This window comes from Anas acuta, chromosome 33 (genome assembly GCF_963932015.1).
Source record: "Anas acuta chromosome 33, bAnaAcu1.1, whole genome shotgun sequence".
NCBI lineage: Eukaryota > Metazoa > Chordata > Aves > Anseriformes > Anatidae > Anas > Anas acuta.
This window is the reverse complement of record NC_089011.1, coordinates 78-139561: the sequence shown is the minus strand read 5'-3', so window position 1 is coordinate 139561 and position 139484 is coordinate 78. Positions and strand designations below refer to the sequence as shown.

Genomic DNA, 139484 nt, shown 5'->3' with positions numbered 1-139484 from the left:
CCCACCAAGCTGTGCTAGCAATACCCACCCAAATTTTCTGGCCATACTCACCTAGACGTGCTATGGAAGCCCACCAAGCTGTTCTAGGGAAGCCCACCCAAATTTTCTGGCCATGCTCACCTAGATCTGCTAGGGAAGCCCACCTAGAGGTGCAAGGGAAGCCCACCCGGATTTTCTGGCCATGCTCACCTAGATCTTCTAGGGAAGCCCACCTAGGTGTTCTAGCAAAGCCCACCCAGCTTTTCTGGCCATCCTCACCTAGATGAGCTACGGAAGCCCACCTAGAGGTGCAAGGGAAGCCCACCCGGATTTTTTGGCCATGCTCACCTAGATAAGCTCCAGAAGCCCACCTAGACGTGCTATGGAAACCCACCTAGATGTTCTGGCCATGCCCACCTAGCTTTTCTAGCCATACTCCCCTAGACGTGCTACGGAAGCCCACCTAGATGAGCTATGGAAGCCCACCTAGACGTGCTATGGAAGCCCACCTAGCTTTTCTGGCCCTCCTCACCTAGATCTGCTAGGGAAGCCCACCTAGACGTGCTGGCCGTGCCCACCTAGCTTTTCTGGCCATGCTTCACTAGACGTGCTATGGAAGCCCACCTAGCTGTGCTAGGGAAGCCCACCCAGAATTTTTGGCCATGCTCCCCTAGATGAGCTAGGGAAGCCCACCTAGACGAGCTAGGGAAGCCCACCTAGACGTGCTATGGAAGCCCACCTAGATGCGTTATGGAAGCCCACCTAGACATGATAGCAAAACCCACCCAAATTTTCTGGCCATGCTGACCTAGACATGCTATGGAAGCCCACCTAGATCTGCTAGGGAAGCCCACCTAGATGTCCCAGCAAAGCCCACCCAAGAAGCCCCCCAAAAACCCAGCCAGCATTGCTCAACCTGGAGATTTTTCTAGAAAAAAGCCAGCCCGGAGCTGTGCCGGAGGTCCTCAACCTCAATTTTCTTCCCAAAAAATCAGTTTTTGAGGTTTTTGTGGGATGGTCAGCCCTGGTGTTCCATGGAAAAGTTGAGTTTGAGCCGTGCACCGCCTCGATATTATCTCAAAATTATCTCAGATTTGATAATTTTGGAAGAAATCTCAATTTTGAGCTGCGCAGAGATGCTCAGATTTGATATTTTTAGAGAAAATCCCATCTTTGAGCTGCTCTGTGGTGCTCAGATTTGATATTTTTGGAGAAAATCTCATTTTTGAGCCATTCAGTGGTGCTCAAAATTGATATTTTTGGAGGAAATCCCATCTTTGAGCTCTTCAGTGATGCTCAGAATTGATATTTTTGGAGAAAATCCCATCTTTGAGCTGCTCAGATTTGATATTTTTGGAGAAAATCTCATTTTTGAACTGCGCAGTGGTGCTCAGAATTGATATTTTTAGAGAAAATCCCATCTTTGAGCTGTTCCGTGACGCTCAGATTTGATATTTTTAGAGAAAATCTCATTTTTGGGTTGCGCAGAGATGCCCAGATTGGTATTTTTAGAGGAAATCTCATTTTTGAGCTGTTCAGTGACTCTCAGAATTGATATTTTTAGAGAAAATCTCATCTTTGAGCTCTTCAGTGATGCCCAGAATTGATATTTTTAGAGGAAATCTCATCTTTGAGCTCTTCAGTGATGCTCAGATTTGATATTTTTAGAAGAAATCTCATTTTTGGGTTGCGCAGAGATGCCCAGATTGGTATTTTTAGAGGAAATCTCAATTTTGAGCTGCGCGGTGACGCTCAGCTCTGATATTTTTAGAGGAAATCTCGCCTTTTCAGCTGTGCAGCGACGCTGAGATTTGATATTTTTAGAAGAAATCTCATTTCTGGGTTGCGCAGAGATGCTCAGAATTGATATTTTTGGAGGAAATCTTATCTTTGAGCTCTTCAGTGATTCTCAGATTTGATATTTTTAGACAAAATCTCATTTTTGAGCTGTTCAGTGACTCTCAGAATTGATATTTTTAGAGGAAATCTCATCTTTGAGCTGTGCAGTGATGCTCAAATTTTATATTTTTGTAGAAAATCTCATTTTTGAGTTGCGCAGAGATGCCCAGATTGGTATTTTTAGAGGAAATCTCAATTTTGAGCTGTTCGGTGACTCTCAGAATTGATATTTTTAGAGGAAATCTCATTTTCGAGCTGCTCAGATTTGATATTTTTGGAGAAAATCTCATTTTTGGGTTGCGCAGAGATGCCCAGATTGGTATTTTTAGAGGAAATCTCAATTTTGAGCTGCGCGGTGACGCTCAGCTCTGATATTTTTAGAGGAAATCTCGCCTTTTCAGCTGTGCAGTGATGCTCGACCTCGATCTTCTCTAGGAAACTCCGATTTTGGGCTGCGCTTGCCCTGTTCGACCCCAGTTTTTTCGAGGAAAAACCGATTTTGAGCCCTGCCAAAAATATTCACCCTCCATTTTCTCTAGAAAAGCCAATTTTGAGGTCTCTGACTGACGCTCAGCTGCAAAATTATTTAAAAAATCGCAGTTTTGAGCCATTTCGGTTGTGCTCGACCTCCTCTAGGAAACCCCAAATTTTTGCCATTTTTGTCGCGCTCAGCCTCAATTTTGGGTAGAAAACCTCACTTTTTAGCCAATCCAGCCCCTTTTTTCCTCCAGCTCCTCTCAGCAAAAGCAGCCCCGTGTCCCCTCCAACCCCCCCCCCCCCGTCCTTACCATCAGAATGTCCCAAAAAGCGCAGAAAACCCCCCAAATTAGAGGGGGACAGCCGGAGCGGCGCAGCCGACGCCGCGCACCGAAATATTTCGGGGTCGGGGCGGGCGGGTGGGAGACCTCGATGCGATGGGGGGGGTGGGCGCGACGCCGTGACGTGGGGGTGGGTTTTTTGGGGCGAGAAATGCCGCGTTGAGGTTTTTTTTTAATTATTTTCGGGGTGAGAAACGGCGGCGGGAGGAAATTCGTGAACTTCCCCCCTGTCTGGCCACGAGGTCCCCCGGGGGCGCCCGGCGTCTCGAGGGCGCTTTCACATCACTTTTTTTGGGGGGGAATATCCTCCAAACTTCGGGGTGACCAGAATTTGGGTGACCAGAATTTGGGGGTCTTCTCCTCCAGCCTCCGCCACCCGCCCCACCGCCTACCCCTTGGTCCCCGTCACCGCCTGCGAGGACGGGAGCAACGTCACCCTCGGCTGCCTCGTCACCGACTTCTTCCCCGAGCCCGTCACCGTCACTTGGGTCTCCAGTGTCACCGGTGACCAGTTGACCTTCCCGGCCGTCCAAAATGGCGGCAGCTTCTACACCGTCAGCAGCCAGCTCACCGTGCCGGCCAGCAGCTACGACGGCCAAAATTTCCAGTGCAAGGTCACCCACGCGCCCACCTCCACCTCCCTCAGCGAGGACATCACCGGTGAGACCAAAAAAAACGCCGGGCCTGGTGGCGCGGGGGGGGTTTCGGTGGGGTCCTGGATGGGTTTTGGGTGGTTTTGGTCTTCAATTATGACTTGGTCAAGTCCTAGATGGGTTTTGGGTAGTTTCAGCCTTGATTTTGGTCTTCCATGATGGCTTGGTCAACTCCTAGACAGGTTTTGGGTGGTTTGGGCTTTTATCTTGGTGTTCCATGATGGGTTGGTCAACTTCTAGTTGGGTTGGCGTTGCTCTTGGTCAAGTCCTAGTTGGGTTTTGGGTGGTTTTGGCCTTGATTTTGGTCTTCCATGATGACTTGGTCAAGTCCTAGATGGGTTTTGGGTGTTTTTGGTCTTCCATGATGACTTGGTCAACTTCTAGATGGGTTTTGGGTGATTTTGGCCTTGATCTTGGATTTCCATGATGTCTTGGTCAACTCCTAGTTGGGTTTTGGGTGTTTTTGGTCTTCCATGATGACTTGGTCAAGTCCTAGTTGGGTTTTGGGTGGTTTTGGCCTTGATTTTGGTCTTCCATGATGACTTGGTCAACTCCTAGATGGGTTTTGGATGGTTTTGGTCAACTCCTAGTTGGGTTGGCGTTGGTCTTGGTCTTCCATGATGACTTGGTCAACTCCTAGATGGGTTTTGGGTGGTGTTGGCCTTGATCTTGGACTTCCATGATGATTTGGTCAAGTCCTAGTTGGGTTGGCCTTGATCTTGGTCTTCCATGATTACTTGGTCAACTCCCAGATGGGTTTTGGGTGATTTTGGCCTTGATTTTGGTCTTCCATGATTACTTGGTCAACTCCCAGATGGGTTTTGGGTGATTTTGGCCTTGATCTTGGTCTTCCACGACAGCTTGGTCAACTCCTAGTTGGGTTGGCGTTGGTCTTGGTCAACTCCTAGTTGGGTTTTGGGTGGTTTTGGCCTTGATCTTGGTCTTGCACGATGACTTGGTCAACTCCTAGACGGGTTTTGGGTGGTTTTGGCCTTGATCTTGGTCTTCCAAGATGGGTTGGTCAACTCCTAGTTGGGTTGGCGTTGGTCTTGGTCAACTCCTAGATGGGTTTTGGGTGGTTTTGGTCTTGATCTTGGTCTTCCATGATGACTTGGCCAACGCCTAGACGGGTTTTGGGTGGTTTTGGCCTTGATTTTGGTCTTCCAAGACATCTTGGTCACCTCCTAGATGGGTTCTGATCCTTTTCTTCTGCAGGCAAGTGTTGTAGGGACCCCCCAACGGTGAAGCTCCTCAGCTACCCAACCCAAGAAGACCCTGAGAACCGCGTCCTACTGGTGTGCCTGATCGAGGGGCTGCAGGGCAGCAACGCCCAGGTGGAGTGGCTGATCAACAAGCAGGTCCAGGAGCTGGAGGAGGACAACTACAGCTGCAGCGAGTGCTCCAACAAGAAGGCCACCCAGTGGAGCCAGGTCAACGTCAGCCGGCAGAGCTGGGACCAGGGGGCCGAATTTTCCTGCCGGGTGTCCCACACCTCGCTCAAGGAGCCCATCGTGGAGTCCATCAGCACCTACTGCAAAAGTGAGGGGCGGTTTCGGGGGCGGTTTTGGGGGCGGGGGGGTTTGGGGTGCGGGGGTGGTCGAAATGGGTCGGGGGGTGGAGGTCTTGGGGTGCGTGGAGGTCTTGGGGTGGGGGGGTGGGTGGGAGGTCAAGAAGGACGGGTGGGTGGAGGTCTTGGGGGTGGGGGGCACCCAGGAGGTGACACTCGGCCAGGTGAGTGACGTCGCGGCACCCAAAAACGCGGCGACGGCGGCTTTCGGAGCTAAAAGGCAGGAATTAAGGAAATTGGTGGACGAAGACCCCAAAAATTAGAAAAAAGTGATTTTTTTTGCGATTTTCTCGGAAAACGCCCCGATTCCTGTCTTCCGGGGGAGGTTTTTAGGGTCTGGTGCTCGGCCAAGAGCTCCCGAGGGGGGGCCACACCCCAAAGCTCTACTTTTGGTAGGAGCGAGGTCCCAAAACTTGCCCCGAAATGCTCAATCTGGGAAAACACCCCCAAAAATCTCAATTTTTGGTGGGATCGAGAAGACGGGGCGAGCGTTTGGCTGCAAAACGCCCCCAAAATCTCCATTTTTGGTGGGATCAAGAACACGGGGCGAGCGTTTGGCTGCAAAACGCCCCCAAAATCTCCATTTTTGGTGGGATCGAGAACACGGGGCGAGCGTTTGGCTGCAAAACGCCCCCAAAACCTCAATTTTTGGTGGGATCAAGAACACGGGGCGAGCGTTTGGCTGCAAAACGCCCCCAAAACCTCAATTTTTGGTGGGATCAAGAACACGGGGCGAGCGTTTGGCTGCAAAACGCCCCCAAAATCTCCATTTTTGGTGGGACCGAGAAGACGGGGCGAGCGTTTGGCTGCGGATTTTGGCGTCCCCACCCTCCGTACCCCGCTCAACGCCGCTCCCCGACCCCACCCCACCCAGGTCCCGGACCCCAACTGGAGGTCACCCTCCTCCCCCCGTCCTTGGAGGACCTCTACATCAGCCAGAACGCCAGCGTCACCTGCGTGGCCACCAACGCCCCCCAGGACTTGAAGTTCTCGTGGTCCCGAAGCGAGGGGAGCGCCTTGGACGTGGTCACCGGGGAACCCCAAAAACAGGAGAACGGCCTCTACCGCCTCACCAGCGTCCTTAAAATCTGCGCCGAGGAGTGGAACAGCGGCGAGACCTTCACCTGCAGCGTGGCCGGCCCCGAAATCCAAGGATCCGTGGCCAAGACGGTGAAGAAAGACCTAGGTAGGAAACCCCGCCTGAAGATGGGGGAGGAGAAGTTTTTTGGGGGAAGAGCGGAGGAGTTTGGGGAACGAGCGGAGAAAAGTTCGGGGAACGAGCGGAGAAAATTTGGGGGAAGAACGGAGGAGTTTGGGGAACGAGCGGAGAAAATTTGGGGAAAGAAAGAGCGGAGACATTTTTGGGGAATGAACAGAGGTGTTTTTGGGGGAAAGAAAGAGCGGAGAATTTTGGGGAACGAGCGGAGAAGTTTTTGGGGAAGGAAAGAGCGGAGAATTTTGGGGAAGAAAAGAGCGGAGGCGTTTTTGGGGAAGGAACGAGCGGAGAAGTTGTTTGGGGAAAGAAAGAGCGGAGAATTTGGGGGAATGAGCGGAAAAAAGTTTGGGGAAGGAAAGAGCGGAGAATTTTGGGGAACGAGTGGAGAAGTTTTTGGGGAACGAGCGGAGAAAAGTTTGGGGAACGAGCGGAGGTGTTTTTGGGGAACAAGCAGAGGCGTTTTTGGGGAACGAACGGAGACGAGTTTTTGGGGAACGAGCGGAACCAGTTGGTTGGAGGAGTTGAGTGGAATGGGTTGGCCAGCTGGTAGAGGTCTACTGGAAGGGTCTTACTGGGAGGACCTAGCCAATTGGAAGGGTCCTACTGGGAGGACCTAGCCTACTGGGAAGGTCTAGCCAACTGGAAAGGTCTTACTGGGAGGACCTATCCAACTGGAAGGGTCTATCCAACTGGAAGGGTCCAACTGGGAGGACCTAGCCAACTAGGGTCTAGCCAACTGGAAGGATCTAGCCAACTGGGAAGGTCTTACTGGGAGGACCTAGCCAACTGGGAAGGTCTTACTGGGAGGACCTAGCCAACTGGGAAGGATCTAGCCTACTGGAAGGACGTAGTCAACTGGAAGGGTCTTACTGGGAGGACCTAGCCAACTGGAAGGGTCTATCCAACTGGAAGGGTCTACCTTACTGGGAAGATCTAGCCTACTGGGAAGGTCTATCAAGCTGGAAGGCCCCAGCCAACTGGAAAGGTCTTACTGGGAGGACCCAGCCAACTGGAAGGGTCCTACTGGGAGGACATAGCCAACTGGGAAGGTCTATCCAACTGGAAGGACCTAGCCAACTGGAAGGGTCTTATTGGGAGGACCTAGCCAACTGGAAGGGTCTATCCAACTGGAAGGACCTAGCCTACTGGAAAGGTCTACCTTACTGGGAGGACCTAGGCTACTGGGAAGGTCTAGCCAACTGGAAAGGTCTTACTGGGAGGACCTAGCCTACTGGAAGGACGTAGTCAACTGGAAGGGTCTTACTGGAAGAAGTTAGCCAACTGGAAGGGTCTATCAAGCTGGAAGGCCCCAACCAACTGGAAAGGTCTTACTGGGAGGCCCCAGCCAACGGGAAGGCTCTTACTGGGAGCCCCCCCGCTGACCTTCTCTTGCGCCCACCCCGCAGCCGTCTCGGTGCAGGCGCCCTCCGTCTACGTCTTCCCCCCGCCCGCGGAGGAACTGGCCCGCCAAGAGACCGCCACCTTGACCTGCTTGGCCTCGGGCTTCCGTCCCCGCGACATTTTGGTGACTTGGACCCAGCAGGACCGGCCGGTGGCTTCCGGAAGCTTCTCGACCTTCGGACCCCAAGAAGGGGAGGGCGGGCTCTTCAGCGTCTACAGCAAGTTGAGCGTGGCGGCGGCCGAGTGGCAGCGCGGGGACGTTTTCGCCTGCGTGGTGGGGCACGACGGGATCCCGCTGAATTTTGTCCAAAAAAGCCTGGATAAGAGCACGGGTAAACCCACCCAAGTCAACGTCTCGGTGGTCCTGAGCGACGCCGACAGCGCGTGTTATTGAGCGCGGGGCCGTCCAAAATCCGTCCTTGTAAATCCGTCCAAAAAAAACCCAAAAATTGTTAATAAGGATGGAAAAAATATAAAAAATATGAGTTTGGTGGGAAAAATTTAAGTGTGGTGGGGGGGGAAATTTTGAGTGTGGGAATAAAAGAGATGGAAATCACGCACAAAAAGTTTTAGCGCTGGTGTCTTCGTCCGGTGCGTCCACCTCCTCCCAGTCCCCTTCCGAAAAAAAGGATAAAAATTAAAAAAAATCAAAAAAATGATAATAATGATGAAAAATAATAAGAGATAAAAATATTATTATTTTTAATAATAAGAAGAAACATGAAAATCACACAGAAATGTGCTGGCGCTGGAGTCTTCATCCGATGCGTCCACCTCCTCCCAATCCCCTTCAAAAAAAAGGATAAAAATTGAAAAAAATTAAAAAAAAAAACATAATGATGATGAAAAATAATAAGAGATAAAAATATTATTATTAAAAATAATAAGAAGAAATCACGCACAAAAAGTTTTAGCGCTGGTGTCTTCGTCCGGTGCGTCCACCTCCGCCCAATCCCCTTCCAAAAAAAAAAAGATAATAATTTAAAAAAAATTCAAAAAAAAAAGATAATAATGATGATGATAAAAAAATAATAATGAAAGAAAATTATTAGTATTAGAAATAATAATAAGAAGAAACATGGAAATCACGCAGAAGTGTGCTGGCACTGGTGTCTTCATCCGGTGCATCCACCTCCTCCCAATCCCCTTCCGAAAAAAAGGATAAAAATTGAAAAAAAATCAAAAAAAATGAAAATAATGATGATGATAAAAAAATAATAATGAGAGAAAATTATTAGTATTAAAAATAATAAGAAGAAACATGGAAATCACACACAAAAGTTCCAGCACTGGTGTCTTCATCCGGTGCATCCACCTCCTCCCAATCCCCTTCCGAAAAAAAAGATGATAATACAAAAAAAACAAAATAATCCCCAAAAAAGATAATAATGATGATGAAAAAACAATAATAAGAAGAGATAAAAATAATATTATTAAAAATAATAATAAGAAGAAACAAGGAAATCACACAGAAATGTGCTGGTGTCTTCATCCGGCATGTCCACCTCCTCCCAATCCCCTTCCAAAAAAAATAAAAATAAAAAAATCAAAAGAATTTTTCAAAAAAATAATAATGATGATGAAAAAAGTAATGGGAAAATAAAAGATAATAATTAAAAAAAAAACACAGAAAAACAAAAAAACACAGAAATCATACAAAGATATGAGGGTGCTGGTGTCTTCACCCAGTGTGTCCACCTCCTCCCAATCCCCTTCCAAAAAAAAGGATAAAAAAAGATAATAATTAAAAAAAAAAAAGATAATAATGATGAAAATAAGAAAAAAATAAGGATAAATAGTTAAAAACCAAAAAAACAGAGAAATCATACAGAAATGTGCCAGCACTGGTGTCTTCATCCAACACATCCACCTCCTTCCAATCCCCTCCCAAATGGCAATTAATGAGAATAATTAAAAAAAAAATAATGACAATAAATTTGAAAATCAGAATAATGAAAAAAAAAATAATAATAGTATTAAAAAAACAGAGAAATCACCCAGAAATGTACCTTCATCCAGCACAGCCACCTCCTCCCAAACCCTCCCAATTAGCAACGGGGCTAATTAAATAGGGATGGGGCTAATCAATGAGGGATGGGGCTAATTAATTAAGGACAGAGCAAATTAATTAGGAATGTGGCTAATTAATTAGGGAATGGGGCTAATCAATTAGGAATTGGGCAAATCAATTAGGAATGGGGCTAATCAATTAGGAATTCGGCTAATCAATTAGGAATTGGGCTAATCAATTAGAAATGGGGCTAATTAATTAAGGACATAGCAAATTAATTAGGAATTGGGCTAATCAATTAGGGAGAGGGCTAATCAATTAGGAAGGGACTAATCAATTTTCCATTTTCCCCTCTTTTTTGCCTATTTTTTTTAATCAAGAGAGGTGAAAAAGAGCAGGATTTACACAAATTAGGGATTCCCACTTCGCTCGCAGCAGGTTTTTGGCCAAGAATTGGGTAGAAAACAGGGAAAATTGGGTCTTTGCTGCACGCACCAAAATTTTAAAAAAATCATCTTTTTTTGCAGCAAGGTTTTAGAGAGAAACAAGAGAAAAAATGGGTGGAAATGCGGTGTTTTGCTGCACTCACCCAAAAAAATAATAATAAAATCTCACTTCCCCTTTTCTCGCGGCAGGGTTTTAGACACGAATTGAGGAGAAAACAGGCGGAAATGGGGTTTTTGCTGCACGCACCAAAAATCCCTCCTTGTTGGGAGCGTTCTGGAGAGGGATTTGGGTAGAAAATAGGTGAAAATGTGACATTTAGCTAAAAAAAAATATCCTACTTCCACTTTGTTTGCAGCAGGGTTTTGGACACGAATTGGGTAGAAAACGGGCAAAAATTATTATTATTATTTTTCATGTACCAAAAAACAGCCCAATGCTCTTTTGCTCGTGGTAGGGTTTTGCCCAATAATATGGGTGAAAATATGGCTTTTTTGGTGCATGCGCCAAAATCTTCGTGGCCCCGTTGCTTGTTGAGGAGTTTTGGAGAGGGATTGGGTGGAAAAATGGGTGAAAAAGTGGCTTTTTGATAAGTACACCAAAAACCCTCATGGCCCTGTTGCTTATGGAAGAGTTTTGGAGAGGAATTGGGTGGAAAATGGGTGAAAATGTGGATTTTTGATGCATGTATCAAAAATCCTCATGTTCCTGTTGCTTATAGAAGAGGTTTTGGGAGGAATTGTGTGGAAAATGGGTGAAAATGTGGCTTTTTGGTGCATGTACCCAAAATCCTCATGCTCATGATGATTGTTGAAGGGTTTTGGTCAAGGATTGGGTGGAAAAATGGGTGAAAATGTGGATTTTTGGTACACGCACCAAAAATCCTTGTGATCCTGTTGCTTGCAGAAGGGTTTTGTGGAGAAATTGGGTGAAAATGTGTTTTTTTGGTACATGTACCCAAAATCCTCATGATCATGATGCTTGTTGAAGGGTTCTGGAGAGGAACTGGGTAGAAAATGGGTGAAAATAAGGGGTTTTGATGCATGTACCAAAAATCCCCATGATCCCATTGCTCGTTGTAGGGTTTTGTGGAGGAATTGGGTGGAAATCGGGTAAAAACACATCTTTTTGGTGCTGACCCCTGTCCCCTTTTTTTGGGTCAGTTTCCCCAGAATGCATCATGGTGGCCCTGGGCGAGGAGACGGAGCTGGAGGTGGACGAAGACGTCTCCGACCTCTGGACCGCCGTGGCCTTCGTCATCCTCTTCCTCCTCAGCCTCTGCTACAGCACCGGCGTCACCCTCTTCAAGGTACCCCCCCAGACCCCAAAACGCTGATAATTAACGTTAATTTAAGCTAAAAATTTTAATTTTGGTGTCTCCCCAGGTCCTCTGATCGCTGGAGGTCTTCACCCCTCCGTTGTCCCAGGGGTTGGACCGGGAGTTTTTGTGCTTTTCCCGAAAATGCACAGAATAAAACGATTTTCAGACTGTTTCCACGGGCTTCAAGAACCCCTTTTTCCACCCCAAAATGGAGCCGCGTTGCCTCAGTGATCTCCAGGAGGCTTCGAGAGACTCTTTTTTTTCCCCAAAATGAAGCCATGTTGTGTTGGTGCGTCACACCCTAACTTCCATAAATCTCCAAAAAACCCTTTTTCCCCAAAAAACAGCCCTGTTGTGTTGGTGCTTCCTATTCAATTTCCATCGGGTTAACAAAAAAGACTATTTTTCCCCCAAAATGAAGCCTCATCGTGTTGCTCCATCTCAGCCTAATCTTCATTGAGCTTCAAGAAACCCATTTTTTCCCCCCAAAAAAGCCCTGTTGTGTTGGTTTATCGCACCCCAATGTCCATCACATTGCCAAAAAACCCTTTTTCCCCCCAAAAAATGAAGCCATTTTGTGTTGATCTTATCCTAATCACAAAGCTTCAAAAAAAAACCATTTTTCCCCCTTTTTTTTCCCCATTTTCCTCCTTTTTCCCCCCATTTTCCTCCCCAGCCCTACACCCCTCCATGGCTCGATTGCGTGCCGGGGAGCCAAAATTTCATTTTTTTGACCAAAAACCCCAAAATCCTGTTTACGACAAAAGCCATTTTCATTTCTCCTCTTTCCTCCCCGCCGTGGTTTCTTGGGCTGCTGCCTGAGTCATTCGGGGAGCCGAAACTGGTTGTTTTCCCCCCCAAAAAAGCAGCGCCAAACATCTGGATTTCGGCGTCACCCCGGCCAGATGTGTCCTGTTTACCCAAACCGCGCCTCTCCGTCTGAGTCACCGCACCCAAAATAGCCGTTTCCTGCCCCAAAACCACCCCCGGCGCCTTTCCCACGGAAGGGCGCGGTGCGTGATGGGAAAAACATGGCGGGAGCGAGGAGAAACGCGGATTTTTTGTTGAAAATATGGAAATGGAGAAGTAAATAGTGGAAATTTGTTAATAAAGTGGGATTTTAATGTATTTTGGGCATTTTCTGGTGTTTTTCACCCCGTTTTTTGGCTTGTCCTCCCTCCAAGGCCATTGGCCAATGGGAAGGAGGGGACGGAGGGGGCGAGGTTTGGGGTCTGACGTAGAGGATGAGGAGGAAGAGCGTGATGAAGGCTCCTCCTCCGCCCCATTTCGCGACGCTCGGACCCACCGCGATCCCAGAGATCCGTGGGGCAGGGGACGCCGTCATTAACCCAGCTAATTAACCCCTAACGACCCTCCCCCGATGCTAATTGGCTGCCTGGTTGTGGACTTGGAAGACCCAAAAGGGGCTTGGAAGACCCAAAAAAGTCTTGGAAGAACCAATTCGGTCTTGGAATACCCAAATCTGTCTTGGAAGACCCAAAAAAGTCTTGGAAGACCCAAATCAGTCTTGGAAGACCCAAAATTGTCTTGGAAGACCCAATTCGGTGTGGGAAGACCCAAAAAAGTCTTGGAAGACCCAAATCGGTCTTGGAAGACCCAAAAAAGTCATGGAAGACCCAAAAAAGTCTTGGAAGACCCAAAAATGTCTTGGAAGACCCAAAAAAGTCTTGGAAGACCCAAATCGGTCTTGGAAGACCCAACAGGGGCTTGGAAGACCCAAAAAAGTCTTGGAAGACCCAAATCAGTCTTGGAAGACCCAAATCGGTCTTGGAAGACCCAAAAAAGTCTTGGAAGACCCAATTCGGTCTTGAAAAGACCCAAAATTGTCTTGGAAGACCCAATTCGGTGTGGGAAGACCCAAAAAAGTCTTGGAAGACCCAACAGGGGCTTGGAAGACCCAAAAAGTCTTGGAAGACCCAAGTTGGTCTTGGAAGACCCAAAAAAGTCTTGGAAGACCCAAATCGGTCTTGGAAGACCCAAAAAAGTCTTGGAAGACCAAACGTTGTCTTGGAAGACCCAAAAAAGTCTTGGAAGACCCAAAAAAGTCTTGGAAGACCCAAATCGGTCTTGGAAGACCCAACGTGGTCTTGGAAGACCCAACACGATCTTATCTTAAAATAAAATAAAATAAAAACAAAACAAAACAAAATAAAAATAAAAATAAAAATAAAAATAAAATAAAATAAAATAAAATAAAATAAAATAAAATAAAATAAAATAAAATGCAAAAGCATGCAATCCACTGCAAAAACTCCAAATAGAATGCAAGACCAAGTAATCCATGCAAAATAATAATAATAATAATAATAATAATAATAATAATAATAATAATAATAATAATAATAATAATAATAATAACAATAACAATAACAATAATAATATTATTACAAAAACATGCAATCCACTGCAAAAAAAAAATAAAAAAATTACAAGAACATGCAATGCATTGCAAATAATAATAATAATAATTAAAAGAATTGCAAAAGCATGCAATCTATTGCAAAAAAAATAAAAATAATAAAATAAACAACAAAATAACAACAACAAAAAAAAACACAAATAAATTGCAAGAGTATGTAATCCACTGCAAAAAATAAAATAAAATAAAATAAAATAAAATAAAATAAAATAAAATAAAATAAAATAAAATAAAATAAAATAAAATAAAATTGCAAGATCATGCAAAACCATTTTTTTTCCAAAAAAAAAAAAAAAATCAAACCCAAATCCTGGCACGATGCACGGCGCATGCACAAAACCACGCAGAATCCGGAGAAAAAAAAATGTTTATTTTCACGATGACTATTTACAAGGAAAAGGGAAAAGGAGGGGGTTGCACCATGTGGAGAAGGCGTCCGGTGACGGTGGGCAGCAAAATCCGACAGGAGCCGGGTTATTTCACCTGGTGATGGGGAAAATGAGGGTTTTGGTTAATTAAAATTTCATATTTTTGCAAAATTTGGGGGAAAATCTGAATTTATGAGTGCGAGGAAGAGACAGGAGGTTGTTGCAATTTAATGTTTTTTTTTGCATGTGCTGGATCCAATTCTTCATCTTTTAACCCAATTCTGAGTAAATAAAAGCCTTTAGGAGATGGGATTGATGTTAAAAAGTCTCGAAATGGGGTAAAAAATTGAGATTTTTGCAAAGTTTTTTGGGAAAAAAGTGAAATGATGAGTGTGAGAGGTGGTAGGAGGTTGCACCTTGGCAACTCAATGTCTCCTTGCACGTGGTGGATCCAATTCTTCATCTTTTAACCCAATTCTGAGTAAATAAAAGTCGTTAGGAGATGGGATTGATGCTAAGAAGTCTTGAAATGGGGTAAAAAATGGTGATTTTGGCAAAATTTAAGGGGAAAAGTGTGTTTATGAATGTGGGAGGTGGTGGGAGGTTGCACCTTGACAACTCAATGTCTCCTTGCACGTGGTGGATCCAATTCCTCATCTTTCAACCCAATTCTGCATAAATAAAAGTCATTAGGAGATGGGATTGATGTTTAAAAGTCTTGAAATGGGGTAAAAAATAGTGATTTGGGCAAAATTTTTTGGGAAAAAAGTGAAATTATGAGTGTGAGAGGTGATGGGAGGTTGCACCTTGGTAACTGAACATCTTGTTGCATGTGGTGGATCCAATTCTTCATCTTTTAACCCAATTCTGAGTAAATAAAAGCCTTTAGGAGATGGGATTGATGTTAAAAAGTCTAGAAATGGGGTAAAAAAATTGAGATTTTTGCAAAGTTTTTGGGGAAAAAAGTGAAATTATGAGTGTGAGAGGTGATGGGAGGTTGCACCTTGGCAACTCAATGTCTCGTTGCATGTGGTGGATCCAATTCCTCATCTTTTAACCCAATTCTGTATAAATAAAAGTCATTAGGAGATGGGATTGATGTGAAAAAGTCTTGAAATGGGGTAAAAAATGGTGATTTTGGCAAAATTTAAGGGGAAAAGTGTGTTTATGAATGTGGGAGGTGGTGGGAGGTTGCACCTTGACAACTCAATGTCTCGTTGCATGTGGTGGATCCAATTCTTCATCTTTTAACCCAATTCTGCTTAAATAAAAGTCATTAGGAGATGGGATTGATGTTTAAAAGTCTTGAAATGGGGTAAAAAATTGAGATTTTAGCAAAATTTTTTGGGAAAATGAATATAAGAGTGTGAGAGGTGTCGGCTTTGCTCTATTGCAACTCAACGGCTCTTGGACATGGTGGATCCCATCCCCACGTCTCCCAGTGGCCACCCAACCAGCCCCGTTTTGGGGCGTTTTCCCCCCAAAATCCATACCTTGATCAAGGTGACGGTGGCGCTGTAGAAGAGGCTGAGGATGAAGAGGACGATGAAGGTCGAGGCCGTGGTCCACAGGTTGTCGAGGTCGTCGTCCTCCTCCACCTCCGTGTAGGCGTCCAGGAAGGCTTGGGAGAAGAGGCGAGAGCGAGTTAGCGCCGTCGCCACGGGGCACAAAAATATTAAACAAAATATAAAAAGGGGGCTGGTTTTGGGTCAATTTTGCGGGATTTTAGGTCCGGCTGTCAGCAGGGATGGAAAATCCCCGGGGTTTTGGGGGGCTGCGAGCGGTGAACGCGGCGGCGCGGCATCCGCAGGCTGGGGAACGCGGGGTGCTGAGCAAGCCTGGCCGAAAATAACCCCCCCAAAATCCTCCAAAATGGGAATTTGGGCTCAAAATAACGAGACGCGGGGGCCCCAAAAATGGAAGATTTCACCCCAAATGTGGGTGGGGCCACGCCAATCCCTTGCGCACCCCGATTTTTCCGGGTTGTGCGTCACAGGGTGGCCCTGTTCCTTGGTGATTATTTATGTTTTTACCTAAATTGGCTTTTTTAGACCCAAAATGCTGGGTTTTGGGAATCCCCCCCCCACTGAATTTGTTTCCCTTACGCAGGCCACCCCCCTTTTTTTTTGCAGTCAGTCGCTGCAGCATGTGTCTGACCTCCATAAAAAAAGCCAATTTCACGTTTTTCTCCCCCAAAATAAGCGAAAGGTCTGCTGGGGAGGCCGATTAACTGATTTTGTGGGATTTTAGGGGGGAAAATGGGCCGGAATCTCGGGCAAGTTGCAAAAGGGGAAGCGAGGCTGAGGGTGGTGCAAGGTGAGGACATGAGGAGGACGTGAGGATGAGGAAGATGAGGAGGACACGAGGATGAGGAGGACATGAGGATGAGGAGGACACAAAGGGTCAAAGTTCGTGATGCAAAAAGAGCACAAAAAATTAAAAAAAAAAGGATTTGCAAAAAGCAAAAAGCAAAGGGTTTGCAAAGAAATGTGCAAGAAATGCAGAGAATTTGGAACGAGCACAATGCCAAGACCAAGATGCAAAGACCAAGATACAAAAAGGATGAAGGAAAAATTTGCAAAGACCATGACACAAAAATTTACCAAAAACCATGATCCAAAGAGGATGAAGCAAAGGATTTGCAAAGTCCAAGATGCAAAGACCAAGAGTCAAGGATTTGAAATGACCAAAATGCAAAGATTTACAAAGAAACATGATCCAAAGAGGACGAAACGAAGGATTTACAAAGACCAAGATGCAAAGACCAAGATACAAAGAGGACGAACGAAAAATTTGCAAAGACCATGACACAAAGATTTACAAAAACCATGATCCAAAGAGGATGAAACAAAGGATTTGCAAAGACCAAGATGCAAAGACCAAGAGTCAAGGATTTGAAATGACCAAAATGCAAAGATTTACAAAAAAACATGATCCAAAGAGGACGAAACAAAGGATTTACAAAGACCAAGACACAAAGACCAAGAAGCAAAGAGGATGAAGGAAAAATTTGCAAAGACCATGACACAAAAATTTACAAAAACCATGATCCAAAGAGGATGAAGCAAAGGATTTGCAAAGTCCAAGATGCAAAGACCAAGAGTCAAGGATTTGAAATGACCAAAATGCAAAGATTTACAAAAAAACATGATCCAAAGAGGACGAAACGAAGGATTTACAAAGACCAAGATGCAAAGACCAAGATACAAAGAGGACGAACGAAAAATTTGCAAAGACCATGACACAAAGATTTACAAAAACCATGATCCAAAGAGGATGAAACGAAGGATTTACAAAGACCAAGATGCAAAGACCAAGAGTCAAGGATTTGAAATGACCAAAATGCAAAGATTTCCAAAAAAGATGATCCAAAGAGGACGAAACAAAGGATTTACAAAGACCAAGACACAAAGACCAAGAAGCAAAGAGGACGAAGGAAAAATTTGCAAAGACCAAGATACAAAGACCACAACACAAAGATTTCCAAAAACCATGATCCAAAGAGGACGAAACGAAGGATTTGCAAAGACCAAGATGCAAAGACCAAGAGTCAAGGATTTGAAATGACCAAAATGCAAAGATTTCCAAAAAAACATGATCCAAAAAGGACGAAGCAAAGGATTTACAAAGACCAAGATGCAAAGACCAAGAGTCAAGGGTTTGAAATGACCAAAATGCAAAGATTTCCAAAAAAACATGATCCAAAGAGCACAAAGCAAAGGATTTACAAAGACCAAGAAGCAAAGACCAAGAAGCCAAGAGGACAAAGGAAAAATTTGCAAAGACCAAGATGCAAAAAACACGACACAAAGATTTCCAAAAAACATGATCCAAAGAGGATGAAGCAAAGGATTTACAAAGACCAAGATGCAAAGACCAAGATTCAAGGATTTGAAATGACCAAAATGCAAAGATTTCCAAAAAAACATGATCCAAAAAGGACAAAGCAAAGGATTTACAAAGACCAAGATGCACGCAGCCGCCGCCTGCACCGCCGCGCGCCCCCCACCCTGCCCAGCCCGGACAAAAAATGAGCTTTTGGTCAGTTTTCCAACAAAAATCCATCGTTTTGCTTTATTTCCGTCGGTTCTCCCTCGGGGAGAGGGGAGGGGGGGGTCACAGGTTTTGCATCGCGGATACAAATCCCGAAGGGGGGAGGTTGACAAGTTTTGGGTTGCAGAAACAGAGTTTTTGGGGGGATTTGGGGTACATTTTGCATCAAAGAAACAATTCATATTTTTTTTTTTGCACTGCAGAAACATTTTTTGGGGGACTTTTAAACATTTTGCATTGCAGAAACAGTTTTTTTTTTTGACATTGCAAAATTTTTTTTTTTTTGAGAGGATTTTTTGCACATTTTGCCTGCAGAATCACATTTTGGTGGAATTTGGACACTTTTCCCACTGCAAAAAACAACTTTGAGGGGATTTAAAAGTGTTTAACATCACAAAAAGACGTTTTGGTGGGTATTTTACCACTTTTCCCATCACAAAAGCACATTTTCCGGGGGCTTTATGAAATTTTGCATGGCAAAAAACAGCTTTTTGGGGAATTTAACACATTTTGCATTGCAGAAACACGTTTTCGGGATGTTTTAACGCATTTGGCACCACAAAATGAAATTCTGGGGAGACTTGAACGTGTTCCTGATTGCAAAAAAATACATTTAATGGGTGTTTGAACACATTTTGCGTTGTAAAAGCAAAGTTTTGGAGAATTTAACGCATTTCACACCGCAGAATGAAATCTGGGGAGGATCTCAACACATCCCACATGAAAAAAAATGAATTTTGGGGGCGGTTGAAGGAGTTTTGCGTTGCGGAAAGGAGTTTTGATGGATGTTTTGATACGTTTCGCATAGCAAAACGTATCGAAAACAAAATTGGTGTTGAAAAAACTGATTTTAATGGAGGTTTTGAGGAGATCCACATTGAAAAATGAATTTTTTGGGGAGAAATTATAACATCCCATGTTGCAAAAATTAAAAAATGGATTATAGGGGGCAGGATTATAATTAATGGATTATAGGGAGACGTTCTGCATTGCAAAAATATTATTTTTTGGGGGGGAGAGGAGGAGTTGAACACATTTTGCACCGAAACAGCTATTTTTTGGGGGGGGTTTTGAACACGTTGAGATAAAACCGACGGAAGGAGGAGGAGGAAGGTGGGGGGAAAAATGATTTTTTTTTTTTTAATAGCAGGAGCTGGCGGTGTCGGAGAGCACCAGGGAGACGTTGACCGAGGTGGGTTTACCCGAGGACTTGTCCACCGATTTTTGGGCCACTTGCAAGGGCAACCTCTCGTGGCCCACCAAGCAGGTGAAGACGTTGCCGGCCCCCCAGTCCTCGGTGGCCACGCTCAAGGCGCTGTAGGTGAAGTAAGAGCGCGCCAGTTGCGATTCGGCCACGGGGGGCATGGTGACGTAGCTGGAGGCCGGCAAGGGCTCGCCGTTGCGGAGCCAACGGATGAAGAGGTCCGGGGGGTTGAAACCCTTGGCCAAGCAGGTGACGGTGGCGGTCTCGTGGGCGTTGAGTTGCTCCGGAGGAGGGGGGAAGACGTAGAGGGCGGGGGGCTTGGCGTCGCGCTCTGCAAGGGAGAGGGCAGTAGGTTGAGGTCAAAGCGCTCTTTATTCAATTTTTTATTTTTTTTTCCCAATCTGAGATGGGATCGCAAAACCTTTTCTTTGTTTTTTCTAAATTTGTGGTACAATTTCTATGCCTTTTTCTTCGTTTTTGCAAATTTGAGATGCGATTGAAACGCCTTTTCCTCATTTTTCCAAATTTGCGATGTAATTACCTTGATTTTTCTTTGATTTTTACTAATTTGTGATGGAATTGCAACACCTTTTCTTCGTTTTTGCAAATTTGAGATGCGATTGCAACGCCCTTTATTTCTTTTTCCAAATTTGCGATGCGATTGCAACGCCTTTTCCTCATTTTTCCAAAATTGTGATGTAATTACATTGATTTTTCTTTTATTTTTACTAATTTGTGATTTTCTTTGCTTTTTACTAATTTGTGATGGAATTGCAACACCTTTTATTTCTTTTTCCAAATTTGAGATGCGATTGCAACGCCTTTTCCTCATTTTTCCAAATTTGCAATGCAATTTCAATGCTTTTTCTCTGTTTTTTACTAATTTGTGATGGAATTTCAACACCTTATCGTCATTTTTGCAAATTTGCGATGTAATTACATTGATTTTTCTTTGCTTTTTACTAATTTGTGATGGAATTGCAACACCTTTTCCTCATTTTTCCAAATTTGTGATGCAATTTCAATGCTTTTTCTTTGTTTTTTACTAATTTGGGATGGAATTGCAACACCTTATTGTCATTTTTGCAAATTTGCGATGTAATTACATTGACTTTTCTTTGTTTTTTACTAATTTGTGATGGAATTGCAACACCTTTTCCTCATTTTTGCAAATTTGCGATGTAATTACACTGATTTTTCTTTGATTTTTACTATTTTGTGATGGAATTGCAACACCTTTTCTTCATTTTTCCAAATTTTTGATGTGATTACATTGATTTTTCTTTGCTTTTTACTAATTTGCGATGTTTTTTTTAACTTAATTAACTTTTTACCTTTTTTTTTTTTATTAATTAACTTTTTAACTTTTTTTTTTTTAACTTAATTAACTTCTTAACTTTTTTTTAACTTAATTAACTTTTTTTTTAACTTAATTAACTTTTTACCTTTTTTTTTTAACTTAATTAACTTTTTAACTTTTTTTTTTTTAACTTAATTAAATTTAACTTTTTTTTTTTTAACTTAGTTAACTTTTTACCTTTTTTTTTTAACTTAATTAACTTTTTAACTTTTTTTTTTAACTTAATTAACTTTTTAACTTTTTTTTTAACTTAATTAACTTTTTACCTTTTTTTTTTTAACTTAACTTTTTACCTTTTTTTTTTAACTTAATTAACTTTTTACCTTTTTTTTTTTAACTTAATTAACTTTTTAACTTTTTTTTAACCTAATTAACTTTTTAACTTTTTTTTTAACTTAATTAACTTTTTAACTTTTTTTTAAACTTAATTAACTTTTTAACTTTTTTTTAACTTAATTAACTTTTTAACTTTTTTTTTTTTTTAACTTTTTAACTTTTTTTTTTTTTTTAAACTTAATTTTTAATCCCCCCCCCGATTCGTCGAGAGGACTCACCGGTGGCCTTCTGCAGCTTCTCCTCGACGGGGAAGAGCAGCTCGGGGTGGCTGACCTTGCAGGTGTAGACCTCCTCCTTGTTCCACTCGTCGGCGCAGACGCTGGCCACCCCTTCCACCCCGTAGAGGCTGTTGGCTTGGAGGACTCGGGGCATGGTCTTGGTCTCCAATTTTTGCCCGTCCTCCTTGAGCCAGGAGATGACCAAGCCCTCCACCGTGGGCAGGTTGCTCACCTTGCAGGTCAGCTTGGCCACCTTCTCGTTGAAGATGTCCACGAAGGACGGGGGCAGGACGCGCACCGCGATGTCGCTGCTGTCGGGTTTGTCCACTGGAAGAGGCGGGCGAGGGGGGGAAGTTGGGATTTTGTTACTTTTTTTTTCCCCAAAAAAAATAAGCAGGTGGGCCCAAAGGACAAGGAAAATGGGTTGGAGGCACTAAAGTTGGGATTTTGGCTGTTTTTTCCCCAAAAATAAGGGTGACGGCACTATTTCTACCTTATTTAAGGTTCAGGGATGGGTTTGGTGGCACCAAAGTTGAGATTTTGCCTGTTTTTTTCCCAAAAAATAAGGGTGAGGGAACCATTTCTACCTTATTTAAGGTTCAGGGATGGGTTTGGTGGCACCAAAGTTGGGATTTTCCCTGTTTTTTCCCCCAAAAATAAGGGTGAGGGAACTATTTCTACCTTATTTAAGGTTCAGGGATGGGTTTGGTGGCACCAAAGTTGAGATTTTGCCCATTTTTTCCCAAAAAATAAGGGAGAAGATACTGCTTCTAGCTGATCTAAGGTTCAAGGATGGGTTTGGTGGCACCAAAGTTGGGATTTTGCCCATTTTTTCCCAAAAAATAAGGGTGAGAGCATAATTTCTACCTTATTTAAGGGTCGAGGATGGGTTTGGTGGCACCAAAGTTGGGATTTTGGCTGGTTCCTCCCCAAAAATAAGGCTAAAGATATTATTTCTACCTTATCTAACGTTCAGGGATGGGTTTGGTGGCAGTAAAATTGGGATTTTGGCTGGTTCCTCCCCAAAAATAAGGCTGAAGATATTGTTTCTACCTGATCTAATGTTCAGGGATGGGTTTGGTGGAACCAAAACTTGGGTTTTGTCTAGTTTTACCCAAAAATAAAGGCGAGGGTATAACTTCTGACTTATCTAAGTTTCAGGGCTGGCTTTGGTGCCCCCAAAATTTGGATTTTGCCTGGTTCCTCCCAAAAATAAAGATGAAGGCCTCACTTCTGACTTATCTAAGGTTCAGGGATGGGTTTGGTGGAACCAAAACTTGGGATTTTGCCTAGTTTTACCCCAAAAGAAGGGTGAGGGTATAACTTCTGACTTATCTAAGATTCAGGGCTGGCTTTGGTGCCCCCAAAATTTGGATTTATGTCATTTTTTCCCCCAAAATAAAGGCGAGGGTATAACTTCTGACTTGTCTAAGGTTCAGAGCTGGGTTTGGTGCCCCCAAAATTTGGATTCTGGCTGGTTTTTCCCCAAAAATAAGGGGGAGGGTATAACTTCCACCTGACCTAAGTCTCAGGGTTGGGTTTGGTGCCCCCAAAATTTGGATTTATGTCATTTTTTCCCCCCAAATAAAGGCGAGGGTATAACTTCTGTCTTATCTAATATTCAGGGCTGGCTTTGGTGCCCCCAAAATTTGGATTTTGCCTGGTTCCTCCCCAAAATAAAGATGAAGGCCTCACTTCTGACTTATCTAATGTTCAGGGATGGGTTTGGTGGAATCAAAACTTGGGATTTTGCCTAGTTTTACCCCAAAATAAAGGTGAGGGTATAACTTCTGACTTATCTAAGATTCAGGGCCGGGTTTGGTGCCCCCAAAATTTGGATTTTGCTTGTTTCTTCCCCAAAAATAAGGGTGAAGATATCGCTTCTACCTTATTTAAGGTTCAGGGCTGGGTTTGGTGGAACCAAAACTTGGGTTTTGTCTAGTTTTACCCCAAAATAAAGGCGAGGGTATAACTTCTGACTTATCTAAGATTCAGGGCTGGCTTTGGTGCCCCCAAAATTTGGATTTATGTAATTTTTTCCCCCAAAATAAAGGCGAGGGTATAACTTCTGACTTATCTAAGGTTCAGAGCTGGGTTTGGTGGCCCCAAAATTTGGATTTTGCTTGTTTCTTCCCCAAAAATAAGGGTGAAGATATCGCTTCTACCTTATTTAAGGTTCAGGGCTGGGTTTGGTGGAACCAAAACTTGGGTTTTGTCTAGTTTTACCCCAAAATGAAGGTGAGGGTATAACTTCTGACTTATCTAACATTCAGGGCCGGCTTTGGTGCCCCCAAAATTTGAATTTCGCTCACTTTTCCCCCCAAAATAATGATGAGGCCACCACTTACGCCCGCACTCCAGCGACTTGCTGCTGTTCCTCATCTCGCCGTCGGCCTGGCAGGTGTAGACGGTGCCGGCGTCCCACTCGGCCTCGGTGACGCTCAGCCAGCTGTCGGTGACGTAGGCGCCGGTGCCGTCGGTCCTTGAGCCGGCGGTGACGGCGCCGGCGGTGACGGGGGCCCCGTTCTTCAGCCAGGTGACGGGGGTGAGGCCGCGGGGGCCGCGGACGCGGCAGAGGAGGCTGGAGTTCCTGTAGGGCCCCTCGAAGTCCTCGCGGGACGGGGGGTGGATGGAGAGGACCGGGGCGGTGGGTTGGGACGAGCCTATGGGTGGGGGGTGGGAGGGGAGAGGGTTAGGGGGTGGTGGTGGGGTGGGGGGTGAGGAGGAGGAAGGAGGAAAAAGGAGAAAAAAAAGAAAAAAAGGACAAAAAAAAGGACAAAAAAAAGAAAAAAAAAGGACAAAAATGGACAAAAATGGACAAAATAAGGACAAAAAGGGACAAAAAGGGACAAAAAAAAGGACAAAAAAAGGACAAAAAAAGGACAAAAAAAGGACAAATAGGACCAAGAAGGACCAAGAAGGACAAAAAAGGACCAAGAAGGACCAAGAAGGACCAAGAAGGACCAAAAAGGACCAAAAAGGACCAAAAAGGACAAAAAGGGACAAAAAAGGACCAAGAGGAGGTTCAGGAGGAGATGGAGGACCAAGAAGGACAAAAAAGGACCAAAAGGGACCCAAAAAGGACCAAAAAGGAGGTGGAGAAGGACCAAGAGGAGGTTCAGGAGAAGATGGAGGAGGACACCAACAAGGAGGACACTACAAGGGAGATACAACAAGGAGGACCCAATGAGGAAGACCCAACGAGGAAGATACAACAAGAAGGATACAACAAGGAGGATACTACGAGGAGGACACTACAAGGAAGACCCAATGAGGAGGACTCAACAAATAGGATACAACAAGGAGGACCCTATGAGGAGGACACTACAAGGAAGACCCAGTGAGGAAGACACCAACGAGGAGGACCCAACAAATAGGATACAACAAGGAGGACCCAACGAGGAAGACCCAATGAGAAGAACCCAACGAGGAGGATACAACAAGGAGAACCCAACGAATAGGCCACAACAAGTAGGACCCCACAAGAAGGACACCATGAGGAGGACACCAACAAGTAGGATACAACAAGGAGAACCCAACAACTAGGATACAACAAGGAGAACCCAACAAGCAGCACACAACAAGTAGTACACCCCAAGCAGCACACCCCAAGGAGAACATCAACGAGTAGTAAACCCCGAGCAACACCCCCCCCCCGCCCCACACACCCCGCCCCCCCATGCCACCACCACCTACTCACCGGGGTTACTCAAAGCCAGCACCTGGTTGCCCCGCGGGTGGGCGGCGCGGCAGTAGAAGGGCTGGCGCCCCTTCCCCTCCTGCAGGGGCAACTCCAAGCGGCTGGCGGCCCAGTTGCCCCCGGGGCTGCGGGCTTCCGGGAAGTTGACAATGGTGGTGGCCACGGTCTTGTTGGTGACATCGGTCCAGGAGAAGGTGACCCCGGCGGGGACGTGGCCGACGGCCACGCAGCCCACGGCGTAGAGGGAGGAGGAGGAGGAGGAGGAGGAGCAGGAGAGCAGCGGGAAGAGGGTGGGGCCGCGGGGGGTGGCTGGAAAGGGGAGAGGAAGAGGGTGGGGGGTTAGAGTGGGGGGTACTGGGGGGGACTGGGGGGTATTGGGGTGTATAAGTAGGTATTGGGGTGGACTGGGAGGTGTTGGGGTGGACTGGGAGGTCATACTGGGTGGTATTGGGCTGTACTGGGGGGTATTGGGCCATACTGGGTGGTATTGGGGGGTATTGGGGGGTATTGGGGTGGATTGGGGGGTGTTGGGGTGGACTGGGAGGTCATACTGGGTGGTATTGGGCCGTACTGGGTGGTATTGGGGGGTATTGGGGTGGACTGGGAGGTGTTGGGGTGTACTGGGAGGTTGTACTGGGTGGTATTGGGCCATACTGGGTGGTATTGGGGGGTATTGGGGTGGACTGGGAGGTGTTGGGGTGTACTGGGAGGTTGTACTGGGTGGTATTGGGCTGTACTGGGAGGTATTGGGTTATCCTGGGAGGTATTGGGTCAGACTGGGAGGTCATACTGGGAGGTATTGGGTCAGACTGGGAGGTATTGGGGCGTACTGGGAGGTATTGGGCCATACTGGGAGGTATTGGGCCTTACTGGTTCAGTATGAGCACCCCATAGCCTCAGTAGACCCAGTCCAGTACCACCAGTTTCAGAAATCCCCTTACTGGTTCATACTGGTCCCTACTGGCCTTTACTGGCCCTTACTGGTTCAGTATGCGCACCCCATAGCCTCAGTAGACCCAGTTTGGCACCACAGCCCGCATACTGGTCCTTACTGGTTTCTACTGGTCCCTATTGGCCCTTACTGGTTCATACTGGTCAAGTACTAGCACACCATAGCCCCAGTACACCCAGTTCAGCACTGCCAGTACCAGAGAACCCCATACTGGTCCTTACTGGTTCATACTGGTCCTTACTGGCCCTTATCATTCCATACTGGTCCATACTGGTCCTACTGGTCCAGTACCAGCACCCAATAGCCCCGGTACACCCGGTTCAGCTGCACCAGTACCAGAGCGCCCCGTACTGGTCCTTACTGGTATTAGTGGCTCTCAGTATGGGCAGTACTGGTGCCAGAAAGACCATACTGGTCCCAGTACAACCAGTACAGGTGCCGGAGCTCCTGTACTGGTCCCAGTATGGCCAATACTGGTGCCGGAGCTCCTGTACTGGTCACAGTACCACCAGTACAGGTGCCTGAACTCCCCTACTGGTCCCAGTACAGCCTGTACTGGTGCTGGAGCCCCCTGCTGGTCCCAGTACCACCAGTACAACTGCCGGAGCCCCTTTACTGGTCCCAGTACGGGCTGTACTGGTGCCAGAGCCCCTGTATTGGTCCCAGTATGGCCAGTACTGGTGCTGGAGCTCCTGTACTGGTCCCAGTAGCACCAGTACCAGTGTGGGAGCTCCCGTACTAATCCCAGTACCACCAGTAGGGGTGCCGGAGCCCCTGTACTGGTCCCAGTATGGGCAGTACTGGTGCCGGAGCCCCCGTACTGGTCCCGGAGCCCCCGTACTGGTCCCAGTACGGGCAGTACTGGTGCTGCAACCCCCGAACTGGTCCCAGTACCACCTGTACTGGTCCCAGTACAGGCAGTACAGGTGTCTCACTTCCCATACTGGTCCCAGTACCACCAGTACTGGTGCCGGAGCCCCTGTACTGGTCCCAGTAGGGCCAGTACTGGTGCCGGGGCAACCGAACTGGTCCCAGTAGGGGGAGCACTGGTGCCAGAGCCCCCATACTGGTCCCAGTAAAGACTGTACTGGTGCTGGAGCCTCCTGCTGGTCCCAGTACCACCAGTACAGCTGCCGGAGCCCCTTTACTGGTCCCAGTACTGGCTGTACTGGTGCCAGGGACCACGTACTGGTCCCAGTACGGGCAGCAGTGGTGCCGGAGCCCCTGTTCTGGTCCCAGTATGGCCAGTACTGGTGCCAGAGCCCCTGACCTGGTCCCAGTACCACCTGTACGGGTGCTGGAGCTCCCATACTGGTCCCAATACCACCTGTACTGGTCCCAGTACGGGCAGTACTGGTGCTGGAGCCCCCGTACTGGTCCCAGTACTGCCAGTACTGGTGCCGGGGCCCCTGTTCTGGTCCCAGTACGGGCAGTACGGGTGCCGGGGGCCCTGTACTGGTTCCAGTATGGGCAGTACTGGTGCCGTAGCTTCCGTACTGGTCCCAGTACTGCTAGTACTGGTGCCGGAGCCCCCGTACTGGTCCCAGTACAGGCAGTACTGGTGCTGCAGCCCACATACTGGTCCCAGTACGAGCAGTACTGGTGCCGGAGCCCCCATACTGGTCCCAGTAGGGCCAGTACTGCTGCTGGAGCTCCCGTACTGGTCCCAGTACTGCTAGTACTGGTGCCGGAGCCCCCGTACTGGTCCCAGTACACGCAGTACTGGTGCTGCAGCCCGCGTACTGGTCCCAGTACGGGCAGTACTGGTGCCGGAGCCGCCGTACTGGTCCCAGTAGGGCCAGTACTGGTGCTGGAGCTCCCGTACTGGTCCCAGTACTGCTGGTACTGGTGCCAGAGCTCCCGTACTGGTCCCAGTATGGGCAGTACTCTTGCTGCGGCCCCCGTACTGGTCCCAATATGGCCAGTACTGGAGCCGGGGGCCCCATACTGGTCCCAGTACTGCTAGTACTGGTGCCAGGGCACCCGTACTGGTCCCAGTACTGCTAGTACTGGTGCCGGGTCCCCCATACTGGTCCCAGTACGGGTGCTGAAGCTCCTGTACTGGTCCCAGTACGGGCAGTACTGGTGCCGGGGCACCCATACTGGTCCTAGTATGGGCAGTACTGGTGCTGCAGCCCCTGTACTGGTCCCAGTACAGGCAGTACTGGTGCCGGGGGCCCCATACTGGTCCCAGTACCACCTGTACTGGTCCCAGTATGGGCAGTACTGGTACCAGGGCTCCCGTACTGGTCCCAGTACCACCAGTACCAGTGCTGGAGCTCCTGGACTGGTCCCAGTACTGCCAGTACTGGTGCCGGGGGCCCCATACTGGTCCCAGTACTGCTAGTACTGGTGCCGGAGGTCCCGTACTGGTCCCAGTATGGGCAGTACTGGTGCTGGGGCACCCGTACTGGTCCTAGTACCGCCAGTACTGGTGCCGGAGGTCCCGTACTAGTCCAGTACTGCTAGTACTGGTGCCGGGGCACCCGTACTGGTCCCAGTACTGCCAGTACTGGTGCTGGAGCGCCCGTACTGGTCCCGGTACTGCTAGTACTGGTGCCGGAGCCCCCGTACTGGTCCCAGTACAGGCAGTACTGGTGCCGGGGGCCCCGTACTGGTCCCAGTACTGCTAGTACTGGTGCCGGAGCCCCCGTACTGGTCTCAGTAGGGCCAGTACTGGTGCCGGGGGCCCCGTACTGGTCCCAGTAGGGCCAGTACAGGTGCCGTGTGCCCCGTACTGGTCCCAGTATGGGCAGTACTGGTGCCAGGGCACCCATACTGGTCCCAGTACCACCAGTACTGGTGCCAGGACCCCTGTACTGGTCCATACTGGTCCAGTACCAGCACCCTATAGCCCTAGCACATCCAGTTCAGTACCACCAGTACCCAGAGCCCTGATACTGGTCCATACTGGGCCAGTCCCTGCAACCAGTGCAATTAAACTCATCCAATTACAACCATCAATTAGTGCAATTAGTCCCCAGCTACCCCTAATTAACCCGGCTCATTAAGTCCTCACACCATCCTCGTTAAGTGCCAAGCACTAATTTCTTTAAAAAAGCCCGAATTCAGGCAAAAGCCAAATTAATCTGGTTTGAGGGCTGGGGGGGAATCAGTGGCTAAAAGTCAAAATCGGAGAATTAATGAAGATAATTAGTGCTAATTAATCCCTCCGGAAAGGTTGAAATTAAAAAAAAAACAAACTTGAACGGCTTTCGATTTTAGCTAAAAGCGGGTGAATTTGGTTAAATTTGGGCGTCTAGGTTATCGATCGAGAAAGTCTAAGTTCTATCTTAATTATCAATTAATATAGAGCTAATTAATTAATTTTCTGTAAGTCTAAAGGGCATAATTAATATTCTAGAGATTAGAATCACGTTAAGACAGAAATAATTACTGCTGATTAATTAATGCTTAGATTTTTAAATATCTCTATAAAAATTTATGGGTTTGCCTTCAGCTAATTAATTTAATTGATTAATTTAATTAATTAATTTAATTTAATTAATTTATGTATCGTGATATATATCATTAAATAGCCTATAGTAGGTCTATAAAATATAATATATATTTGATATATTCGATATATAATATATGATATATATGATATATATATCATATATTATATATTGTATATATATTATATATTTTATATATATATTTGATATATCTGTTATATATCCAATATCTTCTATGTATAACACATTCATTAAATATTAATTAATTAAATATTAATAAATATATTCGTTATAACACATGGTATACATATTAGATATTAGATATATTACACGCAGTAGATATATCTATTGATCATATCTAATATATATTATCTCTAGCTATTATATATTAGATATATCCATTATATATATCGATTATATATTATATATTTATATTATATATTAGATATATCCATTATATATATGTATAATATATATATTATATTACACACACATATATATATATAATATATACATAATATATATATATATAATATATATCTATAAATATAATATATCTATATATATTATATATTATATTACACACACATATATATAATATATACCTAATATATATAATATATATATATAATATATATATAATATATATATAATATATATATAATATATAATATTTTAGATATATCCGTTAAATATATATTATATATTTTATAGTTATTATATATTTGATATATCCATTACATATATCTAATATCGATTATATATTATCTGTAGCTCTTATATATTATATATATGTTATATATATATATATATATATCCTATATGTTAGATATAAAATTATATACGTAAAACGTATATTTTATGTTATATTTCTGTGCAAAAATGTATATTTCTTAAATATACAAAAATATATCTAATATATATGATATATATTAGATATAATATATATAGACACCTATATATCTAACATATATGATAGGTATTAGATATAATACATATAATAAATATACCTACTCTATTCGTTTATTAGATATTAGACATAGATTTATCTAATTTATATTTATAATATATATATTTATATAATATATATGAAATATTACAGATATAGCTAATAGATATATATATTAGAAGTCTGGCATATATATTGGATATATTATATATATTGGATATATTATATATATCGGATATAATTTCTATTATACACTTGCTACACTAAATATTTATGTTAAATCTAATAATTCTACCTATTATCTCCCTATATTTAATATATTACATGTTATATTCTACATAGAATATACGTTAAACGAGGTGGAGTGGTGTATAAATGCATTAAAGCACGTAGCGAGGCTTAGAAATTATCGACATCTTTTGAGCCAAATTCCTCAATTTTCAGGGAAATGAAACCCGGCCAGACCCAAACGAATTTGCCTGAAACCCTCTGGTTTTAGCCCAAAGCTGCTGTTTACCACCTGCAAAGCGGGTTATTTTTCCCCAAAAACCAGGTGCTGTTTTTCAGACAGGATTTGCCTCCTCTTTGTTTTTCTTTTTTTTCGCGTATTTAACATGCAAAAATGGTGAAAAACCCCCGCTTCCCCTTTTTTTGCTGTTTTCGAAACCAGAACTGAGCTATTTCAGGCAATTCTAACCTCAAAATAAAGCCAGCTGAAAAACAAGCACAGCTGCAACTTCCGGCCACCAAACTGGGCTGAAATCAGCCATTTTAGGTGGAAAAGAGGAAAAAAAAAAAGTGACTTTTAATTTAATTTCTTTATATTTTTAAAGCTTTGGGCCATATTGTTGGAAGTTTGTGGTGAAAAAAAACAAACTTTTTAATAATATTTTTTATCACCAACTCCAGGCAAATAATTAAACTCTTGGAGTCGATTTTAGGCTAAAATAAATTAAAATTATTTTAAATGATAATAATTATAATAATATCATTATATATAATTATTATACACTATATATAACACATATATTATATATACTATATATATCATATATACTATATATATTATATAGGTGTTATATATGTTATATATTTTTGTTAATTATTATATAATATCATATATCATTAATATTATTATAATTACTAATTTAAAATAATTTTAAGCAATAAACTGAACCTGCAACCTCAAATTCCCCCCTTTTTTGACCTAAAAACCTTAAACATCACAAATTATTGCCCCGCTTTTTTTTTTTTTCTGCTATAATTGGGTGTTTGCTTTTTTGGGGGGAAAGCAGATTATTGCGTGAATTTAGCTAAAATTGTTGTATCTGCAGCCGGAGAGGTAAAATGTCTAATTATCTTTTTTACGGCTTAATTAAGAAATTAAGAAATTTCTTAATTAAGAAATTGAGAAATAAAATGGGTTCCCCCTCTAAAAATGTTCATCTCTGCTCTTAAAAAACCCAATTCCTGGCTCTTTTCAACCAATTTTTCCTCCCTCGTAAAGAACGACTAAGACTATAATGAGAAATTGCCTAAAAATCACTATTTTGCCATAAATACCAGAAAAATCACTATTTAAGCACAAAATGCCTCATTCCAAGCCTGCCTACTGCGTAAAACCATTAGAAATTGTCGTGCCAAAAACCCTAATTTTTGGATATTAAATTAAAAATGAGACTTGTGGGGAGGTTTTGAGGAGTTATTGGCGAATAAAAGCAAAAACATGCCAAAAATTGACAATAATGGGTCAAAAATCAACGCTTAAGCCTCATTTAAAATTTAACGGTATCAAAATTTATCATTAAATAGCCAAATTTGGAAGGGAAGAAAAAAATAACTAACAGTCTCAAGCCACTCCTGCTTTTTGTCTCAATTAATAAAGTCCCTACTAATTAATTAATTAAAAATAAGGATTATAATGCAATATTTTTTGGGTGGGTCTTTGCCCTAAGGAAGTCAAACTCCACTAAAACTGCCCCAAAAATGTCTTATTAAACCTCTTCTGGGTAAAAAAGGGATTAGAATTTGACTTTGGTGAAATTTTAACAACTCTAAAAACTCCTAAAACTGCCTCAAAAGCGATTATCGATAAAATTAAGGTATTTTTAGCCACCGAGACCCCCTGAAATTCACCCAAGAGCCCCCAAAATGCCTCATTTCAAAGAAAATCCACGAAAAAAGCCAAATTCCAGGAGATTTGCGGGGACCTAGACTTAGGGACATCAGCCTGGCAAATTTCAAATTTAACTCAAACCACCCCAAAACCAGCCCAAATTAAAAGGAATATATTACCTGAAATGTCATCCTTCAGCCTCAATCTTCACCCACTATTTTGGGTCAATTCACAATGATTTTTTCAATTAACTAACCTCCCTGGCCATTTTCGTTAAAAACAGGGACTTTTCTGTCCTTTTGCCCAAAAAACTCTCAAAAAGCCTCAATTAGGGCTTTTTAGCCCTAATTATAGCCGAAGACTCAATAATCAAACTGTCCTATTAAATAGAAATCTCTATTTTTTTTTTCTTAGAAACTCAAACTTTGGGACTAAGTCACCAAGAAAACGAACTCCCTAGAGACGCCCCAACTGCGAAACCTAAAAAAAACCTGAAAAACTGCAAAATTCAAAGTCCTCTGTCTTCCCCTGTTCAGCCTTATCTGCCAAATATATTTTCTGACATAATTTTGCCTGAAAAGTCCTTTTTTTCTCCACATCTTGCCCAAACAAAGCAATTTCTCCCCCAGAAAAAATATATATATTTATAAATCTAAAAATCTATATATTATATATTTTATATATATATTATATATTATATATTATATATAAACATATAGAAATATCTATTAAATATATATTATATATAAAAAATATATAAAATATATAAAATATATAAACTGGGGAGAGAAAAAAATCGACATTTCCACTCTACACAAACCCTCTACTAAACTCAACTCAACAAAAATGCCAAATTAAGCCCCAAAACCTTCCCTCGGGTCCCTTTTGCCCTCACACGTCCTATTTTCCCCTCCCCCCCCCAAAAAAAAATATCTAAAAATAGACATTTTAGGGCTGACAAAGAGTTTTTGACCTAATCCTGCCGGCAAATCACCTCCGCGTGATTTTTTTTCTAAAAGACCCCCAAATTGAGTTTTTGACCCAATCCTGACATCAAACTGCCTTCAGTTAACATTTTTCCCCTAAAAACACCCTAAAATCATATTTTTGACATGGTCCTGCCATCAAGTCACCTCCTCATGATTTTCTGCCCCAAAAAAGACCTGAAAATTGAGTTTTTGACCCAATCCTGACATCAAACTGCCTTCAGTTAACATTTTTCCCCTAAAAACACCCTAAAATCATATTTTTGACATGACCCTGCCGTCAAATCACCGCCATAATAATTTTTCCCCCTGAAAAGACCTGAAAATCGACATTTTCACCCAGTCCTGACACCAAACTCCCTACGACCTAATTTCCCCCCATCAAAATCAACCCCAAAAATCGACATTTTCACCCAATTCTGCCCCAAAAACCCCCTCTAGACGAAAATCCCCCCCCAAAATCGACCCCAAATTGGACATTTCCACCCATCGCCGGCCGTTTTGCCCCCTTTTCGGCCCCCACAATGGGGGCCGGCCGCCCCACGGACCCCCCACCCGGCCCAAAATTGAAGAAAATTGGCCCAAAATCGCCGTGGCGAGATTTTTGGCCGGAGGACTTACCGGAGGAGACGGTGACCTCGGTCCCGTGGCCCCACAGATCAATGCTACCAGCAGTACCACGGCGGGGCAAAGTCATCGACCCGCCACCCAAAAACCCCTCCCACCTCTTTTCTGCAGCCAAAAATATATATTTTCACCAATTCCGGGCGTTTTCACCCCAATTTGGGCCCCTGGAGGCATCCTAGAGGGTAAAAATGTGTTTTTTTTAGTCTTCTTGGGTGTTTTCTACAATGATAAATTTTGGGTTTTCCTTCTTGAGTGTTGACTTACGAAGTAGAAATGGTTGAAAAACATAAAATGGGAACAAAAAGCAAAATAATCATCATATTTGGGGTAAAAATGGACATAAAGAGCAAAAAAAAAGCCCATATTTGGGGAAGAAACTGTGAGAAAAGGCAAGTCAACACCAAATTGGGGGCAAAAATGGACTTTGAGGGTATGACATCAACATATTTCGGGAATAGCTGGCCACAAAATGTTGAGGAATGGCAATATTTGGGGCAAAAATGGGCTTAAAAGATTAAACGCCCTCATATTTGAGTCACGGTGGCACAGAAATGTCCATATTTGGGGCAAAAATTGGGGACGAATGGGGAAATATCTCCATGTTTTGGGGGAAAATGTCCATAAACGGGCAAACTTTGTCATATTTGGGGTAAGAATTGTCGTGTTTTGGTTGAAAACATGACATATGGGGTTAAAAAAAACGGTATTTGGAGGTATAAAAAGTAGAGAAATGGGAATATTGGGAGGAAAATGGCCATAAAGGGTGAAATGTCCCCAAAATGTTGAGTATGGTTTTTTGTCATGGGATGTAACACGGTGATAAGCACAAGCATAACCAGTATAACCACCACAACTAGTATAACCCACAGTGACACAGGGTGGAACAAAATCCCCCCCAAAAAAGAGCCAAAAATGATGTTTTTTGGCCCAAACTTCCTCCCATGGGGAGCTGAAATGGGCAAAAATGGGTAAAACGGTTCATAAAAGCCTCCAATGTTCGTGGGTGTTAGAGGCAGAAATGGGCAAAAATGGCTCTAAAGTGCAAAAATGTTCCCATAATAGGGGGGGAAATGACCTTAAAAGGAAAAACATCCCCATATTTGGTGCAAAACTGGCCATAAAGGGCAAAACCATCGAAATATGTAGAGGAAATATGTCCAGAAAAAAGGAAAATATTTGAGGCAAAAAAAAAAAAGCAAAAAGAGGCAAAACAGCCCCATTTTTACTGGAGAAACGACCACGACGGGGAAAGAAAAGTCCATATCTGGAGGAAAGCTTGCCCAAAATGTGAAGAAATGTCAATATTTGGGGTAAAAATGGCTATAAAGAGCGAAATGCCCCCATATTTAGGGCTAAATTGTCTATAAAAAGGCATGGGCATATCTGGGGTAAAGAAGGTGGAAAAGGCAAAAGTTTCCCTAACGGTGTTGCAAAACTAGCCATAAAAGGCAAAAGTGTCCCCATAATTAGGGCCAAATTGGCCAGAAAATGTAAAATTTCACTGTATTTGGGGGAAAAGAGGGAGAACTTCAGACGATTCGCTGGAAAACTTGCCAAAAAAAGGGAAAGTGATCCCAAAAAATGGACTTAAAGGGAAAAATATAGAGAATGTAGAGAAAAAAATGACCATAAAGGATACGGGAGTCTTCATATTTGGGGTAAAAATGGGCATAATGGGCAAAAAAGCCCCAGATTTGCTCAAGTAGTGAAAATTGCTGTTTTTGTCATGGGACGTAGCACCATGGGACACAGCAGGGACCAAAATCCCCCGTGCCCCAAAATATCCCATTTTTGCGGCAAAAACGACAGCCCCACATGTTGGAAAAAGTAAAGCCACGAAGTGCAAAATTTTTCCCGTATTTGGGAAAAATGTGGTCCTAAAAGGGGATAGCAGCCCCAAATTTTGCTAAAACTGGTGATAAGGAGGAAAAAAATCCCCATAAACAGGCAAAAAGTGACCACAAGGAGAAAAGGATCCCCAGATTTGGGGCAAAATGACAGTAAAAGGGAAAAAATCCTGTGTTGGGTGTTAAAAAGAGAGTGGATGTCCTTATTTAGTTAATTATTTAAGTGTGAAAAGTCCGTTTTAGGGCAACGCTGGCTGCTGAATGTGAAGAAATGCCAATTTGGGGAAAAATGGTCACAAGTGGTGAAAAAAAATCATATATAATATTAAAAGATCCATAAAAGGAAGAGAAAGGCCCAAATTTGGGACAAAGTTGTCCATAAAACATAAAAACTCTCCCATATTTGGGGCAAAACTGGCCATAAAGTATAAAAACTCTCCCATATTTGGGGCAAAACTGGCCACAAATGGTGAAGAAGTGCTAATATTTGAGGACAAAATAGCTATAATGGGCAGGGCAACCTAAATATTTGAAGATTCGATGGCCAAATAAAGGAAACGGTCCCAAATGGAGCAAAAAGAGTGGGAAAATGATAAAATATCCCATATTTAGGGCAAAACTGGCCATGAAGGGCAAACCACCCAACTCTCGGCACGCAAATCGCCAAAAGAGGCGAAATTTTGAGGTGGTCCCGGGGGATTTGGGGCTCTGGGGACACCACGGGGTTGGTGGCAGGTGACCCAAAACCCGTGTTTCCTGCCCCAAAATGATGTTTGTCCCCTGGGAAAGGCTTCCCCAAGAGCTACAGTGGTGGGGAGCGGAATTGGGACCAAATATGGTTTTTGTTATGGGATGAAGCACTGTGATAACCATAAGCAACACAGTTACCAAGTACACGCTGTGTACAAACACCCACGGTGATACAAACGGGACCAAAATCCCCTAAAAATGTGGGGCCGCACGCCCCAGCGGCTGCACCTCCCCCTCGTGCCCAAAATACCCCATATTCGCAGCAAAATCGACTATAAAGGGCAAAATATCCCCACGTTTTGGAAAAAACAAAACAAAACAAAACAATACAAAACAAAAACAAAAGACAAAAAAAAGACAAAAAAACACAAAAAACAAAACAAACAAAAAAAAAGACAAACAAACAAACAAACAAACAAAACAATAGAAACAACAAAAAAAAAACACACAGATTTTTTTCAACATATTTTCTGCAAAATGGGCCCCATTGGATAAAAGCGTCTCCACATTTGGGACAAAACTGGCCATAAAGGGCAAAAGTATCCTAATATTTCGATAAATAATATCATTAGAGGAAAAACATCCGTAGATGCATGGCAAAAAGAACAAAAATTAGCGAAATGATCCTGTTAGGTGGTGGAATGAAACAAAAATGGGCAAATTATCCCATGTTGTAGGCAACGCTTAAGAAATGTCCACTTTTGGTGCAAAAATTGGCCATAGAGGGCAAAACACCTCAACCTTTGGCATAGAAATGAGAGAAGAAAGGAAATTTCCTCACATTGGGGTAAATCTAGCCATAAAACACAAAATATCCCCATCCTTGTTGATCAAAATTGGCTTTAAAAGGCAAAAATTCTCTGTATTTCTTGCAAGAATGACATTAAAAGGCAAAACAGCCCCAAATTTGATAAAAATATTACAATAAAAACAAAAGGGACACCCACGCTTGGGGAATAACTTGAAAGAAAGGCCAAAATATTTATTTATATTTGGGGAAAAATGGCCAAATATTGGGGAAAAAAGGACAAATATTCCCATATTTCCAGAAATTTTCCCATATTTGGGTAAAAATAGTCATAAAACGTGAAATCTCTCCAGACACGTTGACTAAATGACCATCAAGGGCAACGTTTTCCTGTATTTTGGGCCAAAATAACCAAAAATGCTTGTGTTTGGGGCCAAACTGGTCAGAAAAGGTGAAATGTTCCCAGATCTGGAGCCACCATGGCCATCGAGGACATGGAAATATTTGTATTTGGGACAAAATTGGCCATAAATGGGAAAAATCCCAGATTTTGATCCATCACGGACGTGAAGAGCACGGAAACCCTTGTATTTGGGACAAAATTGGCCATAAGGGTCAAAAAATGCCAGATTTGCTCAAGTAGAGCAAAATACCATTTTTGTCATGGGATGTAACACCGTGTAACCACCACAACAAGCACCAGTACTCACAGTGACACAAAGGGCATCAAAATCCCTAAAACGTCCCCAAAACCACGAAGCTCCACGCCCGAGCGGTCGCAGGCTGAGTTATTTCCTCCCAAATGGCCCCAAAAAAGGAGAAAAACCAGCCCTGATTTGGGGAAAGAGTGGCCAGAAAGGGCAAAATATCGCAACGTTTGGGGCAATAGTGATAAAAAAAAAAAAACATAAAATCTCAGTATTTAGGTAAAAAATATACAGGAAAGGTAAAACTTTCATGAATTTGGGGCAAAACAGAAAAAAAAAGTCAAGGATGATTATATGAGGTGCCAAAATGTCCATAAAAGGACAATTTGACCCCAAGGAGCGTAAAATTCACCATAAAAGGCAAATAAATGTCCTTATTTGAAGCAGAAATGGCCATAAAGGGCAAAACATCCAATTATTGCCCCAGATATAAAATATCCCCACATTCAGTGCAAAAAAAAAAATGGCCATGAAGGCCAAATATCCACATATTTGGTGGCAAATTGACAATAAAAGGCAAAATTATCCCCATTTTTTTTTTTTTTGCAAATATGAACATGAAAGACAAAGACGATTCCATATTTGGCTAAAAAGTGCAATAAAGGTCCAAAAGTTCCTGGTGTATGGGGTAAAAATGGCCTTAAGAGGCAACACAGCCCCAAATTTGGGGGAAAATAGGCCACGAAAAAAGCATCCAAAATTTGGGGCAAAACTGGTCATAAAGGGCAAAACGTCCCCAGATTTGGAGCCACCATACCCATCAAAGACACAAAAATTCTTGTATTTTGGGCATAAAAGGTGAAACATCCCCAGATTTCGAGGCACCTACCCCGTAAAGGGTGTGGAAATTGTATTTGGGGCAAAACTGGCCAAAAAAGGGCAAAAGGCCCCCAGATTTGCTCGTTGGCCACCAAAAATCATTTTTGTTATGGGATGAAGCACTGTGTGCATTAAGAGCACCCCAATCACCAGTACCCACGGTGACACAAAAAGGATCAAAATCCCCCGGTGTGACCCCAAAAACCACAGGGCCGCGAGATCATTTCCTTCCTCTGAAATGGTCCCAAACGGCCCCAAAAAGGAAAAAACATACCAAATTTAGAGCTAAAATGCCCACAAACGGCAAAACATCCACGGGTTTTCTGCAGAAGTTGATTTTAGAGAAAAATCCTCATTTTGTTGCAAAAAGGGCTAAAGAGGGCAAAAGTCCCTGGATATTTTGAGATTTGAGAAATATTCAATAAAAAAATGTAGGAAAAGCATTCACAAATTCATGTCAAAAATAAGAAAAATCACAAAATGTTCCTATGAGGTGCTGGGATGAAAAAATTAAAAAAAAATGAAATTATCCCCATATTTTGGGCAAATCTAGCCACAAAAATCCTAAGAAATGACTACATTTGGTGCAAAATCAGCCATGTAGGGCAAAATATCACAACATTTGGCATGAAATTTGGTAGAAGAAGGGAAATTTTCATCTATTTGGGGTAAATCTATTTGGGTACAAAACACTCATAAATGGCAGAAAAATGCTCATGGTTGGGGCCAAACTGGCCATAAAGGGTGAAAATTCCCCAAATTTGGAATCATCGTGCCCATTACAGACATGGAAATTCTTATATTTTGGGCAAAATTGGCCATATCAGGTGAAATGTCCCCAGGTTTGGAGCCACTATGCCCATCAAGGACGCAGAAATTCTTGGATTTTGGGCAAAAATGGCCATAAAGGGTGAAATGTCCCAAGATTTTGAGCCACCATGGCCATAAAGGACATGGAAATTCATATATTTTGGGCAAAACTGGCCATAGAGGTCAAAAAATGCCCAGATTTGCTCAAGTAGAGCAAAATACCATTTTTGTCATGGGATGTAGCACCGTGCAACCCAACCAGCAGCAGCACTCACGGTGACACAGAGGGGACCAAAATCCCCCAAAGCGTCCCCAAATGCCACGAAGCTCCACGCCTGAGCAGCCTCAAGCTGATTTCCTTCCTCCCAACGGGCCCCAAATGGGTAAAAAAAACAGATTTCCTCTAAAAATGTCATCTCGACATTTGTTGCTCGCATGAGAACAAAAGGCGAAGAGTTCTCCAAATTGGGGCAAAAGTTTGCAATAAGATTCCGAAATGTCCTCATTTTGGGGTGAAGATGGTCATAAATGGCAAAGAATCCCCATAAAGGGTCAAGCATCCCTGTGTTTGGGACTAAACTGGCCAGAAAAGGTAAAAATCCCCATATTATGGGCAAAACTGGTCATGAAAGGTGATGGTATGCTAATTTGGGAGAAAACTCGGTCTACATGGCAAAACATCCCAATATTGGGGTAAAATGGGCAATAGGAGACAAAACATCCCAAAATTTGCTGCAAAACTGGCCAAAAGAGGCAATGCATACCCACATTTGGGGAAAAATGGCCATAAAATCATAAAAATCATCCTCCATAAAAATCATAAAAAACATCCTTCTATCTGCTGAGAATAGGGCAATAAAGAGATAAAAATCACTATATTTGGGGTAAAAATTGCAATAAATGGGAAAATACTTCAGTTTTTGGAACCTGAATGCCCATAAAAGGCAGAAAAATGTCTGTATTTGAGGTCTAAATGGCCAAAAGGGCAAAAACATTCCCATTTTGGGGGCAGAAAAGTCTCTAAATCTCAAACCGTCACCATCCTTGGGGCAAAACTACCCAAAAGAGGCAAAATATGTCGATATTTGGGTAGATATCAAAACTGGATATTTGATGTAGAAGATCTGGTCATGGTTCAGGAATTTTGGGCACGGTTCAGCAAATTTGAGCATATTGAGAGAAAGTTAAACTCAGACCAAAACTGTGGGTTTGGTTCAGTAAATTTGGGCACGGTTCAGCAAATTTGAGCATATTGAGAGAAATTTAAACTCAGACCAAAACTGCGGGTTCAGTTCAGGAAGTTTGGGCACGGTTCAGTAAATTTGGGCCTGGTTCAGCAAATTTGAGCATACTGACAGAAATTTAAACTCAGACCAAGACTGCGGGTTGAGTTCAGGAAGTTTGGGCACGGTTCAGTAAATTTGGGCCTGGTTCAGCAAATTTGAGCATACTGAGAGAAATTTAAACCTAGACCAACACTGCGGGTTTCGTTCAGTAAATTTGGGCACGGTTCAGTAAATTTGAGTGCATTGCAAAAAATTTGAACCCAGACCAAGATTGTGGGTTCAGTTCCGGAAATTTGGTCTCGGTTTGTCAAAAGTGGGCAAATTGTGAGAAATTTGGACTCAGACCAAGACTGCAGGCTTAGAGCAGAAAATCTGGGGGCTGTTGAGGAAATTTGGGCACGGTTCAGTAAAATTGGGGTGATATTGAGGAAACTTGTGCATGGTTCAGTAATTTTGGGTGCTGTTGAAGAAATTTGGGCACGGTTCAGTAAATTTGGGGTGATACTGAGGAAACCTGGCCATGGTTCAGTAATTTTGGGTTTCTCTGGGGAAACTTGGGCACGGTTCAGTAATTTTTGGTTCTGTTGAGGAAACTCGGGCACAGTTCAGTAAATTTTGGGTTCTGCTGAGGAAATTCAGGCAGAGTTCAGTAATTTTGGGTGCTGTTGAAGAAACTTGGGCACGGTTCAGTAAATTTGGGGTGATACTGAGGAAACCTGGCCATGGTTCAGTAATTTTGGGTGCTGTTGAAGAAATTTGGGCACGGTTCAGTAAATTTGGGGTGATACTGAGGAAACCTGGCCATGGTTCAGTAATTTTGGGTTTCTCTGAGGAAACTTGGGCATAGTTCAGTAATTTTGGGTGCTGTTGAAGAAATTTGGGCACATTTCAGTAATTTTGGGGGCTGTTGAGGAAACTCGGGCACGGTTCATTAAATTTGGGGTGATACTGAGAAAATCTGGGCATGGTTCAATAAATTTTGGGTTCTGCTGAGGAAACTCTGGCACGGTTCAGTAATTTTGGGTGCTGTTGAAGAAATTTAGGCACAGTTCAGTAATTTTGGGGTGATACTGAGAAAACCTGGCCATGGTTCAGTAATTTTGGGTTCTGCTGAGGAAATTTGGGCACGGTTCAGTAATTTTGGGTGCTGTTGAAGAAATTTGGGGTACATTTGGGGTGATACTGAGGAAACCTGGCCATGGTTCAGTAAATTTTGGGGGCTGTTGAGGAAATTCGGGCACGGTTCAGTAAAATTGGGGTGATATTGAGAAAACTTCGGCAAGGCTCAGTAATTTTTGGTTCTGTTGAGGAAACTCAGGCACAGTTCAGTAATTTTGGGTGCTGTTGAAGAAACTTGGGCACAGTTCAGTAAAATTGGGGTGATACTGAGAAAACCTGGCCATGGTTCAGTAAATTTTGGGGGCTGTTGAGGAAATTCGGGCACGGTTCAGTAAAATTGGGGTGATATTGAGAAAACTTGGGCAAGGCTCAGTAATTTTTGGTTCTGTTGAGGAAACTCAGGCACGGTTCAGTAATTTTGGGTGCTGTTGAAGAAACTTGGGCACAGTTCAGTAAAATTAGGGTGATACTGAGAAAACCTGGCCATGGTTCAGTAAATTTTGGGGGCTGTTGAGGAAATTCGGGCACGGTTCAGTAAAATTGGGGTGATATTGAGAAAACTTGGGCAAGGCTCAGTAATTTTGGGTGCTGTTGAGGAAACTCGGGCATGATTCAGTAATTTTGGGTGCTGTTGAAGAAATTTGGGCACAGTTCAGTAATTTTTGGGGGCTGTTGAGGAAACTCTGGCACGGTTCAGTAATTTTGGGTGCTGTTGAAGAAATTTGGGCACGGTTCAGTAAATTTGGGGTGATATTGAGGAAACTCAGGCATAGTTCAGTAATTTTGGGTGCTGTTGAGGAAACTTGGGCACAGTTCAGTAAAGTTGAGTGCTGTTGAGGTAATTTGGGCACGGTTCAGTAATTTTGGGTGCAGTTGAGGAAACTTGGGCATGGTTCACTAAAGTTGTGTGCTGTTGAGGAAAGTTGGGTACATCTGAACACTCTGCAAAAAATTTGACCTCAAACCAAGACCGTGAAGGAAATTTGGGCACGGTTGAGGAGACTTGGGCACGGTGCAAGGTTCTGGGCACGCTTGGGCGGTTATCACCGCGCTGGGTTTTGTGACAGCCGTGCACGGGCTCTGAGCCACCGTGACCAGCAGCTTTCGCGCAGTAGTAGGTGGCGGTGTCTTCGGCCTTGAGGTTGTTCATCTGCAGGGTGAGCGTGCTCTGCCCGTTGTTCCTGGAGATGGTGAAGCGTCCCTTCACCGCCGGCGCGTAGTAAGTGCTACTACCACCGCTGTTAATACTCGCGACTGCTTCGAGCCCCTTCCCGGGTGCCTGTCGCATCCATCCCATGCCGTAGCTGCTGAAGGTGAAGCCGGAGGCCTTGCAGACCAGGGTCAGGGACCCGCTGGGACTCACGAGGCCCCCTCCGGACTCATCCAAGGTGGCGGCCGCCCGCAGCCCTGGGGAGGAAGGACAGAGAGCGGTGGGCTCAGCCGCACGGCACGGGCCCCCGCACGGCCGTGGGGAGCCGGGGCCGCCGGCAGCCTCCGCGGGACCGGGCCCTACCTGGGACGGCGGCCAGGAGGAGGAGGAGGGCGAAGGCGTGAGGCCGAGGACTCATGGTGGGGAAGGGAAGGGGTGCTGGGTGCTGTGGGGACGCTGTTGACGGCCGTATTTAAAGGCGCCCGGAGGGGGGTATTTGCATGGGGAGCGGGCTCCAAGGCGGGGGGGGGGGGGGGTCGGTTTCATGGGGAGGGGCCTGGAGCGGGTTTCGCGCCACGCTCGTTAGCGGCGCGCATCGGGATGGTTAATTGCCATCCTTGATTGGCGCCCGACAGTTGAGCGCGGCGATTCGTCTCGTTGCGCTCTCTGCCATGCGTTAATTGGGCGCGCTGAGTTGTTTAATTGCCGGCCTTGACATGGACTCATCGTGTTCCTTCGTTATTTCATCACATTCCCTATTATATCCTAATTAATTTGGTTGATTAAATTCTTTAATTGCAATCTTTGACGTGAATTTATCACGTTTCCTCATTGATTTATTTAATTTTAATCTCCATCATGACTCTAATTGAGCCCACTTAATTATTTTGTTGCAATCTTCAACATAAATTCATCGTGTTCCTTCGTTATTTCATCACATTCCCTACTATATCCTAATTAATTTGGTGCATTTAATTACTTAATTGCAATCTTTGACATGAATTTATCGTGTTTCCTCGCTAATTCATTGCATTAACTACAATGGACCCATTAATTGGGATAATTGACTAATTGCGTTGTAATCGTTGACGAACTCTTGTGTTTCTTCGTTGACTTATTTCCTCGTAATTTCAGCAATTTCATTGTGATTTCAGCTATACAATCATTAATTGAGTGCTCAGAATTATTTAATTGCAATCTTTGACTCAAACTCGTGACTTTCCTCGTTATGTCGTTGTAATCTTCACCGTGTGTTTGTTAATTGGGCTCATCAAATTATTTCCTTGCTATTTTTGGCGTGAATTCATCATTTTTGTGCGCGGGGTCATCCCACTCCAATCCCCACCATCCTCTCATTACCTTTGTGCACTGGATTAATTAATTAATTGGAATCGTTTCCGCATGCTCATCGCTTGCCTGCATTACTTCGTTGCACCCTCTGCCTGATGAGTTAATTAATTGCAGCCTCATCAGCGCCCCCATGCTGTGCACACATCAAACTGCAAAGTCTCAGATTTTGGGTTTTTTAATTGCAGTCTGAGCTAATTGCTGGTGTGCAGGGAGAGTTTTAATTGCAATCACGAGCTCATCACCTACGTGGAATTAATTATTTAATTGCAACCTCTTCCATGCAATCATCGCTTACAGACTTTTAATTATTTAATTGCAATCTCTGCAGCCTGCTCATCAATTATGGAGAATCAGTTATTTAATTACAATTTCCCTCATCACTCATGGATAATCAATTATTTAATTGCAAACTCTTATATGTAAACAACACTTATTGGCAATAAATTATTCAATTGCAATCTCTTTTATATAATTATCACTTTTTGGCAATAAATTATTTAATTTAATCTCCTTTATGTAATCAACAATTATTGGGAACAAATTGTTTAATTACGTGGTTTTATTCCATGTAATCACTGCTCAAGGACTTGGAATTATTTAATTGCAGTCTCCGGGGTCTGCTCATCGCTTAATTATTCAACCATTTATTTATTTATTTATTTAATAATTCAATCGTTCGATTACCCATTTATTTATTTATTTAATCGTCCCGTTATTTATTTATTTATTTATTTATTTATTTATTTATTTATCGTTTTTATTTATTGTTTTTTTTATTTATCTATCTATTTATTTATTTATTTATTTATTTATCTATTTATCTATTTATCTGCCTATCTATTTATACAATTATTTATTTAATTGAACGATTATTTAATTATTTAATTATTTCATTGATTGATTATTTTTTTAATAAATTATTTAATTGAAGTTTTCACCACGTCATCATCACTTATTGAGAATGAATTATTTAATTATGATTTCTCCCATATAATGATAATTTATGGGCCTTGAATTACTTAATTGCGATCTCTCCCGTGCAATTATCATTTGTGGATGTGTAATTAATTAATTGCAATCTCTCACATGCAATTATCACTTATGGACATTGAATTAATTGCAATCCCTCCCGTGCAATTATCACTTACGGGCACTGAGTGATTTAATTGCATTTAATTGCAATTATCACTTATGGATGTGTAATTAATTAATTGCAATCTCTCACATGCAATTAGCACTCGTGGACGTGTAATTAATTAATTGCAATCTCCTCCCCTACAACCTTCCCGGCACGGAGCTTTTGTGCCCACGGCGCCTTCCCGCCCCCGGCCCCAGGTGTGGAGGCAAAAAATGGGGCCAGAAAACAGAAAACAGCCACGTTTCGGGGCTGCTCCAGCTGCTGAGGTTTCAGGCGGTACCAAAATAACTCGTTTTCTGCCCAGAAATAGCCCCCGCGCAGACACCTGGCTGGCTGCGCTTGGGTGGGCACCCGAGGCAGGGCTGAAGGGCTCAGCAAAAACTTCTCAAATTGGGGGTTTCCAGCCTAGAATTGGGATGAATTCCCGCATTTTGGACTCAGCTGGCCCAAAAATGTTAAAAATGAATTCGTATTTTGGAAAAAATGGGAAAAAGAGGAAAAAAATCCATCTGATAGGTGTCTAAATGGCAAGGATAATAATCAACATCCCATTTTGATGAATTTTAGTGTTAAAAAGTAGGAATTGTGTATTATTTGCATCAAAAATATCAAGAAAAGGCCAAGAATCCTCATCATGGTGCCACAATGCCCCCCAGAATGAGTCAAATACTCATGTTTTGGGGCAAAGAAGGCATATAGAGCCAAACACGAGCACATTTGGGGCAAAAATAGCCATGAAAGGGCAAAAAATGCCCCTACTGAGGTCAAGAGGTGACGAGACCCTGTATTTGGAGGAAAGATGGTCAGAAATGGGAAAATACTTTTATTTTTGGAGTCTGAATGCTCAAAATAGGCAGAAAAATATTTGGGGTCCAAATGGACAAAGGGGCAAAAGGATTTCCATCTTTGGCAAATTCTTTAAGCCCAAATTCCCTTCTCTGAGCCCAAATTCCATTCTCTGAGCCCAAATTCCATTCTCTGAGCCCAAATTCCTTTCTCCGAGCCCAAATTCCCTTAAACGAACCCAAATTCCCTACTCCGAGCCCAACATCTTGCACCAAGGCCAAAGCCTCGTTGCCTAGATGGCCACTTTTTCACCCAAATATCAGCGAGTTTGGGTCCACATGTTGAGTTTGGGGGCAAATATGGAGATATTTTTGCTTTGAACACATTTTTTGACAAAATACATGCATCTTTTGGAATTTTAGGGTAATTTCCTGCAGCACCCATTGCAGAATGGGTAGAATCTGCCAAAATTTGGCTACACCTGGGCCTTTTTATGTTAACCCTTCGATGGCTGGATGATGACACTGCTCCGCCAGGTCAACCCCGGGGCTGCGGGCGTCCACCTACTACTGCGCGAAAAGTGCTAGTAGTTATACTACAGCTACTGGTAGTGATATTACTGGTGCTACTGGTGCTGGTTACATTGATGGTGGTGGTGACATTAAAAATGGTCTTGGTGATGCTGATGGTGTTGACATTGATTGTGGTGGTGATGGTGGTGGTGGTTGTGGTGGTGCTGGTCACATCGCTCATCTTGATCACCCAAATCCCTGGCATTAGACCCCAAATCATTTCCTGAACCAAACTCATTCCATTGACCCCAAGGTACTGAAAAAAGCCCAAATTTCCTAATCCATGCCCCAAACTTGCACTGGGGGTCCCTGACCCTGGTCTGCAAGGGCTCCGGCTTCACCTTCAGCAGCTACAACATGGAGTGGGTGCGACGGGCACCCGGGAAGGGGCTCGAAAACGTCGCGGGTATTTGGAGTGATGGTAAAATTTGGTACTTGCCGGAGGTGGAGGGACACTTCACCATCTCCAAAAACAACGGGCAGAGCACGGTCACCCTGCAGATGAACAGCCTCAAGGCCGAAGACACCGCCACCTACTACTGCGCGAAACGTGCTTACGGAGGTTGTAAGGATCATGGTCAATTATCCCCCAGGCTGAGCCCACCGCTCTCTGTCCTTCCTCCCCAGGGCTGCGGGCGGCCGCGATGTTGGACGAGACCGGAGGGGGCCTGGTGAGTCCCGGGGGCTCCCTGGCCCTGGTCTGCAAGGGCTCCGACTTCAGCTTTAAAGACTACACCATGGAGTGGCTGCGACAGGCGCCTGGGAAGGGGCTGGAGTACGTTGCGGGTATCAGCTACAGTAGTAGTTACACAGTCTACGCGCCGGCGGTGAAGGGACGCTTCACCATCTCCAGGGACAACGCGCAGAGCACGGTCACCCTGCAGATGAACAGCCTCAAGGCCGAAGACACCGCCACCTACTACTGCGCGAAAGCTGATGGTAGTAGTTATAATTGGGGTTATCGGATTGATAAGCTTTTCATAGCACTACCACTGCTGTAAGTACCCAAAATGAATTTGGCTCTGCTGGACACCCTGCCTGCTGAATGCTGCTGGTACTGGTTGGGGTTGTGGTGGTGCCACTGGTGGGGGTGATGCTGGTGGTGGTGGTGGTGTTGGTGTCGGTGATGTTGATGGGACTGATAATTATCATAGTGTTGATGATGTCAACGGTGTTAATTATGATCAAAGAACCACGGACTCATAAAAAAATTTTGGAAAGGAGCTACAAGGTCACCTACTCCAACCATCCTCCTATCACCACTACTACTCACTCAACTACTAAGTGATGATGATGGTGATGACGATGAAGGCCCTGCTCACGCTGATATTGATCATTATGTTAATGAGGCTGATGGAGCTGCTGCCTTCATCCATGGCACAGGGAAAGGGCCTGGGCCCAAATTGTCCTGGCCACCAGAAGCATCTCCAGGGCGGCCTCGACCTTGGATGAGTCCGGAGGGGGCCGCGTGAGTCCCGGGGGGTCCCTGACCCTGGTCTGCAAGGGCTCCGGGTACACCTTCAGCAGCTACACCATGCAGTGGGTGCGACAGGCACCTGGGAAGGGGCTCGAGTTGGTCGCGCGTATTAGCAACACTGGTAGTAGCACAAACTACGCGCCGGCGGTGAAGGGACGCTTCACCATCTCCAAGAACGACGGGCAGAGCACGCTCACCCTGCAGATGAACAGCCTCAAGGCCGAAGACACCGCCACCTACTACTGCGCGAAACAAGCTGGTAGTGGTGGTTGGGGTTATGGTGAAGGTATTGCTGGTGCTGCTGATGCTGGAGCTGCTCGTGGCACTGGTTGTGGTACTGGTCATGCTGATGGTGTTGGTGATGGGCTTTGTGATGTTTATGACGGCGCTGGTGATGCTAATACTGTCAGCCATCAACACCACCAGCACTACCACCACTCCAACCAGCACCATAACCTTTCGCGCAGTAGTAGGTGGCGGTGTCTTCGGCCTTGAGGCTGTTCATCTGCAGGGTGAGCGTGCTCTGCCCGTTGTTTTTGGAGATGGTGAAGCGTCCCTTCACCGCCGGCGCGTAGACTGTGTAACTACCACTACTGGTAATACCCGCGACGAACTCGAGCGCCTTCCCAGGTGCCTGTCGCACCCAAAACATGTCGTAGTAGCTGAAGGTGAAGCCGGAGCCCTTGCAGACCAGGGTCAGGGACCCCCCGGGACTCACGAGGCCCCCTCCGGACTCATCCAAGGTCTCGGCCGCCCGCAGCCCTGGGGAATAAGGACAGAGAGCGGTGGGCTCAGCCTCAATAGTCCCTGACCCTGGTCTGCAAGGGCTCCGGCTTCACCTTCAGCAGCTACTGGATGTATTGGGTGCGACAGGCACCAGGGAAGGCACTCGAATATGTCGCACAAATTAACCCTGGTGGTAGTAGCACAGCCTACACGCCGGCGGTGAAGGGACGCTTCACCATCTCCAGGAACAACGGGCAGAGCACGCTTTGTGCATTAAATGTGTTCTAAACCTTGTAATTTTTATGTTTTAGCCTTTCATGGCTTCTTTTGCCCCACATAATTAGGTCTTTTGTAGAAAAGTCACCCAAGGGGGCATTAATTGGGTTAACCCTCCTTGGGTTATTTCATTGCAGAGTTAATTCGTAATAAGTCAATGGAGCTCTCCACTCTCTGCCTTCCTCCCCAGGGCTTCACCTTCAGTGACTACGGCATGCAGTGGGTGCGACAGGCACCCGGGAAGGGGCTCGAGTTGGTCGCGGGTATTGACGATGATGGTAGTTACACAGAGTACGCGCCGGCGGTGAAGGGACACTTCACCAACTCCAGGAAAAACGGGCAGAGCACGCTCACCCTGCAGATGAACAGCCTCAAGGCCGAAGACACCGCCACCTACTACTGCGCGAAAAGTGCTAGTAGTCATACTACAGCTGCTGGTAGTGACATTGCTGGTGCTCCTGGTGCTGGTTACATTGATGGTTGGGGTGACATTAAAAATGCTCTTGGTGATGTTGACGGTCTTGGCATTGATTGTGGTGGTGATGGTGGTGGTGGTGGTGGTGGTCACATCGCTCATCTTGATCACCCAATTCCCTGGCATTCCACCCCAAATCATTTGCTGAACCCAACTCATTCCATTGACCCCAAGGTACTAAATTAAGCCCAAATTTCCCGCACCAGCAGCACCAGCAGCACCAGCAGCACCACCAATCCAACCACCAGCAGCACATCCAATCCCGTTATAACTTCTTGTGCAGTAGTAGGTGGCGGTGTCTTCGGCCTTGAGGCTGTTCATCTGCAGGGTGACCGTGCTCTGCCCGTCGTTCCTGGAGATGGTGAAGCGTCCCTGCACCGCCGGCAAGTACCAACCAGTCCTACCATTGTATTTTATAGTTGCAACCCACTCGAGTTCCTTCCCCGGTGCCTGTCGCACCCAGTCCAAGTAGTAGCTGCTGAAGGTGAAGCCGGAGGCCTTGCAGACCAGGGTCAGGGACCCCCCGGGACTCACGAGGCCCCCTCCGGACTCATCCAAGGTGGCGGCCGCCCGCAGCCCTGGGGAGGAAGGACAGAGAGCGGTGGGCTCAGCCGCACGGCACGGGCCCCCGCACGGCCGTGGGGAGCCGGGGCCGCCGGCAGCCTCCGCGGGACCGGGCCCTACCTGGGACGGCGGCCAGGAGGAGGAGGAGGGCAAAGGCGTGAGGCCGAGGACTCATGGTGGGGAAGGGAAGGGGTGCTGGGTGCTGTGGGGACGCTGGGGACGGGCGTATTTGAAGGCGCCCAAGGGGGCATTAATTGGGTTATTGGGCATTCATCTCCTTGGGTCATTTCACTACACTGAGTAAATTCATAGGTCAACGGAGCCCACCGCTCTCTGTCCTTCCTCCCCAGGGCTGCGGGCGGCCGAGACCTTGGATGAGTCCGGAGGGGGCCTCGTGAGTCCCGGGGGGTCCCTGACCCTGGTCTGCAAGGGCTCCGGATACACCTTCAGCAGCTACAACATGAACTGGGTGCGACAGGCACCTGGGAAGGGGCTCGAATACGTCGCACAAATTGGCACCAGTGGTAGAAGCATACACTATGCGCCGGCGGTGGAGGGACGCTTCACCATCTCCAGGAACGACGGGCAGAGCACGGCCACCCTGCAGATGAACAGCCTCAAGGCCGAAGACACCGCCACCTACTACTGCGCGAGAAGTTATTCTTGCGGTGGTTGTACTGCTATTGATTGGATTGATGGTGCTGCTCGTGCTGCTGGTGCTGCTGGTGCAGGAAATTTGGGCTTAATTTAGTACTTTGGGGTCAATGGAATGAGTTGGGTTCAGCAAATGCTTTGGGGTGGAATGCCAGGGATTTGGGTGATCAAGATGAGCAATGTGACCAGCACCACCACCACCACCACAACAATCAATAGCAAGACCGTCAACATCACCAAGACCATTTTTAATGTCACCACCACCATCAATGTAACCAGCACCAAGAGCACAAGCAATGTCACTACCAGCAGCTGTAGTATAACTACTAGCACTTTTCGCGCAGTAGTAGGTGGCGGTGTCTTTGGCCTTGAGGCTGTTCATCTGCAGGGTGAGCGTGCTCTGCCCGTTGTTTTTGGAGATGGTGAAGCGTCCCTGCACCGCCGGCGCGTAGAATGTGGTACCACCACCCTCGCTAATAGTCACAACAAACTCGAGCACCTTTCCAGGTGCATGTTCTAGCCATACCATGCCGACACTGCTGAAGGTGAAGCCGGAGCCCTTGCAATCCAGGGTCTGGGACCCCCCAGGCTGAGCCCACCGCTCTCTGTCCTTCCTCCCCAGGGCTGCGGGCGGCCGAGACCTTGGATGAGTCCGGAGGGGGCCTCGTGAGTCCCGGGGGGTCCCTGACCCTGGTCTGCAAGGCCTCCGGCTTCACCTTCAGCAGCTACGGCATGAGCTGGGTGCGACAGGCACCAGGGAAGGGGCTCGAGTGGGTCGCGGGTATTACCAGCAGTGGTAGTAGCCCATGGTACGCGCCGGCGGTGAAGGGACGCTTCACCATCTCCAGGAACAACGGGCAGAGCACGCTCACCCTGCAGATGAACAGCCTCAAGGCCGAAGACACCGCCACCTACTACTGCGCGAAAGGTGCTTGTAGTGGTTGTGGTGATAATGCTGGTGGTGTTGATGGCTGACAGGATTAACACCACCAGCACCAGCACCAAGATCTCCAGGAGCACCAGCACCACCAATATCGTCAACACCAACACCATAACCATCAGCACTTTTCGTCCAGTAGTAGGTGGCGGTGTCTTCGGCCTTGAGGTCACTCATCAGTAGGAAGAACACGCTCTGCCCATTGTCCCTCGAGATGGTGAAGCGTCCCTTCACTGCCGGCGCGTAGGCTGTGCTACCACCACTGCTGTTAATTTCTGCGACGTATTCGAGCCCCTTCCCAGGTGCCTGTCGCACCCAATACATGTAGTAGTCACTGAATGTGAAGCCAGAGCCCTTCCAGACCAGGGTCAGGGACTACCCAGGCTGAGCCCACCGCTCTCTGTCCTTCCTCCCCAGGGCTGCGGGCGGCCGCCACCTTGGATGAGTCCGGAGGGGGCCTCGTGAGTCCCGGGGGGTCCCTGACCCTGGTCTGCAAGGCCTCCGGCTTCACCTTCAGCAGCTACAACATGGCATGGATGAGACAGGCACCTGGGAAGGGGCTCGAATACGTCGCAGAAATTAGCAGCAGTGGTGGTAGCACAGCCTACGCGCCGGCGGTGAAGGGACGCTTCACCATCTCCAGGAACAACGGGCAGAGCACGCTCACCCTGCAGATGAACAGCCTCAAGGCCGAAGACACCGCCACCTGCTACTGCGCAAAATGTGCTGGTAGTGGTTGTGCTTATGCTGCTAGGATTGATGGTGCTGCTGGTGCTGGAGCTGCTGATGACACTGGTTGTGGTACTGGTCATGCTGATGGTGTTGGTGATGGTCTTTGTGATGATCATAATGCTCCAGGTGATGCTAATATTGTCAGCCATCAACACATGAGCACAATCACCACTCCAACAACCACTAGCACTTTTCGCGCAGTAGTAGGTGGCGGTGTCTTCAGCCTTGAGGCTGTTCATCTGCAGGGTGAGCGTGCTCTGCCCGTTGTTTTTGGAGATGGTGAAGCGTCCCTGCACCTGCGACGGGTAGTATGTCTCACTACCATCAGAGCTAATATCTGCGACCCACTCGAGCCCCTTCCCAGGTGCCTGTGGCACCCAGAACATGCTGTAGCCGCCGAAGGTGTATCCGGAGCCCTTGCAGACCAGGGTCAGGGACCCCCCGGGACTCACGAGGCCCCCTCCGGACTCATCCAAGGTGGCGGCCGCCCGCAGCCCTGGGGAGGAAGGACAGAGAGTGGTGGGCTTGTGAGTCCTGGGGGGTTCCTGACCCTGGTCTGCAAGGGCTCCGGATACACCTTCAGCAGCTACTGGATGTATTGGGTGCGACAGGCACCAGGGAAGGCACTCGAATATGTCGCACAAATTAACCCTGGTGGTAGTAGCACAGCCTATGCGCCGGCGGTGAAGGGACGCTTCACCCTCTCCAGGAACAACGGGCAGAGCACGGCCACCCTGCAGATGAACAGCCTCAAGGCCGAAGACACCGCCACCTACTACTGCTCCAAAGAAATGGATGATAGCGGTTACCCTCTTGCTGGTCAGATTGGTGGTGCTGCTGGTGCTGCTTTCATTGCTCTTGACCCAGGGAAAGGCCCCGAACCAACTCACCCTGGCCACAAGCACCAGCAACACCAGCAGTACCTTCAGCTGTACCACCACCAAGACCAGCACCTTTCGCGCACTGCGGATACACCTTTAGCAGCTACACCATGAGTTGGGTGCGACAGGCACCCGGGAAGGGGCTTGAATATGTCGCGAGTATTTACAACGATGGTAGTGGAACAAGCTACGCGCCGGCGGTGAAGGGACGCTTCACCATCTCCAAGAACGACGGGCAGAGCACGCTCACCCTGCAGATGAACAGCCTCAAGGCCGAAGACACCGCCACCTACTACTGCACGAGAAGTTATGCTTGCACTGGTTGTACTGGTGTTGATTGGATTGATGGTGCTGCTGGTGCTGCTGGTTTCATGCACGGCCCATGGCAAGGTCCCAACACAACTCATCCCAGCACCACCAGGGGGGAAGGCTGTGCTACTACTGCTCGTAACGGGGTCGTGCCATGTGCTCCCATCACTCTGAATACCCGCGATGTACTCAAGTCCCTTCCTGGATGTCCGTCGCATCCATTAAATGTGGTAGCTGCTGAAGGTGTATCCGGAGCCCTTGCAGAGCAGGGTCAGGGACCCCCCCAAGCTGAGCCCACCGCTCTCTGTCCTTCCTCCCCAGGGCAGTGGGCAGCCAAGACCTTGGATGTGTCCAGAGGGGGCCTCGTGAGTCCCGGGGGGCCCCTGACCCTGGTCTGCAAGGGCTCCGGCTTCACCTTCAGCAGCTACAGCATGTATTGGGTGCGACAGGCACCCGGGAAGGGGCTTGAAAGTATCGCAGCTATTAACAACGATGGTAGTGGCACAAGCTACGCATCGGCGGTGAAGGGACGCTTCACCATCTCGAGGAACAACGGGCAGAGCACGGCCACCCTGCAGATGAACAGCCTCAAGGCCGAAGACACCGCCACCTACTACTGCGCGAGAGTTCCTAGTGGTGCTGCTGGTGATGCTTATGGTATTGGTGTTGCACGTGGTGGTGGTGTCGCTACCACGCAGAGCACACGGAAGGGCCTTGGACATGCATTTTGGGGTCTCCTCCACCATCACCCTTCCATTTGGTGGTGTTTTCATGACCACCCTTCATCCCTTGGCCAACCTCCATCACCCTCTGCCCATGCAGCCCCTCCATCAGGGGGTTCTCCAGCAGGATCCTGGCCATGCGGTGGTCGAGACCTTGCAGAAACCCAAGGGGGACATCAGTCAACCATCGCCCTGAGGGTTTCATGCGTGAAAAGGCTCAGAAGTGATGACCCCAGAGGCCAGCGCTGCGTGAGAAGAGCTGCGGGTGGACAACCCGCTGGTGGCCGGGGTGAGTTGTGTCGGGGCCTTTCCCTGGGCCATGAGCAATGTCAGCAGCACCAGCAGCACGATCAATCTCACCAGGATGAGCACAACTACCATAACTACTTCCAGCTTGTTTCGTGCAGTAGTAGGTGGCGGTGTCTTCGGCCTTGAGGCTGTTCATCTGCAGGGTGGCCGTGCTCTGCCCGTCGTTCCTGGAGATGGTGAAGCGTCCCTCCACCGCCGGCGCGTAGGCTGTGCTACTACCACCAGTGTTAATTTGTGCGACATATTCGAGTGCCTTCCCAGGTGCCTGTCGCACCCAATACATGTCGTTGCTGCTGAAGGTGTATCCGGAGCCCTTGCAGACCAGGGTCAGGGACCCCCCGGGACTCACGAGGCCCCCTCCGGACTCATCCAAGGTGGCGGCCGCCCGCAGCCCTGGGGAGGAAGGACAGAGAGCGGTGGGCTCAGCCGCACGGCACGGGCCCCCGCACGGCCGTGGGGAGCCGGGGCCGCCGGCAGCCTCCGCGGGACCGGGCCCTACCTGGGACGGCGGCCAGGAGGAGGAGGAGGGCGAAGGCGTGAGGCCGAGGACTCATGGTGGGGAAGGGAAGGGGTGCTGGGTGCTGTGGGGATGCTGCGTATTTGAAGGTGCCCAAGGGGGCATTAATTGGGTTATTCGGCATTCATCTCCTTGGGTTATTTCACTACACTGAGTAAATTCATAATAAGTCAACGGAGCCCACCGCTCTCTGTCCTTCCTCCCCAGGGCTGCGGGCGGCCGAGACCTTGGATGAGTCCGGAGGGGGCCTCGTGAGAACCGGGGGGTCCCTGACCCTGGTCTGCAAGGGCTCCGGATACACCTTCAGCAGCAACGACATGGGATGGATCCGACAGGCACCCGGGAAGGGGCTTGAAGCAGTCGCGAGTATTGGCAGCAGTGGTAGTGGCACAGACTACGCGCCGGCGGTGCAGGGACGCTTCACCATCTCCAGGAACAACGGGCAGAGCACGGCCACCCTGCAGATGAACAGCCTCAAGGCTGAAGACACCGCCACCTACTACTGCGCAAAAGGTGCTGGTAGTGGTTGTTGTTATGCTTCTGCTTATGGGATTGCTCGTGCTGCTGGCAATGGTGCTGCTGGTGATGCAGGTTGTGGTGTTCGCCATGATGATAGTGTTGGTGCTGCTACTGGTGTTGGTGGTGTTAATGGTGTTGGGGATGTTGAAGGTGTTATGGATCTTCATGGTGTTGGTGCTGTTGATTATGTTGGCGATGGTGACGATGATGTTGATGAAGGTCTCGGGGGTCTTAATAGTGCTCGTGAATGTGATAGTTGCATATTCGAGCACTATCGCCACTCCAACCACTGTCGCGATACTCTCTGTCATCATCATGTCTAGCATCATCATCACCACTAACACCTCTATCAACAGCGCAGTCACCATCACCGCCAGCAGCAGCAGCAGCACTACCTGGAGCACGACAACGTCTCGCGCAGTAGTAGGTGGCGGTGTCTTCGGCCTTGAGGTCATTCATCACTAGGAAGAACAGGCTCTGCCCGTTGTCCCTGGAGATGGTGAAGCGTCCCTTCACCGCCGGCAAGTACCATGTGTTCCCATCACTCCAAATAGTAGCGACGAACTCGAGCCCCTTCCCGGGTGCCTGTCGCACCCAAAACATGGAGTAGCTGCTGAAGGTGTATCCGGAGGCCTTGCAGACCAGGGTCAGGGACCCCCCGGGACTCACGAGGCCCCCTCCGGACTCATCCAAGGTGGCGGCCGCCCGCAGCCCTGGGGAGGAAGGACAGAGAGCGGTGGGCTCAGCCTGGGGGATCCTTGACCCGGGCCTGCAAGGCCTCGGACTTCTGCTTCAGCTACTACGGCATGAGCTGGGTGCGACAGGCACCTGGGAAGGGGCTCGAACACGTTGCGGGTATAACCGATAGTGGTAGTGACACAGAGTATGCGTCGGCGGTGAAGGGACGCTTCACCATCTCCAGGAACAACGGGCAGAGCACGCTCACCCTGCAGATGAACAGCCTCAAGGCCGAAGACACCGCCACCTACTACTGCACGAGAGGTGGTGCTGGTAGTGCTGGTGGTGTTAATGGCTGAAAATATTAGAGTCACCATTACCATCATAAATATCACAAAGACCAGCACCAACGTCATCAGCAGGACCAGTACCACAACCAGTGTCACCAGCAGCTCCAGCATCAACAGCACAATCAATCCAACCACGAGTACCAGCACCATAACTACCAGCAGCTTTCGCGCAGTAGTAGATGGCGGTGTCCTCGGCCTTGATGCTGTTCATCTGCAGGGTGAGCGTGCTCTGCCCGTTGTTCCTGGAGATGGTGAAGCGTCCCTTCACCGCCGGCGCGTAGTATGTGTAACTACCACCAGCGTTAATTTGTGCGACGAACTCGAGCCCCTTCCCAGGTGCCTGTCGTACCCAATACATCCAGTAGCTGCTGAAGGTGAAGCCGGAGGCCTTGCAGACCAGGGTCAGGGACCCCCCGGGACTCATGAGGCCCCCTCTGGACTCATCCAACGTCATGGCCGCCCGCAGCCCTGGGGAGGAAGGACAGAGAGCGGTGGGCTCCGTTGACTTATTATTAAGTAACTCAGGGCAATGAAATAACCCAAGGAGGGTTAACCCAATTAATGCCCCCTTGGGCGCCTTCAAATACGCAGCGTCCCCACAGCACCCAGCACCCCTTCCCTTCCCCACCATGAGTCCTCGGCCTCACGCCTTCGCCCTCCTCCTCCTCCTGGCCGCCGTCCCAGGTAGGGCCCGGTCCCGCGGAGGCTGCCGGCGGCCCCGGCTCCCCACGGCCGTGCGGGGGCCCGTGCCGTGCGGCTGAGCCCACCGCTCTCTGTCCTTCCTCCCCAGGGCTGCGGGCGGCCGAGACCTTGGATGAGTCTGGAGGGACCCTCGTGAGTCCCGGGGGGTCCCTGACCCTGGTCTGCAAGGGCTCCGGATACACCTTCAGTGACTACGGCATGAGATGGGTGCGACAGGCACCTGGGAAGGGGCTCGAAGATATCGCAGCTATTAGCAAGGATGGTAGTTGGACAGGCTACGCGTCGGCGGTGAAGGGACGCTTCACCATCTCCAGGAACAACGGGCAGAGCACGCTCACCCTGCAGATGAACAGCCTCAAGGCCGAAGACACCGCCACCTACTACTGCGCGAAAGAGTATGATGGTGGTTGGAGTGGTGTTGCTGAGATTGCTGATGCTGCTGGTTATGGTGGTTGTGGTGCTGGTCGTGCTGATGGTGTTGGTGATGGTCTTCATGACGTTGTTGATGGTGCCAGGTGCACTGGTAGTGGTTGGTGTGGTGGTAGTGCCAGTGATGTTGATCGCTGACAATATAAATATCACCAGCACCATCGTCATGACCAGCACCAGCACCACCAGCACCAGCACCAGCAATATCCTCACCATAACTCCAACCACTACTACCACCTTGTTTTGGAGATGCTTTTTGTGGGCAGGAGATTTTGTGCCCAGGCCCTTTCCCTGTGCCATGGATGAAGGCAGCAGCACCATCAGCCTCATCAACATAATGATCAATATCAGCGTGAGCAGGGCCTTCATCGTCATCACCATCATCATCACTTAGTAGTTGAGTGAGTAGTAGTGGTGATAGGAGGATGGTTGGAGTAGGTGACCTTGTAGCTCTTTTCCAAACTTGTGCTTTTGGTGCTGGTGCTGGTGATGTTAATACTGTCAGCCATCAACACCGCCAGCACTACCACCACTCCAAGCACTACCAGCACCACCTCTCGCGCAGTAGTAGGTGGCGGTGTCTTCGGCCTTGAGGCTGTTCATCTGCAGGGTGAGCGTGCTCTGCCCGTTGTTCCTGGAGATGGTGAAGCGTCCCTTCACCGCCGGCGCGTAGTATGTGGTACCATCAGTGTTAATAGCTGCAACGTATTCGAGCCCCTTCCCGGGTGCCTGTCGCACCCAATACATGGCGTAGTTGCTGAAGGTGAAGCCGGAGCCCTTGCAGACCAGGGTCAGGGACCCGCCGGGACTCACGAGGGTCCCTCCAGATTCATCCAACATCAAGGCCGCCCGCAGCCCTGGGGAGGAAGGACAGAGAGCGGTGGGCTCAGCTTGGGGGGGTCCCTGACCCTGGTCTGCAAGGGCTCCGGATACACCTTCAGCAGCTACCACATTTAATGGCTGCGACGGGCATGCAGGATGGGACTTGAGTACATCGCGGGTATTCAGAGCGATGGTAGCACATGGCACGAACCCGTTATGAGCAGTGGTAGCACAGCCTTCCCGCCTGGTGGTGCTGGGATGAGTTCTGTTGGGACCTTGCCATGGGCCGTGCATGAAACCAGCAGCACCAGCAGCACCAGCAGCACCAGCAGCACCATCAATCCAATCAATAGCAGTACAACCAGTGCAGGCATAACTTCTCGTGCAGTAGTAGGTGGCGGTGTCTTCGGCCTTGAGGCTGTTCATCTGCAGGGTGAGCGTGCTCTGCCCGTTGTTCCTGGAGATGGTGAAGCGTCCCTTCACCGCCGATGCGTAGCTTGTGCCACTACCATCGTTGTTAATAGCTGTGATACTTTCGAGCCCCTTCCCGGGTGCCTGTCGCATCCATCCCATGCTGTAGCTGCTGAAGGTGAAGCCGGAGCCCTTGCAGACCAGGGTCAGGGACCCCCCGGGACTCACGAGGCCCCCTCCGGACTCATCCAAGGTGGCGGCCGCCCGCAGCCCTGGGGAGGAAGGACAGAGAGCGGTGGGCTCAGCCTGGGGGATCCTTGACCAGGGTCTGCAAGGGCTCCGGCTTCTCCTTCAGCAGCTACCAAATGGTATGGGTGCAACAAGTACCCGGGAATTGGCCCAAATACATCCTAAACTTTCGGAAGGGTGGTAGTGACACAAGGTACGCGTCGGCAGTTCAGGGACACTTGGTCTCCAGGAGCTCCTGGTACAGGACGGCCACCCTGCAGATGAACAGCCTCAAGGCCGAAGACACCGCCACCTACTACTGCGCGAGAGCTACTGATAGTGGTGGTTGGAATACTGATAGTGCTGATGGCCTTGATGGGTCAAAATAGTAACATCACCAGTACGATTATCAGGACCAGAACCAGAACAAATATCACCAGCAGCACCAGGAGCAGCATCAATTTCATTAGGATTAAAAGAACCACCGTAAGCCTCTTTCGCGCAGTAGTAGGTGGCGGTGTCTTCGGCCTTGAGGCTGTTCATCTGCAGGGTGAGCGTGCTCTGCCCGTTGTTCCTGGAGATGGTGAAGCGTCCCTTCACCGCCGGCGCGTAGTATGTGCTGCCACCACCGGTAATACTCGCGACGTATTCCAGCCCTTTTCCGGGTGCCTGTCGCACCCAAAACATGGGGTAGCTGCTGAAGGTGAAGCCGGAGCCCTTGCAGACCAGGGTCAGGGACCCCCCGGGACTCACTCGACCCCCTCCGGACTCATCCAAGGTCTTGGCCACCCGCAGCCCTGGGGAGGAAGGACAGAGAGCACTGGACTTCGTTGACTTATTACAAAATACCTTAGTGCAATGAAATAACCCAAGGAGGGTTAAACTAATTAATGCCCCCTTGGGCGCCTTCAAATACGCCCGTCCCCAGCGTCCCCACAGCACCCAGCACCCCTTCCCTTCCCCACCATGAGTCCTCGGCCTCACGCCTTCGCCCTCCTCCTCCTCCTGGCCGCCGTCCCAGGTAGGGCCCGGTCCCGCGGAGGCTGCCGGCGGCCCCGGCTCCCCACGGCCGTGCGGGGGCCCGTGCCGTGCGGCTGAGCCCACCGCTCTCTGTCCTTCCTCCCCAGGGCTGCGGGCGGCCGCCACCTTGGATGAGTCCGGAGGGGGCCTCGTGAGTCCCAGTGGGTCCCTGACCCTGGTCTGCAAGGGCTCCGGCTTTGACTTCAGCAGCAAGGGCATGGGATGGATTCGACAGGCACCCGGGAAGGGGCTCGAGTACGTCGCAGAAATTAGCAGCAGTGGTGGTACCACAGCCTACGTGCCGGCGGTGAAGGGACGCTTCACCATCTCCAGGAACGACGGGCAGAGCACGGCCACCCTGCAGATGAACAGCCTCAAGGCCGAAGACACCGCCACCTACTACTGCGCAAAATGTGCTGGTAGTAGTTGTGCTTATGCTGCTAGGATTGATGGTGCTGCTGATGCTGGAGCTGCTGATGGCACTGGTTGTGGTACTGGTCATGGTGATGGAGTTGGTGATGGTTTTGTGATGATCATAATGGTCCAGGTGATGCTAATATTGTCAGCCATCAACACACGAGCACAATCACCACTACAATAACCACTAGCACTTTTCGCGCAGTAGTAGGTGGCGGTGTCTTCGGCCTTGAGGCTGTTCATCTGCAGGGTGGCCGTGCTCTGCCCGTTGTTCCTGGAGATGGTGAAGCGTCCCTTCACCGCCGACGCGTACCATGGGCTACTACCATCCTTGCTAATACCCGCGACCCACTCGAGCCCCTTCCCGGGCGCCTGTCGCACCCATGCCATGAGGTAGCTGCTGAAGGGGAAGCCGGAGATGTTTGGGACTACGCATGCACTGCAGCGAGCTCTGTTTTACCCACGGTATCACAACATTTTGTTCCAAAAATTATTTTCCCATTTGTGGCTACCCTTGCCCCAAATAGAAGGATGCATTGCCTCTTATGCTTACTCTTGACCTCAGTATGGACAACGCTTTTGCCCTTTCATGGGTATTTTTGCCCCAAATACAGAGGTGTTTGGCTCTAGATTCTCTCTTTGCCCCAAACATGAGCACCTGGCCCATTTTCAGGGGCAATGTGGCCACACAATGGGGGGTGTTTGCCATTTATGGATATTTTTCAACCCAAATAATACACATTTCTTACTTTTTAACACCAGTTTGAATGAAATTGGGGTGTTGATTATTATCCTGGCCATTGACGCACCAATCACATAGATTTTTTCCTCCTTTTTCCTCTTTTTTTCCAGAATACTAGCATATTTTTAGCACTTTGGGGCCACCTGAGTCCAAAATGTGGGAATGTTGTCCCACTCCAGAGATCAAAACCCCCAATTTGAGAAGTTTTTGCTGAGACCTGCAGCGCTGCCCAGCCAAGCGCAGCCAGCCAGATGTTTGTGCGGGGGCTATTTCTGGGCAGAAAAACGAGTTATTTTGGTACGGCCTGAAAGCTCAGCAGCTGGAGCAGCCCCAAAACACGGCTGCTTTCTGTTTTCTGTGTGAATTTTAGAAGAGATTGCAATTCAATTACTCAGCATTGATAGTAAATATCCCTCCAATTAAATAATTCCATGTCATAAGTGATCACGGATCACAATGAAATAACTCAAAGCACCCCATGAATTAGTGAGGAGTAAAGAATTAAACAGAATAATGAAGAAATGAAACAAATGCTAGTCAAAGATCAAAATGAAATAATTCCAGAGGCCCAATTATTTAGAACATAGTGGAAAATGAAAAACAAACAAACAAACAAACAAACAAACAAATTTGTTGAGTTTCATGTATTATAGAATCATAGAATCATAGAATATCCTGAGTTGGAAGGGACCCTTAAGGATCATCAAGTCCAACTCTTGACACCGCACAGGTCTACCCAAAAATTCAGAGCATATTCACCAAACAAACACAATGAGTTCCTGTCAAGAATCACCATAAAATAATTGACTGCATGAAATTAATGAGTGCGTGGTATGGAATGCAATGAAATACCCCAAGGAGCAAAATCAATGAATGCCCCCTTGGGCGCCTTCAAATACGCCCGTCCCCAGCGTCCCCACAGCACCCAGCACCCCTTCCCTTCCCCACCATGAGTCCTCGGCCTCACGCCTTCGCCCTCCTCCTCCTCCTGGCCGCCGTCCCAGGTAGGGCCCGGTCCCGCGGAGGCTGCCGGCGGCCCCGGCTCCCCACGGCCGTGCGGGGGCCCGTGCCGTGCGGCTGAGCCCACCGCTCTCTGTCCTTCCTCCCCAGGGCTGCGGGCGGCCGAGACCTTGGATGAGTCTGGAGGGACCCTCGTGAGTCCCGGGGGGTCCCTGACCCTGGTCTGCAAGGCCTCCGGCTTCACCTTCAGCAGCTACTACTTGGACTGGGTGCGACAGGCACCGGGGAAGGAGCTCGAGTGGGTTGCAACTATAAAATACAATGGTAGGACTGGTTGGTACTTGCCGGCGGTGAAGGGACGCTTCACCATCTCCAGGAACGACGGGCAGAGCACGGCCACCCTGCAGATGAACAGCCTCAAGGCCGAGGACACCGCCACCTACTACTGCACGAGAAGTTATAACGGGATTGGATGTGCTGCTGGTGGTTGGACTGGTGGTGCTGCTGGTGCTGCTGTCATTGCTTGTGGCTCATGGAAAGGGCCTGACACAACTCACCCCGGTCACCAGCACGTTCTCCACCCGCAGCTCTCATGAGCACCATCAATATTGACAGCACCAGCACCAACAGCACCGTGGTCATCATCATGAAGGGCAACAACACCAAGATCTCCAACACCATCATCATAAAGAGCACCAACATCAACATGGGAACATCAACACTGTCAGCACCACCACCAGCACCATCAAGAGCCTGACCACTACAATAGTCTCTCGCGCAGTAGTAGGTGGCGGTGTCTTCGGGCTTGAGGCTGTTCATCTGCAGGGTGGCCATGCTCTGCCCGTTGTTCCTGGAGATGGTGAAACGTCCCTGCACCGCCGGCGCGTAGTATGTGGGACTACCATCATTTTCAATACCCGCGACAAACTCGAGCGCCTTCCCGGGTGCCTGTCGCACCCACTCCATGCCGTAGCTGCTGAAGGTGAAGCCGGAGCCCTTGCAGACCAGGGTCAGGGACCCCCCAGGCTGAGCCCACCGCTCTCTGTCCTTCCTCCCCAGGGCTGCGGGCAGCCGAGACCTTGGATGAGTCCGGAGGGGGGCTCGTGAGTCCCGGGGGGTCCCTGACCCTGGTCTGCAAGGGCTCCGGCTTCACCTTCAGCAGCTACAACATGAACTGGGTGCGACAGGCACCTGGGAAGGGGCTCGAGTGGGTCGCACAAATTAGCAGCAGTGGTAGTGCCACATACTACGCGTCGGCGGTGAAGGGACGCTTCACCATCTCCAAGAACAACGGGCAGAGCACGCTCACCTTGCAGATGAACAGCCTCAAGGCCGAAGACACCGCCACCTACTACTGCTGCAAAGAAATGGATGATAGCGGTTACCCTCTTGCTGGTCAGATTGGTGGTGCTGCTGGTGCTGCTTTCATTGCTCTTGACCCAGGGAAAGCCCCGAACCAACTCACCCTGGCCACAAGCACCAGCAACACCAGCAGTACCTTCAGCTGTACCACCACCAAGACCAGCACCTTTCGCGCACTGCGGATACACCTTTAGCAGCTACACCATGAGTTGGGTGCGACAGGCACCCGGGAAGGGGCTTGAATATGTCGCGAGTATTTACAGTGATGGTAGTGGCACAAGCTGCGCGCCGGCGGTGAAGGGACGCTTCACCATCTCCAGGAACAACGGGCAGAGCACGCTCACCCTGCAGATGAACAGCCTCAAGGCCGAAGACACCGCTACCTACTACTGCGCGAGAGGTTATGCTGGTAGTGGTTATGGTAGTTGTGCTCATCCTGGTCAGATTGGTCATGCTGCTGGGGCTGCTGGCATTGTTCATGGCCCAGGGAATACACCCGACACAACCAGTCCCAGCTTCCCGCAGCTCTTCTCACCATGAATACGGACAGCACCAGCACCAACGCCACCATGGTCATCATCAGGAAGGGCACCAACACTGTCAGCACCACCACCAGCACCATCAAGAGCCTGACCACCACGATAGTCTTTCGCGCAGTAGTAGGTGGCGGTGTCTTCGGCCTTGAGGCTGTTCATCTGCAGGGTGAGCGTGCTCTGCCCGTTGTTTTTGGAGATGGTGAAGCGTCCCTTCACTGCCGGCGCGTATCTTGTGGTACTACCATCGCTGTTAATACTCGTGACGAACTCAAGAGCCTTCCCGGGTGCCTGTCGGATCCATCCCATGTTGTAGCTGCTGAAGGTGAAGCCGGAGCCCTTGCAGACCAGGGTGAGGGATTATTGAGGCTGAGCCCACCGCTCTCTGTCCTTCCTCCCCAGGGCTGCGGGCGGCCGAGACCTTGGATGAGTCCGGAGGGGGCCTCGTGAGTCCCGGGGGGTCCCTGACCCTGGTCTGCAAGGGCTCCGGCTTCACCTTCAGCAGCTACTGGATGTATTGGGTGCGACAGGCACCCGGGAAGGGGCTCGAATACGTTGCAGCTATTAACACTGATGGTACCACATACTACGCGCCGGCGGTGAAGGGACGCTTCACCATCTCCAGGAACAACGGGCAGAGCACGCTCACCCTGCAGATGAACAGCCTCAAGGCCGAAGACACCGCCACCTACTACTGCGCGAAAAGTTATGGTGCTGGTTGGAGTGGTGGTAGTGCTGGTGGTGTTGATGGCTGCCAATATTATCATCACCAAGGCCATCATAAACATCAAAAACACCATCACCAACACCATCAGCATGACCAGTACCACAACCAGTGTCATCAGCAGCTCCAGCATCAGCAGCACCAGCAATACCTTCACGATAACCCCAACCACCACCACCAGCTTCTTTCGCGCAGTAGTAGGTGGCGGTGTCTTCGGCCTTGAGGCTGTTCATCTGCAGGGTGGCCGTGCTCTGCCCGTTGTCCCTGGAGATGGTGAAGCGTCCCTGCACCGCCGGCGCGTAGCCTGTCCAACCACCACCAGTGCTAATAGCAGCGACGTATTCGAGCCCCTTCCCGGGTGCCTGTCGCACCCACTGCATGCCCCAGCTGCTGAAGGTGAAGCCGGAGGCCTTGCAGACCAGGGTCAGGGACCCGCTGGGACTCACGAGGCCCCCTCCGGACTCATCCAAGGTGGCGGCCGCCCACAGCCCTGGGGAGGAAGGACAGAGAGCGGTGGGCTCAGCCGCACGGCACGGGCCCCCGCACGGCCGTGGGGAGCCGGGGCCGCCGGCAGCCTCCGCGGGACCGGGCCCTACCTGGGACGGCGGCCAGGAGGAGGAGGAGGGCGAAGGCGTGAGGCCGAGGACTCATGGTGGGGAAGGGAAGGGGTGCTGGGTGCTGTTGGGATGCTGGGGACGGGCGTATTTGAAGGCGCCCAAGGGGGCATTAATTGGGTTAACTCTTTTTGGGTTATTTAATTGCACTGAGGTATTTTGTAATAAGTCAACGAAGTCCAGCGCTCTCTGTCCTTCCTCCCCAGGGCTGCGGGCGGCCGAGACCTTGGATGAGTCCGGAGGGGGCCTCGTGAGTCCCGGGGGGTCCCTGACCCTGGTCTGCAAGGGCTCCAGCTTCACCTTCAGCAGCAACGCCATATATTGGGTGCGACAGGCACCAGGGAAGGGGCTCGAAGCAGTCGCGAGTATTGGCAGCAGTGGTAGTGGCACAGATTACGCGCCGGCGGTGCAGGGACGCTTCACCATCTCCAGGAACAACGGGCAGAGCACGGCCACCCTGCAGATGAACAGCCTCAAGGCCGAAGACACCGCCACCTACTACTGCGCGAGAGGTGATGCTGGTAGTGGTTGGTACGGTGGTAGTGTTGGTGGTGTTAATGGCTGAAAATATTAGAGTCACCAGGACCATCATAAATATCACAAAGACCATCACCAACACCATCAGTCTGACCAGTACCACAACCAGTGTTACCAGCAGCTCCAGCACCAACAGCACAATTAATCCAACCAAGGTTACCACCACCATAACTACCAGCAGCTTTCGCGCAGTAGTAGGTGGCGGTGTCTTCGGCCTTGAGGCTGTTCATCTGCAGGGTGAGCGTGCTCTGCCCGTTGTTCCTGGAGATGGTGAAGCGTCCCTTCACCGCCGGCGCGTAGTAAGTGCTACTACCACCGCTGTTAATACTCGCGACTGCTTCGAGCCCCTTCCCGGGTGCCTGTCGCATCCATCCCATTTGGTAGCTGCTGAAGGTGTATCCGGAGCCCTTGCAGACCAGGGTCAGGGACCCCCCGGGACTCACGAGGCCCCCTCCGGACTCATCCAAGGTCTCGGCCGCCCGCAGCCCTGGGGAGGAAGGACAGAGAGCTGAGAGCTCCATTGACTTATTATTAAATACCTCAGTGCAGTGAAATACCCCAAGGAGACTTAACCCAATTAATGCCCCCTTGGGCGCCTTCAAAAACGCAGCGTCCCCACAGCACCCAGCACCCCTTCCCTTCCCCACCATGAGTCCTCGGCCTCACGCCTTCGCCCTCCTCCTCCTCCTGGCCGCCGTCCCAGGTAGGGCCCGGTCCCGCAGAGGCTGCCGGCGGCCCCGGCTCCCCACGGCCGTGCGGGGGCCCGTGCCGTGCGGCTGAGCCCACCGCTCTCTGTCCTTCCTCCCCAGGGCTGCGGGCGGCCGCCACCTTGGATGAGTCCGGAGGGGGCCTCGTGAGTCCCAGCGGGTCCCTGACCCTGGTCTGCAAGGGCTCCGGCTTTGACTTCAGCAGCAAGGGCATGGGATGGATCCGGCAGGCACCCGGGAAGGGGCTCGAATACGTCGCCGGTATTGACGATGATGGTAGTTACACAGAGTACGCGCCGGCGGTGAAGGGACGCTTCACCCTCTCCAGGAACAACGGGCAGAGCACGCTCACCCTGCAGATGAACAGCCTCAAGGCCGAAGACACCGCCACCTACTACTGCGCGAAAGAAGCTGGTAGTGGTTGGTACGGTGGTAGTGCTGGTGGTGTTGCTGGCTGACAATATTGACATCACCAGCACCAGCACCAAGATCTCCAGGAGCACCAGCACCACCAATATCGTCAACACCAACACCATAACCATCAGCACTTTTCACGCAGTAGTAGGTGGCGGTGTCTTCGGCCTTGAGGTCACTCATCAGTAGGAAGAACACGCTCTGCCCGTTGTCCCTGCAGATGGTGAAGCGTCCCTTCACCGCCGGCAAGTACCACGTGTTCCCATCACTCCAAATAGTAGCGACGAACTCGAGCCCCTTCCCAGGTGCCTGTCGCACCCAAAACATGTGGTAGCTGCTGAAGGTGTATCCGGAGCCCTTGCAGACCAGGGTCAGGGACCCCCCGGGACTCACGAGGCCCCCTCTGGACTCATCCAAGGTCTCGGCCGCCCGCAGCCCTGGGGAGGAAGGACAGAGAGCGGTGGGCTCAGCCTGGGTAGTCCTCAATAATCCCTGACCCTGGTCTGCAAGGGCTCCGGCTTCACCTTCAGCAGCAATGAAATGTATTGGGTGCGACAGGCACCCGGGAAGGGGCTCGAGTGGCTCGCGGGTATTGACAGCTATGGTAGCACATACTACGCGCCGGCGGTGAAGGGACGCTTCACCATCTCCAGGAACAACGGGCAGAGCACGCTCACCCTGCAGATGAACAGCCTCAAGGCCGAAGACACCGCCACCTACTACTGCGCGAGAGCTGCTAGTAGTTATGCTGGTGCTGCTTATGGTATTGGTGTTGCACGTGGTGGTGGTGTTGGTACCACGCAGAGCACACGGAAGGGCCTTGGACATGCATTTTGGGGTCTCCTCCACCATCACCCTTCCATTTGGTGGTGTTTTAATGACCACCCTTCATCCCTTGGCCAACCTCCATCACCCTCTGCCCATGCAGCCCCTCCATCAGGGGGTTCTCCAGAAGGACCCTGGCCATGCGGTGGTCCAGACCTTGCAGAAACCCAAGGGGGACATCAGTCAATCATCACCCTGAGGATTTCTTGGGTGAAAAGGCTCAGAAGTGATGACCCCAGAGGCCAGTGCTGCGTGAGAAGAGCTGCGGGTGGACAACCCGCTGGTGGCCGGGGTGAGTTGTGTCGGGGCCTTTCCCTGGGCCATGAGAAATGTCAGCAGAACCAGCAGCACGATCAGTTCCAGCAGCATAACTCCAAGCACCACTACCAGCTTGTTTCGCGCAGTAGTAGGTGGCGGTGTCTTCGGCCTTGAGGCTGTTCATCTGCAGGGTGGCCGTGCTCTGCCCGTTGTTCCTGGAGATGGTGAAGCGTCCCTTCACTGCCGACGCGTAGTAAGTGCTACTACCATCAGGGTTAATAGTCGCGACCCACTCAAGCACCTTCCCAGGTGCCTGTCGTACCCAATACATCCAGTAGCTGCTGAAGGTGAAGCCGGAGCCCTTGCAGACCAGGGTCAGGGACTACGCAGGCTGAGCCCACCGCTCTCTGTCCTTCCTCCCCAGGGCTGCAGGCGGCCGAGACCTTGGATGAGTCCGGAGGGGGCCTCGTGAGTCCCGGGGGGTCCCTGACCCTGGTCTGCAAGGCCTCCGGATACACCTACAGTGAATACCGCATATATTGGGTGCGACAGGCACCTGGGAAGGGGCTCGAATACGTCGCCCAAATTGGCTACAGTGGTAGTAGCATACACTATGCGCCGGCGGTGGAGGGACGCTTCACCATCTCCAGGAACGACGGGCAGAGCACGGCCACCCTGCAGATGAACAGCCTCAAGGCCGAAGACACCGCCACCTACTACTGCACGAGAAGTTATTCTTGCGGTGGTTGTACTGCTATTGATTGGATTGATGGTGCTGCTGGTGCTGCTGGTGCGGGAAATTTGGGCTTAATTTAGTACCTTGGGGTCAATGGAAGGAGTCAGGTTCAGCTAATGATTTGGTGTGGAACGCCAGGGATTTGGGTGATGAAGATGAGCGATGTGACCACCACCACCACCACCACCACCACCACCACCACCACCACAATCAATGCCAAGACCGTCAACAGCACCAAGACCATTTTTAATGTCACCACCAGCATCAATGTAACCAGCACCAGGAGCACCAGCAATGTCACTACCAGGAGCTGTAGTATAACCACTAGCATCTTTCGCGCAGTAGTAGGTGGCGGTGTCTTCGGCCTTGAGGCTGTTCATCTGCAGGGTGGCCGTGCTCTGCCCGTTGTTCCTGGAGATGGTGAAGCGTCCCTTCACCGCCGGCAAGTACCATGTGCTACCACCATCGTTCCTAATAGCTGCGACCTCTTCGAGCCCCTTCCCAGGTGCCTGTCGCACCCAGTTCATGCCGTAGTAGCTGAAGCTGAAGTCCGAGCCCTTGCAGACCCAGGTCAAGGCTCCCCGAGGCTGAGCCCACCGCTCTCTGTCCTTCCTCCCCAGGGCTGTGGGCAGCTGCCACATTGGATGAGTCCGGAGGGGGCCTCGTGAGTCCCGGGGGGTCCCTGACCCTGGTCTGCAAGGGCTCCGGATACACCTTCAGCAGCTACAACATGGCATGGATGAGACAGGCACCTGGGAAGGGGCTCGAATACGTCGCAGAAATTAGCAGCAGTGGTGGTAGCACAGCCTACGCGCCGGAGGTGAAGGGACGCTTCACCATCTCCAGGAACGACGGGCAGAGCACGGCCACCCTGCAGATGAACAGCCTCAAGGCCGAAGACACCGCCACCTACTACTGCGCAAAATGTGCTGGTAGTAGTTGTGCTTATGCTGCTAGGATTGATGGTGCTGCTGGTGCTGGAGCTGCTGATGGCACTGGTTGTGGTACTGGTCATGGTGATGGTGTTGGTGATGGTTTTGTAATGATCATAATGGCCCGCGTGATGCTAATATCGTCAGCCATCAACACACGAGCACAATCACCACTCCAACAACCACTAGCACTTCTCGTGCAGTAGTAGGTGGCGGTGTCTTCGGCCTTGAGGCTGTTCATCTGCAGGGTGAGCGTGCTCTGCCCGTTGTTCCTGGAGATGGTGAAGCGTCCCTTCACCGCCGACGCGTACCATGTGCTACTACCATCGTTCCTAATAGCTGCGACCTCTTCGAGCCCCTTCCCAGGTGCCTGTCGCATCCATCCCATGCCCTTGCTGCTGAAGTCGAAGCCGGAGCCCTTGCAGACCAGGGTCAGGGACCCCCCGGGACTCACGAGGCCCCCTCCGGACTCATCCAAGGTCTCGGCCGCCCGCAGCCCTGGGGAGGAAGGACAGAGAGCGGTGGGCTCAGCGGCACGGCACGGGCCCCCGCACGGCCGTGGGGAGCCGGGGCCGCCGGCAGCCTCCGCGGGACCGGGCCCTACCTGGGACGGCGGCCAGGAGGAGGAGGAGGGCGAAGGCGTGAGGCCGAGGACTCATGGTGGGGAAGGGAAGGGGTGCTGGGTGCTGTGGGGACGCTGCGTATTTGAAGGCACCCAAGGGGGCATTAATTGCGTTAACCCTCCTTGGGGAATTTCACTGCACTGAGTAAATGCGTAATAAGTCAACGGAGCCCAAAGTCCTCTGTCCTTACTCCCTAGGGCTGCGGGCGGCCGAGACCTTGGATGAGTCCGGAGGGGGCCTCGCGAGACCCGGGGGGTCCCTGACCCTGGTCTGCAAGGGCTCCGGCTTTGACTTCAGCAGCAAGGGCATGGGATGGATGCGACAGGCACCCGGGAAGGGGCTCGAAGTGGTCGCAGTTATTAACAGTGATGGTAGTAGCACATGGTACGCGTCGGCGGTGAAGGGACGCTTCACCATCTCCAGGAACAAGGGGCAGAGTGTGTTCTTCCTACTAATGAATGACCTCAAGGACAAAGACACCGCCACCTACTACTGCACAAGAAGTTATGCTTGCGGTGGTTGTACTGCTATTGATTGGATTGATGGTGCTGCTGGTGCTGCTGGTGCTGCTGGTGCTGCTGGTGCTACTGGTCTCATCCATGGCCCATTGCAAGGTCCCAACACAACTCATCCCAGCTCTGCCTGCGTGTACTTCTGCTACTACTGCTCGTAACGGGGTCGTGCCATGTGCTACCATCGCTCTGAATACCCGTGACGTACTCAAGTCCCTTCCTGGGTTCCCGTTGCACCCATCCCATGTGGTAGCTGCTGAAGGTGAAGCCGAAGCCCTTGAAGGCCAGGATCAGGGACTCCCTGGTGCAAGTTTGGGGCATGGAGCAGTAAATTTGGGCTTAATTTAGTACCTTGGGGTCAATGGAATGATTTGGGTTCAGCAAATGATTTGGGGTGGAATGCCAGGGATTTGGGTGATCAAGATGACCAATGTGACCACCACCACCACCAGCACCACCAGCACCACCACAATCAATGCCAAGACCGTCAACATCACCAAGACCATTTTTAATGTCACCACCAGCATCAATGTAACCAGCACCAGGAGCACCAGAAATGTCACTACCAGGAGTTGTAGTATGACTACCAGCACCTTTCGCGCAGTAGTAGGTGGCGGTGTCTTCGGCCTTGAGGCTGTTCATCTGCAGGGTGGCCGTGCTCTGCCCGTCGTTCCTGGAGATGGTGAAGCGTCCCTTCACCGCCGGCGCGTAGTATGTGCTGCCACCACCGGTAATACTCGCGACGTATTCCAGCCCTTTCCCGGGTGCCTGTCGCACCCAAAACATGGGGTAGCTGCTGAAGGTGAAGCCGGAGCCCTTGCAGACCAGGGTCAGGGAGCCCCCAGGCTTCACGAGGCCCCCTCCGGTCTCGTCCAAGGTCTCGGCCGCCCGCAGCCCTGGGGAGGAAGGACAGAGAGCGGTGGGCTCAGCCGCACGGCACGGGCCCCCGCACGGCCGTGGGGAGCCGGGGCCGCCGGCAGCCTCCGCGGGACCGGGCCCTACCTGGGACGGCGGCCAGGAGGAGGAGGAGGGCGAAGGCGTGAGGCCGAGGACTCATGGTGGGAAAGGGAAGGGGTGCTGGGTGCTGTTGGGACGCTGTTGATGGGCGTTTTTGAAGGTTCCAGGAGTGGGCGTTCATTGCGTTTCCTCCTTGGGGTATTTCATTGCATTCCTTACCACGCAGTCATTAATTGCACGCACTCAATTATTCCATGGTTGATTCTTGACTGGAGCTCATTGCGGTTCTTCGGTGAACACAAGGAACTCAACAAAGTTGATTTTTGGGGCATTTTCCTCCATATTCTAATTAATTGTGCCTCTGGAATTATTTCATTTTGATCTTTGACTAGCATTTGTTTCATTTCTTCATTATTCCATTTAATTCTCTACCCTGCACTAATTTATCGGGTGCTTTGAGTTATTTCATCGTGATCCCTGATCACTTATGAAATGGAAATACTTAATTGGATAGATTTTTATTTATTAATGCTGAGTAATTTAATTGTAGTCTCTCTAAAATGCACACAGAAAACAGAAAGCAGCCGTGTTTTGGGGCTGCTCCAGCTGCTGAGGTTTCAGGCCGTACCAAAATAACTCGTTTTTCTGCCCAGAAATAGCCCCCGCACAAACATCTGGCTGGCTGCGCTTGGCTGGGCAGCGCTGCAGGTCTCAGCAAAAACTTCTCAAATTGGGGGTTTTGATTTCTGGAGTGCAACGTCATTCCCACATTTTAGACTCAGATGGCCCGAAAGTGCTAAAAATATGCTACTATTCTGGAAAAAAAGAGGAAAAAGGAGGAAAAAATCCATGTAAAATGTGCGTTAATGGCCAGGATAATAATCAATACCCCAATTTCAATCAAAATAGTGTTAAAAAGTAGGAAATGTGTATTATTTGCATTGAAAAATATCCATAAATGGCAAACACCCCCCATTGTGTGGCCACATTGCCCCTGAAAATGGGCCAGGTGCTCATATTTGGGGCAAAGAGGGTATATAGAGGCTAACATCTCTGTATTTGGGGTAAAAATACCCATGAAAGGGCAAAAGCATGACCATAGTGAGGTCAAGAGTAAGCATAAGAGGCAACGCATTCTTCTATTTGGGAGAAGGATGGCCAAAAATGGGAAAGTAGTTTCTTTTTGGAACAAAATGTTGTGATACTGGGGGTAAAACTGAGCTCGCTGCAGTGCATGGGTAGTCCCAAACATCTCCAGCTTCCCCTTCAGCAGCTACCTCATGGCATGGGTGCGACAGGCGCCCGGGAAGGGGCTCGAGTGGGTCGCGGGTATTAGCAAGGATGGTAGTAGCCCATGGTACGCGTCGGCGGTGAAGGGACGCTTCACCATCTCCAGGAACAACGGGCAGAGCACGCTCACCCTGCAGATGAACAGCCTCAAGGCCGAGGACACCGCCACCTACTACTGCACGAGAAGTTATAACGGGATTGGATGTGCTGCTGGTGGTTGGCCTGCTGGTGCTGCTGGTGCTGCTGTCATTGCTCGTGGCTCATGGAAAGGCCCTGACACAACTCACCCCGGTCACCAGCAGGTTCTCCTCCCGCAGCTCTCATGAGCACCATCAATATTGACAGCAACAGCACCATGGTCATCATCATGAAGGGCAACAACACCAAGATCTCCAACACCATCATCATAAAGAGCACCAACATCAACATGGGAACATCAACACTGTCAGCACCACCACCAGCACCATCAAGAGCCTGACCACTACGATAGTCTCTCGCGCAGTAGTAGGTGGCGGTGTCTTCGGCCTTGAGGCTGTTCATCTGCAGGGTGAGCGTGCTCTGCCCGTTGTTCCTGGAGATGCTGAAGCGTCCCTTCACTGCCGGCGCGTATCTTGTGGTACTACCATCACTGCTAATACTCGCGACGAACTCAAGAGCCTTCCCGGGTGCCTGTCGGATCCATCCCATGCCGTAGCTGCTGAAGGTGAAGCCGGAGCCCTTGCAGACCAGGGTGAGGGATTATTGAGGCTGAGCCCACTGCTCTCTGTCCTTCCTCCCCAGGGCTGCGGGCGGCCGCCACCTTGGATGAGTCCGGAGGGACCCTCGTGAGTCCCGGGGGGTCCCTGACCCTGGTCTGCAAGGGCTCTGGCTTCACCTTCAGCAGCAACGACATGTATTGGGTGCGACAGGCACCCGGGAAGGGGCTCGAATACGTTGCAGCTATTAACACTGATGGTACCACATACTACGCGCCGGCGGTGAAGGGACGCTTCACCATCTCCAGGAACAACGGGCAGAGCACGGCCACCCTGCAGATGAACAGCCTCAAGGCCGAAGACACCGCCACCTACTACTGTGCGAAAAGTTATGGTGCTGGTTGGAGTGGTGGTAGTGCTGGTGGTGTTGATGGCTGCCAATATTATCATCACCAAGGCCATCATAAACATCACAAACACCATCACCAACACCATCAGCATGACCAGTACCACAACCAGTGTCATCAGCAGCTCCAGCATCAGCAGCACCAGCAATACCTTCACCATAACCCCAACCACCACCACCAGCTTCTTTCGCGCAGTAGTAGGTGGCGGTGTCTTCGGCCTTGAGGCTGTTCATCTGCAGGGTGAGCGTGCTCTGCCCGTTGTCCCTGGAGATGGTGAAGCGTCCCTCCACCGCCGGCGCGTAGCCTGTCCAACCACCACCAGTGCTAATAGCACCGACGTATTCGAGCCCCTTCCCGGGTGCCTGTCGCACCCACTGCATGCCCCAGCTGCTGAAGGTGAAGCCGGAGCCCTTGCAGACCAGGGTCAGGGACCCCCCGGGACTCACGAGGCCCCCTCCGGACTCATCCAAGGTCTCGGCCGCCCGCAGCCCTGGGGAGGAAGGACAGAGAGTGGTGGGCTCAACCTGGGGGGGTCCCTGACCCTGGTCTGCAAGGGCTCCGGCTTCACCTTCAGCAGCTACAACATGCAGTGGGTGCGACAGGCACCAGGGAAGGGGCTCGAATACGTCGCAGCTATTAGCACTGATGGTAGTTACACAGCCTACGCGCCGGCGGTGAAGGGACGCTTCACCATCTCCAGGAACAACGGGCAGAGCACGGTCACCCTGCAGATGAACAGCCTCAAGGCCGAAGACACCGCCACCTACTACTGCACGAAAGGTGCTTACGGTGCTTATGGTTATACTCCTGATCCGATTGATGGTGCTGCTGGTGATGGTTCAGGACGTACCGCTACCACCACTGTAAATAACCACAAGGAATTGGACTCTGCTGGACACCCTGTCTGGGAGAAGGACAATTCTTGCCCAAGGTCTTCACAGCACAGCACCCCTAGATCTGGGGAAAAGTAGCCATGAAAGGGTAAAAGTGTAATCATAGAAATGTGAACAGTAAGATAAAAAGAGTCAAGGTGTCCCTCTATTTGAGGAGTCCCAAACATCCCCAGCTTCAGCAGCTACAACACGAACTGGGTGCGACAGGCACCTGGGAAGGGGCTCGAGTACGTCGCGAGTATTGGCAGCAGTGGTGGTACCACAAGATACGCGTCGGCGGTGAAGGGACGCTTCACCATCTCCAGGAACAACGGGCAGAGCACGGCCACCCTGCAGATGAACAGCCTCAAGGCCAAAGACACCGCCACCTACTACTGCGCGAGAGGTTATGCTGGTAGTGCTTGGAGTGGTGGTAGTGCTGGTGGTGTTGATGGCTGACAGTATTAACATCACCAGCACCAGCACCAAAAACACAAGTTTGGAAAGGAGCTACAAGGTCACCTACTCCAACCATCCTCCTATCACCACTACTACTCACTCAACTACTAAGTGATGATGATGGTGATGACGATGAAGGCCCTGCTCACGCTGATATTGATCATTATGTTGATGAGGCTGATGGTGCTGCTGCCTTCATCCATGGCACAGGGAAAGGGCCTGGGCACAAATTCTCCTGCCCACAAAAAGCATCTCCAAAACAAGGTGGTAGTAGTGGTTGGAGTTATGGTGAGGATATTGCTGGTGCTGGTGCTGGTGGTTCTGGTTCTGGTCTTTATGACGGTGCTGGTGATATTTATATTGTCAGCGATCAACATCACTGGCACTACCACCACACCAACCACTACCAGTGCACCTGGCACCATCAACAACGTCATGAAGACCATCACCAACACCATCAGCACGACCAGCACCACAACCAACACAACCAGCAGCATCAGCAATCTCACCAGCACCACTACCAGCACCACTGTAAGCATATTTCGCGCAGTAGTAGGTGGCGGTGTCTTCGGCCTTGAGGCTATTCATCTGCAGGGTGAGCGTGCTCTGCCCGTTGTTTTTGGAGATGGTGAAGCGTCCCTTCACCGCCGGCGCGTAGTATGTGGTACCACCACCCTCGCTAATAGTCACAACAAACTCGAGCACCTTTCCAGGTGCATGTTCTAGCCATACCATGCCGACACTGCTGAAGGTGAAGCCGGAGCCCTTGCAATCCAGGGTCTGGGACCCCCCAGGCTGAGCCCACCACTCTCTGTCCTTCCTCCCCAGGGCTGCGGGCGGCCGCCACCTTGGATGAGTCCGGAGGGGGGCTCGTGAGTCCCGGGGGGTCCCTGACCCTGGTCTGCAAGGGCTCCGGCTTCACCTTCAGCAGCTACCGCATGAGCTGGGTGCGACAGGCACCTGGGAAGGGGCTTGAGTACGTCGCGAGTATTAGCAGCGATGGTAGTACCACAAGATACGCGCCGGCGGTGAAGGGACGCTTCACCATCTCCAGGAACAACGGGCAGAGCACGCTCACCCTGCAGATGAACAGCCTCAAGGCCGAAGACACCGCCACCTACTACTGCGCAAAATGTGCTGGTAGTAGTTGTGCTTATGCTGCTAGGATTGATGGTGCTGCTGGTGCTGGAGCTGCTGATGGCACTGGTTGTGGTACTGGTCATGCTGATGGTGTTGGTGATGGTCTTTGTAATGATCATAATGCTCCAGGTGATGCTAATATTGTCACCATCTATACACGAGCACAATCAGCACTCCAATAACCACTAGCACTTTTCGCGCAGTAGTAGGTGGCGGTGTCTTCGGCCTTGAGGCTGTTCATCTGCAGGGTGGCCGTGCTCTGTCCGTTGTTCCTGGAGATGGTGAAGCGTCCCTTCACCGCCGGCGCGTAGTTTGTGTAACTACCATCATCGTCAATACCCGCGACGTATTCGAGCCCCTTCCCGGGGGCCTGCCGGATCCATCCCATGCTGTAGCTGCTGAAGTCAAAGCCGGAGGCCTTGAAGGCCAGGGTCAGGGACCCCCCGGGACTCACTCAACCCCCTCCGGACTCATCCAAGGTCTCGGCTGCCCGCAGCCCTGGGGAGGAAGGACAGAGAGTGGTGGGCTCCGTTGACCTATTATGAATTTACTCAGTGTAGTGAAATAACCCAAGGAGATGAATGCCCAATAACCCAATTAATGCCCCCTTGGGCACCTTCAAATATGCCCATCCCCACAGCACCCAGCACCCCTTCCCTTCCCCACCATGAGTCCTCGGCCTCACGCCTTCGCCCTCCTCCTCCTCCTGGCCGCCGTCCCAGGTAGGGCCCGGTCCCGCGGAGGCTGCCGGCGGCCCCGGCTCCCCACGGCCGTGCGGGGGCCCGTGCCGTGCGGCTGAGCCCACCGCTCTCTGTCCTTCCTCCCCAGGGCTGCGGGCGGCCGCCACCTTGGATGAGTCCGGAGGGGGCCTCGTGAGTCCCGGGGGGTCCCTGACCCTGGTCTGCAAGGGCTCCGGCTTCACCTTCAGCAGCTACGGCATGTATTGGGTGCGACAGGCACCCGGGAAGGGGCTCGAATACGTCGCGAGTATTGGCAGCAGTGGTAGTGGCACAGACTACGCGTCGGCGGTGAAGGGACGCTTCACCCTCTCCAGGAACAACGGGCAGAGCACGGCCACCCTGCAGATGAACAGCCTCAAGGCTGAAGACACCGCCACCTACTACTGCGCGAAAAGTGCTTACAGTGATTGTGACGATACTAATGAAATTGATGCTGCTCCTGGTGCTGCTGGTGATATTTGTTCTGGTTCTGGTCCTGATAATCGTACTGGTGATGTTACTATTTTGACCCATCAAGGCCATCAGCACTATCAATACCCCAACCACCACTATCAGTAGCTCTTGCGCAGTAGTAGGTGGCGGTGTCTTCGGCCTTGAGGCTGTTCATCTGCAGGGTGGCCGTGCTCTGCCCGTCGTTTCTGGAGATGGTGAAGTGTCCCTCAACCGCTGGTGCGTAGTATGTGCTACTACCACTGTAGCCAATTTGGGCGACGTATTCGAGCCCCTTCCCAGGTGCCTGTCGCACCCAATATATGCGGTATTCACTGTAGGTGTATCCGGAGCCCTTGCAGACCAGGGTCAGGGACCCCCCGGGACTCACGAGGCCCCCTCCAGACTCATCCAAGGTCTCGGCCGCCCGCAGCCCTGGGGAGGAAGGACAGAGAGCGGTGGGCTACGTTGACTTATTACGAATTAACTCAATTCAGTGAAATAACCCAAGGAGGGTTAACCCAATTAATGCCCCCTTGGGCATCTTCAAATTCTCAGCGTCCCCACAGCACCCAGCACCCCTTCCCTTCCCCACCATGAGTCCTCGGCCTCACGCCTTCGCCCTCCTCCTCCTCCTGGCCGCCGTCCCAGGTAGGGCCCGGTCCCGCGGAGGCTGCCGGCGGCCCCGGCTCCCCACGGCCGTGCGGGGGCCCGTGCCGTGCGGCTGAGCCCACCGCTCTCTGTCCTTCCTCCCCAGGGCTGCGGGCGGCCGCCACCTTGGATGAGTCCGGAGGGGGCCTCGTGAGTCCTGGGGGGTCCCTGACCCTGGTCTGCAAGGGCTCCGCATACACCTTCAGCAGCTACTGGATGTATTGGGTGCGACAGGCACCAGGGAAGGCACTCGAATATGTTGCACAAATTAACCCTGATGGTAGTACCACAGGCTACGCGCCGGCGGTGAAGGGACGCTTCACCATCTCCAGGAACAACGGGCAGAGCACGCTCACCCTGCAGATGAACAGCCTCAAGGCCGAAGACACCGCCACCTACTACTGCGCGAGAGTTCCTACTGGTGCTGCTGGTGCTGCTTATGGTATTGGTGTTGCACATGGTGGTGGTGTTGGTACCACGCAGAGCACACGGAAGGGCCTTGGACATGCATTTTGGGGTCTCCTCCACCATCACCCTTCCATTTGGTGGTGTTTTCATGACCACCCTTCATCCCTTGGCCAACCCCCATCACCCTCTGCCCATGCAGCCCCTCCATCAGGGGGTTCTCCAGCAGGACCCTGGCCATGCAGTGGTTGAGACCTTGCAGAAACCCAAGGGGGACATCAGTCAACCATCGCCCTGAGGATTTCTTGGGTGAAAAGGCTCAGAATTGATGACCCCAGAGCCCAGTGCTGTGTGAGAAGAGCTACGGGTGGACAACGTGATGGTGGCCGGGGTGAGTTGTGTCGGGGCCTTTCCCTGGGCCATGAGCAATGCCAGCAGCAGCAGCACGATCAATCTCACCAGGATGAGCACAACTACCATAACTACTACCAGCTTGTTTCGCGCAGTAGTAGGTGGCGGTGTCTTCGGCCTTGAGGCTGTTCATCTGCAGGGTGGCCGTGCTCTGCCGTTGTTCCTGGAGATGGTGAAGCGTCCCTTCACCGCCGGTGTGTAGTATGTGCCACTACCACTGCTGTAAATAACCGCGACGTACTCGAGCCCCTTCCCGGGTGCCTGTCGCACCCATCCCATGTTGTTGCTGCTGAAGGTGAAGCCGGAGCCCTTGCAGACCAGGGTCAGGGTCCCCCCGGGACTCACGAGCCCACCGCTCTCTGTCCTTCCTCCCCAGGGCTGCGGGCGGCCGAGACGTTGGATGAGTCCGGAGGGGGCCTCGTGAGTCCCGGGGGGTCCCTGACCCTGGTCTGCAAGGGCTCCGGCTTCACCTTCAGCAGCAACTACAACACCGAGTGGGTGCGACAGGCACCTGGAAAGGGCCTCGAATGGGTCGCGGGTATTTACAGTGGTGGTAGTTACATATACTACGCGCCGGCGGTGAAGGGACGCTTCACCATCTCCAGGAACAACGGGCAGAGCACGCTCACCCTGCAGATGAACAGCCTCAAGGCCGAAGACACCGCCACCTACTACTGCGCGAGAGGTGGTGCTGGTAGTGCTTGGGGTGGTGGTAGAGCTGGTAGTGTTAATGGCTGAAAATATTAGAGTCACCAGGACCATCATAAACATCACCAACAGCATCACCAACACCATCAGCATGACCAGTACCACAACCAGTGTTACCAGCAGCTCCAGCACCAACAGCACAATCAATCCAACGAGGAGTACCACCACCATAACTACCAGCAGCTTTCGCGCAGTAGTAGGTGGCGGTGTCTTCGGCCTTGAGGCTGTTCATCTGCAGGGTGAGCGTGCTCTGCCCGTTGTTTTTGGAGATGGTGAAGCGTCCCTTCACTGCCGGCACGTACTCTGTGTAACCACCACTGTTGTCAATACCCGCGACAAACTCGAGCCCCTTCCCGGGTGCCTGTCGCACCCACATCATGGCGTAGCTGCTGAAGGAGAAGCCGGAGATGTTTGGGACTATCCAAGGACTGCTGTGAGATCTGAAGAGAGGAGATGTGGTGCCAGACGGCCACACGGCAGCAGAGGCTGGTGAAGGGAAGGGAGATGTGAAGGAGCTGAGTGACAGGAAGCACAGTGCTCGGGTTCTCTGAGTGTGAAGGGGGCCTCGTGAGTCCCGGGGGGTCCCTGACCCTGGTCTGCAAGGGCTCCGGCTTCACCTTCAGCAGTTTCAGCATGGCATGGATCCGGCAGGCGCCTGGGAAAGGGCTGGAGTGGGTTGCGGGTTTTAACAACGATGGTAGTAGCACATGGTACTTGCCGGCGGTGAAGGGACGCTTCACCATCTCCAGGGACAACGGGCAGAGCCTGCTCTTCCTACTGATGAATGACCTCAAGGCCGAAGACACCGCCACCTACTACTGCGCGAAAAGTGCTGATGGTTATGGTGTTGGTGCTGAAGATATTGGTGGTGCTGGTGCTCCTGGTGACCTTGGTGCTGGTGTTGGTTGTGTTAATCCTGTCAGCCATCAACACCACCAGCACTACCACCATAACAACCACTACCAGCTTCTTTCGCGCAGTAGTAGGTGGCGGTGTCTTCGGCCTTGAGGCTGTTCATCTGCAGGGTGAGCGTGCTCTGCCCGTTGTTCCTGGAGATGGTGAAGCGTCCCTTCACCGCCGGCGCGTAGCCTGTGTAACTACCACTACTGGTAATACCCGCGACGAACTCGAGCGCCTTCCCAGGTGCCTGTCGCACCCAAAACATGTCGTAGTAGCTGAAGGTGTATCCGGAGCCCTTGCAGACCAGGGTCAGGGACCCCCCGGGACTCACGAGGGTCCCTCCGGACTCATCCAAGGTCTCGGCCGCCCGCAGCCCTGGGGAGGAAGGACAGAGAGTGGTGGGCTCGTGAGTCCTGGGGGGCCCCTGACCTTGGTCTGCAAGGGCTCCGGCTTCACCTTCAGCAGCTACGGCATGTATTGGGTGCGACAGGCACCCGGGAAGGGGCTTGAAAGTATCGCAGCTATTAACAACGATGGTAGTGGCACAAGCTACGCATCGGCGGTGAAGGGACGCTTCACCATCTCCAGGAACAACGGGCAGAGCACGCTCACCCTGCAGATGAACAGCCTCAAGGCCGAAGACACCGCCACCTACTACTGCACGAGAAGTTATGCCTGCACTGGTTGTACTGGTATTGATTGGATTGATGGTGCTGCTGGTGCTGCTGGTGCTGCTGGTTTCATGCACGGCCCATGGCAAGGTCCCAACAGAACTCATCCCAACACCACCCGGGGGGAAGGCTGTGCTACCACTGCTCATAACGGGTTCGTGCCATGTGCTACCATCGCTCTGAATACCCGCGATGTACTCAAGTCCCTTCCTACATGCCCGTTGCATCCATTAAATGTGGTAGCTGCTGAAGGTGTATCCGGAGGCCTTGCAGAGCAGGGTCAGGGACCCCCCCCCAAGCTGAGCCCACCGCTCTCTGTCCTTCCTCCCCAGGGCTGCGGGCGGCCGAGACCTTGGATGAGTCCGGAGGGGGCCTCGTGAGTCCCGGGGGGTCCCTGACCCTGGTCTGCAAGGGCTCCGGCTTCACCTTCAGCAGCAACGACATGTATTGGGTGCGACAGGCACCCGGGAAGGGGCTCGAAGAGGTCGCAGCTATTAGGAACGATGGTAGTAGCACATGGTACTTGCCGGCGGTGAAGGGACGCTTCACCATCTCCAGGAACGACGGGCAGAGCACGGCCACCCTGCAGATGAACAGCCTCAAGGCCGAAGACACCGCCACCTACTACTGCGCGAAAAGTGCTAGTAGTTATACTACAGCTCCTGGTAGTGATATTACTGGTGCTCCTGGTGCTGGTTACATTGATGCTGGTGGTGACATTAAAAATGGTCTTGGTGATGTTGACGGTCTTGGCATTGATTGTGGTGGTGCTGGTGGTGGTTGTGGTGGTGCTGGTCACATCGCTCATCTTCATCACCCAAATCCCTGGCATTCCACCCCAAATCATTTGCTGAACCCAACTCATTCCACTGACCCCAAGGTACTAAATTAAGCCCAAATTTACTGCTCCATGCCCCAAACTTGCACCAGGGGGTCCCTGATCCTGGCCTTCAAGGGCTCCGGCTTCACCTTCAGCAGCTACCACATGGGATGGGTGCAACGGGAACCCAGGAAGGGACTTGAGTACGTCGCGGGTATTCAGAGCGATGGTAGCACATGGCACGACCCCGTTACGAGCTGTAGTAGCAGACCTACACGCACTCAGAGCTGGGATGAGTTGTGTTGGGACCATGCCATGGGCTGTGGATGAGACCAGCAGCACCAGCAGCACAAGCAGCACCAGCAACAGCATCCATCCAACCAATACCAGTACAACCAGTACGAGCATAACTTCTCGCGCAGTAGTAGGTGGCGGTGTCTTCGGCCTTGAGGCTGTTCATCTGCAGGGTGAGCGTGCTCTGCCCGTTGTTCCTGGAGAGGGTGAAGCGTCCCTTCACCGCCGACGCGTAGTATGTGTAACTACCACTACCGGTAATACCCGCGACGAACTCGAGCCCCTTCCCGGGTGCCTGTCGCACCCATAACATTTGGAAGCTGCTGAAGGTGAAGCCGGAGGCCTTGCAGACCAGGGTCAGGGACCCCCCGGGACTCACGAGGCCCCCTCCGGACTCATCCAAGGTGGCGGCCGCCCGCAGCCCTGGTAGCTTGTGTAACTACCACCACTGTAAATACCCGCGACACATTCGAGGCCCTTCCCGGGTGCGTGTCACACCCACTGCATGGTGTAGCTGCTGAAGGTGAAGCCGGAGGCCTTGCAGACCAGGGTCAGGGACCGCCCGGGACTCACGCGGTCCCCTCCGGACTCATCCAAGGTCTCGGCCGCCCGCAGCCCTGGGGAGGAAGGACAGAGAGCGGTGGGCTCAGCCTCAATAGTCCCTGACCCTGGTCTGCAAGGGCTCCGGCTTCACATTCAGTGACTACTACATGTATTGGGTGCGACAGGCACCTGGGAAGGGGCTCGAGTTCGTTGCATATATTAGCACTGGTGGTGGCACAAGCTACGCGCCGGCGGTGAAGGGACGCTTCACCATCTCCAGGAACAACGGGCAGAGCACGCTCACCCTGCAGATGAACAGCCTCAAGGCCGAAGACACCGCCACCTACTACTGCGCGAAAAGTGCTAGTGGTTATTGGAGTGCTGATTGTGCTCGTGTATAGATGGCTGACAATATTAGCATCACGCGGGCAATTATGATCATCACAAAGACCATCACCAAGACCAGTAATACAACCAGGGTAACCAGCAGCTCTAGCACCAGCAGCCCCATCAATCCTAGCAGCATAACCACAACCACTACTGCGTGAAAAGTGCTGATGGTTATGGTGTTGGTGCTGACGATATTGCTGGTCCTGGTGCTCCTGGTGACCTTGGTGCTGGTGTTGGTGGTGTTAATCCTGTCAGCCATCAACACCACCAGCATTATCACCACAACCACTACAAGCACCTTTCGCGCAGTAGTAGGTGGCGGTGTCTTCGGCCTTGAGGCTGTTCATCTGCAGGGTGGCCGTGCTCTGCCCGTTGTTCCTGGAGATGGTGAAGCGTCCCTTCACCGCCGGCGCGTAGCCTGTGCCACTACCATCGTTCCTAATACCCGCGACTGCTTCGAGCCCCTTCCCTGGTGCCTGTCGCACCCAGAGCATGCCGTAGTTGCCGGAGGTGAGGCTGGAGGCCTTGCAGGAGGCCCCACAGGTCTGGACAGGTCCCAGAGAAGGATTTTGGCTTAGGACAGCTGTAGACAGCAAGAGGGTTTGTACTGTGCGGCTGAACCCACCGCTCTCTGTCCTTCCTCCCCAGGGCTGCGGGCGGCCGCCACCTTGGATGAGTCCGGAGGGGGCCTCGTGAGTCCCGGGGGGTCCCTGACCCTGGTCTGCAAGGGCTCAGGATACACTTACAGTGAATACCACATATATTGGGTGCGACAGGCACCTGGGAAGGGGCTCGAATACGTCGCCCAAATTGGCTACAGTGGTAGTAGCACACACTACGCACCAGCGGTTGAGGGACGCTTCACCATCTCCAGGAACGACGGGCAGAGCACGCTCACCCTGCAGATGAACAGCCTCAAGGCCGAAGACACCGCCAACTACTACTGTGCGAGAGACTATCGTAGTGGTCAGGCTCTTGATGGTGCTGCTGGTGGTGCTGACAGTATTGGTGCCCTTCCTGATGATGACCATGGTGGCGTTGATGCTGGTGCTGTCCGTATTCATGGTGAGAAGAGCTGCGGGAAGCTGGGACTGGTTGTGTCGGGTGTATTCCCTGGGCCATGAACAATGCCAGCAGCAGCAGCACCACCACCAATGTCACCAGGATGAGCACAACTACCATAACCACTACCAGCATAACCTCTCGCGCAGTAGTAGGTGGCGGTGTCTTCGGCCTTGAGGCTGTTCATCTGCAGGGTGAGCGTGCTCTGCCCGTCGTTCCTGGAGATGGTGAAGCGTCCCTTCACCGCCGGCGCGTAGCTTGTGTAACTACCACCACTGTAAATACCCGCGACCCATTCGAGGCCCTTCCCAGGTGCCTGTCGCACCCACTCAGTGTTGTAGTTGCTGCTGAAGGTGAAGCCGGAGGCCTTGCAGACCAGGGTCAGGGACCCCCCGGGACTCACGAGGCCCCCTCCGGACTCATCCAAGGTCTCGGCCGCTCGCAGCCCTGGGGAGGAAGGACAGAGAGCGGTGGGCTCAGCCGCACGGCACGGGCCCCCGCACGGCCGTGGGGAGCCGGGGCCGCCGGCAGCCTCCGCGGGACCGGGCCCTACCTGGGACGGCGGCCAGGAGGAGGAGGAGGGCGAAGGCGTGAGGCCGAGGACTCATGGTGGGGAAGGGAAGGGGTGCTGGGTGCTGTGGGGACGCTGGGGACGGGCGTATTTGAGGGCGCCCAAGGGGGCATTAATTGAGTTAACCCTCCTTGGGTTATTTCAGTGAATTGAGTTATTTCATAATAAGTCAACGGAGCCTACCGCTCTCTGTCCTTCCTCCCCAGGGCTGCGGGCGGCCGCCACCTTGGATGAGTCCGGAGGGGGCCTCGTGAGTCCCGGGGGGTCCCTGACCCTGGTCTGCAAGGGCTCCGGCTTTGACTTCAGCAGCTACCCCATGTTTTGGGTGCGACAGGAACCCGGGAAGGTGCTCGAGTTCGTCGCTACTATTTGGAGTGATGGGAACACATGGTACTTGCCGGCGGTGAAGGGACGCTTCACCATCTCCAGAGACAACGGGCAGAGCCTTGTCTTCCTAGTGATGAACGACCTCAAGGCCGAAGACACCGCCACCTACTACTGCGCGAGACGTTGTCGTGCTCCAGGTAGTGCTGCTGCTGCTGCTGGTGGTGATGGTGACTGCGCTGTTGATAGAGGTGTTAGTGGTGATGATGATGCTAGACATGATGATGACAGAGAGTATCGTGACAGTGGTTGGAGTGGCGATAGTGCTCGAATATGCAACTATCACATTCACGAGCACTATTAAGACCCCCGAGACCTTCATCAACATCATCGTCACCATCGCCAACATAATCAACAGCACCAACACCATGAAGATCCATAACACCTTCAACATCCCCAACACCATTAACACCACCAACACCAGTAGCAGCACCAACACTATCATCATGGCGAACACCACAACCTGCATCACCAGCAGCACCATTGCCAGCAGCACGATCAATGTCATAAACAGAACCATAACCACAACCACTACCAGCACATTTAGCGCAGTAGTAGGTGGCGGTGTCTTCGGCCTTGAGGCTGTTCATCTGCAGGGTGACCGTGCTCTGCCCGTCGTTCCTGGAGATGGTGAAGCGTCCCTTCACCGCCGGCGCGTAGTTTGTGGTACCACCAGTGTTAATAGCTGCAACGTATTCAAGCCCCTTCCCAAGTGCCTGTCGCACCCAGAACATGCTGTAGTTGCCGAAGGTGAAGCCGGAGCCCTTGCAGACCAGGGTCAGGGACCCCCCGGGACTCACGAGGCCCCCTCCGGACTCATCCAATGTCGCTGCCGCCCGCAGCCCTGGGGAGGAAGGACAGAGAGCGGTGGGCTCAGCCTGGGGGGTCCCTGACCCGGGTCTGCAAGAGCTCCGGCTTCACCTTCAGCAGCTACAACATGGAGTGGGTGCGACAGGCACCCGGGAAGGGGCTCGAGTTCGTCGCGCTTATTACCAGTGATGGTAGCACTTACTACGCGTCGGCGGTGAAGGGACGCTTCACCATCTCCAGGAACAACGGGCAGAGCACGCTCACCCTGCAGATGAACAGCCTCAAGGCTGAAGACACCGCCACCTACTACTGCGCGAAAAGTTCTGGTAGTGGTGGTTGGGGTTATGTTGCTGAGGTTCCTGTTGCTGCTGGTGCTGCTCATGATGATGGTGCTGGTGATGTTAATATTGTCAGCCAGCAACTCCACCAGCACTACCACCACACCAAACACTACCAGCACCACCACCACCTCTCGTGCAGTAGTAGGTGGCGGTGTCTTCGGCCTTGAGACTGTTCATCTGCAGGGTGACCGTGCTCTGCCCGTTGTTTTTGGAGATGGTGAAGCGTCCCTTCACCGCCGGCGCGTACCATGTGCTACTACCACCAGTGTTAATTTGTGCGACATATTCGAGTGCCTTCCCTGGTGCCTGTCGCACCCAATACATCCAGTAGCTGCTGAAGGTGAAGCCGGAGCCCTTGCAGACCAGGGTCAGGGACCCCCCGGGACTCACGAGGCCCCCTCCGGACTCATCCAAGGTCTCGGCCGCCCGCAGCCCTGGGGAGGAAGGACAGAGAGCGGTGGGCTCAGCCTGGGGGGTCCCAGACCCTGGTCTGCAAGGGCTCCGGCTTCACCTTCAGCAGTGTCGGCATGGTATGGCTAGAACATGCACCTGGAAAGGTGCTCGAGTTTGTTGTGACTATTAGCGAGGGTGGTGGTACCACATTCTACGCGCCGGCGGTGAAGGGACGCTTCACCATCTCCAGAAACAACGGGCAGAGCACGCTCACCCTGCAGATGAACAGCCTCAAGGCCGAAGACACCGCCACCTACTACTGCGCGAAAAGTGCTAGTAGTTATACTACAGCTGCTGGTAGTGACATTGCTGGTGCTCCTGGTGCTGGTTACATTGATGGTGGTGGTGACATTAAAAATGGTCTTGGTGATGTTGATGGTGTTGGTATTGATTGTGGTGATGGTGGTTTTGGTGATGGTGCTGGTCACATCGCTCATCTTGATCACCCAAATCCCTGGCATTAGACCCCAAATCATTTGCTGAACCCAACTCCTTCCATTGACCACAAGGTACTAAATTAAGCCCAAATTTACTGCTCCATGCCCCAAACTTGAACCAGGGGGTCCCTGACCCTGGTCTGCAAGGGCTCCGGCTTCACCTTCAGCAGCTACGAAATGCAGTGGGTGCGACAGGCACCTGCAAAGGGGCTCGAATACGTCGCAGCTATTAGCAGCAGTGGTAGTACCACATTGTACGCGCCGGCGGTGAAGGGACGCTTCACCATCTCCAGGAACAACGGGCAGAGCACGGCCACCCTGCAGATGAACAGCCTCAAGGCCGAAGACACCGCCACCTACTACTGCGCGAAAAAAGCTGGTAGTGGTTGGTGTGGTGGTAGTGCTGGTGGTGTTGATGGCTGACAGTATTAACATCACCATCACCAGCACCACAATTACCAGGAGCACCAGCACCACCAATATCTTCAGCACCAACACCGTAACCATCAGCACTTTTCGCGCAGTTGTAGGTGCCGGTGTCTTCAGCCTTGAGGTCTTTCATCAGTAGGAAGAGCAGGCTCTGCCCGTTGTCCCTGGAGATGGTGAAGCGTCCCTTCACTGCCGGTGCGTAGTATGTGGTACCACCATCGTTGTTAAAACCTGAGACCCACTCCAGCCCCTTCCCAGGCGCCTGCCGGATCCATGCCATGTTGTAGCTGCTGAAGGTGAAGCCGGAGCCCTTGCAGACCAGGGTCAGGGACCCCCCGGGACTCACGAGGCCCCCTCCGGACTCAGAGAACCCGAGCACTGTGCTTCCTGTCACTCAGCTCCTCCACATCTCCCTTCCCTCCACCAGCCTCTGCTGCCGTGCGGCCGTCTGGCACCACATCTCCTCTCTTCAGATCTCACAGCAGTCCTTGGATAGTCCCAAACATCTCCGGCTTCTCCTTCAGCAGCTACGCCATGATGTGGGTGCGACAGGCACCTGGGAAGGCGCTCGAGTGGGTCGCGGGTATTAGCTATGATGGTAGTTTCACAAGCTACGCGCCGGCGGTGAAGGGACGCTTCACCATCTCCAGGAACAACGGGCAGAGCACGCTCACCCTGCAGATGAACAGCCTCAAGGCCGAAGACACCGCCACCTACTACTGCGCGAAAAGTTATGGTGCTGGTTGGAGTGGTGGTAGTGCTGGTGGTGTTGATGGCTGCCAATATTATCATCACCAAGGCCGAAGACACCGCCACCTACTACTGCGCGAAAAGTGCTAGTGGTTGTTGGAGTGGTGATTGTGCTCGTGTGTTGATGGCTGACGATATTAGCATCACCTGGAGCATTATGATCATTACAAAGACCATCACCAACACCATCACCATGACCAGTACCACAACCAGTGCCATCAGCAGCTCCAGCACCAGCAGCACCATCAATCCTAGCAGCATAACCACAACCACTACCAGCACATTTTGCGCAGTAGTAGGTGGCGGTGTCTTCGGCCTTGAGGCTGTTCATCTGCAGGGTGGCCGTGCTCTGCCCGTCGTTCCTGGAGATGGTGAAGCGTCCCTTCACCGCTGGCGCGTAGGCTGTGCTACCACCACTGCTGCTAATTTCTGCGACGTATTCGAGCCCCTTCCCAGGTGCCTGTCTCATCCATGCCATGTTGTAGCTGCTGAAGGTGAAGCCGGAGGCCTTGCAGACCAGGGTCAGGGACCCCCCAGGACTCACGAGGCCCCCTCCGGACTCATCCAAGGTGGCGGCTGCCCGCAGCCCTGGGGAGGAAGGACAGAGAGCGGTGGGCTCAGCCTGGGGGAGCCTTGACCTGGGTCTGCAAGGGCTCGGACTTCAGCTTCAGCTACTACGGCATGAACTGGGTGCGACAGGCACCTGGGAAGGGGCTCGAAGAGGTCGCAGCTATTAGGAACGATGGTAGTAGCACATGGTACTTGCCGGCGGTGAAGGGACGCTTCACCATCTCCAGGAACAACGGGCAGAGCACGCTCACCCTGCAGATGAACAGCCTCAAGGCCGAAGACACCGCCACCTACTACTGCGCGAGAGACTATCGTAGTGGTCAGGCTCTTGATGGTGCTGGTGGTGGTGCTTTCAGTGTTGATGTTCCCATGTTGATGTTGGTGCTCTTTATGATGATGGTGTTGGAGATCTTGGTGTTGTTGCCCTTCATGATGATGACCACGGTGCTGTTGGTGCTGTTGCTGTCAATATTGATGGTGCTCATGAGAGCTGCGGGAGGAGAACCTGCTGGTGACCGGGGTGAGTTGTGTCAGGGCCTTTCCATGAGCCACGAGCAATGACAGCAGCACCAGCAGCACCACCAGTCCAACCACCAGCAGCACATCCAATCCCGTTATAACTTCTCGTGCAGTAGTAGGTGGCGGTGTCCTCGGCCTTGAGGCTGTTCATCTGCAGGGTGGCCGTGCTCTGCCCGTCGTTCCTGGAGATGGTGAAGCGTCCCTCCACCTCCGGCAAGTACCAACCAGTCCTACCATTGTATTTTATAGTTGCAACCCACTCGAGCTCCTTCCCCGGTGCCTGTCGAACCCAGTCCAAGTAGTAGCTGCTGAAGGTGAAGCCGGAGGCCTTGCAGACCAGGGTCAGGGACCCCCCGGGACTCACGAGGCCCCCTCCGGACTCATCCAAGGTCTCGGCCGCCCGCAGCCCTGGGGAGGAAGGACAGAGAGCGGTGGGCTCAGCCGCACGGCACGGGCCCCCGCACGGCCGTGGGGAGCCGGGGCCGCCGGCAGCCTCCGCGGGACCGGGCCCTACCTGGGACGGCGGCCAGGAGGAGGAGGAGGGCGAAGGCGTGAGGCCGAGGATTCATAGTGGGGATTGAAGGGGTGCTGGGTGCCGTTGGGACGCTGTTGACGGCCGTATTTGAAGGTGCCAAGAGTAAGCGTTCATTGTGTTTCGTCCTTGGGGTATTTCATTGCATTCCATGCCACGCACTCATTAATTGCACGCACTCAATTATTTCATGGTTGATTCTTGACTGGAGCTCATTGCGGTTCTTTGGTGAAGACAAGGAACTCAACAAAGTTGATTTTTTGGGCATTTTCCACCATATTCTAATTAATTGTGCCTCTGGAATTATTTAATTTTGATATTTGACAAGCATTTGTTTAATTTCTCTATTATTTCATTTAATTCCCTACCCCGCACTAATTCATGGGGTGCTTTGAGTTATTTCATCTTGATCCCTGATCACTTATGAAATGGAAATACTTAATTGGATGGATTAATTAATATTAATGCTGAGTAATTGAATTGGAATCTCTTCTAAAATGCACACAGAAAACAGAAAGCAGCCGTGTTTTGGGGCTGCTCCAGCTGCTGAGGTTTCAGGCCGTACCAAAATAACTCGTTTTTCTGCCCAGAAATAGCCCCCGCACAAACATCTGGCTGGCTGCGCTTGGCTGGGCAGCGCTGCAGGTCTCAGCAAAAACTTCTCAAATTGGGGATTTTTATATAAAAAGTGGAAAGACATTTCCACATTTTGGACTCAGCTGCCCCCAAAGTGTTAAAAATGCTAGTATTCTGGGAAAAAAGGGAAAAGGAGGAAAAAAACCATGTGATAGGTGCATCAATAGCCAGAATAATAATCAACACCCCAATTTCATTCAAAATGGTGTTAAAAAGTAGGAAATGTGTATTATTTGAATTGAAAAATATCCATTTAGGGCAAAGAACCCCCATCGTGTGTCCATAATGCCCCTGAAAATGGGCCAGGTGCTCATATTTGGGACAAAGAGGGTATATAGAGGCAAACACCTCTGTATTTGGGGCAAAAATACCCATGAAAGGGCAAAAGCGTTGTCCATACTGAGGTCAAGAGTAAGCATAAGAGGCAACGCGTTCTTCTATTTGGGAGAAGGGTGGCCAAAAATAGGAATGTAATTTATATTTTGGAACAAAATGTTGTGATACTGGGGGTAAAACAGAGCTCGCTGCAGTGCATGGGTAGTCCCAAACATCTCCAGCTTCCCCTTCAGCAGCTACCTCATGGCATGGGTGCGACAGGCGCCCGGGAAGGGGCTCGAGTGGGTCGCGAGCATTTACAGTGATGGTAGTAACCCATGGTACGCGTCGGCGGTGAAGGGACGCTTCACCATCTCCAGGAACAACGGGCAGAGCACGCTCACCCTGCAGATGAACAGCCTCAAGGCCGAAGACACCGCCACCTACTACTGCGCGAAACAAGCTGGTAGTGGTGCTTGGAGTTATGCTGCTGGAACTGATCGTGCTGCTGGTGCTGCTGACATTGCTCATGGCCCAGGGAAAGGCCCCGACACAACTCACCCCGGCCACCATCAGGTTGTCCACCCGCAGCTCTTCTCACGCAGCGCTGGCCTCTGGGGTCATCACTTCTGAGCCTTTTCACGCATGAAACCCTCAGGGCGATGTTTGACTGATGTCCCCCTTGGGTTTCTGCAAGGTCTCGACCACCGCATGGCCAGGGTCCTCCTGGAGAACCCCCTGATGGAGGGGCTGCATGGGCAGAGGGTGATGGAGGTTGGCCAAGGGATGAAGGGTGGTCATTAAAACACCACCAAATGGAAGGGTGATGGTGGAGGAGACCCCAAAATGCATGTCCAAGGCCCTTCCGTGTGCTCTGAATGGTAGCGACACCACCACCACGTGCAACACCAATACGAGAACCATCACCAGCATAACTATTAGCAGCTTTCGCGCAGTAGTAGGTGGCGGTGTCTTCGGCCTTGAGGCTGTTCATCTGCAGGGTGAGCGTGCTCTGCCCGTTGTTCCTGGAGATGGTGAAGCGTCCCTTCACCGCCGGCGCGTATCTTGTGCTACTACCATCGCTGTAAATACCCGCGACTGCTTCGAGCCCCTTCCCAGGTGCCTGTCGCACCCATCCCATGCCGTAGTCACTGAAGGTGTATCCGGAGGCCTTGCAGACCAGGGTCAGGGACCCCCCGGGACTCACGAGGCCCCCTCCGGACTCATCCAAGGTGGCGGCCGCCCGCAGCCCTGGGGAGGAAGGACAGAGAGCTGTGGGCTCAGCCTGGGGGGGTCCCTGACCCTGGTATGCAAGGCCTCCGGCTTCACCTTCAGCAGTTACAACATGTATTGGGTGCGACAGGCACCTGGGAAGGGGCTCGAATACGTTGCGAGTATTTACAGCAGTGGTAGTTACACAGACTACGCGCCGGCGGTGAAGGGACGCTTCACCATCTCCAGGAACGACGGGCAGAGCACGGCCACCCTGCAGATGAACAGCCTCAAGGCCGAAGACACCGCCACCTACTACTGCGCGAGAGGTCCTAGTGGTTATACTACAGCTGCTGGTAGTGACATTGCTGGTGCTCCTGGTGCTGGTTACATTGATGCTGGTGGTGACATTAAAAATGGTCTTGGTGATGTTGACGGTCTTGGCATTGATTGTGGTGGTGGTGGTGGTGGTGGTCACATCGCTCATCTTGATCACCCAAATCCCTGGCATTCCACCCCAAATCATTCGCTGAACCCAACTCATTCCATTGACCCCAAGGTACTAAATTAAGCCCAAATTTACTGCTCCATGCCCCAAACTTGCACCAGGGGGTCCCTGATCCTGGCCTTCAAGGGCTTCGGCTTCACCTTCAGCAGCTACCACATGGGATGGGTGCAACGGGAACCCAGGAAGGGACTTGAGTACGTCGTGGGTATTCAGAGCGATGGTAGCACATGGCATGACCCCGTTACGAGCAGTAGTAGCAGACCTACACGCAGGCAGAGCTGGGATGAGTTGTGTTGGGACCTTGCCATGGGCTGTGGATGAGACCAGCAGCACCAGCAGCACAAGCAGCACCAGCAACAGCATCCATCCAACCAATACCAGTACAACCAGTACGAGCATAACTTCTCGCGCAGTAGTAGGTGGCGGTGTCTTCGGCCTTGAGGCTGTTCATCTGCAGGGTGAGCGTGCTCTGCCCGTTGTTCCTGGAGAGGGTGAAGCGTCCCTCCACCGCCGGCGCGTAGTTTGTGTAACTACCACTGCTAATACCCGCGACGAACTCGAGCCCCTTCCCGGGTGCCTGTCGCACCCAATACATCCAGTAGCTGCTGAAGGTGAAGTCGGAGCCCTTGCAGACCAGGGTCAGGGACCCCCCGGGACTCACGAGGCCCCCTCCGGACTCATCCAAGGTGGCGGCCGCCCGCAGCCCTGGGGAGGAAGGACAGAGAGCGGTGGGCTCAGCCGCACGGCACGGGCCCCCGCACGGCCGTGGGGAGCCGGGGCTGCCGGCAGCCTCCGCGGGACCGGGCCCTACCTGGGACGGCGGCCAGGAGGAGGAGGAGGGTGAAGGCGTGAGGCCGAGGACTCATGGTGGGGAAGGGAAGGGGTGCTGGGTGCTGTGGGGACACTGTTGACGGCCGTATTTGAAGGTGCCAAGAGTGGGCGTTCATTGCGTTTCCTCCTTGGGGTATTTCATTGCATTCCATACCACGCACTCATTAATTGCACGCACTCAATTATTTCATGGTTGATTCTTGAATGGAACTCATCGTGGTTCTTTGGTGAAGACAAGGAACTCAACAAACTTGATTTTTGGGGCATTTTCCACCATATTCTAATTAATTGGACCCCGGGAATTATTTCATTTTGACCTTTGACTAGCATTTGTTTCATTTCTTCATAATTCCATTTAATTCCCTACCCCGCACTAATTCATGGGGATTTTTTATTTATTTTATCATAATACCTGATCATTTATGAAATGAAAATACTTAATTGGATAGATTTTTATTTATTAATGCTGAGTAATTTAATTGCAGTCTCTCTAAAATGGACTCAGAAAACAGAAAGCAGCCGTGTTTTGGGGCTGCTCCAGCTGCTGAGGTTTCAGGCCGTACCAAAATAACTCGTTTTTCTGCCCAGAAATAGCCCCCGCACAAACATCTGGCTGGCTGCACTTGGCTGGGCAGCGCTGCAGGTCTCAGCAAAAACTTCTCAAATTGGGGATTTTTATATAAAAAGTGGAAAGACATTTCCACATTTTGGACTCAGCTGCCCCCAAAGTGTTAAAAATGCTAGTATTCTGGGAAAAAAGGGAAAAGGAGGAAAAAATCCATGTGATATGTGAGTTAATGGCCAGGATAATAATCAACACCCCAATTTCACTCAAACTGGCGTTAAAAAGTAGGAAATGTGTATTATTTGGGTTGAAAAATGTACATTAAGGGCAAAGAACCCCCATTGTGTGGCCACAATGCCCCTGAAAATGAGCCAGGTGCTCATGTTTGGGGCAAAGAGGGTATATAGAGGCTAACATCTCATGGAAAAAAATCCATGTAATGTGTGCGTTAATTAAGAGGATAATAATCAACACCCCAATTTCATTCAAACTGGTGTTAAAAAGTAAGAAATGTGTATTATTTGGGTTGAAAAATATCAATAAATGGAAAAGACCCCCCATTTTGTGGCCACATTGCCCCTGAAAATGGGCCAGGTGCTCATATTTGGGGCAAAGAGGGTATATAGAGGCTAACATCTCTGTATTTGGGGTAAAAATACCCATGAAAGGGCAAAAGCATGACCATAGTGAGGTCAAGAGTAAGCATAAGAGGCAACGCGTTCTTCTATTTGGGACAAGGGTGGCCAAAAATAGGAATGTAATTTATATTTTGGAACAAAATGTTGTGATACTGGGGGTAAAACAGAGCTCGCTGCAGTGCATGGGTAGTCCCAAACATCTCCAGCTTCCCCTTCAGCAGCTACCTCATGGCATGGGTGCGACAGGCGCCCGGGAAGGGGCTCGAGTGGGTCGCGGGTATTAGCAAGGATGGTAGTAGCCCATGGTACGCGTCGGCGGTGAAGGGACGCTTCACCATCTCCAAAAACAACGGGCAGAGCACGCTCACCCTGCAGATGAACAGCCTCAAGGCCGAAGACACCGCCACCTACTACTGCGCGAGAAGTGCTAGTGGTTATTGTAGTGGTGATTGTGCTCGTGTGTTGATGGCTGACAAGATTAGCATCACCTGGACCATTATGATCATCAAAAAACCATCACCAACACCATCACCATGACCAGTACCACAACCAGTGTCACCAGCAGCACCATCAAACCCACCAGCATAACCACAACCACCACTACCAGCACATTTCGCGCAGTAGTAGGTGGCGGTGTCTTCGGCCTTGAGGCTGTTCATCTGCAGGGTGGCCGTGCTCTGCCCGTTGTTCCTGGAGATGGTGAAGCGTCCCTTCACCGCCGGCGCGTAGGCTGTGCTACCACCACTGCTGCTAATTTCTGTGACGTATTCGAGCCCCTTCCCGGGTGCCTGTCGCACCCAGTACATGTCGTTGCTGCTGAAGGTGAAGCCGGAGCCCTTGCAGACCAGGGTCAGGGACCCCCCGGGACTCACGAGGGTCCCTCCGGACTCATCCAAGGTCTCGGCCGCCTGCAGCCCTGGGGAGGAAGGACAGAGAGCGGTGGGCTCAGCTTGGGGGGGGGTCCCTGACCCTGGTCTGGAAGGCCTCCGGATACACCTTCAGCAGCTACCACATTTAATGGATGCAACGGGCATGCAGGAAGGGACTTGAGTATGTCGCGGGTATTCAGAGCGATGGTAGCACATGGCACGAACCCGTTATGAGCAGTTATGAGCACAGCCTTCCCCCCGGGCGGTGTTGGGATGAGTTCTGTTGGGACCTTGCCATGGGCCGTGCATGAAACCAGCAGCACCAGCAGCACCAGCAGCACCAGCAGCACCATCAATCCAATCAATACCAGTACAACCAGTGCAGGCATAACTTCTCGCGCAGTAGTAGGTGGCGGTGTCTTCGGCCTTGAGGCTGTTCATCTGCAGGGTGAGCGTGCTCTGCCCGTTGTTCCTGGAGATGGTGAAGCGTCCCTTCACCGCCGGCGCGTAGCTTGTGCCACTACCATCGTCGTAAATACTCGCGACGTATTCAAGCCCCTTATAGGGGTAGCCTGTCCAACTACCACCGCTGTTAATAGCTGCGACGTATTCGAGCCCCTTCCCGGGTGCCTGTCGCACCCAATACATGTAGTAGTCACTGAAGGTGAAGCCAGAGCCCTTGCAGACCAGGGTCAGGGACTACCCAGGCTGAGCCCACCGCTCTCTGTCCTTCCTCCCCAGGGCTGCGGGCGGCCGAGACCTTGGATGAGTCAGGAGGGGGCCGCGTGAGTCCCGGGGGGTCCCTGACCCTGGTCTGCAAGGCCTCCAGCTTCACCTTCAGCAGCTACAGCATGGGATGGATCCGGCAGGCACCTGGGAAGGGGCTCGAGTGGGTCGCGACTATTTACAGTGATGGTAGTAGCCCATGGTACGCGTCGGCGGTGAAGGGACGCTTCACCATCTCCAGGAGCTACTGGTACAGCACGGCCACCCTGCAGATGAACAGCCTCAAGGCCGAAGACACCGCCACCTACTACTGCGCGAAAGCTGCTGGTAGTTATGGTGGTGGTACTCCTGGTTGGATTGATTGTGCTGTTGGTGCTGGAGCTGCTGGTGACACTGGTTGTGGTACGGGTCCTGCTGATGATGTTGGTGCTGGTCTTTGTGATATTTATGATGGTACTGGTGACTCTAATATTTTCAGCCATTAACACCACCAGCACTACCACCACCCCAAGCACTACCAGCACCACCTCTCGTGCAGTAGTAGGTGGCGGTGTCTTCGGCCTTGAGGCTGTTCATCTGCAGGGTGAGCGTGCTCTGCCCGTTGTTTTTGGAGATGGTGAAGCGTCCCTTCACCGCCGGCGCGTAGCCTGTGGTACTACCATCATAGCTAATATCTGCGACCCACTCGAGCCCCTTCCCGGGTGCCTGTCGCACCCACTGCATGGTGTAGCTGCTGAAGGTGAAGCCGGAGGCCTTGCAGACCAGGGTCAGGGACCCCCCGGGACTCACGCGGCCCCCTCCTGACTCATCCAAGGTCTCGGCCGCCCGCAGCCCTGGGGAGGAAGGACAGAGAGCGGTGGGCTCAGCCTGGGTAGTCCCTGACCCTGGTCTGCAAGGGCTCCGGCTTCACCTTCAGTGACTTCTACATGTATTGGGTGCGACAGGCACCTGGGAAGGGGCTTGAGTTCGTCGCGGGTATTACCGGTAGTGGTGGTTACACAGACTACGCGCCGGCGGTGAAGGGACGCTTCACCATCTCCAAGAATGACGGGCAGAGCACGCTCACCCTGCAGATGAACAGCCTCAAGGCCGAAGACACCGCCACCTACTACTGCGCGAAACAAGCTGGTAGTAGTTATGGTAGTTGTGCTCATCCTGGTGAGATTGCTGGTGCTCCTGGTGTTGCTGACATTGCTCATGGCCCAGGGAAAGGCTCCGACACAACTCACCCCGGCCACCAGCGGGTTGTCCACCCGCAGCTCTTCTCACGCAGCACTGGGCTCTGGGGTCATCACTTCTGAGCCTTTTCACCCATGAAATCCTCAGGGTGATGGTTGACTGATGTCCCCCTTGGGTTTCTGCAAGGGCTGGACCACCGCATGGCCAGGGGCCTGCTGGAGAACCCCCTGATGGAGGGGCTGCATGGGCAGAGGGTGATGGAGGTTGGCCAAGGGATGAAGGGTGGTCATGAAAACAACACCAAATGGAAGGGTGATGGTGGAGGAGACCCCAAAATGCATGTCCAAGGCCCTTCCATGTGCTCTGCGTGGTACCAACACCACCACCACGTGCAACACCAATACCATAAGCAGCACCAGCAGCACCACTAGGAACTCTCGCGCAGTAGTAGGTGGCGGTGTCTTCGGCCTTGAGGCTGTTCATCTGCAGGGTGAGCGTGCTCTGCCCGTTGTTCCTGGAGATGGTGAAGCGTCCCTTCACCGCCGGCGCGTAGCCTGTGGTACTACCATCAGGGTTAATTTGTGCAACATATTCGAGTGCCTTCCCTGGTGCCTGTCGCACCCAATACATCCAGTAGCTGCTGAAGGTGTATCCGGAGCCCTTGCAGACCAGGGTCAGGGACCCCCCGGGACTCACCAGGCCCCCTCCGGACTCATCCAAGGTCTCGGCCGCCCGCAGCCCTGGGGAGGAAGGACAAAGAGCGGTGGGCTCAGCCTGGGGGGTCCCTGACCCTGGTCTGGAAGGGCTCTGGCTTCACATTCAGTGACTACTACATGTATTGGGTGCGACAGGCACCTGGGAAGGGGCTCGAGTTCGTCGCATATATTAGCACTGGTGGTGGCACAAGCTACGCATCGGCGGTGAAGGGACGCTTCACCATCTCCAGGAACGACGGGCAGAGCACGCTCACCCTGCAGATGAACAGCCTCAAGGCCGAAGACACCGCCACCTACTACTGCGCGAAAGACTGTTGTGGTGGTCAGGGTCTTGATGGTGCTGGTGGTGATGTTGATAGTGTTGGAGGTGTTGCTGGTGGTGTTCTTTACGAGGATGGCGTTGGAGATCTTGGTGTTGGTGCTCTTCATGATGATGACCATGGTCGTGCTGGTGCTCTTGGTAATGATGGTGAGGAGAAGAGCTGTTGGTGGAGAACCTGCTGGGGTGAGTTGTTTCAGGGCTTTTCTGTAGGCCATGAGCAATGCCAGCAGCACCATCAGCATCATCAATCTGATCAGCGTGACCATAAATACCATCACCGTAAGCAGCTCTCGCGCAGTAGTAGGTGGCGGTGTCTTCTGCCTTGAGGCTGTCCATCTGCAGGGTGGCCGTGCTGTACCAGTAGCTCCTGGAGATGGTGAAGCGTCCCTCCACGGCCGGCAAGTACCATGTGCTACTGCCACTGGTGCTAATACTCGCGACCAGCTCGAGCCCCTTCCCGGGTGCCTGCCGGATCCATCCCATGTTGTAGCTGCTGAAGGTGAAGCCGGAGCCCTTGCAGACCAGGGTCAGGGACCCCCCGGGACACACAAGCCCACCACTCTCTGTCCTTCCTCCCGAGGGCTGCAGGCGGCCGCCACCTTGGATGAGTCCGGAGGGGGCCTCGTGAGTCCCGGGGGGTCCCTGACCCTGGTCTGCAAGGGCTCCGGCTTCACCTTCAGCAGCTACGCCATGGACTGGGTGCGACAGGCACCTGGGAAGGGGCTCGAGTGGGTCGCGGGTATTACCAGTAGTGGTAGTTACACAAACTACGCGTCGGCGGTGAAGGGACGCTTCACCATCTCCAGGAACGACGGGCAGAGCACGGCCACCCTGCAGATGAACAGCCTCAAGGCCGAAGACACCGCCACCTACTACTGCGCGAAAGAAGCTGGTAGTGGTGGTTGGGGTTATGGTGAAGGTATTGCTGGTGCTGCTGATGCTGGAGCTGCTCGTGGCACTGGTTGTGGTACTGGTCATGCTGATGGTGTTGGTGATGGGCTTTGTGATGTTTATGATGGTCCTGGTGATGATAATATTGGCAGCCATCAACACCACCAGCACTACCACCACTCCAACCAGCACTATCATAACCTCTCGTGCAGTAGTAGGTGGCGGTGTCTTTGGCCTTGAGGCCGTTCATCTGCAGGGTGGCCGTGCTCTGCCCGTTGTTTTTGGAGATGGTGAAGCGTCCCTTCACCGCCGGCGCGTAGAATGTGGTACCACCACCCTCGTTAATACTCACAACAAACTCGAGCCCCTTTCCAGGTGCATGTTCTAGCCATACCATGCCGACACTGCTGAAGGTGAAGCCAGAGCCCTTCCAGACCAGGGTCAGGGACTACCCAGGCTGAGCCCACCGCTCTCTGTCCTTCCTCCCCAGGGCTGCGGGCGGCGGAGACCTTGGATGAGTCCGGAGGGGGCCTCGTGAGCCCCGGGGGGTCCCTGACCCTGGTCTTCAAGGCCTCCGGCTTCACCTTCGGCAACTACAGCATGTTCTGGGTGCGACAGGCACTTGGGAAGGGGCTCGAATACGTTGCAGCTATTAACACTGGTAGTACCACAAACTACGCGCCGGCAGTGAAGGGACGCTTCACCATCTCCAGGAACAACGGGCAGAGCACGGCCACCCTGCAGATGAACAGCCTCAAGGCCGAAGACACCGCCACCTACTACTGCACGAAATGTGCTGGTAGTGGTTGTGGCTATGGTTCTGTTTATGACATTGATCGTGCTGCTGGCAATGGTGCTGCTGGTGATGTAGGTTGTGGTGTTCGCCAGTGTTGGTGCTGCTACTGGTGTTGGTGGTGTTAATGGTGTTGGGGATGTTGAAGGTGTTATGGATCTTAATGGTGTTGGTGCTGTTGATTATGTTGGCGATGGTGACGATGATGTTGATGAAGGTCTCGGGGGTCTTAATAGTGCTCCTGATTGTGATAGTTGCATATTCGAGCACTATCACGACTCCAACCACTGTCACGATACTCTCTGTCATCATCATGTCTAGCATCATCATCACCACTAACACCTCCATCAGCAGCGCAGTCACCATCACCACCACCAGCAGCAGCACTACCTGGAGCACGACAACGTCTCGCGCAGTAGTAGGTGGCGGTGTCTTCGGCCTTGAGGTCATTCATCACTAGGAAGAGAAGGCTCTGCCCGTTGTCCCTGGAGATGGTGAAGCGTCCCTTCACCGCCGGCAAGTACCATGTGTTCCCATCACTCCAAATAGTAGCGACGAACTCGAGCCCCTTCCCAGGTGCCTGTCGCACCCAAAACATGGGGTAGCTGCTGAAGGTGAAGCCGGAGCCCTTGCAGACCAGGGTCAGGGACCCCCCAGGCTGAGCCCACCGCTCTCTGTCCTTCCTCCCCAGGGATGCGGGCGGCCGAGACCTTGGATGAGTCCGGAGGGGGCCTCGTGAGTCCCGGGGGGTCCCTGACCCTGGTCTGCAAGGGCTCCGGCTTCACCTTCAGCAACTACAGCATGGGATGGATCCGGCAGGCACCTGGGAAGGGGCTCGAGTGGGTCGCGACTATTTACAGCAGTGGTAGTAGCCCATGGTACGCGTCGGCAGTGAAGGGACGCTTCACCATCTCCAGGAACAACGGGCAGAGCACGGCCACCCTGCAGATGAACAGCCTCAAGGCCGAAGACACCACCACCTACTACTACATGAAAGCTGCTAGTAGTTATGGTGGTGGTGCTCCTGGTAGTATTGATGGTGCTGCTGCTGGAGCTGCTGGTGACACTGGTTGTGGTACTGGTCATGCTGATGGTGTTGGTGCTGGTCTTTGTGATATTTATGATGGTACTGGTGACTCTAATATTTTCAGCCATTAACACCACCAGCTCTACCACCACCCCAAGCACTACCAGCACCAACTCTCGCGCAGTAGTAGGTGGCGGTGTCTTCGGCCTTGAGGCTGTTCATCTGCAGGGTGAGCGTGCTCTGCCCGTTGTTCCTGGAGATGGTGAAGCGTCCCTTCACTGCCGGCGCGTAGTATGTGTTACCACCACCCTCGTTAATACTCACAACAAACTCGAGCACCTTTCCAGGTGCATGTTCTATCCATACCATGCCGACACTGCTGAAGGTGAAGCCGGAGCCCTTGCAGACCAGGGTCAGGGACCCCCCCAGGCTGAGCCCACCGCTCTCTGTCCTTCCTCCCCAGGGCTGCGGGCGGCCGCCACCTTGGATGAGTCTGGAGGGGGCCTCGTGAGTCCCGGGGGGTCCCTGACCCTGGTCTGCAAGGGCTCCGGATACACCTTCAGCAGCTACAACATGGCATGGATGCGACAGGCACCTGGGAAGGGGCTTGAATACGTCGCAGAAATTAGCAGCAGTGGTGGTAGCACAGCCTACGCGCCGGTGGTGAAGGGACGCTTCACCATCTCCAGGAACGACGGGCAGAGCACGCTCACCCTGCAGATGAACAGCCTCAAGGCCGAAGACACCGCCACCTACTACTGCGCAAAATGTGCTGGTAGTAGTTGTGCTTATGCTGCTAGGATTGATGGTGCTGCTGATGCTGGAGCTGCTGATGACACTGGTTGTGGTACTGGTCATGCTGATGGTGTTGGTGATGGGCTTTGTGATGATCATAATGGCCCGCGTGATGCTAATATTGTCAGCCGTCAACACACGAGCACAATCACCACTCCAACAACCACTAGCACTTCTCGCGCAGTAGTAGGTGGCGGTGTCTTCGGCCTTGAGGCTGTTCATCTGCAGGGTGAGCGTGCTCTGCCCGTTGTTCCTGGAGATGGTGAAGCGTCCCTGCACCGCCGGCGCGTACTCTGTGTAACTACCATCATCGTCAATACCCGCAACCAACTCGAGCCCCTTCCCGGGTGCCTGTCGCACCCAGCTCATGCCGTAGTAGTTGAAGGTGAAGTCGGAGCCTTTGCAGACCAGGGTCAGGGACCCCCCAGGACTCACGAGGCCCCCTCCGGACTCATCCAAAGTCTCGGCTGCCCGCAGCCCTGGGGAGGAAGGACAGAGAGCGGTGGGCTCAGCCTCGGGGAGCCTTGACCTGGGTCTGCAAGGGCTCGGACTTCAGCTTCTGCTACTACGGCATGAACTGGGTGCGACAGGCACCTGGGAAGGGGCTCGAAGAGGTCGCAGCTATTAGGAACGATGGTAGTAGCACATGGTACTTGCCGGCGGTGAAGGGACGCTTCACCATCTCCAGGAACAACGGGCAGAGCACGGCCACCCTGCAGATGAACAGCCTCAAGGCCGAAGACACCGCCACCTACTACTGCATGAAAAGTGCTAGTAGTTATACTACAGCTGCTGGTAGTGACATTGCTGGTGCTCCTGGTGCTGGTTACATTGATGCTGGTGGTGACATTAAAAATGGTCTTGGTGATGTTGACGGTCTTGGCATTGATTGTGGTGGTGCTGGTGGTGGTGGTGGTGGTCACATTGGTCATCTTGATCACCCAAATCCCTGGCATTCCACCCCAAAGCATTTGCTGAACCTGACTCCTTCCATTGACCCCAAGGTACTGAACTAAGCCCAAATTTCCCGCTCCATGCCCCAAACTTGCACCAGTGGGTCCCTGACCCTGGTCTGCAAGGCCTCCGGCTTCACCTTCAGCAGCTACAACATGGAGTGGGTGCGACGGGCACCCAGGAAGGGGCTTGAGTACGTCGCCGGTATTCAGAGCAATGGTAGCACATGGCACGACCCCGTTACGAGGAGTAGTAGCAGACCTACACGCAGGCAGAGCTGGGATGAGTTGTGTTGGGACCTTGCCATGGGCTGTGGATGAGACCAGCAGCACCAGCAGCACAAGCAGCACCAGCAACAGCATCCATCCAACCAATACCAGTACAACCAGTACGAGCATAACTTCTCGCGCAGTAGTAGGTGGCGGTGTCTTCGGCCTTGAGGCTGTTCATCTGCAGGGTGAGCGTGCTCTGCCCGTCGTTCTTGGAGATGGTGAAGCGTCCCTTCACCGCCGGCGCGTAGCTTGTGCCACTACCATCACTGTAAATACTCGCGACATATTCAAGCCCCTTCCCGGGTGCCTGTCGCACCCAACTCATGGTGTAGCTGCTAAAGGTGTATCCGCAGTGCGCGAAAGGTGCTGGTCTTGGTGGTGGTACAGCTGAAGGTACTGCTGGTGTTGCTGGTGCTTGTGGCCAGGGTGAGTTGGTTCGGGGCCTTTCCCTGGGTCAAGAGCAATGAAAGCAGCACCAGCAGCACCACCAATCTGACCAGCAAGAGGGTAACCGCTATCATCCATTTCTTTGGAGCAGTAGTAGGTGGCGGTGTCTTCGGCCTTGAGGCTGTTCATCTGCAGGGTGGCCGTCCTGTACCAGGAGCTCCTGGAGACCAAGTGTCCCTGAACTGCCGACGCGTACCTTGTGTCACTACCATCCTTCCTAAAGTTTAGGATGTATTTGGGCCCCTTCCCGGGTACTTGTTGCACCCATACCATTTGGTAGCTGCTGAAGGAGAAGCCGGAGGCCTTGCAGACCCGGGTCAAGGATCCCCCAGGCTGAGCCCACCGCTCTCTGTCCTTCCTCCCCAGGGCTGCGGGCGGCCATGACGTTGGATGAGTCCGGAGGGGGCCTCGTGAGTCCCGGGGGGTCCCTGACCCTGGTCTGCAAGGCCTCCGGCTTCACCTTCAGCAGCTACGCCATGTATTGGGTGCGACAGGCACCCGGGAAGGGGCTCGAGTTCGTCGCTACTATTTGGAATGATGGGAACACATGGTACTTGCCGGCGGTGGAGGGACGCTTCACCATCTCCAGGAACAACGGGCAGAGCACGGCCACCCTGCAGATGAACAGCCTCAAGGCCGAAGACACCGCCACCTACTACTGCGCGAAAGAAACTGGTAGTGGTTGTTGGGGTTATGTTGCTGAGTTCCTGTTGCTGCTGGTGCTGCTCATGATGATGGTGCTGGTGATGTCAATATTGTCAGCCAGCAACTCCACCAGCACTACCACCACACCAACCACTACAAGTGGTTTTTGCGCAGTAGTAGGTGGCGGTGTCTTCGGCCTTGAGGCTGTTCATCTGCAGGGTGAGCGTGCTCTGCCCGTTGTTCCTGGAGATGGTGAAGCGTCCCTTCACCGCCGGCGCGTAGTTTGTGTAACTACCATCATCGTCAATACCCGCGACGTATTCGAGCCCCTTCCCGGGGGCCTGCCGGATCCATCCCATGCCGTAGCTGCTGAAGTCAAAGCCGGAGGCCTTGCAGACCAGGGTCAGGGACCCCCCGGGACTCACGAGGCCCCCTCCAGACTCATCCAAGGTCATGGCTGCCCGCAGCCCTGGGGAGGAAGGACAGAGAGCGGTGGGCTCCATTGAGTTATAACAAAATACCTCAGTGCAATGAAATAACCCAAGGAGATGAATGCCCAATAACCCAATGAATGCCCCCTCCAGGCGCCTTCAAATACGCAGCGTCCCCACAGCACCCAGCACCCCTTCCCTTCCCCACCATGAGTCCTCGGCCTCACGCCTTCGCCCTCCTCCTCCTCCTGGCCGCCGTCCCAGGTAGGGCCCAGTCCCGCGGAGGCTGCCGGCGGCCCCGGCTCCCCACGGCCGTGCGGGGGCCCGTGCCGTGCGGCTGAGCCCACCGCTCTCTGTCCTTCCTCCCCAGGGCTGCGGGCGGCCGAGACCTTGGATGAGTCCGGAGGGGGCCTCGTGAGTCCCGGGGGGTCCCTGACCCTGGTCTGCAAGGCCTCCGGCTTCACCTTTAGCAGCTACGGCATGGGATGGATGCGACAGGCACCCGGGAAGGGGCTCGAGTGGGTCGCGGGTATTACCAGTAGTGGTAGTAGCACATACTACGCGCCGGCGGTGAAGGGACGCTTCACCATCTCCAGGAACAACGGGCAGAGCACGCTCACCCTGCAGATGAACAGCCTCAAGGCCGAAGACACCGCCACCTACTACTGCGCGAAAGGTGCTTGTAGTGGTTGTGGTGATAATGCTGGTGGTGTTGATGGCTGACAGGATTAACACCACCAACACCAGCACCAAGGTCACCAGGAGCACCAGGACCAGCAATATCGTCAGCACCAACACCGTAACCATCAGCACTTTTCGCGCAGTAGTAGGTGCCGGTGTCTTCAGCCTTGAGGTCATTCATCAGTAGGAAGAGCAGGCTCTGCCCGTTGTCCCTGGAGATGGTGAAGCGTCCCTGCACCGCCGGCAAGTACCATGTGTTCCCATCACTCCAAATAGTAGCGACGAACTCGAGCCCCTTCCCGGGTGCCTGTCGCACCCAAAACATGGTGTAGCTGCTGAAGGTGAAGCCGGAGCCCTTGCAGACCAGGGTCAGGGACCCCCCAGGACTCACGAGGCCCCCTCCGGACTCATCCAAGGTCTCGGCCGCCCGCAGCCCTGGGGAGGAAGGACAGAGAGCGGTGGGCTCAGCCTCAATAGTCCCTAACCCTGATCTGCAAGGGCTCCGGCTTCACCTTCAGCAGCTACGGCATGGGATGGATGCGACAGGCACCCGGGAAGGGCCTCGAGTGGGTCGCGACTATTTACAGCAGTGGTAGTAGCCCATGGTACGCGCCGGCGGTGAAGGGACGCTTCACCATCTCCAAGAACAACGGGCAGAGCACGGCCACCCTGCAGATGAACAGCCTCAAGGCCGAAGACACCGCCACCTACTACTGCGCGAAAGAAGCTGGTAGTGGTTGTTATGGTGGTAGTGCTGGTGGTGTTGATGGCTGACAGCATTAACATCACCAGCACCAGCACCAAGATCTCCAGGAGCACCAGCAACACCAATATCGTCAACACCAACACCAGAACCATCAGCACTTTTCGCGCAGTAGTAGGTGGCGGTGTCTTCGGCCTTGAGGTCACTCATCAGTAGGAAGAACACGCTCTGCCCGTTGTCCCTGGAGATGGTGAAGCGTCCCTTCACCGCCGGCAAGTACCATGTGCTACTACCATCGTTGTTAATAACTGCGACCACTTCGAGCCCCTTCCCGGGTGCCTGTCGCATCCATCCCATGCCCTTGCTGCTGAAGTCAAAGCCGGAGGCCTTGAAGACCAGGGTCAGGGACCCCCCGGGACTCACGAGGCCCCCTCCAGACTCATCCAAGGTCTCGGCCGCCCGCAGCCCTGGGGAGGAAGGACAGAGAGCGCTGGACTTCGTTGACTTATTACAAAATACCTCAGTGCAATGAAATAACCCAAGGAGGGTTAATCCAATTAATGCCCCCTTGGGCGCCTTCAAATACGCCCGTCCTCAGTGTCCCCACAGCACCCAGCAGCGCTTCAATCCCCACTATGAATCCTCAGCCTCACGCCTTCGCCCTCTTCCTCCTCCTGGCCGCCGTCCCAGGTAGGGACCGGTCCCGCGGAGGCTGCCGGCGGCCCCGGCTCCCCACGGCCGTGCGGGGGCCCGTGCCGTGCGGCTGAGCCCACCGCTCTCTGTCCTTCCTCCCCAGGGCTGCGGGCGGCCGCCACCTTGGATGAGTCCGGAGGGGGCCTCGTGAGTCCCGGGGGGTCCCTGACCCTGGTCTGCAAGGGCTCCGGCTTCACCTTCAGCAGCTACTACATGTGGTGGGTGCGACAGGCACCCGGGAAGGGGTTTGAGTTCGTCGCACAAATTAACCCTGGTGGTAGTTACACAGGCTACGCGTCGGCGGTGAAGGGACGCTTCACCCTCTCCAGGAACAACGGGCAGAGCACGCTCACCCTGCAGATGAACAGCCTCAAGGCCGAAGACACCGCCACCTACTACTGCGCGAAACAAGCTGGTAGTGGTGCTTGGAGTTATGCTGCTGGAACTGATCGTGCTGCTGGTGCTGCTGACATTGCTCATGGCCCAGGGAAAGGCCCCGACACAACCCACCCCGGCCACCATCAGGTTGTCCACCCGCAGCTCTTCTCACGCAGCACTGGCCTCTGGGGTCATCACTTCTGAGCCTTTTCACGCATGAAACCCTCAGGGCGTTGTTTGACTGATGTCCCCCTTGGGTTTCTGCAAGGTCTGGACCACCGCATGGCCAGGGGCCTGCTGGAGAACCCCCTGATGGAGGGGCTGCATGGGCAGAGGGTGATGGAGGTTGGCCAAGGGATGAAGGGTGGTCATGAAAACACCACCAAATGGAAGGGTGATGGTGGAGGAGACCCCAAAATGCATGTCCAAGGCCCTTCCGTGTGTTCTGCGTGGTACCAACACCAGCACCACGTGCAACACCAATACCATAAGCAGCACCAGCATAACTACTATAACCTTTCGCGCAGTAGTAGGTGGCGGTGTCTTCGGCCTTGAGGCTGTTCATCTGCAGGGTGGCCGTGCTCTGCCCGTTGTTCCTGGAGAGGGTGAAGCGTCCCTTCACCGCCGGCGCGTACTCTGTGTAACTACCACTGCTGTAAATACTCGCAACGTATTCGAGCCCCTTCCCGGGTGCCTGTCGCATCCATCCCATGTCTTTGCTGCTGAAGGTGAAGCCGGAGCCCTTGCAGACCAGGGTCAGGGACCCCCCGGGACTCACGAGGCCCCCTCCGGACTCATCCAAGGTGGCGGCCGCCCGCAGCCCTGGGGAGGAAGGACAGAGAGCGGTGGGCTCAGCCTGAGGGATCCTTGACCCTGGTCTGCAAGGGCTCCGGCTTCACCTTCAGCAGCTACGGCATGAACTGGGTGCGACAGGCACCTGGGAAGGGGCTCGAGTTCGTCGCGGGTATTACCGATAGTGGTGGTTACACAGAGTACGCGCCGGCGGTGAAGGGACGCTTCACCATCTCCAAGAACGACGGGCAGAGCACGGTCACCCTGCAGATGAACAGCCTCAAGGCCGAAGACACCGCCACCTACTACTGCGCGAGAGGTCCTAGTGGTTATATTACAGCTGCTGGTAGTGACATTGCTGGTGCTCCTGGTGCTGGTTACATTGATGCTGGTAGTGACATTAAAAATGGTCTTGGTGATGTTGACGGTCTTGGCATTGATTGTGGTGGTGGTGGTTGTGGTGGTGCTGGTCACATTGGTCATCTTGATCACCCAAATCCCTGGCATTCCACCCCAAATCATTTGCTGAACCCAACTCCTTCCATTGACCCCAAGGTACTAAATTAAGCCCAAAATTCCTGCACCAGCAGCACCAGCAGCACCAGCAGCACCATCAATCCAATCAATAGCAGTACAACCACCGCAAGAATAACTTCTCGTGCAGTAGTAGGTGGCGGTGTCTTCGGCCTTGAGGCTGTTCATCTGCAGGGTGGCCCTGCTCTGCCCGTTGTTCCTGGAGATGGTGAAGCGTCCCTTCACCGCCGGCGCGTACCATGGGTTACTCCCATCCTTGCTAATACCCGCGACCCACTCGAGCCCCTTCCCGGGCGCCTGTCGCACCCATGCCATGAGGTAGCTGCTGAAGGGGAAGCCGGAGATGTTTGGGACTACCCATGCACTGCAGCGAGCTCTGTGTTACCCCCAGTATCACAACATTTTGTTCCAAAAAATAAATTACATTCCTATTTTTGGCCATCCTTCTCCCAAATAGAAGAACGCGTTGCCTCTTATGCTTACTCTTGACCTCAGTATGGTCATGCTTTTGCCCTTTCATGGGTATTTTTGCCCCAAATACAGAGGTGTTTGGCTCTAGATTCCCTCTTTGTCCCAAACATGAGCATCTGGCTCATTTTCAGGGGCATTGTGGCCCACGATGGGGATTCTTTGCCATTTATGGATATTTTTCAACGCAAATAATACACATTTCCTACTTTTTAACACCAGTTTGAATGAAATTGGGGTGTTGATTATTATCCTGCCCATTGTCACACATATCGCAGGTATTTTTTCCTCCTTTTTCCTCTTTTTTTCCAGAATACTAGCATATTTTTAATACTTTGGGGTAATCTGAGTCCAAAAGGTGGGAATGCCTTTACACTTTTTATATAAAAATCCCCAATTTGAGAAGTTTTTGCTGAGACCTGCAGCGCTGCCCAGCCAAGCGCAGCCAGCCAGATGTTTGTGCGGGGGCTATTTCTGGGCAGAAAAACGAGTTATTTTGGTACGGCCTGAAACCTCAGCAGCTGGAGCAGCCCCAAAACATGGCTGCTTTCTGTTTTCTGAGTCCATTTTAGAGGAAATTGCAATTAAATTACTCAGCATTAATATCAAATAACCCATCCCATTAAATATTTCCATGTTATAAGTGATCAGGGATCAAGATGAAATAACTCAAAGCACCCCATGAATTAGTGCGGAGTAAAGAATTAAACAGAATAATGAAGAAATGAAACAAATGCTAGTCAAAGATCAAAATGAAATAATTCCAGAGGCACAATTAATTAGAATATGGTGGAAAATGCCCCAAAAATCAACTTTGTTGAGTTCCTTGTGTTCACCGAAGAACCGCAATGAGTACCAGTCAAGAATCAACCATGGAATAATTGAGTGCGTGCAATTAATGAGTGCGTGGTAAGGAATGCAATGAAATACCCCAAGGAGAAAACGCAATGAACGCCCACTCCTGGAACCTTCAAAAACGCCCATCAACAGCATTCCAACAGCACCCAGCACCCCTTCCCTTCCCCACCATGAGTCCTCGGCCTCACGCCTTTGCCCTCCTCCTCCTCCTGGCCGCCGTCCCAGGTAGGGCCCGGTCCCGCGGAGGCTGCCGGCGGCCCCGGCTCCCCACGGCCGTGCGGGGGCCCGTGCCGTGCGGCTGAGCCCACCGCTCTCTGTCCTTCCTCCCCAGGGCTGCGGGCGGCCGCCACCTTGGATGAGTCCGGAGGGGGCCTCGTGAGTCCCGGGGGGTCCCTGACCCTGGTCTGCAAGGCCTCCGGATACACCTTCAGCAGCTACGCCATGGACTGGGTGCGACAGGCACCTGGGAAGGGGCTCGAGTGGGTCGCGGGTATTACCGGTAGTGGTAGTTACACAAGCTACGCGTCGGCGGTGAAGGGACGCTTCACCATCTCCAGGAACAACGGGCAGAGCACGCTCACCCTGCAGATGAACAGCCTCAAGGCCGAAGACACCGCCACCTACTACTGCGCGAAAAGTGCTAGTAGTTATACTACAGCTGCTGGTAGTGACATTGCTGGTGCTCCTGGTGCTGGTTACATTGATGGTGGTGGTGACTTTAAAAATGGTCTTGGTGATGTTGACGGTCTTGGCATTGATTGTGGTGGTGATGGTGGTTTTGGTGGTGGTGGTGCTGGTCACATCGCTCATCTTGATCACCCAGATCCCTGGCATTCCACCCCAAATCATTTGCTGAACCTTCAGCAGCTACGGCATGGACTGGGTGCAACAGGCAGCCGGGAAGGGGCTCGAAGCAGTCGCGGGTATTAGCAGCGGTGGTAGTAGCACATTCTACGCGTCGGCGGTGAAGGGACGCTTCACCATCTCCAGGAACAATGGGCAGAGCACGCTTTGTGCATTAAATGTGTTCTAAACCTTGTAATTTTTATGTTTTAGCCTTTCATGACTTCTTTTGCCCCACATAATTAGGTGTTTTGTTGAAAAGTCCTTGGGCAGTATTTGCTATGTATTAGTAGTATTAGTAGTATTAGTAGTATTAGGCAGTATTAGTATGGCTGACAGTATTAGCATCACCAGCGCCGTCATAAACATCACAAAGCCCATCACCAACACCATCAGCATGACCAGTACCACAACCAGTGCCACGAGCAGCTCCAGCACCAGCAGCACCAGCAATACCTTCACCATAACCCCAACCACCACTACCAGCTTCTTTCGCGCAGTAGTAGGTGGCGGTGTCTTCGGCCTTGAGGCTGTTCATCTGCAGGGTGAGCGTGCTCTGCCCGTTGTTCCTGGAGATGGTGAAGCGTCCCTTCACCGCCGACGCGTAGCTTGTGTAACTACCACTACTGGTAATACCCGAGACCCACTCGAGCCCCTTCCCAAGTGCCTGTCGCACCCAATACATGTCGTTGCTGCTGAAGGTGAAGCCGGAGCCCTTGCAGACCAGGGTCAGGGACCCCCCAGGACTCACGAGGCCCCCTTCACACTCAGAGAACCCGAGCACTGTGCTTCCTGTCACTCAGCTCCTCCACATCTCCCTTCCCTCCACCAGCCTCTGCTGCCGTGTGGCCGTCTGGCACCACATCTCCTCTCTTCAGATCTCACAGCAGTCCTTGGATAGTCCCAAACATCTCCGGCTTCTCCCTCAGTAGCTACGCCATGATGTGGGTGCGACAGGCACCCGGGAAGGGGCTCGAGTTTGTCGCGGGTATTGAGAACGATGGTAGTCCCACATACTACGCGTCGGCGGTGAAGGGACGCTTCACCATCTCCAAAAACAACGGGCAGAGCACGCTCACCCTGCAGATGAACAGCCTCAAGGCCGAAGACACCGCCACCTACTACTGCGCGAAAGGTGCTTGTAGTGGTTGTGGTGATAATGCTGGTGGTGTTGATGGCTGACAGTATTAACACCACCAACACCAGCACCAAGGTCACCAGGAGCACCAGGACCAGCAATATCTTCAGCACCAACACCGTAACCACCAGCACTTTTCACGCAGTAGTAGGTGCCGGTGTCTTCAGCCTTGAGGTCATTCATCAGTAGGAAGAGCAGGCTCTGCCCGTTGTCCCTGGAGATGGTGAAGCGTCCCTTCACTGCCGGCAAGTACCATGTGCTACTACCATCGTTGTTAATAACTGCGACCACTTCGAGCCCCTTCCCGGGTGCCTGTCGCATCCATCCCATGCCCTTGCTGCTGAAGTCAAAGCCGGAGGCCTTGAAGACCAGGGTCAGGGACCCCCCGGGACTCACGGGTAGTGACATTTCTGGTGCTCCTGGTGCTGGTTACATTGATGCTGGTGGTGACATTAAAAATGGTCTTGGTGATCTTGACGGTCTTGGCATTGATTGTGGTGGTGCTGGTGGTGCTGGTGGTGGTGGTGGTCACATTGGTCATCTTGATCACCCAAATCCCTGGCATTCCACCCCAAATCATTTGCTGAACCCAACTCATTCCATTGACCCCAAGGTACTAAATTAAGCCCAAATTTACTGCTCCATGCCCCAAACTTGCACCAGGGAGTCCCTGATCCTGGCCTTCAAGGGCTTCGGCTTCACCTTCAGCAGCTACCACATGGGATGGGTGCAACGGGAACCCAGGAAGGGACTTGAGTACGTCGCGGTTATTCAGAGCGATGGTAGCACATGGCACGACCCCGTTACGAGCAGTAGTAGCAGACCAACACGCAGGCAGAGCTGGGATGAGTTGTGTTGGGACCTTGCCATGGGCTGTGGATGAGACCAGCAGCACCAGCAGCACAAGCAGCACCAGCAACAGCATCCATCCAACCAATACCAGTACAACCAGTACGAGCATAACTTCTCGCGCAGTAGTAGGTGGCGGTGTCTTCGGCCTTGAGACTGTTCATCTGCAGGGTGAGCGTGCTCTGCCCGTTGTTCCTGGAGATGGTGAAGCGTCCCTTCACCGCCGGCGCGTAGTTTGTGTAACTACCACTGCTAATACCCGCGACGAACTCGAGCCCCTTCCCGGGTGCCTGTCGCACCCACTCCATGTCGTAGCTGCTGAAGGTGTATCCGGAGCCCTTGCAGACCAGGGTCAGGGACCCCCCGGGACTCACGAGGCCCCCTCCGGACTCATCCAAGGTCTTGGCTGCCCGCAGCCCTGGGGAGGAAGGACAGAGAGCGGTGGGCTCAGCTTGGGGGGTCCCTGACCCTGGTCTGCAAGGCCTCCGGATACACCTTCAGCAGCTACCACATTTAATGGCTGCGACGGGCATGCAGGAAGGGACTTGAGTACATCGCGGGTATTCAGAGTGATGGTAGCACATGGCACGAACCCGTTATGAGCAGTGGTAGCACAGCCTTCCCCCCGGGTGGTGTTGGGATGAGTTCTGTTGGGACCTTGCCATGGGCCGTGCATGAAACCAGCAGCACCAGCAGCACCAGCAGCACCATCAATCCAATCAATACCAGTACAACCAGTGCAGGCATAACTTCTCGTGCAGTAGTAGGTGGCGGTGTCTTCGGCCTTGAGGCTGTTCATCTGCAGGGTGGCCGTGCTCTGCCCATTGTTCCTGGAGATGGTGAAGCGTCCCTTCACCGCCGGCGCGTAGCTTGTGCCACTACCATCGCTGTTAATAGCTGCGATACTTTCAAGCCCCTTCCCGGGTGCCTGTCGCATCCATCCCATGCTGTAGCTGCTGAAGGTGTATCCGGAGCCCTTGCAGACCAGGGTCAGGGACCCCCCGGGACTCACGAGGCCCCCTCCGGACTCATCCAAGGTCTCGGCGGCCCACAGCCCTGGGGAGGAAGGACAGAGAGCGGTGGGCTCAGCCTGGGGGGTCCCTGACCCTGGTCTGCAAGGGCTCCGGCTTCACCTTCAGCAGCTACCCCATGTTTTGGGTGCAACGTGCACCCGGGAAGGGGCCCAAATACATCCTAAACTTTCGGAAGGGTGGTAGTGACACAAGGTACGCGTCGGCGGATCAGGGACACTTGGTCTCCAGGAGCTCCTGGTACAGGACGGCCACCCTGCAGATGAACAGCCTCAAGGCCGAAGACACCGCCACCTACTACTGGGCTAGGAGTTTGCTGCTAGTGCTTGGATCAGTGCTCGTGCTGATGGTATTGATGACTGACTATATTGACCTCACGAAGGTCATGATGAACAACGCAAAGACCCTCACCAACATCATCATAATGACCAGACACCAGAAAGAAATCACCAGCACCACCACCAGCACCATAAATGATTAAACCACCAAGGATTATACTAACAGCACCCCAACCACCGAAAGCACTTTTCGCGCAGTAGTAGGTGGCGGTGTCTTCGGCCTTGAGGCTGTTCATCTGCAGGGTGAGCGTGCTCTGCCCGTTGTTCCTGGAGATGGTGAAGCGTCCCTTCACCGCCGACGCGTAGTATGTGCTACCATAGCTGTCAATACCCGCGAGCCACTCGAGCGCCTTCCCGGGTGCCTGTCGCACCCACTCCATGTGGTAGCTGCTGAAGGTGAAGCCGGAGGCCTTGCAGACCAGGGTCAGGGACTACCCAGGCTGAGCCCACCGCTCTCTGTCCTTCCTCCCCAGGGCTGCGGGCGGCTGAGACCTTGGATGAGTCCGGAGGGGGCCTCGTGAGTCCCGGGGGGTCCCTGACCCTGGTCTGCAAGGGCTCCGGATACACCTTCGGCAGCTACACCATGGAGTGGTTGCGACAGGCACCAGGGAAGGCACTTGAGTGGGTCGCGACTATTAACCCTGGTGGTAGCACATACTACGCGCCGGCGGTGAAGGGACGCTTCACCATCTCCAGGAACGACGGGCAGAGCACGGCCACCCTGCAGATGAACAGCCTCAAGGCCGAAGACACCGCCACCTACTACTGCGCGAGAAGTTATGCTTGCGGTGGTTGTACTGCTATTGATTGGATTGATGGTGCTGCTGGTGCTGCTGGTGCTGCTGGTGCTGCTGGTGCTGCTAGCCTCATCCACGGCCCATGGCAAGGTCCCAACAGAACTCATCCCAGCTCTGCCTGCGTGTAGGTCTGCTACAACTGGTCATAATGGGTTTGTCCCATGTGCTACCATCGCTCTGAATACCCGCGATGTACTCAAGTTCCTTCCTGGGTGCCCGTCACACCCAATACATCCAGTAGCTGCTGAAGGTGAAGCCGGAGCCCTTGCAGACCAGGGTCAGGGACCCCCCCAGGTCTCATGAGGCCCCCTCCGGACTCATCCAACATCACAGCCACCTGCAGTCCTAGGGAGGACTGCCATCCATCACCCTGAGAATTTCATGGGTGAAAACGCTCAAGAGCAATGACCCCAGAGCCCAGTGCTGCGTGAGAAGAGCTGTGGGTGGAGAACCCGCTGGTGGCCGGCGTGAGTTGTGTCGGGGCCTTTCCCTGGGCCATGAGCAATGTCAGCAGCACCAGCAGCACCACCAATCTCACCAGGATGAGCACAACTACCACTACCACTGTAAGTATCTTTCGCGCAGTAGTAGGTGGCGGTGTCTTCGGCCTTGAGGCTGTTCATCTGCAGGGTGAGCGTGCTCTGCCCGTTGTTCCTGGAGATGGTGAAGCGTCCCTTCACCGCCGACGCGTAGTAAGTGCTACTACCACCGCTGTTAATAACTGCGATACTTTCAAGCCCCTTCCCGGGTGCCTGTCGGATCCATCCCATGCCCTTGCTGCTGAAGTCAAAGCTGGAGCCCTTGCAGACCAGGGTCAGGGACCCCCCAGGACTCACGAGGCCCCCTTCACACTCAGAGAACCCGAGCACTGTGCTTCCTGTCACTCAGCTCCTCCACACCTCCCTTCCCTCCTCCAGGCTCTGCTGCCGTGTGGCCGTCTGGCACCACATCTCCTCTCTTCAGATCTCACAGCAGTCCTTGGATAGTCCCAAACATCTCCGGCTTCTCCTTCAGCAGCTACGCCATGATGTGGGTGCGACAGGCACCAGGGAAGGGGCTCGAAGAGGTCGCAGCATTAGGAACGATGGTAGTAGCACATGGTACGCGTCAGCGGTGAAGGGACGCTTCACCATCTCCAGGAACAACGGGCAGAGCACGGCCACCCTGCAGATGAACAGCCTCAAGGCCGAAGACACCGCCACCTACTACTGCACGAGAAGTTATAACGGGATTGGATGTGCTGCTGGTGGTTGGACTGGTGGTGCTGCTGGTGCTGCTGGTGCTGCTGGTGCGGGAAATTTGGGCTTAATTTAGTACCTTGGGGTCAATGGAATGAGTTGGGTTCAGCAAATGATTTGGGGTGGAATGCCAGGGATTTGGGTGATCAAGATGAGCGATGTGACCACCACCACCACCAGCACCAGCACCACCACCACCACCACCACCACAATCAATGCCAAGGCCGTCAACATCACCAAGACCATTTTTAATGTCACCACCACCATCAATGTAACCAGCACCAGGAGCACCAGCAATGTCACTACCAGCAGCTGTAGTAGAACCACTAGGACCTCTCGCGCAGTAGTAGGTGGTGGTGTCTTCGGCCTTGAGGCTGTTCATCTGCAGGGTGGCCGTGCTCTGCCCGTTGTTCCTGGAGATGGTGAAGCGTCCCTTCACCGCCGGCGCGTAGTTTGTGTAACTACCATCATCGTCAATATCCGCGACGTATTCGAGCCCCTTCCCGGGTGCCTGTCGCATCCATCCCATGCCCTTGCTGCTGAAGTCGAAGCCGGAGGCCTTGCAGACCAGGGTCAGGGACCCCCCGGGACTCACGAGGCCCCCTCCGGACTCATCCAAGGTGGCGGCCGCCCGCAGTCCTGGGGAGGAAGGACAGAGAGCGGTGGGCTCAGCCTGGGGGGTCCCTGACCCTGGTCTGCAAGGGCTCCGGCTTCACCTTCAGCAGCTGGGGCATGGGATGGATCCGACAGGCACCCGGGAAGGCGCTCGAGTTCGTCGCGAGTATTAACAGCGGTGGTAGTAGCACTTACTACGCGCCGGCGGTGAAGGGACGCTTCACCATCTCCAGGAACAACGGGCAGAGCACGGCCACCCTGCAGATGAACAGCCTCAAGGCCGAAGACACCGCCACCTACTACTGCGCGAAAGAAGCTGGTAGTGGTGGTTGGGGTTATGGTGAAGGTATTGCTGGTGCTGCTGGTGCTGGAGCTGCTCGTGGCACTGGTTGTGGTACTGGTCATGCTGATGGTGTTGGTGATGGGCTTTGTGATATTTATGACGGCGCTGGTGATGCTAATACTGTCAGCTATACTAATACTGCCTAATACTACTAATACTACTAATACTACTAATACATAGCAAATACTGCCCAAGGACTTTTCAACAAAACACCTAATTATGTGGGGCAAAAGAAGTCATGAAAGGCTAAAACATAAAAATTACAAGGTTTAGAACACATTTAATGCACAAAGCGTGCTCTGCCCATTGTTCCTGGAGATGGTGAAGCGTCCCTTCACCGCCGACGCGTAGAATGTGCTACTACCACCGCTGCTAATACCCGCGACTGCTTCGAGCCCCTTCCCGGCTGCCTGTTGCACCCAGTCCATGGCGTAGCTGCTGAAGGTTCAGCAAATGATTTGGGGTGGAATGCCAGGGATCTGGGTGATCAAGATGAGCGATGTGACCAGCACCACCACCACCAAAACCACCATCACCACCACAATCAATGCCAAGACCGTCAACATCACCAAGACCATTTTTAAAGTCACCACCACCATCAATGTAACCAGCACCAGGAGCACCAGCAATGTCACTACCAGCAGCTGTAGTATAACTACTAGCACTTTTCGCGCAGTAGTAGGTGGCGGTGTCTTCGGCCTTGAGGCTGTTCATCTGCAGGGTGAGCGTGCTCTGCCCGTTGTTCCTGGAGATGGTGAAGCGTCCCTTCACCGCCGACGCGTAGCTTGTGTAACTACCACTACTGGTAATACCCGAGACCCACTCGAGCCCCTTCCCAAGTGCCTGTCGCACCCAATACATGTCGTTGCTGCTGAAGGTGAAGCCGGAGCCCTTGCAGACCAGGGTCAGGGACCCCCCAGGACTCACGAGGCCCCCTTCACACTCAGAGAACCCGAGCACTGTGCTTCCTGTCACTCAGCTCCTCCACATCTCCCTTCCCTCCACCAGCCTCTGCTGCCGTGTGGCCGTCTGGCACCACATCTCCTCTCTTCAGATCTCACAGCAGTCCTTGGATAGTCCCAAACATCTCCGGCTTCTCCTTCAGCAGCTACGCCATGATGTGGGTGCGACAGGCACCTGGGAAGGCGCTCGAGTGGGTCGCGGGTATTAGCTATGATGGTAGTTTCACAAGCTACGCGCCGGCGGTGAAGGGACGCTTCACCATCTCCAGGAACAACGGGCAGAGCACGCTCACCCTGCAGATGAACAGCCTCAAGGCCGAAGACACCGCCACCTACTACTGCGCGAAAAGTTATGGTGCTGGTTGGAGTGGTGGTAGTGCTGGTGGTGTTGATGGCTGCCAATATTATCATCACCAAGGCCATCATAAACATCACAAACACCATCACCAACACCATCAGCATGACCAGTACCACAACCAGTGTCATCAGCAGCTCCAGCATCAGCAGCACCAGCAATACCTTCACCATAACCCCAACCACCACCACCAGCTTCTTTCGCGCAGTAGTAGGTGGCGGTGTCTTCGGCCTTGAGGCTGTTCATCTGCAGGGTGAGCGTGCTCTGCCCATTGTCCCTGGAGATGGTGAAGCGTCCCTCCACCGCCGGCGCGTAGCCTGTCCAACCACCACCAGTGCTAATAGCACCGACGTATTCGAGCCCCTTCCCGGGTGCCTGTCGCACCCACTGCATGCCCCAGCTGCTGAAGGTGAAGCCGGAGGCCTTGCAGACCAGGGTCAGGGACCCCCCGGGACTCACGAGGCCCCCTCCGGACTCATCCAAGGTCTCGGCCGCCCGCAGCCCTGGGGAGGAAGGACAGAGAGCGGTGGGCTCAGCCGCACGGCACGGGCCCCCGCACGGCCGTGGGGAGCCGGGGCCGCCGGCAGCCTCCGCGGGACCGGGCCCTACCTGGGACGGCGGCCAGGAGGAGGAGGAGGGCGAAGGCGTGAGGCCGAGGACTCATGGTGGGGAAGGGAAGGGGTGCTGGGTGCTGTGGGGACGCTGCGTATTTGAAGGCGCCCAAGGGGGCATTAATTGGGTTAACCCTCCTTGGGTTATTTCATTGCACTGAGTAAATGCGTAATAAGTCAACGGAGCCCACCGCTCTCTGTCCTTCCTCCCCAGGGCTGTGGGCGGCCGAGACCTTGGATGAGTCCGGAGGGGGCCTCGTGAGTCCCGGGGGGTCCCTGACCCTGGTCTGCAAGGGCTCCGGATACACCTTCAGCAGCAACGCCATGGCATGGATCCGACAGGCACCCGGGAAGGGGCTCGAATACGTCGCCCAAATTGGCTACAGTGGTAGTGGCACACACTACGCACCAGCGGTTGAGGGACGCTTCACCATCTCCAGAAACGACGGGCAGAGCACGGTCACCCTGCAGATGAACAGCCTCAAGGCCGAAGACACCGCCACCTACTACTGCACGAGAAGTTATTCTTGCGGTGGTTGTACTGCTATTGATTGGATTGATGGTGCTGCTGGTGCTGCTGGTGCTGCTGGTCTCATCCACAGCCCATGGCAAGGTCCCAACACAACTCATCCCAGCTCTGCCTGCGTGTAGGTCTGCTACTACTGCTCGTAACGGGGTCGTGCCATGTGCTACCATCGCTCTGAATACCCGCGACGTACTCAAGTCCCTTCCTGGGTTCCCGTTGCACCCATCCCATGTGGTAGCTGCTGAAGGAGAAGCCGGAGCCCTTGAAAGCCAGGATCAGGGACCACCAGGGGCAAGTTTGGGGCATGGAGCGGGAAATTTGGGCTTAATTTAGTACCTTGGGGTCAATGGAAGGAGTCAGGTTCAGCTAATGATTTGGGGTGGAATGCCAGGGATTTGGGTGATCAAGATGAGCGATGTGACCAGCACCACCACAACCACCACCAGCACCACCACAATCAATGCCAAGACCGTCAACATCACCAAGACCATTTTTAATGTCACCACCAGCATCGATGTAACCAGCACCAGGAGCACCAGCAATGTCACTACCAGCAGCTGTAGTATAACTACTAGCACTTTTCACGCAGTAGTAGGTGGCGGTGTCTTCGGCCTTGAGGCTGTTCATCTGCAGGGTGACCGTGCTCTGCCCGTTGTTCCTGGAGATGGTGAAGCGTCCCTTCACCGCCGGCGCGTACCATGTGCTACTACCATCGTTCCTAATAGCTGCGACCTCTTCAAGCCCCTTCCCGGGTGCCTGTCGGATCCATCCCATGTTGTAGCTGCTGAAGGTGAAGCCGGAGGCCTTGCAGACCAGGGTCAGGGACCCCCCGGGACTCATGAGGCCCCCTCTGGACTCATCCAACGTCATGGCCGCCCGCAGTCCTGGGGAGGAAGGACAGAGAGCGGTGGGCTCCGTTGACTTATTATGAAATAGCTCAGGGCAATGAAATATCTCATGAAGAAGACGTGATGAATGCTGCCTTTGGCGCCTTCAAATACGAAGTGTCCGCACAGCACCCAGCACTCCTTCCCTTCCCTACCATGAGTCCTCGGCCTCACGCCTTCGCCCTCCTCCTCCTCCTGGCCGCCGTCCCAGGTAGGGCCCGGTCCCGCGGAGGCTGCCGGCGGCCCCGGCTCCCCACGGCCGTGCGGGGGCCCGTGCCGTGCGGCTGAGCCCACCGCTCTCTGTCCTTCCTCCCCAGGGCTGCGGGCGGCCGCCACCTTGGATGAGTCCGGAGGGGGCCTCATGAGTCCCGGGGGTCCCTGACCCTGGTCTGCAAGGGCTCCGGATACACCTTCAGTGACTACAGCATGAGATGGGTGCGACAGGCACCCGGGAAGGGGCTCGAATACGTCGCTGCTATTAGCACTGGTGGTGGTTGGACAGGCTACGCGCCGGCGGTGCAGGGACGCTTCACCATCTCCAGGGACAACGGGCAGAGCACGCTCACCCTGCAGATGAACAGCCTCAAGGCCGAAGACACCGCCACCTACTACTGCGCGAAAAGTGCTAGTGGTTATTGGAGTGCTGATTGTGCTCGTGTGTTGATGGCTGACAATATTAGCATCACCTGGAGCATTATGATCATCACAAAGACCATCACCAACACCATCACCATCAGCATGACCAGTACCACTACCAGTGTCATCAGCAGCTCCAGCACCAGCAGCACCATCAATCCTAGCAGCATAACCACAACCACTACCAGCACATTTTGCGCAGTAGTAGGTGGCGGTGTCTTCGGCCTTGAGGCTGTTCATCTGCAGGGTGGCCGTGCTCTGCCCGTCGTTCCTGGAGATGGTGAAGCGTCCCTTCACCGCCGGCGCGTAGGCTGTGCTACCACCACTGCTGCTAATTTCTGCGACGTACTCGAGCCCCTTCCCGGGTGCCTGTCGCATCCATCCCATGCTGTAGCTGCTGAAGGTGAAGCCGGAGCCCTTGCAGACCAGGGTCAGGGACCCCCGGGACTCACGAGGCCCCCTCCGGACTCATCCAAGGTCTCGGCCGCCCGCAGCCCTGGGGAGGAAGGACAGAGAGCGGTGGGCTCAGCCTCAATAGTCCCTGACCCTGGTCTGCAAGGGCTCCGGCTTCACCTTCAGCAGCAACGACATGTATTGGGTGCGACAGGCACCCGGGAAGGGGCTCGAGTTTGTCGCGCGTATTAGCTATGATGGTAGTTTCACAAACTACGCGCCAGCGGTGAAGGGACGCTTCACCATCTCCAGGAACGACGGGCAGAGCACGGCCACCCTGCAGATGAACAGCCTCAAGGCCGAAGACACCGCCACCTACTACTGCGCGAAATGTTATAGCAGTGGTTGTGGTGCTGGTGCTAATGGGATTGATGATGGTGCTGGTGCTGCTGGCTTAGTGCACGGCGCAGGGAAAGGCCCCAACACAACTCATCCCGGTTACCAGCAGGTTCTCCAACCACAGGTCTCATGAGCACCATCAATATTGACAGCACCATGGTCATCATCATGAAGGGCAACAACACCAAGATCTCACACATTGACAACACCACCAGCACCATCAGGAGCCTGACCACCACAACAGTCTTTCGCGCAGTAGTAGGTGGCGGTGTCTTCGGCCTTGAGGCTGTTCATCTGCAGGGTGACCGTGCTCTGCCCGTTGTTCCTAGAGATGGTGAAGCGTCCCTTCACCGCCGGCGCGTACTCTGTGTAACCACCACTACCGGTAATACCCGCGACGAACTCGAGCCCCTTCCCTGGTGCCTGTCGCACCCAGTTCATGCCGTAGTAGCTGAAGGTGAAGTCGGAGGCCTTGCAGGCCCAGGTCAAGGATCCCCCAGGCTGAGCCCATCGCTCTCTGTCCTTCCTCCCCAGGGCTGCGGGCAGCCGCCACCTTGGATGAGTCCGGAGGGGGCCTCGTGAGTCCCGGGGGGTCCCTGACCCTGGTCTGCAAGGCCTCCGGCTTCACCTTCAGCAGCAACTACATGTATTGGGTGCGACAGGCACCTGGGAAGGGGCTCAAAGAGGTCGCAGCTATTAACAGCTATGGTGGTGGCACATACTACGCATCGGCGGTGAAGGGACGCTTCACCATCTCCAGGAACAACGGGCAGAGCACGGCCACCCTGCAGATGAACAGCCTCAAGGCCGAAGACACCGCCACCTACTACTGCGCGAAAGCTGCTAGTAGTTATGGTGGTGGTGCTCCTGGTAGTATTGATGGTGCTGCTGCTGCTGGAGCTGCTGGTGACACTGGTTGTGGTACTGGTCATGCTGATGGTGTTGGTGCTGGTCTTTGTGATATTTATGATGGTCCTGGTGACTCTAATATTTTCAGCCATTAACACTACCAGCTCTACCACCACCCCAAGCACTACCAGCACCACCTGTCGCGCAGTAGTAGGTGGCGGTGTCTTCGGCCTTGAGGCTGTTCATCTGCAGGGTGACCGTGCTCTGCCCGTTGTTCCTAGAGATGGTGAAGCGTCCCTTCACCGCTGGCGTGTAGTAAGTGCTACTACCACCGCTGTTAATACTCGCGACTGCTTCGAGCCCCTTCCCGGGTGCCTGTCACACCCATCCCATGCCGTAGCTGCTGAAGGTGAAGCCGGAGCCCTTGCAGACCAGGGTCAGGGACCCCCTGGTGCAAGTTTGGGGCATGGAGCAGTAAATTTGGGCTTAATTTAGTACCTTGGGGTCAGTGGAATGAGTTGGGTTCAGCAAATGATTTGGGGTGGAATGCCAGGGATTTGGGTGATCAAGATGACCAATGTGACCACCACCACCACCACCAGCACCACCACAATCAATGGCCCAGTGTAGCCAAATTTTGGCAGATTCAACCCATTCTGCGATGGGTGCTGCAAGAAAGAACCGTAAAGGGCCGAAATTTGCGTGTATTTTGTCAAAAATGTCTCCAAAGCAAAGATATTTCCATATTTGCCCCAAAACTCAAGATATGGGCCCAAAGTCATGGATATTAGTGAAGGGAGTTTGGGCTCGGAGTAGGGATTTTGGGCTCAATAATGGGAATTTGGGATTGGAGAAGGGAATTTGGGCTGAGTAAATGGGAATTGTGTTGAATGGAGGGAATTTGGGCTCAATGGAGGGAATTTGGGCTCAGAGAAGGGAATTTGGGTTCAGTAAAAGGAGTTTGGGTTCAAATAAGGGAATTTAGGCTCAGAGAATGGAATTTGGGTTCAGTGAAGGGAATTTGGGCTCAAATAAGGCAATTTAGGCTCAGAGAAGGGAATTTAGGTTCAGTGAAGGGAATTTGGGCTCAAATACGGGAATTTGGGCTCGGAGTAGGGATTTGGGGTCAATAATGGGAGTTTGGGCTCAGTGAAGGGAATTTGGGATTGGAGAAGGGAATTTGGGTTCAGTGAAAGGAATTTGGGCTCAAATAAGGGAATTTAGGCTCAGAGAAGGGAATTTGGGTTCAGTGGAGGGAATTTGGGCTCAAATAAGGGAATTTAGGCTGAGAGAAAGGAATTTGGGCTCAAATAAGGGAATTTAGGCTCAGAGAAGGGAATTTGGGCTCAGTGGAGGGAATTTGGGGTTCAATGAAGGGAATTTGGGGTTCAGTGAAGGGAATTTGGGCTCAGCGGAGGGAATTTGGGCTCAATGGAGGGAATTTAGGTTCAGTGAAGAGAATATAGGTTTAATGAAGGGGATTTGGGTTTAATTAAGAGAATTTGGGTTCAATGAAGAGAATTTGGGTTTAATGAAGAGAATTTGGGTTGAATGAAGACAATTTGGGCTCCCAGGTCAGGGAACCCCCCAGCTGCCCCAAAAACCTACGGCCACCCCAGCACCACCCTTCAAAGCTCCCCTCATTTGCATAATTAAAGCCCCGCCCCTCTCATTTGCATGCAGCGTAGGTTCGTGCTGATTTGCATATGCAAATGAGGCCCTGCCGCCCCGCCTCCGGCACAGCAGGTGCGTGTCAGGGTTGACTTGGCAGCCAGACGGGGTTAATTATAAACGTGGTTAATTAAAAACATAAGCAAGAATCCTAATTAAATATAATTAAATATAATTAATATATATATAGTATATATTTCATATAGAATGTTAAATATATATAATTAATCGTATATAATTAATAATATATAATTTATGATATATTTAATTTTATATATTTATATATAAATTATATATATTAATTTAATTATTAATAAAAATTAAAATTAATAAAAAAATATTAATTTAATATTATAATATAAATATCATAATAAAAATCGATGTATTTAATTAAAAGTGTTAATTTATGTGTACACTTAATTAGCAACACCTGGAATTATCAACAATTAAAACATTTCTAATTATTTATAATTATAAAATAATTATAAATCTAATTAATCAAATAATCTAATCAAATCTAATCAAATAATCTAATTAATATATTAATTAATTAATATATTATTTATTTTTATATTAATAAATTTATTATTTAAATATATTAGTTAATTAATTATATTAATATCACTTAATTAATATATTCGAGTATAAATATAATCTTATTATAAAAATACTCATAAATATATTTAATTAATTAATAAATATATTTAATTATATAAGTTACATTTAATTACGATTAATTACAACTACTTTTAATTACAACTACTTTTAATTACAACTACTTTTAATTCAAAAGTGCCCCCGATTCTATTTTTAACCAAAATCCTGGAATTTAGGTGGGCAGGAAAGTATCGGAAATGATAAGCTCCGAATTTACCGAATATCGAGTAATTGCCCCCAATTGCGGGGGAAGTTGGGAAAAACGCAATTAGCAGGTGCCTGGGAAAAAAAATATATAAATTTAACGAAAATCGCAACTTTCGGGGGAGAATGGATTTATTTCTAAGCCCCCAGCTGGCGAAAACGTAAGAAATGTGCAAAAAAAGGCATTTTTGGGTCTTTCAGCTTCGATTCTGGTTATTTTCAGGCCGGGCACCTGCGTGGCGGGGAAACCCCAAATTGGGGAGAAATGACAGAAAAATGGGGCCGCAGCGCGGGCGGGCCTCAGAAGGAGGCGACGAGCTCAAAAACTCACCTCGGGCCCCAAATTCTCCAGGTTTTGGTTAATTTTGCTTTAAAAGTGGTATTTTTATTATTTTATTTGAATTATTATTTTTTTAATTTGATTTTTTTATTATTTTATTTGGATTTTTTTATGGTTTTATTCGAATTTATTTCATATAATAATTGTCAATTTCTTAAAAATGTATTTATTTATTTATTTTTATTTATTTTCATTTATTTTTATTATTTCTTTTTTTATTTTATTTATTTTATATGAAATATCCGCTACCTTAAAATTATTAGAAATTATTATTATTATTGAAGAAATATTTAAAAATTAGCATTATTAGAAATACGCTTTTTATTATTTTTAAGAAATACGTCTTTTAATATTATTATTAGAAATACCTCTTTTGCTATTAATTTCAAGAAAAACTCGCTATTCTAAAATTATTAGAAACATCTCTTATTAATTTTTTAAATTATTTTATTATTATTTTATTTTTATTTGTTTATATATTTTTATTTATTATTATTTATTATTATTTTTAAGAAATCTGCGTATTATTATTATTATTATTATTATAGTATAAATATTAGAATTATAATTATAGAAATATCACTATTTTATTAGAATTATTATTATTTTATTAGAAAAATTATATATTTTTTTATCCTTATTTTAGCAGGAATTGGTGCTATCGTACTTTTTTATTACTTTATTAATGAAATTTATTAATTTAACAATTTCTTTCTCCATTACTAATTTCGGGGGATGTTTCAGAATTATTTTATTGAATTTTATTTTTTTATTTTATTTTATTTTATTATTTTATTTTATTTTTTAATTATTTTATTTTATTTTATTTTATTTTATTTTATTTTATTTTATTTTTTAATTTAATTTAATTATTTTATTTTAATTTATTTTTATATTGAATTTATTCCATTTTATTGAATTTTTATTTTACCGAATTATTATTTTTTAATAAAAAAAATAAAATTGGTGCTATTTGGGCATTACGACAATTATTTGATTGAAAACACGGACTTTTTATCATTATATTACAAATATTTTTATTATTTTTTTAAAGAAACACTAAATTTTATTATTCCCCTTAATTTTGACTAATAATATCATTATTTGTTTAGAAATGACGATTATTATTAATAATGCCACGATTATTAGAAATAAATGCTATTTATTATTATTTTTACTAGAAATAACTGTTTTTTTGTACTTCATATTTTATATTTTTCACATTTTTATTATTCTCCATTTATTATTTTTAATTTTGATTTTATATATTTTTTTAATTTTTACCTATTATGCATTTTATATGTACTTATCGTATATATTTAATAAATTATTTATTAGATATTGTAATAATAAAATGTTTATAATTTAAGTAAAAACATCGAATTATTATATATATAAAATTATTAATTAATTATATAATTAATTAATTAAAATTATAATTCTATTTGATTATTATTTATTATATTTATTGTATTTTATTATATTTATTAATATTTTATATTAAATATTAAATAATATGTAATAAATTACATATGATATATTCATAAATATTATATAAATTTTATATTTATTGATTTTTTATTATTTTTATATTATTAATATATTTTTATATTATTATTTCTATTTTCATAAATACTTTTAAAATATTTTTAAATAAATTGCATTTTCTTCCTAAATCTTAAAAATGCTTTTAATTAAATTATTTCCAATAAACATTTTAATAAATTAATGGTTTTGCTCTAATTAGCATTATTTTCACTTTAAAAAATCTCTTTTATTTTTATATTTTCAATATTATATTTTTTTGATAATTTTATCCATATTTATAAATAAAATTCTATTTATAAATAATTATTTTATGTATTTATTAATTATTAATTCTACTATTATTTTATTAATTCTATTATTAATTATTTTATTAATTCTATTCTTATTTTATTAATTCCATTAATTCTATTATTTTCCATTTCTTAATATTAAAAACCCAACATTTTACCAAAATACCCAAAATTTAATTAAAATTAACCAAAACATAAATATATTAAAAAATATATATATATTAAAAAAAAAAAAAAAAGGGATTTTCAGCTCTATTTTTAACCCAAACCGCCTGTTTTTTTCCCCAAAAGGCCTCATTTGCCTGGGGACAGCTGCTTTTGGCCAAAAACACCTCGTTTTAGCCCAAAACGCGGCCCCCTAGGGGAGAAACTCAAAAACAACAACAAAGGTTAAAAATAGGGGGAAAAATAATGTTAAAAATAGGAATTTGACCATTTTGGGCTCCTTTTTCGCGCCACTGGCAAATGAAGCCCATGGGGCTTGTGGGATGGACTGGTTTATACTGGGCCATACTGGGAGACCCCAAACACCCCATACCCTGCTGCAGGAGGCTTACTGGGCCATACTGGTCTATACTGGGCTATACAGGGGGACACCAAACACCCCTTACACTGCTGCAGGGGGCTTACTGGGCCATACTGGGCTATACTGGGCCATACTGGGAGGCATTTATACCCCATAACCAGCTTCAGAAGGCTTACTGGGCCATACTGGGCTATACTGGGCTATACTGGGACATACTGAGGGACCCCAAACACCCCCTACACTGCTATAGGAGGCTTACTGGGCCATACTGGGCTATACTGGGACATACTGGGAGGCATCTGTACCCCACAACCAGCTGCACGAGCCTTACTGGGACATACTGGGATATAGTGGGACATACTGGGAGACCTCAAACACCCCCTACACTGCTGCAGGAGGCTTACTGGACCATACTGGGCTATACTGGGCCATACTGGGCTATACTGGGAGGCATCCATGTCCCATAACCAGCGGCAGGAGGCTTACTGGGGCCGTACTGGGCTATACTGGGAGGCAACATTACCCCATAACCAGCCTCAGGAGCTTTACTGGGCCATACTGGGCCATACTGGGCCATACTGGGAGGTAGAACCCAGCAAACGCACTCCGAGGTCTTTTGTCCCCTCCGCGCCACCGTACTCTGGATACTGTCACCACCAAGCCTCTAATCTGCCTAGCAACGCGCTCTGATTGGCCCCGCCGCGCTCGCAGGGGGCGTGGCCTGGCGGCGCGCCGCTTCCCCTAGCAACAGCGCACCGCCCCCTAGCAACAGCGCAACTCCCGTAGCAACCGCGTCCCTCCCCCTAGCAACGGCGCCACGCCCCCTAGCAACGGCGCACCGCCCCCTAGCAACAACGCAGTTGCCGTAGCAACGGCGCCGTTCCCCTTAGCAACCGCCCCCGGGGGCCGCCGAGTCCATTGGGGACTACGGGGGGGGGGGGGGAGGGAAGGAAAGGGTTAAAAGGGACAAAAGCTGAGGGAAAAAAGGCAAAAAAAGGGATTTTAAGGAAAAAAAAAACAAAAGGGGGGGGCGTGTCCCCGAGGGGCCGGGGTTGGGCCCCCCCCCTTCCCCCCCCTTCGATGTCTCGCCGCAAGCAGCGCCGGCCTCAGCCGCTCCGACACGGTGGGTGGGGGGGGAGGTGGTTTTTTGGGGGGATTTGAGAGGATTTTGGGGGTTTTTGGGGGGGTCGAGGGGTTGGGGGGGTCCTTAGGGGTCCCCCCCGTGTTGTGGGGTCGGGAAATGGGGTTTTGGGGGGGGAATGGGTGAGGGGGTTAAGGGGGGAAAAGTTGGTGAAATGCCCAAAAAAGTTGCGGGGTGGGGTCGGAAAGCGTCGGGACCCCCCCAACCGCCTCAAAAAAAATTAGGAACAACCCAAAATGTCTTTAGGATCATCCAAAAGCCTCAAAAAGTAACAAAATCCTGTCAGGATCTCCCAAAACCAACAAAATCCTGTCAGGATCTGCCCCAAAAGACCCCAAAACTGCCCCGAATCCACACAGAACTCCCCCAAAACACTTTAAAACATCCAAAACTCCCAAAAATAATAAAAATCCTGTCAGGATTTCCCCCCAAACACCCCAAAACCCCCCAAAAAACTCTTTAAACCCTCAAAAACTCCCAAAAATAATAAAAATCCTGTCAGGATTTCCTCCAAAAGACCCCAAAACTCCCCCAAAACAACAAAATCCTGTCAGGATCTGCCCCAAAAGACCCCAAAACTGCCCCGAATCCACACAGAACTCCCCCCAAAACACTTTAAAACATCCAAAACTCCCAAAAATAATAAAAATCCTGTCAGGATTTCCCCCCAAACACCCCAAAACCCCCCAAAAAACTCTTTAAACCCTCAAAAACTCCCAAAAATAATAAAAATCCTGTCAGGATTTCCTCCAAAAGACCCCAAAACTCCCCCAAAACAACAAAATCCTGTCAGGATCTGCCCCAAAAGACCCCAAAACTCCCCCAAATCCACTCAGAACCCCCCAAAAAACTCTTTAAAACGTCAAAAACTCCACAAAATAATAAAAATCCTGTCAGGACTTCCCCCCAAAGACCCCAAAACTCTACAAAATAACAAAAATCCTGTCAGGATTTCCCCCCAAACACCCCAAAACCCCCCAAAAAACTCTTTAAACCCTCAAAAACTCCACAAAATAAGAAAAATCCTGTCAGGATTTCCCCCAAAAGACCCCAAAACACCCCCAAATCCACTCAGAACCCCCCAAAAAACACTTTTAAACATCCAAAACTCCCCAAAGTAACAAAAATCCTGTCAGGATTTCCTCCAAAAGACCCCAAATCTCCCCCAAAACAACAAAATCCTGTCAGGATCTGCCCCAAAAGACCCCAAAACTCCCCCAAATCCACCCAGACCCCCCCAAAAAACTCTTTAAACCACCCAAAACTCCCCAAAATAACAAAAATCCTGTCAGGATCTCCCCAAAAAGACCCCAAATCCCTGAAAATTGCCCCCAAAACTCCCCAGGACCCCCCACAGCCCCCCTTAAAGCCCCCCTCAAACTTGCCCAAATCCTTGAAAATCTGCCCCAAAAATCCGCCCCAAATCCCCCCAAATTCCCCCAAACCCCCCTCAGGACCCCCTCCCCCCCCGGCTGTGACGTCATCATGACGTCACTTTTGGGGGGGGGGGTGCCATGGCCGAGCCGGGAGGTGGGTGACGGCCGAGGGGCCTGTCCGTGCTTGGGGCTGGGTTTTGGGGTGAAAAATGGGGATTTTGGGGAAGTTTTGCACGGGGGGGTTGCTTAGTGCGAGGGGAGGGGTCGTTTTGGGGTGAATAACGCGGATTTTGGGGGTTTTTAGGGGGGAAAATGGCTGTGGGGAGGGGGAATCGATTTTGGGGTGGATAAGGGGGATTTGGGGGCTTCTGGGGTGGGGAAATTGTTTCTGGGGAAGGGAAATGGATTTTGGGGTGAATAAGGGGGATTTTGGGGCAGCTGGGGAGGGGAGGGATCATTTATTTTGAAGGGGGATCGATTTTGAGGTGAAAAATGTGGATTTTGGGGTTTTGCAGGGGGAGAAATTGTTTACAGGTACTGGAATTGATTTTGGGGTGAATAAAGGGGATTTTGGGGGTTTGCTGTTAGAAAATTGTTTCTAAGGAGGAGATTTTGGGGTGAAAAACAGGAATTTAGGGGCTTGGGGGGGGGAATTGTTTATTTGGAACGCGAGTTGATTTTGGGGTGAATAATGAGGATTTTGGGGCCTCTCAGAGGGGGAGTCCTTTAGGGGGAGGGGGAGAGGATTTTGGGGTGAATAACGGGGATTTTGGGGTTCAGGAGGGGATTGTTTATGGAGGTGATTTTGGGGGTAATTTCGGCGATTTTGGGGGTAGAAAATCCTTGAAGGGTTATGGGGGGAGAATTTTGGGTGCAAAACTTGCGATTTTGGGTGCGATATCAGCAGTTTTGGGTGCAATTTCCGGAATTTTGGGTGTGAATGAGCAGTTTTGGGTGCAAAATCAGCAATTTTGGGGGTGAATCTGCGATTTTGGGTGCAATTTCAGGGTTTTGGGGTGTGATATCAGCAATTTGAGGTGTGAATCAGCAATTTTGGGCAAAATATCAGCAATTTTGGGCAAAATATCAGCTATTTTTGGCACAATATCAGCATTTTTTGGCATAATATCAGCAATTTTGGGCACAATATCAGCAATTTTAGGTGTGAGTCAGCAATTTTGGGCAAAATATCAGCAGTTTTAGGTGTGAATCAGCAATTTCGGGCAAAATATCAGCAATTTTGGCACAATATCAGCAATTTTTGGCACAGTATCAGTGAATTTGGGCATAACTTCAGCAATTTTGGGCAAAATATCAAGGATTGTTGTCACAACATCAGCGAATTTGGGCACAATATCAGCAGTTTTAGGTGTGAATCAGCAATTTTGGGCAAAATATCAGCAATTTTGGCACAATATCAGCAATTTTAAGTGTGAATCAGCAATTTTGGGCACAATATCAGCAATTTTGGCACAATATCAGCAATTTTGGGCACAATCTCAGCAATTTTGGCTGTGAATCAGCAATTTTGGGCACAATCTCAGCAATTTTGGGCACAATATCAACATTTTCATGTATGAATCAGCAATTTTGGGCAAAATATCAGCTATTTTTGGCACAATATCAGCAATTTTATGTATGAATCAGCAATTTTGGGCACAATCTCAGCAATTTTGGGCAAAATATCAGCAATTTTAAGTGTGAATCAGCTATATTGGGCAAAATATCAGCAATTTTGGGCACAATATCAGCAATTTTGGCACAATATCAGCAATTTTGGGCAAAATGTCAGCATTTTTTAGCAAAATATCAGCTATTTTTGGCACAATATCAACAAATTTGGGTGTGAATCAGCAATTTTGGGCACAATCTCAGCAATTTTGGGCAAAATATCAGCAATTTTGGGCACAATCTCAGCAATTTTGGGCACAGTTTCAGCAATTTTATGTATGAATCAGTAATTTTGGGCAAAATATCAGCTATTTTGGGCAAAATATCAGCAATTTTATGTAGGAATCAGCAATTTGGGGCAAAATATCAGCTATTTTGGGCACAATATCTGCAATTTTGGCACAATATCAGCAATTTTATGTATGAATCAGCAATTTTGGGCAAAATATCAGCAATTTTGGGCACAATATCAGTAATTTTGGGCACAATCTCAGCAATTCTGGGCAAAATATCAGCAATTTTGGCATAATATCAACAATTTTAGGCACGAACCGGCGATTTTGGGCCCAATATCACTTATTTTGGGCAAAATACCCGTGATTTGGGCCACAATCTCCCCAATTTTGCCCACAATCTCCCCAATTTTGGGTCCAATCCCAGCCGTTTTGCGTTTGGCAACCCCCCCTCATGCGGTCCCGCGTCACGGGAAGGGCATTTATTTTGGGTTAAAACCCCGCTAATTTGGTTCTTTTTTCTCCCCGCAGCCTCCCCGGCCCCCCGCCGCCCGCCCGCCAAGGAGCCTTCATCCTCCTCCTCCTCCTCCTCGGTGATGCCCCCCGAACCGGACCCCCGCCGCCGCCGCTTCCCCCCTCCCCCTCCCCAAAACCCCCCAAACCCCCAAAATCCTCATTTTTCGCCCCAAAACCTCGACATCCCCCTCCTTTTGGAGGAGCTGCGGGTTTTGCGGCAGCGCCAGCTCCGCCAGATGCAGCTCACCCAAGAAATTTGCCGCCACCTCCTCCTTTTGGGGGCGCCGGGCCCCCCGAAAACCCACCCCCCGCGCCCCAAAAAACCCCAAAACCCTCCCCCCAAACCCGTTTTCCCCTTTTTTCCCCCCAAAACGGAGCAGGCGGCGGTTTTTTTCGCCGCCCCCTACCGCTTGGCGCCGGCCCCGCGCGGCCGAACCCCCGAATCCGCCCCGTTGCCGGGCGACCCCCCGGGACCCCACGTGCGACCCCTAAATATTTTTGGGGTGAATTCCGGGGTTTTTAGGCACGGCTGCGGGGGCGAGCGGCCCTACGGCTGCGGCGTTTGTGGCAACCGTTTCGCCACCCGGGGCAACCTCAAAGTTCACCTCCACCGGCACCGCCAAAAAAGCCCCCAAGTGGCCACCCAGGACCCCCAAGTAGCCACCCGGGACCCCCAAGTGGCCCGGGACCCCCAAGTGGCCACCCGGGACCCCCAAGTGGCCACCGAGGGGGTCCGGGTGGCCACCGAGGGGTCGCGGGTGGGGGGCGGAAGATTTCGGCAACCCGACGCGGCGTCGGGTGGAGGGGGGGACGTGGAGGAGGTCGGGGGGCAAGCGGTGGCCAACGGGGGGCAAGCGGTGGCCAACGGGGGGCAAGCGGTGGCCAACGGGCAAGGGGGGGGCAATGATGGCCGATCGGGGGTCAATAGTGGCCAATCGGGGGTCAATAGTGGTCAATCGGTGGCCAGTAGTGGTCAATCGGTGGCCAACGCTCAACTGATGGCCAATAGTGGCCCAAAAATGGCCAATAGTGGCCCAAAAATGGCCAATAGTGGCCCAAAAATGGCCAACAGTGGCCCAACGGTGGTCAATAGTGGCCCAATGATGATCAATAGTGGTCCATTGGTGGCCAATAGTGGTCAATCGGTGGCCAACGCTCAACTGATGGCCAATAGTGGCCCAAAAATGGCCAATAGTGGCCCAAAAATGGCCAATAGTTGCCCAACGATGGCCAACAGTGGCCCAACGGTGGTCAATAGTGGCCCAATGATGATCAATAGTGGTCAATTGGTGGCCAATAGTGGTCAATTGGTGGCCAATAGTGGTCAACCGGTGGCCAACGCTCAACCGATGGCCAGTAGTAGCCCAACGATGGCCAACAGTGGCCCAACGATGACCAACACGCAACCAATGGCCAACAGTGGCCCCAAAATGGCCAATAGTGGCCCAACGATGACTATCAGTGGCCCAACGATGGCCAATAGTGGCCCAACGGTGGTCAATAGTGGCCCAACGGTGGTCAATAGTGGCCCAACGATGACCAACAGTAGCCAACTGATGGCCAACGCTCAACCGATGGACAATAGTGGCCCAAAAATGGCCAACAGTAGCCCAACGGTGGTCAATAGTAGCCCAACGATGGCCAACAGTGGCCCAACAGTGGCCAACAAGGTCCAATTGGTGGCCAACACTCAACCGATGGCCAATAGTGGCCCAAAAATGGCCAACAGTAGCCCAACGATGGTCAATAGTAGCCCAACAATGGCCAACGCTCAACCGATGGCCAACAGTGGCCCAAAAATGGCCAATAGTGGCCCAACGATGACCACCAGTAGCCCAATGATGGCCAATAACGGCCCAACAATGGCCAATAGTGGCCCAACGATGGCCAACAGTGGCCCAACGGTGGTCAACAAGGTCCAACTGATGGCCAACATTCAACCGATGGCCAATAGTGGCCCAAAAATGGCCAATAGTGGCCCAACGATGACCAACAGTGGCCCAAAAATGACCATCAGTAGCCCAACGATGGCCAATAGTGGCCCAACGATGACCAACGCTCAACCGATGGCCAACAGTTGCCCAAAAACGGCCAATAGTGGCCCAAAAATGACCAGTAGTGGCCCAACGATGACCAACAGTGGCCAACCGTTGACCAACGCCCAATTAACGCCCCCCAACGCCCAATTAACGCCCCCCAACCTCCAATTAACGCCCCCCAACGCCCAATTAACGCCCCCCAACGCCCAATTAACACCCCCAAACCCCCAATTAACGCCCCCCAACCCCCAATTAACTCCCCCAAACCTCCAATTAACACCCCCCAACCCCCAATTAACAACCCCCAACCCCCAATTAACGCCCCCAAACCCCCAATTAACGCCCCCCAACCCCCAATTAACGCCCCCCAACCCCCAATTAACGCCGCCCAACCTCCAATTAACGCCCCCCCAACCCCCAATTAACGACCCCCAACGCCCAATTAACGCCCCCCAACCCCCAATTAACGACCCCCAACCTCCAATTAACGCCTCCAAATCCCCAATTAACGCCCCCCCAACCTCCAATTAACGCCCCCCAACCTCCAATTAACGCCCCCCAACCCCCAATTAACGCCCCCCAACCCCCAATTAACGCCCCCCAACCTCCAATTAACGCCCCCCAACCTCCAATTAACGCCCCCCAACCCCCAATTAACGCCCTCCAACCCCCAATTAACGCCCCCCAACGCCCAATTAACGCCCCCCAACCTCCAATTAATGCCCCCCGACCCCCAATTAACGCCCCCCGACCCCCAGTTGACGTCCTCCACCACCCAACTGGCCTCTACCTCCCAATTAACGCCCCCAAACCCCCAATTAACGCCCCCAAACCCCCAATTAACGCCCCCAAATCCCCAATTAACGCCCCCCAACCCCCAATTAACGCCCCCCAACCCCCACTTGACGTCCTCCACCACCCAACTGGCCTCTACCTCCCAATTATCACCCCCAAACCCCCAATTAACGCCCCCAAATCCCCAATTAACGACCCCAAATACCCAATTAACGCCCCCAAACCCCCAATTAACGCCCCCCGACCCCCAATTAACGCCCCCCCCCCCCGCCCCCAGTGCCCCGTTTGCCGCCGGGCTTTGACCCGGCCCCGGCCTCCCCCCCACCGCGGCCTCCACCCCGTCGGCCGCCGCCATCGGTGCCAGGGGTGCGGGCGGCCAAATTTTGGGGTGGGGGCCAGGTCAAGGGGGGGGGACGCGACCCCAAATTCTTGCCCCCTCTGCCGGGAGAGGCTGGAGGAGGCCGGCGGCGGGGGGCGAGGCCCGGATTTTGGGGTCAGAGGATCAAATTTTGGGGTCAGATGCTCAAATTTTGGGGTCGGAGGCGCGGATTTTGGGGTCGGAGGAGCGGATTTTGGGGTCGGAGGATCGGGTTTTGGGGGCGGAGGTTCAGGTTTTGGTATCGGAGGATCGGATTTTGGGGTCGGACGCCCGGATTTTGGGGTTGGAGGATCGGGTTTTGGGGTCGGAGGCTCAGATTTTGGGTCGGATGCTCGGATTTTGGGATCGGAGGCTCAAATTTTGGGGTCAGAGGATCGGGTTTTGGGGTCGGACGCCCAGATTTTGGGGTCGGACGCCCAGATTTTGGGGTCAGAGGATCGGGTTTTGGGGTCGGATGCCCGGATTTTGGGGTCGGATGCCCGGATTTTGGGGTCGGAGGATCGGGTTTTGGGGTCGGAGGTTCGGGTTTTGGGGTCAGACGCCCGGATTTTGGGAAGGGGAGCCCAAAATCCCCAAAATGAGGAGGAGGAGGAGGAAGAAGAGGAGGAGGAGGAAGAGGAAGAGGAGGAGGAAGTAAGGGGGGGACCCCAAAACCGGGGGGACCCCAAATTGGAGACCCGAAAAGGAGGAGGAGGAGGAGGCCGGGAGGAAGGCCGCCAGGACGGAGGCTGCGAGGCCGCCAGGAAGCGGGTAAGGAGGGTTTTGGGGTCCCCAAAATCCCATTTTGGGGGGTTTTACCCCCAAAATTTTAGGGATGATTCGCCCTAGTTAATATTTTGGGGGAAATTTCCCCCATTTTGTTTTTTTTCGGTCTCTAAGTGTAGTTTTTTGGGGGCAATTTCATCATATTTAATTTTTTTTAGGGGATTTTCTCTTATTTAAGTTTTTTTGGGGTGTCCCAATATAAGATTTTGGGGAGATTTCCCCCCATTTAAGTTTTTTTGGGGGGTTTCCTCCCTATTTAGGATTTTTGGGGTCTCCCAACCTACGTTTTGGGGTGATTTCCCCCCAATTAAGGTTTTTTAGGGGGATTTCCCTTATTTACATTTTTGGGGTCTCCCAACATAAGATTTTGGGGCAATTTCCCCCTATTTAAGTATTTTTGAGTGGATTCTCCCCATTTAAACACTTTTGGGGTCCCCCCAACCTACATTTTTTGGGGTATTTCCCCCCCATTTAAGTTTTTTTGGGGGGGAATTCTCCCTAAATTTTTTTAGAGAATTCTCCCCATTTAATTTTTTTGGGGTCCCTCAATTTAAGTTTTTGGGGTCCCCCAATTTAAATTTTTGGGGTCTCCCCACTTAAATATTTTGGGGTCAATGCCCCCCCCCCATAAAAACTTTTGGGATTTTTCCCCTTTTCCCATCATTTTCGGGCTCCCTCACTACCAATTTTTGCCCCCAACCCCTTTAGAGCCATTTTTGGGGTCCCCACCCCAAAAATTTGGGGTGCTGACCCCTCCTTTTCCCCCCCAGCCCCCCCAGCGATGGAACCAGGGGACTTTTCCCGTCTGCTTTTGGGGTCCGAAACCCCAACGGAGACCCCCAGAGACCCCCCCGGGGACCCCCGAGGGACCCCAAGAGCCCGGGGGGGTCCCAGAAGACCCCGAGGGACCCCCCCAAAAACAGGGGAAGGGGGAGGAGTAGAGGCGATGCCAGGTAAGGGGATTTTGGGGGGATTTCGGGGGGATTTGGGGTCGAGGGAGGGATTTGGGGGGGATTTGGGGTGTCCCGGATGGGGTTTTGGGGGGATTTGGGGGGTTTTGGGGGGGATTTGGGGTGCCACAGATGGGGTTTTGGGGGGGTTAAGGGGATATGGGGTATCCCAGATGGGATTTGGGAGGGAATTGGGAGAGTTGGGGTGTCCCAGATGGGATTTGGGGGGGGGGTTGGGGGATTTTGGGGAGGATTTGGGGGA

General features: G+C 51.2%; 6 protein-coding genes, 5 long non-coding RNA genes and 12 gene segments (V, D, J or C); 12 read left to right on the top strand and 11 right to left on the bottom strand.

Moving 5' to 3' along the window:
* Positions 1–876, bottom strand: part of LOC137846558 (uncharacterized) — a 3245-nt gene extending 2369 nt beyond the window's left edge. For 2 of the 3 annotated variants that reach the window (XR_011090538.1, XR_011090540.1), the window contains exons 1-2: positions 190–876; positions 1–143 (exon numbers count right to left, since the gene is read on the bottom strand). The exon at positions 1–143 is cut by the window's left edge. This is a non-coding gene — a long non-coding RNA (uncharacterized lncRNA). The remainder of the gene's footprint in view (positions 144–189) is intronic. The other variant, XR_011090539.1, reaches the window with a different exon arrangement.
* Positions 877–2923: 2047 nt separating this feature from the next.
* On the top strand, positions 2924–8099 carry LOC137846518 (Ig alpha-1 chain C region-like; the record flags this gene model as incomplete). The annotated part of the segment is given in 4 exon segments: positions 2924–3356; positions 4565–4888; positions 5791–6102; positions 7539–8099. Coding segments are annotated over 4 exon segments (1458 nt in total), but the record flags the coding sequence as incomplete, so codon positions are not given.
* Positions 6591–7532, bottom strand: LOC137846554 (uncharacterized). Of its 10 annotated transcripts, XR_011090523.1 has the most exons (4): positions 6980–7532; positions 6846–6928; positions 6746–6795; positions 6591–6713 (listed from the first exon to the last, which is right to left on the bottom strand). It is a non-coding gene; the product is annotated as an uncharacterized lncRNA (long non-coding RNA). The 10 variants fall into 10 exon arrangements; XR_011090529.1 differs by lacking the exon at positions 6846–6928 and having other exon boundaries at positions 6746–6785; positions 6952–7532; XR_011090526.1 differs by lacking the exon at positions 6846–6928 and having other exon boundaries at positions 6746–6813.
* Positions 8100–18163: 10064 nt separating the features above from the next.
* On the bottom strand, positions 18164–51874 carry LOC137846536 (Ig mu chain C region-like). The segment is given in 6 exon segments: positions 18164–19705; positions 21289–21615; positions 23637–23951; positions 24989–25297; positions 34071–34114; positions 51630–51874. Coding segments are annotated over 6 exon segments (1620 nt in total).
* On the bottom strand, positions 19828–21064 carry LOC137846555 (uncharacterized). Its single transcript, XR_011090532.1, has 2 exons — positions 20905–21064; positions 19828–20700 (listed from the first exon to the last, which is right to left on the bottom strand). It is a non-coding gene; the product is annotated as an uncharacterized lncRNA (long non-coding RNA).
* LOC137846543 (immunoglobulin heavy variable 3-23-like) lies at positions 42308–43823 on the bottom strand. The segment is given in 2 exon segments: positions 42308–43569; positions 43676–43823. Coding segments are annotated over 2 exon segments (648 nt in total).
* A 1270-nt stretch (positions 51875–53144) lies between the features above and the next one.
* Positions 53145–67277, top strand: LOC137846557 (uncharacterized). 3 transcript variants are annotated; one of them, XR_011090535.1, is made up of 4 exons: positions 53149–53206; positions 55325–55454; positions 56814–56875; positions 59827–59925. It is a non-coding gene; the product is annotated as an uncharacterized lncRNA (long non-coding RNA). The 3 variants fall into 3 exon arrangements; XR_011090537.1 differs by lacking the exons at positions 55325–55454; positions 56814–56875; positions 59827–59925 and adding exons at positions 58987–59178; positions 67179–67277 and having other exon boundaries at positions 53145–53206; XR_011090536.1 differs by lacking the exons at positions 55325–55454; positions 56814–56875 and adding an exon at positions 58987–59178 and having other exon boundaries at positions 53145–53206.
* Positions 57861–58568, top strand: LOC137846548 (Ig heavy chain V region 6.96-like). The segment is given in 2 exon segments: positions 57861–57968; positions 58075–58568. Coding segments are annotated over 2 exon segments (534 nt in total).
* On the top strand, positions 62947–64571 carry LOC137846514 (immunoglobulin heavy variable 3-23-like). The segment is given in 2 exon segments: positions 62947–63059; positions 64075–64571. Coding segments are annotated over 2 exon segments (552 nt in total).
* Positions 65507–66345, bottom strand: LOC137846546 (immunoglobulin heavy variable 3-23-like). The segment is given in 2 exon segments: positions 65507–66124; positions 66231–66345. Coding segments are annotated over 2 exon segments (603 nt in total).
* A 127-nt stretch (positions 67278–67404) lies between the features above and the next one.
* LOC137846547 (immunoglobulin heavy variable 3-23-like) lies at positions 67405–77947 on the top strand. The segment is given in 2 exon segments: positions 67405–67488; positions 77301–77947. Coding segments are annotated over 2 exon segments (549 nt in total).
* Positions 72117–72945, bottom strand: LOC137846541 (uncharacterized). Its single transcript, XM_068664555.1, has 2 exons — positions 72795–72945; positions 72117–72688 (listed from the first exon to the last, which is right to left on the bottom strand). Exons 1-2 carry the CDS (start codon positions 72928–72930, stop codon positions 72132–72134), a joined length of 693 nt encoding a protein of 230 aa, XP_068520656.1. The 5' UTR covers positions 72931–72945; the 3' UTR covers positions 72117–72131.
* LOC137846550 (Ig heavy chain V region 6.96-like) lies at positions 76281–86302 on the bottom strand. The segment is given in 3 exon segments: positions 76281–76379; positions 81746–82231; positions 86190–86302. Coding segments are annotated over 2 exon segments (411 nt in total).
* On the top strand, positions 78240–78925 carry LOC137846549 (immunoglobulin heavy variable 3-23-like). The segment is given in 2 exon segments: positions 78240–78334; positions 78441–78925. Coding segments are annotated over 2 exon segments (525 nt in total).
* LOC137846517 (uncharacterized) lies at positions 79318–106279 on the top strand. Its single transcript, XM_068664534.1, has 2 exons — positions 79318–79432; positions 105495–106279. Exons 1-2 carry the CDS (start codon positions 79378–79380, stop codon positions 106277–106279), a joined length of 840 nt encoding a protein of 279 aa, XP_068520635.1. The 5' UTR covers positions 79318–79377.
* LOC137846542 (uncharacterized) lies at positions 86661–91516 on the bottom strand. Its single transcript, XM_068664556.1, has 2 exons — positions 91415–91516; positions 86661–87435 (listed from the first exon to the last, which is right to left on the bottom strand). Exons 1-2 carry the CDS (start codon positions 91467–91469, stop codon positions 86804–86806), a joined length of 687 nt encoding a protein of 228 aa, XP_068520657.1. The 5' UTR covers positions 91470–91516; the 3' UTR covers positions 86661–86803.
* LOC137846553 (uncharacterized) lies at positions 94509–95330 on the bottom strand. The gene is made up of 2 exons (XR_011090521.1): positions 94915–95330; positions 94509–94808 (listed from the first exon to the last, which is right to left on the bottom strand). It is a non-coding gene; the product is annotated as an uncharacterized lncRNA (long non-coding RNA).
* On the top strand, positions 100148–101095 carry LOC137846540 (uncharacterized). Its single transcript, XM_068664554.1, has one exon. It carries the CDS (start codon positions 100163–100165, stop codon positions 101078–101080), a length of 918 nt encoding a protein of 305 aa, XP_068520655.1. The 5' UTR covers positions 100148–100162; the 3' UTR covers positions 101081–101095.
* Positions 106280–106378: 99 nt separating the features above from the next.
* LOC137846551 (immunoglobulin heavy variable 3-23-like) lies at positions 106379–106945 on the top strand. The segment is given in 2 exon segments: positions 106379–106468; positions 106575–106945. Coding segments are annotated over 2 exon segments (408 nt in total).
* Positions 106946–108189: 1244 nt separating this feature from the next.
* On the top strand, positions 108190–108878 carry LOC137846544 (Ig heavy chain V region 6.96-like). The segment is given in 2 exon segments: positions 108190–108278; positions 108385–108878. Coding segments are annotated over 2 exon segments (534 nt in total).
* Positions 108879–111385: 2507 nt separating this feature from the next.
* Positions 111386–112241, top strand: LOC137846576 (uncharacterized). Its single transcript, XM_068664577.1, has 2 exons — positions 111386–111536; positions 111643–112241. The coding sequence occupies exons 1-2, from the start codon at positions 111401–111403 to the stop codon at positions 112239–112241; spliced, it is 735 nt and encodes a 244-aa protein (XP_068520678.1). The 5' UTR covers positions 111386–111400.
* Positions 112242–119688: 7447 nt separating this feature from the next.
* LOC137846545 (immunoglobulin heavy variable 3-23-like) lies at positions 119689–120544 on the bottom strand. The segment is given in 2 exon segments: positions 119689–120323; positions 120430–120544. Coding segments are annotated over 2 exon segments (603 nt in total).
* Positions 120545–130284: 9740 nt separating this feature from the next.
* LOC137846561 (nascent polypeptide-associated complex subunit alpha, muscle-specific form-like) lies at positions 130285–139133 on the top strand. Its single transcript, XM_068664561.1, has 3 exons — positions 130285–130480; positions 134310–138257; positions 139043–139133. The coding sequence occupies exons 1-2, from the start codon at positions 130438–130440 to the stop codon at positions 136862–136864; spliced, it is 2598 nt and encodes an 865-aa protein (XP_068520662.1). The 5' UTR covers positions 130285–130437; the 3' UTR covers positions 136865–138257; positions 139043–139133.
* Positions 139134–139484: the final 351 nt, after the last annotated feature.

Coding starts and splice junctions, on each gene's coding strand:
- LOC137846541 (XM_068664555.1), bottom strand. CDS start 72,930: ATGAACGCCCACTCCTGGAACCTTCAAAAACGCCCATCAACAGCGTCC. Junction 72,689..72,794: donor CCTCCTGGCCGCCGTCCCAG/GTAGGGCCCGGT, acceptor CTTCCTCCCCAG/GGCTGCGGGCGGCCGAGACC.
- LOC137846561 (XM_068664561.1), top strand. CDS start 130,438: ATGTCTCGCCGCAAGCAGCGCCGGCCTCAGCCGCTCCGACACG. Junction 130,481..134,309: donor GCCTCAGCCGCTCCGACACG/GTGGGTGGGGGG, acceptor TTCTCCCCGCAG/CCTCCCCGGCCCCCCGCCGC.
- LOC137846540 (XM_068664554.1), top strand. CDS start 100,163: ATGAGCAATGCCAGCAGCACCATCAGCATCATCAATCTGATCAGCGTG.
- LOC137846576 (XM_068664577.1), top strand. CDS start 111,401: ATGAACGCCCACTCCTGGAACCTTCAAAAACGCCCATCAACAGCATTC. Junction 111,537..111,642: donor CCTCCTGGCCGCCGTCCCAG/GTAGGGCCCGGT, acceptor CTTCCTCCCCAG/GGCTGCGGGCGGCCGCCACC.
- LOC137846542 (XM_068664556.1), bottom strand. CDS start 91,469: ATGAATCCTCGGCCTCACGCCTTCGCCCTCCTCCTCCTCCTGGCCGCC. Junction 87,436..91,414: donor CCTCCTGGCCGCCGTCCCAG/GTAGGGCCCGGT, acceptor CTTCCTCCCCAG/GGCTGCGGGCGGCAGCGACA.
- LOC137846517 (XM_068664534.1), top strand. CDS start 79,378: ATGAGTCCTCGGCCTCACGCCTTCGCCCTCCTCCTCCTCCTGGCCGCC. Junction 79,433..105,494: donor CCTCCTGGCCGCCGTCCCAG/GTAGGGCCCGGT, acceptor CTTCCTCCCCAG/GGCTGCGGGCGGCCATGACG.